This window comes from Hemibagrus wyckioides, linkage group LG08 (assembly GCF_019097595.1).
Source record: "Hemibagrus wyckioides isolate EC202008001 linkage group LG08, SWU_Hwy_1.0, whole genome shotgun sequence".
Lineage (NCBI taxonomy): Eukaryota > Metazoa > Chordata > Actinopteri > Siluriformes > Bagridae > Hemibagrus > Hemibagrus wyckioides.
Window position 1 is genome coordinate 27,024,922 of NC_080717.1, and position 122,511 is coordinate 27,147,432.

The 122,511-nt window shown below is 39.0% G+C and overlaps 4 protein-coding genes and 1 non-coding gene across 7 annotated transcripts; 1 reads left to right on the plus strand and 4 right to left on the minus strand.

The window, feature by feature from the left end:
* Positions 1-6,669: 6,669 nt before the first annotated feature.
* Positions 6,670-12,702, plus strand: LOC131358365 (NADH-cytochrome b5 reductase 2). Its single transcript, XM_058398097.1, has 9 exons — positions 6,670-6,763; positions 7,479-7,637; positions 8,964-9,036; positions 9,365-9,471; positions 10,582-10,711; positions 10,924-11,007; positions 11,108-11,193; positions 12,206-12,305; positions 12,530-12,702. Exons 1-9 carry the CDS (start codon positions 6,749-6,751, stop codon positions 12,700-12,702), a joined length of 927 nt encoding a protein of 308 aa, XP_058254080.1. The 5' UTR covers positions 6,670-6,748.
* Positions 12,703-13,012: 310 nt separating this feature from the next.
* Positions 13,013-17,648, minus strand: rep15 (RAB15 effector protein). Its single transcript, XM_058398098.1, has 3 exons — positions 17,585-17,648; positions 15,112-15,180; positions 13,013-14,923 (listed from the first exon to the last, which is right to left on the minus strand). The coding sequence occupies exon 3, from the start codon at positions 14,891-14,893 to the stop codon at positions 14,174-14,176; it is 720 nt and encodes a 239-aa protein (XP_058254081.1). The 5' UTR covers positions 14,894-14,923; positions 15,112-15,180; positions 17,585-17,648; the 3' UTR covers positions 13,013-14,173.
* ppfibp2b (PPFIA binding protein 2b) lies at positions 16,498-85,049 on the minus strand. 3 transcript variants are annotated; one of them, XM_058398096.1, is made up of 28 exons: positions 84,905-85,049; positions 78,019-78,115; positions 72,118-72,320; positions 65,023-65,031; positions 59,651-59,737; positions 56,840-56,953; positions 45,146-45,283; positions 39,003-39,185; positions 37,650-37,742; positions 34,998-35,109; positions 32,457-32,518; positions 32,143-32,218; positions 30,731-30,837; positions 30,389-30,459; positions 29,347-29,407; positions 27,821-27,856; positions 27,464-27,605; positions 25,134-25,269; positions 24,445-24,564; positions 24,196-24,349; positions 22,078-22,189; positions 21,717-21,805; positions 21,500-21,622; positions 21,285-21,410; positions 20,799-20,987; positions 19,970-20,137; positions 17,585-17,650; positions 16,498-16,698 (listed from the first exon to the last, which is right to left on the minus strand). In XM_058398096.1, the coding sequence occupies exons 2-28, from the start codon at positions 78,080-78,082 to the stop codon at positions 16,636-16,638; spliced, it is 2,904 nt and encodes a 967-aa protein (XP_058254079.1). In that variant the 5' UTR covers positions 78,083-78,115; positions 84,905-85,049; the 3' UTR covers positions 16,498-16,635. The 3 variants fall into 3 exon arrangements, with proteins under 3 accessions (XP_058254079.1, XP_058254078.1, XP_058254077.1); XM_058398094.1 differs by lacking the exons at positions 16,498-16,698; positions 17,585-17,650; positions 65,023-65,031; ... (1 more) ...; positions 78,019-78,115; positions 84,905-85,049 and adding exons at positions 25,487-25,519; positions 30,159-30,212; positions 33,545-33,577; positions 70,925-71,212 and having other exon boundaries at positions 19,378-20,137; XM_058398095.1 differs by lacking the exons at positions 65,023-65,031; positions 72,118-72,320; positions 78,019-78,115; positions 84,905-85,049 and adding an exon at positions 70,925-71,212.
* trnat-cgu (transfer RNA threonine (anticodon CGU)) lies at positions 81,021-81,094 on the minus strand. Its single transcript has one exon. It is a non-coding gene; the product is annotated as a tRNA-Thr (tRNA).
* A 14,332-nt stretch (positions 85,050-99,381) lies between the features above and the next one.
* Positions 99,382-105,288, minus strand: olfml1 (olfactomedin-like 1). The gene is made up of 3 exons (XM_058397620.1): positions 105,001-105,288; positions 103,106-103,391; positions 99,382-102,678 (listed from the first exon to the last, which is right to left on the minus strand). Exons 1-3 carry the CDS (start codon positions 105,115-105,117, stop codon positions 101,885-101,887), a joined length of 1,197 nt encoding a protein of 398 aa, XP_058253603.1. The 5' UTR covers positions 105,118-105,288; the 3' UTR covers positions 99,382-101,884.
* Between the last annotated feature and the right edge of the window lie 17,223 nt (positions 105,289-122,511).

Below are 122,511 nucleotides of genomic sequence, written 5' to 3' on the forward strand. Positions count from 1 at the left end.
CTCTTTTACATTTACAACATGACATACCTCTGTTAGCTGATTTATTTGAAACACACACTCAAAATATGAGCTTATAACTTACCAGAACCTCAACATACTGCATTTCGTTGCCTTGTACCAACGTGTAATGACAATAAAGTTAAATCTAATCTAAAAAACAACAACAACAACAACAACATACAAGAGCCTTACAAATAATAAATACACCTGTAGTGTGTCGTGTTAAGAAGGTTGGGAGCTACGTGGTGATGAACAATCTGAGATTTATGGCATAAATACCGACACTCACATTTATAACCCACAAAAATCTAACACTCTGATGCAACATTATCCCACGGAGGGAAATTCAACAAAAAGTAGGAGATATGATTTCAGTGTTCCTCATACAACCTCTAGAAAATTCCTATCCACTTTCCTGGAAAGAAAGAAAGCAACCGACCATCTACAAGTGACCAATATTAATATACAAAACATATACAAAACCTTGGATTGTTCTTAGAAATGTTAGTATTTCCTGAAGCCTTACTCCTTATAAAGAGCCGGAGATGGAACATGTCTCGGAAGATTCAGGGAATTCTCAAGGAAGGTTTACCAGCCACTTTAGCTATAATTTAGCTCTTTTTTATTTCTTCCGGAGGCCGGAGTTTGCTCCTGTTGTTGTTGTGTCCATGTTGATGATTAAATGTCTTTGTCATGTTCCACTCCACAGTGGTGGTTAATATGAAGCTCATATGAAAGTAGACACTCAGGACTTTCAGAAGGATTTCTGTTTCTATCTAGCCTACTAGAGGTTAATATATGTATAAAAAAGTTCCAAATAAACAAAACGGTTCATTTTTTCCCACACAAATGTTTGTATCTTCAAAGTAAATGTTGAAATCAAACCCATTTCTGCTCTCTGAGATGTTCTCCTAGTGCTTGTTCATCTAAAAAGCAGCTCAGATTTCATCTTCAACCAGTAAAATTCTGTGTAAGGTTCTCCAACAGAGGGAAAAACACACGTCTAAAACACACTGAAAGCCGACAGACTCATTTTAGATCAGACTCACAGCCTGAACATCATTCATTTATTTATACTGCTTGGAAATGTCCCTTAAGTCCATTTCCATTCTGCCGTCTGAAAGGAGCGCTGGCGTAAAAAGGGTTAAATTCCTCAGTACAGATTGATTTCATGAACATTACTTAAATGTCTACAAGACATTTTTAGACTTTTTATTAGAACTTCCTATAGTTAAAATAACAGTATTAAACTCATAGGGATTACTACAGGGTCTAACTATAGGGATTAAGTTGTAATGTTTTATTTATAATGCCATATACATCAGCGTGTTTGGAGTAATGTGAACAAGCAGATGTTCAAAGCAGATAAGTTATACCTACCTTATTATTAAAACAGGTAGTAAAGTAAAGTTTCACTTTTATGCGTATTCTCAACGTAGCTTAATGCAAAGTAGTTTTATTAATACATTAATTTCACTATACACAAGTAGGCCTAATATTCATCACTCGTTAATGTAAATAATGACATTATTCTCAAAATATTACGAATTTAATCCCGTATTGCTACGAATCTCGTGATTTTTACTTTAGTCTCATAGTGTTAACTTTATTCGCACAATTTTGTCACAATTTTATTTAGTTTGACTTTTTTTCTGGAATAACTACCAGTTCAATTTTGCATTATAATGACTTTAATCTCAAGATGTTTTCCATTTTAATTTTTATCTTTGCACAGGCATCTTTAAAGTTGAACAAAAACAGTCATGCGCAGATGGCAGGAAAACACCAGCGCAATGAAGTATTTACAAAACACATAAAAATACTTCACAGCTTTACACTCACACAGTCACGGGTAAATTTATACATATTCATTTAAAATGTAAATATTATTATATATGTATTAAAGTATATATATAGATAGATAGATAGATAGATAGATAGATAGATAGATAGATAGATAGATAGATAGATAGATAGATAGATAGATAGATAGATAAGAACTGTGTCTATTTCTTTCAGAATTTATTGTGGATGTTTTCTCACAATCACTATATTACATGTGCAGTTAGCAAATTTATTGGACATTTTTTAATGTAACGTGATAAATTACAAGCGTATTTAACAATAGTATGAAGACTACACAGCAAACTTTGAGTGATTATACTGTATAATGTGCTCTGGCCAGAGTTGTACCATGTGCCACCTAGTGGAAATCCTGTGAAGTACAACACATGCATTTAAATACTAAAGCGCCGACTTGCAGAATCTCGCGGCACACTGCGGGCGGAATCGCGGCGTGTCGCGGAGAAAAGCGCGCATTTTTTTAATGCCACATCTGTATTTCATGTATTTCCTGTAGTTCCTGGACATTCCACCATGTTTAGAGGATTTATAGACTGACGTGTTGGTGAGGTTTGGACTAAACTTTAATTTCAAGTGGCCAGTAAAACAGGTCAATTACTACAATATAAGATAATAAATCTAATATTACTGTTCATAAAAAACGGTTTGTGACTTTCAGCGATAAAAAATGTTTTGAAGGCGACTGTTCTAGATGCATAGTTATAATATTTATTTACTGCAGTGCATTGCATAAGTGTAATGGATATTCATCTCTATGCTTTGGGTCATGACTAAATAGAGAAAATATCTAAAATTCTTCATTTAAATTCTAATATCTAAAAAAAATTCTTTCATTAAATTTCCTGAATTCTGATTTCTAGGCTTCACAGCATTTCCCACTTTCTGTAGACAACAGCTGTTGATTCGCTAGAGTGAGAATCTATGCACTTACACTGCCCCCTAGTGGTCATATTAATTATTCTTTCTGAGCATTATTATTATTATTATTTTTAATAGCTGCATGCTGTAATGGAATATTACTATGCAGTATGAATATATAATTTTTTTGCAGCCTGTACTACACAATCAAAAAAAAAAATCACTTCTGGATGACCTTTAACTTTCGGTAATTAAAGACCAAAATGATGCGATAGAAAAAAGATGATAATCTGTCACTACTAGTTATAGAGGAATGATCTCGAAATCAAGCAACAGGCCTAGATATTCTGAGAATGTTCTTTTTCAAAATGGCCGGAGATTCTCCAGGGATTTGAGCCGAGACGCTGCGTGTGACATCATCATGAGATGCATTCAGTTAGACAGACAGACAGACAGACAGACAGACAGATAGACAGACAGGTATATAGATAGACAGACAGACAGACAGACAGATAGATAGATAGATAGATAGATAGATAGATAGATAGATAGATAGATAGACAGACAGACAGACAGACAGGTATATAGATAGACAGACAGACAGACAGACAGATAGATAGATAGATAGATAGATAGATAGATAGATAGATAGATAGATAGATAGACAGACAGACAGACAGGTATATAGATAGACAGACAGATAGACAGACAGGTATATAGATAGATAGACAGACAGACAAACAGATAGATAGATAGATAGATAGATAGATAGATAGATAGATAGATAGATAGACAGACAGACACACAGACAGATGAACAGACAGACAGACAGACAGATAGATAGATAGATAGATAGATAGATAGATAGATAGACACACAGACCAATGAACAGACAGACAGATAGATAGACAGACAGACAGACAGATAGATAGATAGATAGATAGATAGATAGATAGATAGATAGATAGATAGATAGATAGATAGATAGATAGATAGACACACAGACCAATGAACAGACAGACAGATAGATAGACAGACAGACAGACAGATAGATAGATAGATAGATAGATAGATAGATAGATAGATAGATAGACACACAGACCAATGAACAGACAGACAGATAGATAGACAGACAGACAGACAGATAGATAGATAGATAGATAGATAGATAGATAGATAGATAGATAGATAGATAGATAGATAGACACACAGACCAATGAACAGACAGACAGATAGATAGACAGACAGACAGATAGATAGATAGATAGATAGATAGATAGATAGATAGATAGATAGATAGATAGATAGATAGATAGACAGATAGATAGACACACAGACCAATGAACAGACAGACAGATAGATAGACAGACAGACAGACAGATAGATAGATAGATAGATAGATAGATAGATAGATAGATAGATAGATAGATAGATAGATAGATAGATAGATAGATAGATAGATAGATTAGGTCATTAGATATGTGTCTTCACTGGTAGGAGTTTAAAAGAAGAATATCCTGTGCTTGCAATTTTGCCTATTCAACTAGTTTTAGGCATAAACAAACAAACAAACAAACAAACAAACAAACAAACAAACAAACACAAAAAATCTTAAAATCAAGCATTTTGACAGAATAAAAAATAAAGCAAAATTGAAAATGATTAACAAGACCACAAAATTCACATAATAAAAACAAACAAACAAACAAACAAAAAAAAACAGACTAAAAAACACAGTAAGAAAATTTGTCTTTGTCTTTTTGGGAAACAAAAAAAAAAACATTTCTGCCAACTGAAGCTTTAAAAACAAACATAATGCTGGAACCTTTAACAGAGGGTTCCCAGAGGAAACTGCTCTAAATCTGTAGACAGGTTCATCTTAGTCTTCATTTTTTAATTATTTTTCTTTTCTCTGCTTTACCCCTGATTTATTTATGTGGAGACTGTACAATAAACTCCATGCATATGCTGTGGTGTATATAATCTATTTAAAGTCTCTATAATGGACTTCATTATTTATAAAGTGGACCTTTATAAATAATATTTATATTATTTATAAAGGTCCATTTAAGTGGACCTATATATATATATATATATATATATATATATTCCTTCCTCAGGTCTAATCCACACAGCTGGGTCATGTCTCAGAAATCTGGTACCAGCTTTTCATGTTTAATTCAGTTTACCTTTTTCCAGACTTGCGTGATGTGATGTATTACACACAATCTTGCAGGTGGCACTGAGAGAAAGCAGACACGAGACTCCTCTTCAGCTCCTGGAACGAGTTTAATGATGAATTTTATGATTTAATATGACATGTATTCGATACATGTTTAACTCTATTTCCATATTTTCTTCTCTGGTGTAGTGGGAAACGTTTCTCACAGCTCTATGGTCTGTAGTTCCATGAAGTCTTGTTACTTCCTGTGTGTGTTATTAAAGCTCTCCCAGGTTCTCCAGTTTCCTCCAATCTCCTAAAACATCTCAGTAAGTGGATTTAGTGGAGATGTAAATGAGTGTGTGAACGTCTGCAATATAGCGTCATCAGGCAGATGGTAACGTGGCATCAGATCCCACACCAGCAGGCTGAGGCTTCTTCTTGCAGGCCATCAGACCAATAACACCACCACCAGCACAGCCCTCTCTATCTTTCCTGCACTGCACTTATCATCTCTCGCTCACATTTGCACTGGACTCTGACTGTCGGATAATCAGACTCTGATCTGTCCTTTGCACTGTGTGTGCAATTTTTCCCACTACAGCACCTTTGGAGATATTATATTTACAATGTTTAAAGTAAATCGCTATTTTTTTTTTAAATGGCTTTATCTGGAGTTAACAATTAATCCTGGCTATACATAATCTGACCTTTCTGACACTCCTAAACCCAGGCATATTTGCGTCATTAGCAACCATGACTGGATAAATACAGCTTGTTTTGTGCTTTAACGTATTTCCCATTCACCATGACACACACTTCCGTGATGTCCAGTGTTTTGCCGTCTGACGGTACCGAGCCGTTTTTATTAAGTCCTACTTCGTCCTGGTTTTCTCGTAATACGAGGCACAGAGCCGTTGCTCAGTTTTTGATTGGGTGTCTGTTGCTAAGCAATTAGACGTACCATCTCACACTGTTTCACACTGTACACATTTAGCACCTCAACGTGGAGTTAAGCCTCGCTGATCCTGCTTCAGAGCCGAGTTTCATAACTCCTGGAGAAAAAGCTGTGTTTCATAACCTTGCTTCTAAATTAAAGAGCGTGAAATGTTCCCTTTACCCGGGGTTCAAAGCCATGTTTAGAATGACGATAACCCGGGTGTGAAAAGCCCTTTTGCGCACAAACTTGAAACTACTGATGCTGAATACTGAGTTCAAATCCCAGGTCCACCAAGCTGCCACTGCCGGGCCCTTGAGCAAGGTCCTTAACCCTTAATTACTCAGTTGTATTAAATGAGATAACGAGCTACTGTTGCTCAAATTGCTGAAGAAGTTAATGCTGGTTCTTATAGAAAGGTGTCAGAATACACAGTGCAGGACACAGTGCAACATAATGTTAGGCAGGTGGCCACAATGTTATGCCTGATCTGTGTATAAACGAATAATCCCTAATCATCAATCACGCATAAGATCAACTAACATCAATCACGCATGCTGCATATTTAAACATTAAAAAGAAAATCATGGCTACTGTATTCCACACATTCCACAAAAAATGCAAAACCTACTTCCCTTAGGTCTATACACAAGCAGTGACCTTCCCTCACTGCCTTGTCTCTACAGAATGAGGCAGTGGGGTGATCCCACACCATTCCCATTCCCAGCTCGCTCACTCAAATAATCAACCGCCATTGGCCGAGGCATGAAAGCACCACGAGTGCTGTGCTGGGATTGGACAGAGCACGTTGTCTCTGCCCATCTTACCTTTACTCTCCCTTTTCAAATAGCTTTAGTGCAAAGGTCAGAGTGGTGGTGAGGCATGAAGAAGAGCTAAATGCACACAGTGTAGAGATCAGACACGACAACATGGAGCAAACTCTGGTGAGACCACACTTTCCTTATAACAGTCTTCTCAATTTTCTCAGCTTCACTTGAGAGTAATTACCCCTCCTAGGCAGACTGCTGCAGATATGAGCACAGAAGGAAATGCTGTATAAATGTTGTCTGATATTGTATAAAGTATATTTTTTATATTCACGAATATAAAAAATTACAGGAATATAAAAAATTCTGAAAATAGGTTTTTGAAAAAAATACATTTTTTTAAAAAAATCTAAATTTATATTTATTTGATATTCACATACACAGTTATCATCAGAATTACTAATAATAATATGAAAATAATCCCAAACTAATATTTGATGTTTATAATTTAAGCAACAGATGTCATTTATATATAAATTTTAGAATAAATAAATGCCAACAATTTTATTAAAATTGTTAATTAAAAGATCTAAATCTATCTATCATTTTTACGGTCCAGATATTAACATGGTAAAATGTGCTATAACTCTTCATGCTTTTTTTCTGAAGTATCTTGCTTGAAAAATCCTGTTAAAACACAACTGAGCCACATGACATCTTCTGTAATTCATCATGCCTTAAATCCTGAGATATAAGACCCTGATGATGATCTGTTTCACACAACAAATCAACAAATATCCAAACCTTGTATACTAAACCTGTATTTTTTCCACCATTAAAGTATGCACCATAATTGGTATGAGATAAATGATTGTGTACTTATGTGTTGCAGATGTTTCCCGTGCTGATTGGACTCATCGCAGTGTTACTCACCATCCTCTACTTCATCCTGAAGGGAGGAACTTCAGAAAGTGGAAAAAAAGCCAGCAAGCTTCCCAAAACTCTGCAGGATCCCAGTGTAAAATACCAGCTGCCCCTCGTAGAGAAGGAGGTCAGACTAACTCAAATGGCTGAAATGATCATACTTGTTATAACATGGTATAAATGTCTTTCTTAATCATACACCAATCAGCCATAACATTATGATCAGTGAGAGGTGAAGTGAATAAGACTGATGATCTCCTCATCATGGCACCTGTTAGTGGGTGGGATATATTAGGCAGCAAGTCAACATTTTGTCCTCAAAGTTGATGTTAGAAGGAGGAAAAATGGACAAGTGTAAGGATTTGAGCGAGTTTGATGAAGGGCCAAATTGTGATGGCTAGACCACTGGATCAGAGCATCTCCAAAACTGCAGCTCTTGTGGGGTGTTCCCGGTCTGCAGTGGTCAGTATCTATCAAAAGTATCCTTTAAGCCACGGACTTAAAGGAACTGCTGCTAATATCTTGGGACCAACACAATATTAGGCAGGTGGTCATAATGTTATGCCTGATTGGTGTATACTAGAGTAGATAAAGTCATTGCAACTGGAAAAGTATAATTTGACATTTAGCAAGCGGGAGGAATAAAATTCTAGTGAAGCTAAATGATCCTGAATTATATATCAAAATAATCAAAGTGGTCTTATTACAATATCACAATAAAGCAATTATAATATTATTAATCTGATATCTAGACTGTTTTTATTTCAGCTTTGAAATTTTCCTTGTTTGATAGACACCATCCTTCTAGAAACGAATGTTTAAAACGATCTGCAAATAGAGCAAACGATTCACGTTTCTTGAAATCTTCAAATTCTTCACTCAGTTTAAACTAGAAAAGCAGAAAGTTACTTAAAATATGAAAGAAAGGCATCACAAAAAGATAAAGATGCCTTAATGTACATGTTGTTGTTGCTAGCAATGTTAACCTCTGTCTGTGCCTCTATCACCTAGTGACAAGTTAACATATACAAATGTTAGCTAAAGCTAACAACAGCTTTATTCGTAATCTCTCAAACATTAGCTAGCATGCTAATAACTATAGAACTCTACAGACTAGCTGAATGCTACTTGTGATAGAAATAAGGTCTCATTTTCAGTGTCATAGCTGAGATTTTTATGAATTTGCAGTCAGTAAGCTTTCCTATGCTAAAAAAAAGTTGCAAATAGAGGAATGTATTGATGCATTTTCTAAATAATCAGATGAAAGAAAGGAAAAAAAAAAAAACCTGAAGTAAAAGTACAGATAGTTCAATTCAGTAACAAAGAAATTATATTTCCACTTATTTTTGAATGAAGCTTGATCATAATTGAACCAAATCCAAATAAAATGTTTGTCACTTGTTTGATTCAGTTTTTAGTTTTGATCCACTTTGTGGTTTGTTAATCGTCACAGGACATAACACACGACACGAAGAGGTTCCGCTTCGGTCTCCCGTCGTCTCTTCATGTCCTCGGGCTTCCAGTCGGTATGAAACTCCACGTTATCTCACTCTTATCTCAACAGCATCTAACTTTATTTCAGTCTGTTTTCCTTTCACCTGATTCTTTTGACTTCCTACATTTCTCTATAATCACATCTGTAGCCATACAGAAGCTTTTAAACATCAAACAGCTTCACTGCCATCACCGTTAGCATGCAGGTAGCTTGTATCATTATTAGCATAGCTGGCTAACGTTTGAGAGATTTATTTAGCGTTAGCGTCATGTTCCTTGGTATTAAGCTATTGTTATTTAGCTTTAGCTCATGTCCCCGGTGCTATATTGATATCAATGCTTATGTTTTCACCCTTAAAGGTCAGCATGTTTACCTGTCTGCCAAAATCAATGGGAATCTGGTGATCCGAGCGTACACTCCTGTCTCCAGTGATGAGGACCAGGGACACGTCGATCTGGTCGTAAAGGTAGGAAGTAAACCACAAATACAGAATTTTACCCCATATATTATAGACACCCATCAGCCATAACTTTGTGAGCAGTGAGAGGTGAAGTAAATAACACTGATGATCTCCTCATCATGGCACCTGTTAGTGGGTGGGATATATTAGGCAGCAAGTCAACATTTTGTCCTCAAAGTTGGTGTGTTAGAAGCAGGAAAAATGGACAAGCGTAAGGATTTGAGCGAATTTGATGAAGGGCCAAATTGTGATGGCTAGACCACTGGATGAGGGACGTGATAGCTTAGCGGTAAAGGTGTTGGACTACTGATTAGAAAGTTGTGATTTTGAATCCCAGGTCCACCAAGCTGTCACTGCTGGGTCCCTGAGCAAGGCCCTTAACCCTCTATTGCTCAGATGTATAAAAAGAATGAGATGAATTGTAAGTCGCTCTGGATAAGGGGGTCTGTCAAATGTCAGAAATGTGAATGTAATGTAAATGGATAAGAGCATCTCCAAAACTGCAGCACTTGTGGGGTGTTCCCGGTCTGCAGTGGTCAGTATCTATCAAAAGTATACTTTAAGTCCTGTAAGTTGCAATGTGGGACCCATGGAGGCTTACTTTCAGGACTTAAAGGATCTGCTGCTCTTGGTGCCAGACACCACAGCACACCTTCAGGGATCTAGTGGAGTCCATGCCTCGACGGGTAAGGGCTGTTTAAGTATGAAGGGCTGGTATAACTGGGCTATATGGAAATAAAAACAAACATTCATTTTCAGAACCCATGTTGTCTAAGAAAAAGCACCAACTTAAGAAAAATATGGCATTAATAAGCAAGACTTGGGCTGATTTCTGTCTAGCCCAGACTATAGATTTATGCATCTTATCATGTGATTACACAGAGTGACACCCTCACAGATCTGGTGTCTGTTATTTTCTGTTTATTTTACTTTATTTTAATACAATTAATTTTATTTTATTTTATTTTATTTTTATTTGTTTATTTAATTGTATTTGTTAATTTAATTTAATTTTATTTAATTTAATCTACTTGGTTGACCCTTACTTAATCATTTTGATTAGACTTTGAAGTGCAGCTTACTAACTTACGTTGTGTTCTGTTCTTTTTTAACTAGGTATATTTCAAACACACACACCCAAACTACCCTGAAGGAGGCAAAATGTCTCAATACCTGAACGATATGAAGATTGGAGACACCATGGACTTCCGAGGGCCAAACGGTCTTCTGGTGTACAACGGCAACGGTAAGGAAGGTCAAAGAGTAATACAGTGCTAGAAGAATGAAAGAAAAAATGATAAAGGTCAATGAACTGAAATGAGAATATGTGTAACTGCTCACTGTAATTTATAACCAACAGAGGGCAGCATTGATTAAAGCGTCTACAATAAATATCTGCAACCAGAGTATATTGTGAGAGTGAACTGAATTCTCAGTGTTATGTTATTTCTGTTTAAGGTCGCTTTGCTATAAGGCCTGATAAAAAGTCTGATGCCAAGCTGAGGAAGTTTAAACATGTGGGAATGATCGCTGGTGGCACGGGTCAATACATATACACACATCTCTTCAAACTGTGAATACATAAAGACTCGGGTTATACTGTATCTGATTGTTGGTCTTGCTGCTGGTCGTGTCTATACAGGGGTCACTCCAATGCTGCAGCTTATCCGCACAATCACAGCGGATCCTACAGACGATACCAAGTGCACACTTATTTTTGCCAACCAGGTAAGTCACACTCGAGTGAGGTCCAATTAGTAATAAGAATTCCATTTGCAAAATATACCTACCTTTTCTGGTCTGTCGGATTTGTTTTTGCATTTTGTGTTTTGAGTTTGTTATTTTGTTTTCTGATTTGTTATTTTGTTTTTTGGGTTTGTTATTTTGTTTTCTGATTTGTTATTTTGTTTTTTGGGTTTGTTATTTTGTTTTGGGGTTTGTTATTTTGTTACGCACTTCTCGGCCACTGTAATTAACCCATATGAAAACACAATAGTTTATTACGGTGTTACTAAGCAACACTATAGCTTGAAAAGTTCAAGCTCTGATTTTAATACCATGATTTTAGCATGGCACGTCATTGTAACTGTGGTTTATATACATATATGATAAACCCAGTACAAATGTGGTAATAGGGAATAAAAAACAATGCCAATTTTTGCCATCCACATTGTCTTATTTGCTGTAAAGAAATGGCTTGAAGTAGATTTTATTTCCTGTACCAGGATCATCAGCACCGTGTCAGGTAAGGGAAGATGAGAGGATCAATTGCAGATAAAGCAGTTATTAAGGCAGATAGATCCAAAAGTGAGGCAAAATCAAGGTCAGGGACAGGCACAGGTTAGGACATAAGCAAACAAATATACTAAATAAAAACAAATAGAAACACAGGAGCAAGGACAGAAATAGGCAAACAAACACAATAAGAAGGTTTGGTATAGACTGTTAATGAGCAACACATTTAATTTCATTTAATTTCATTTCATTATTTATTATTATTATTATTATTATTATTATTATTATTATTATTATTATTATTACTATTTATTTATTTATTTATTTATTTATTTATTTATTTATTTATTTATTTATTTATTTATTTTTACAAATTTTCTGTAATTATCAGCTTATACTCTATATCCTAGGATGCTACAGCCAACACCAACACTTACATGAAGCTTCTCTATATATGAAAGCTGTGCTCACTCTTTTTTATTCCGTGACAATGTTTTGTTCACAGACAGACAAGGACATTTTGTTAAGGAAGGAACTGGAAGAATTTGAGAAGAATCACCCAGATAAACTCCACCTGTGGTACACGCTAGATCGACCTCCTCAAGGTAAAAACACAAGCATCACAAATGTGTTCTATAGCTGGCCAGTTTATAAGGTTCACTCTGTAGGTGGAAGATGATTGGCTGCGGCCCATCTGTTGACATGGACAAAGAATCGGCTGAAAGAGTTCATCAGATATACCAGATATAACCAGACATACACTATATAACCTCTCTTTGTCAAAAGGACCTTTAGTATCTCAGTGTTCTTGTTTCTGTTGATGACCCAGGTTGGAAGTACAGCACAGGATTTGTAGACGTTTCAATGATGAAAGCTCACCTTCCTCCTCCAGCCAATGACGTGCTGATCGTGATGTGTGGCCCGCCCCCGATGATCCAGAACGCGTGCCTGCCGAACCTCACCAAACTCGGCTACGACCCACAAAACACCTTCACATACTAACACACACACTTACGTCATCAGATGCGTTTGTAAAATTCATTTTATTACACCAATGAGGCCACCGTGTTGGATATAATATTCAAGAATGTCTGTATTGTACATACAAAAATAAATACATGAATCAAATGGGGGCATTTCTGTGTTAATCTTAACCTATATTAACTTTATATAACAACAACTCTGTCGATAGTGCAAACATATGTATATATTAATAAATTCCTTCTAATACATTATCATTTCTACAGTATATTAATGACTAATTCAGAGGGAATAATACCCTATGTCTAAGTTTTAGTTATGAAGAATAAACATTTCACTGATATGGCAAACTGACATTTACAGAAGGAGTCTCCAGTTTCAGCACTTTGTAAAGTGAGAATTTTGAGGACTTTTAGTTTTTTTTTGTCTTGAGGAAACAGCTGTATACTTTTAGTTTAGCTATAATGCACGTGATAACGTGAACTGTTCATAAATCTTTACCATTTTAATGAGTAATTGTTGGCAGCGATACAGTATATAAGTGGAATAAAAGGTATCCGGACCTGCTGGTGTAGGTAAATAATCCAGTTCTGGATGGCAATATTATTTTCCTTTAGCAGCATTCTCTGTACAGAATGGAGTATTTTATTAACATCATGTATATAAATATCCATCTCTTTATGTTTTGTACCTCTTATTCTACGCATGGTTGTGAGGAAGTCTATCCCAGGGGACTCAAGCAGAAAGCAGGGGATGTACTGGGGTCTCAATCCATCACAGGGCACAAACACACACACACACACACACAGTTTAGAGATGCCAATCATCCTACAATTCATGTCTTTGAAATGGGGAGGAAACCGGAGAACCCAGAAGAAACGCTGAAGCAAGCAGAGAACAAGTGAACTCCACACAAAGGGCAGAGGCAGAAATCAACCTGGGAGGTGCAACCACAAGCCACTGTGACCCCCCCATGAATGGCCACAAATTTTTTTATTGAGTTACTTTAAATGCGCATTTAGACAGAAAACACAATACGCAAGTTTATCCCATCTTTAAAGCCAAAATTTATACATTACATGTTTGGTCTATAATGTTTGTTTCTGTAGTCGAGTTACGAAGCTAATAACAAGCCATTGAAGCTTAGTTCTGAGTTTCACAGTGTGTTTAAATTGTATTTAACGTTGGGAATTTATGGCTGAAATCTTCCTTTAGATATCTACTCATTAGCTGAGACTCACAGTCTTGAATTTTGAAGTCTTGAAGTCTGACAAAGAACTGGTGCTGTGTGTGTGTGTGGGTGTGTGTGTAAAGCATTGTGAAATAATTCTGTGAAACTATCTAGACAGATGTTAAAAGACTGTGGACAGAAATGTCAGAGCCAGGTGCTGTAAGGAAACCACAGCAAGGCTGTCTGCTCTAATTGTCCATTGGCTTTGCCAGGTGTAATTAGCAAAAGCAGCTGCTGATGATGATCATGAGTCTGATAACGTTATGCGAACTTGACAAGCATGGTCAGAGGGTCATTATCCTTCTTACCAACCACCGCTTGCAGCATCCCAAAGGCAGTAACAAAACCCTTGGCCCCTTTGAAAAACCCCTCGATAAACCTCTGATCAATTCTAACGCACTTCCCAAGCGCCTGGTGCAGGTTGTTACTCAACAGTCCATAGATGTTCCCAGGATCGTTCTTATTTCCGAAGAAGAGGAACAGAGCAAAGCAGCTCCTCCCAATTCCTGCACAGAATTCCACCAGTCTCTCAGCTCTGGTCCCTTGAAATGGCTCCGTCTCCAGGCTGGAATGTTCCTCAAAATCCTCCTGAGTGTTCTCTTCAATATGCAGGACCTGCACGGCAATCTGGATTCTGGGGTTTTTACTGGGTGGATCCAGCACAGCCCAGACCCAGTCAGTTCCCAGTAGGAACCTCTGTCCATGAGTCATCACTGTGCAGCTGAAGGTAATGTTAAGGTTCAGCTGGAAGCTGCGCCGGATGTAAGTCATTAGGAAGATCTCACGCAGGACCGCTCCGCTTGGCCAGAACTTATTATCTGGGTCTGTGAAGTGAAGATACTCGCGCGTCCTGGATGTAGCCACATGAATACAGTCGCTAAAGAGGGAGCAGCATGATGCAGTTGAGGGTTTTTCAGAGATGGACCATAGGGACTTGAATGTCCTGGGTTTCTTCTTGGTTTGGTTTTCTGTTCGGTTCATCTTGGGTCAAAGAGTTGTTTCCTTAATGCACTATGAAAATTAGATTTCAAATTTTGTGTCAAATCATATATAATATTTCATTTCCCCCCATAAGGGTTAATTTAGTTAAACAAGTAATGGCAATGCCAATCAGGTCTTGGTTTATTGATAGCATGCTAAACAAAAAAAATCAGTTCTTTTTAAATATCTCAGGTAAAGATGAACCGTAAAATACTCACCAGGATCAGTCTTTCTTTGGTATTTTGGGAAATAACTCCGTCCAGCTCTCTCTTCTTTTCTCTGGATTCCTATCAAAAAACTAGTTTAAGGCAGAATAACAAACTCGGATCCTCCCAGAAGCAGTGTCATCCATCTGCTCAGTGGGAGTCTTCTCTAGAAGACTTGGAGAGTTTACTTTTGGCTTATCCTCTTTTTTCTTTTTTTGTCTTTAAGCTGCCTGTCCAAATTTGCACCCATTATTAGAGGGATTTGTAACAAAAAGGACAAACATGGGCTTGTTTCAAGGAACAAAGCACTTTAATGGTTAGAGACTTTACTGTGCCCATTGTGTATAGGAACACCTGAACACCAAAAATGCCTGCAATGTTGTGTCAGTAAATAATAAATTGTCCTTAAATCATTAATTTTGGCTGAAGTCATATATTATAGAAATAATAATATAGTTTTTTCCTCTTCATCATATGGAATTTTCCAGCAAAGAGGAGTTTGGTGTCATGATAACATATTAAATGATAAGGTATTAAAAATAATTATAAACCTATGATTTGCCTAGTAGGCAATAATACTGCATAGTCCGAGCTGCTGTTAGAAAATTAATCAACACCTTCTGAACGATCTGATTTGAGAATTAAACAGTAAAAATGAGTCTTTATTTATTTTAGCTGTTCTTGATTCTGTATTTAGGAGACACTGAGAAGCCAGTTTTGGGTAAATGATGTATAGAAAGTTGGAAAATCCTTTGCTATGTATCATGAACACGATACTAGATAGTTTGGATGATGCTAAACTGATGGCCATAAGCTTCTCTTATTTATTAGCTACAGTGGCTTATAAGGAATCAGGATCGACTCGGAGCAGTTTCACGCAGGATTTGAGGAACACGGAGCCCATATTTAAGTGCTTGAAGCTGATTCTTTTGATATAACAGTACATTTATTTAAGTACAGATTACTTTCAGCTACATGTATAAGCTGTGTAAGGTGCCGGTCCATAAAAATATATATTTAAAAAAAAAAGAAAAGACACAAAAAAATCACGATTTACTTTCGGAGTGTACGGAAATATTCACAGCTCAATGAGGTATTTATCAAGATTATTTTCTCATGGTGTGCTGTGTTTGTTAAAATTGTTAATCCTAATCCAAAAATACATCATGCTTAAGAAAATATACGTTTAAATATACCTTAAACCTCTAGAACTTTGTGCTTACCTTTGTGTATTTTATCATACATCCTAAATCAGCCTAACACACAGAAGTACTACTGATACAATTTACTAAAGATGACAATAACGATGGCAGTGTGACTGAAGCTCCAACCGGGCAAGCTCCAGTGTTCGAGTGCCATCAGAGTCTGTTTCTGGAAGCTTCCGCAGGGAAGGTGGTATGTTAGGTTGAGGTGTAAAGTGTGAGGTGTGAGGTGAAGCCTGGATCAGAGAATCAAGGAGGTTGTGGGTTATCAGTGAGGAAACTGTGGGTCTGATGCAGGTCAGGGAGGTAGCAGTGTTAGCCGAGCAGCGTTCGGTCACACCATGGCGGTGTGGCTGCGTCTCATTCCCCTCAGAAGGACGTCTCGGCTGAGTAAGTGCTGCAAGTGAGAGGTGAAGCAATGGCTGGAGTTAGAGTGCAAAGCAAATATCTCTCCTCAAACAAGCCACTCTTAGATCCGGAGTGTCATTATTCTGATCTAAGATCAGCTTGTCTGTAAATTTTATAACCACATTCTGCAACATGATTTGTAGTCTATTGTGTTGGTCCCCCTTTTGCTGCCAAAACAGCCCTGACCCGTCCTGCACTGTGTATTCTGACACCTTTCTATCAGAACCAGCATTAACTTCTTCAGCAATTTGAGCAACAGTAGCTCATCTGTTGGATCGGATCACACAGGCCAGCCTTCGCTCCCCACGTACATCAATGAGCCTTGACCGCCCATGACCCTGTCGCCAGTTCACCACTGTTCCTTCCTTGGACCACTTTTGATAGATACTGATACTGATCTATCTATCTATCTATCTATCTATCTATCTATCTATCTATCTATCTATCTATCTATCTATCTATCTATCTATCTATCTATCTATCAATCTATCTATCTATCTACATCTAATTAAAAGTGAAAATGAAGAAAAAAGCTTTACATTTACAACCAAATCTAATCATGGAAAAACAACATTAGAACAAAAGTTTACAATATAAAAGTACACTTTTTTCATCAGCATCCACATCAGTCTCAGTTTCATCACTGGAGGTGAAATTCACTTGTGATGTTTAAACATGATCGATAATTAGTTCAGTTCGGTCTTCAAAAAGACAACAATAGTCACATCGTTGGCTTTATATATATCTTCGAGCCTCCTCCTTCTTCTCCGAGATTAATTGAGAAAACATACAAAATTCAAAATAGCAAATATGACTCTATTAGGGTGTTAATGAAGCAGAGGCATAATTACAGAAGAAGGATGAGAAACACTCACTGTGAGGTGGTTAATGCCTTCTGACAATGCTTCGATCTGCATCACTGCTCCTTTCGTTATCTGCATCTGAAATGTGGAGTCATTCATCAAACAACAAGCAAGAAAACATTTAAAACCCATTTGAATTATGCACTAAATTAAGCCCAAAACAAAACAAAAAGATCTCCTGGTCTACACAGTTGAGTGCAAAAGTTTGCAACCCCGCCCACTGTGGTATGTGGATAGTAAAAACTAGTAATATACCTTTCCATCCATTTAGAGTTTATCTACTAAGGAATTATTGGAATTTAATGGCATTTACATTACAGTTGAATTATATGATAGAGTTTTAGTCACTCTGTGCCCCCAGTGATGCCTGAATCTTCTGGCAAAAAACACAGGTGAATGTTTATGTGGTCTGTTTAAAGGTATGAAAGGTTTGGATAGACTCCAGCTGTTAGCTTTGAACAGAACAAAAATTAGAACAAAAATGACATATATATATATATATATATATATATATATATATATATATATATATATATATATATATATATATATATATATATATATATATATATGTCATTTTTTATTTTTACAACAATTATATATATATAAAACAATACAGTATAAATTCATACATTTCACTTTTTTAAAATAATAAGTACATGATAAAAAATTTACCTTATGAGAAGGGTATTTATGTAAAGTACATTTTTCTAATTTTCCACACTTTAATTTCTATGAGGGAAGTTATGAAGTATGACACGATAAAACATAACATAACATAACATAACATAACATAACATAACATAACATAACATAACATAACATAACATAACATTTAATAAACTTTCTCTTTATGCTAATAATGTTAATACAATTAACACATTTTAATAATAATAATAATAATAATAATAATAATAATAATAATAATAATAATAATAATAATAATAATAATAATAATAATTTAAGATGTTGAAGTTGTCTTTGGGAATGACACAGATGGACAGGATTAGGAACGAGTACATCAGAGGGACGGCTCATGTTGGACGTTTGAGGGACAAAGTTAGGGAGGACAGATTAAGATGGTTTGGACATGTCCAGAGGAGGGAGAGTGAGTATATTGGTAGGAGAATGTTGGACATGGAGCTGCCAGGCAGGAGGAAAAGAGGAAGGCCAAAGAGGAGGTATATGGATGGAATAAATGAGGATATGAAGCTAGTGGGTGTAAGTGTTGAGGATGCAGAAGATAGGGATAGGTGGAGAGAGATGATTCGCTGTGGAGACCCCTGAAGGGAAAATCCCAAAGATGAAGAAGATTAATAATTTAGGGGAATAAACAGACAACAGGAGAAACAATGCTAAAATCCATTAAACAGAATTGATCAAATATTCATAAAAAAAGAAAGAGAGAAATGAGAAATATAGCCTTTCTAAAAAAATTTTACACAAATGAAATTTTATCTAAATCTGTGTTTATCTGTGAACATGTAACTAAATGTAAAAATGTAAAACTTTTAAAAGCCATGTAAAGCTATACTTTACAGTCAGGGTAAGAAGAATGACCTATTCCATTTCAAAGAAACAAAATTTTGCATACTTCTTGAGTGCATTTTCCCCCACGTTAAAAGTGGGTTGCCAGATCCATTCATAAAAGGAGGTTAATGAGTGTTAAACATGCAGGTCAGTGTGACTTCATAAAGGACTGTATGAATGAACCAGATTCAATTTCTCCTAAACTGTAGTGTTGTAGATTCATTAATTATAATAAATTAGGACTTATCTGAGAAAATGAAATCAACCATAAAATATAGTGAGTGATGAATGAGGTTTATTGATTATTGTATTTCATAGATTTCATGTCTTTTACCCATTTATAAATATATACAAAGTGCTTCGCAATATGAAACTGCATATCCATTGCTTATAAAAAATATCACCTTGAATATGGCAGATGATATAAAGATTATCCATAAAATTGATTTCTGTTAAAAATTCCTCGCTATAAATATTAAATACATGTACAAATATTGCACAAGGTCATCAATCCTGTTTTCCCCAAACAGCACAAAATTATATAATGGAAGATGAAGACACTGCTTTGAGACAATGCTCTTTGTTAAAAGCACTATACAAAAATAAACTGAATTGAATTGAAGACATGACGTGATCGTTGAGGAAATTTAATCATACAATTATTAAAGTTCACAGTCGGTCTGTCGTCATCACTCAGTAACGTGCCGTGATGGTGAGTGAGGGATGATGGGGATTAGACGATGGCACAGAGAAAAGGGAGGGGTTTGGCCCAGGTGATCAGGGAATGAGCGGATGGAGGGGTAGGTTGGTGGTGAGCTGAGAGCGAGGTGGGGGGTTAGTTTAGCTCTGGCCTAGCTGAGACCCCACCTGTTCCCTCCTCTCAGGTTCCCGCTCCTGTACACCCAAGCTGGGTCGCTGGGAATCGCCGAGCAGCGCCAGAACTTTCGGCGCTTCCAGAGGGCAGATGAGGTCGCTAGGGTCATCAGGGCGCTTCTTTCGGAGCTGGCTGAAATTGGAGAACCCGATTTTCTTTGGCTGTAGGAAAAAGAGAACGAGAGGCAATAAGAGTGATTAAATACCAAGCTGATCATACACACAAATGTTCAGCCATCAAAAATATCGGTTCATTAATGTGTAATGATGCTAACCCTAACCCTAATTATTTTGACTGAACATGTCTAGCTGGGATTTATTCACAGTGCTAATATCAGCAGGTTGAGATCTTTTTAACTGTAGTCCCTTTTCCATTGCACCTTAGGACCAGTATTCCTTAAACTGAGTTGAATTAAGCTGGGAGCAGTGGTTCAAATGGTTAAGGCTCTGGGGTATTGATTGGAGGATGAAGCCCTAGAACCAACAATCTCCACTGCTGGGTGATTGAGCAAGGCCCTTAACCCTCCTTGTTCCAGGGGTGCTGCATCATATCTGACCCCAACTTCTGCAGCTGGAATACGCAAAGAAAAGAATTCTGCTGTAATGTATTGTATGTGTGGTGATAATACAGGCTTCATGCCCTCAGTTCTTCTTCCTCTTACATAATGAAGACGCAGTTTTATAGGAGGATTCAATGTCTAACCCCGTGGTCACCAACCTCCTTAAGATCTACCAAATTTAATCTGGATTGCTAATCTGGATACGATGTGTTCAATCAGGTCTGGTAGTGAACTACATAGTGAGCCCTAGACAGATGCAGTACCCGGACTTTAGCTGTAGTGGAGAGCGGTGTGTAGCTCTGAGACTCCATGTATTCCTGTTTCTCCAGTTGAGCCTGAGCTCCCACTAGAGAGTTGAAGTTGGTGTTGAGGTGTCTTCTCAGCAGGGTCTTCTGGGGCGGGATATTCAGCAGCATCGCCAACGTGTCCGAGTTAAAGCGCGGCTCGAGGATCTAGAAGTTCAAAAAAATGAAATTAAACTGGATTACACATGCACACACAGTTCAGTGTAAGATGCTAAGTCAGATTAGCAATCAGGAATGAGGAAGCACAAGACATAAGGGTTATAGCAAGGGGGTGTGGTAGATTAGTGGTTAAGGTTTTGGACTACTGATCAGAAGGTTGTGAGTTTGAATTCCAGGTCCACCAAGCTGCCACCGATGGGCCCCTGAGCAAGACCCTTAACCCTCAATTGGCTTGGTCTATAACCAGTATTAAAGTCACAGTAAGTGTGTGTGTGTGCTACTCACAATGAGACCCCCATGCACGCCGCTACCCCTCAGATTGGGAGCGTATTCGGCTAGATCCACAGAGCGAAGCCACTCCATCACACGGTGATTGGACCACTGTACCACCTCTGAGGGTGATGTCAGCATCTGTGAGAAAGTAAAAACTTCAATTCAGTGATTGTGGTTATATTACACTTATTACAAAACAAAACAAAAAACACCATGCTTTGCATCACCTCGTCCCCTGGTCTCCTCTTCAGGCAGTTAGGGTTGAACTTGTTCACATACAGCACGTGGATGGCACATTTAATGCTGAGGTGATGCAGCTGGCTAGTCACTTTAAGAATCAGCAGGTCGTTCTGAGGAAGATGAAACCGCATCAGTACGACGCTTCAGGTGAAATAAAAACATAAGCAGCCCGATACAGGCACTAGTCCATATTGAGGTGTTTACCACAGTGAGGTACTGCAGCATCCTGCCGTCCACACGGCCTTCATGGAACTGGTCTTTATACTGCGGTAAGCCGATATCGTCCAGCCATCCTGCGGGATGCACAAACCAAATCACTCAGTCAGACATATCAGACATCGTACACTATACTGTGGGGTTTTAATTCCATATAACCACAAAATTGTTCTTAGATATACAGATGAATTAAAATGATGATATCTGAGGAATTTGGTTTTGAATTTGATCCTGCAATTAAACAGTTCTTTATTCATCATGATAATTGTAAATCTGGATTATGTTGCTCAAAAGTAATCAACTCATATGATTTTAGACATAACTGCAGTCATCAGCACTGAATACTCACGTGTGACCCAGATGTGGTCGAGCTCTGCGGATTTCTCGCTCTGCCGCGTGGTCAACGAGTGGACGGCGAGCTGCAGCTTCTTTCTGTGCAGCGGGTGTTTGATCCCCAGCTCCTAATAAACCAATACATAAACCAATATTAATAATTTGTGTGTAAACACTTCACATAAGTTACAAAATTCTTAACATTCAGTATTATCTCTCAGAAAATGTATGGTGTCAAGGGTTTTGTTTTCAGAAAGCCATGCCCTTATAATAATAATAATAATAATAATAATATATTCACAATATCATATTATGACTCAATATTATTTATGATCCGATAGGAGAATATAAACACAATTACAGGTATGATGACAATTTGATGAAGTGTATCTGTGTTTGACAGAGTCGTCAGTGTAAATTAGCCCTCAGTCAACATTGCTGGCAGGTGAAACTGAAGCTTGAGCTGAAATGACATGTGGAGCTGCAGGAAAGCCTGATGATGGTCAGGTCAGTGAGGAAGAGTGGATCTGATTGAGGATTTGAGTTGCAGTGACACACAGACTGAAAGGAGCATGAGATTAACATACAGTACTACAGCTATGTGTATGTAGGGGACTGTTTTTAATCTTGCCTGCTCTGGAATTTTGATGGAATCTCTCTCACTGACACAGACAAGCAATCCTGCCCACCCACTCCACTTGACCAATCCTGCCCACCCACTCCACTTGACCAATCCTGCCCACCCACTCCACTTGACCAATCCTGCCCACCCATTCTACTAGATCAATCCTGCCCACCCACTCCATATGACTAATCCTGCCCACCCACTCCATTTGACCAATCCTGCACACCCACTCTAATTGATCAATCCTGCCCACCGACTCCATTTGACCAATCCTGCCCACCGACTCCACTTGACCAATCCTGCCCGCCCACTCCACTTGATGAATTCTGCCCACCCACTCCACTTGATCATTCCTGCCCAACCCTGAAAACACTCTTAAACATCAACATCCAATCCTGCAGACAATCTTGGTCAATGCCATCTAGTATTGCAGATACTCTTGACCATTTTCACCAATTCCTGCATAAACCCTTGACCAATCCCACTCACTCCTGCAGATATTCAACCAATCCTGACTGTTTCTCTAAACACTCTTGACCAATCCTTCCTACTCCTGCAGACATTCTTTACCAATCCTGTTTGTTCCTCCAAACACTCTTGACCAATCCTACCCACTCTTCCAGACACTCTTGACCAATCCTACCCACTCTTCCAGACACTCTTGACCAATCCTACCCACTCTTCCAGACACTCTTGACCAATCCACCCCAGTCCTGCAAACACTTCTGGCCAATCACTGCATCTCCTGCCAAAACACTTCACCAATCCTGTCCATTCCTCCACACATTCTTGACTAATTCTGCACATTCTTGACCAATCCTAAATGCTCTTGAATAAAAACTTACTCCAGATCAATCCTAGCCTCTCTTTTAGACACTCTTAACCAATCCTGTCCATTCCTCCAGACATTCTTGAGTAATCTCACCCACTCTTGACCAATCACAAATGCTCCTAAATACACACTTGCTTTGATTAATCCCACCCCCTCTTGCAGACACTCTTGAACAATCCTGTCCATTCCTCCTGACATTCCTGACTATCCTACCCACTCTTGACCAATCCCATTTGCCCCTGAACACACACTTGCTCTTGATCCATCCCACCCTCTCTTGCAGACACTCTTGACCAATCCTGTCCATGTCTTCAGACATTCTAGACCATCCTAGCACCTCTTAACCAATTGCTCCAGAATACACACTTGCTTTTGATCAATCCCACAGTCTCTTGCAGACTCCTGATTAATTTCTTCAGACAAACATGACCAATTATGGCTACACTTACAGACACTTTTAGCCAATCCTGTCACCTCCTACATTCAGTCTTGGCCAATCCCACCAACCCCACCATACTTTTGACCAATTCTGCCACTCTTCCAGACAATCTTGACCAATCCCACTCAGTTCAGCCGATATGTCATTATGATAAAACATCCTTTTTGCCTCTGTGTGGGTCTGGAATGGTCTCTCTGTCTGTGAGTGCACCCATGTAGTTATCCATGTAGGAGTGTACCTTTTCAAAGTCATGCAGGGAAGCCGAGAGGAGAGTCTGTCCACTGCTCACCCACTGACTGGCCATGGGAACGTACTGTCCCAGCCCATAATCCTCCAGCCAGGCACACACCTGATCACATGACCACTTTGAGAAAGGAGTGTTGTTCATCTCTCTGAAAGAAAAACAACAAGCAATTTTTTGTTCGTATACAGGCAATTCGTATCCACCGAATATCCTGACTGACTGCTTTTAACATGTCAGTCATACCGTGCTGAATCTCTGTTGCCCACGCCTGCTAGCCGAGGACCTGCTGTGGAACGGACGCCGCCTCTCTTGAAATCGTCCACACCATCTGCAGGCAGACCGCCTGACTGTGTCCTTCTGATCCTGATTCAACAGATGTTCCCAAATATTATTGCAATCATTTACCTACACAATGTAAATGTAAATTACTTGAATTTTGGATCTAATCGGTTAAGAGTGCAGGTCAAATCACGCCTTTATATTAACATACTCATTTAAATATGTCATCATTACTATAATAACAACTTACACAGGAACATGTATAAAGATTTACAAATTTGTTGATATTTCTTAGTAACATGACAAGCTGCATTTGTCTTATTAACTTCAAGAGAGACTTAAAGAGAGTCTGGTAAGGGAAGGACTCTTTAATATATCTTTCCTAGACTTTCCACAACATTAACTATAAATGGATAATCAGCGCAATTTGGCATTTTTAAATGAATAAAAAATCATTAGCATTGGTAATTGCTTTGATAAAAATGCAAACACTCGAGGACATGCTATTACTGGAAAATGACCAGCTGTAAAAATAACATCACACCACCCTGTAGATGGTTATTTTCCCATAACAGCACAACATTATTACATTTCTGTACAAAAACCAGTAGAATCATGGAGACGTTCAAGTCTGAACTCATTGGGTAGCTTACTTTCCCCACAGCTTCCTGATGCCTTTCTGATTCTTCCTATTGTCAGGAGAAACAGGCGACTGCTGGCCTGAGTCCATGCCCGATGACAAGGGGGACACGTCCGACAGCGTGGACTCGTCCATCTTCTCTGACTTTGCTGAGAAAACAGGAGGCACCCATTTCAAATCCTGTTTCAGTCTGGAAATTCACAAAGCCTGCAGTTTGACGTTTTTTCCTGCTCTCAGACATCTCATGTAAGGCACTCAGAATAACCCATGAGCTAAATGATTTGCATTAGATCAGGAAAGACACCAAACTGTGACCAGCTCTGGGGTTTTTATATTGCTTATCTCAACGATCTGAAATTTACCCACCGGCTGTGAAAAGCTCGAGCTTCCAGCGTGGTGCTGAGGCATGCGTGAGAGGATGGAGAGAAACATAATGTGTTACAGTGCTGGAGCTATTTAATAGTGCTTGCTTTATGCTGCTTGGAGAATGCTGCTATGGTGCTGGAGTGTTGGTTATGTCATGTAAATCTTTATTTACTTCATTTTGAAGATCTCTAGTCTTAGTTTTGAATCAAAGCTGCCCCAGAAAGTCAAAACTAATTGTTTCCATGTTACTACTGATTTTGTTTTTTAAGCAATAAAACCTTTTATAAAACGTTTATAAATGATTTTGCTTTTGTTTTGTCTTTTCAAAAGCTTTATATGAACTGATTATATGAAAGAGGATAAAGGCATTATTATTTTTATGGTAAAAATTTAACAGATTTAGAAAGGGAGATGAAAACTACAAAACTAGAACAATTGTTTTATTCTAAATTAATATGTTAAAAATCCAAACACTAGCTGACCAATTTTGTTATTTTTGCTATGTGCCACTGAACTCCTGTCTTTTTCCCTTTGTCCTGAGGGTGTACAAACTTCTTGCACTTCACCCTATCCAACATGGCTGATAGAGAAGGGAGGGAGGACCTGAATATCTCCCAGGAATCTGTTAGGATTCAGCACATGACAGATTTGTGTTATTGCATCACAATGCCAAAGAGCCTATCATGGTTCAGTATGCAAATTTAAAACATGAAAGGGGGTGGGGCAGTTGAGGGTTTTTGAATTTCATGTTAACATTAGAGTGTCTAATGGCAAAAAATACCGTCTTTGAAATAACCAATTCCTGGTAAAAAGCATGAAAGCATAAATGTTAGTAATAGTTTTATGAATTAATAATTGGAAAGATTTTACTCCCTTGTATAATTTAAGCCAAAACCGATAACCCTCGCCTCTCGTCTCTCACAAGCCAGTGAATCACTCCATGCCTAATTTTTCCCCTAACGTTTATAGTGTTTTTCCTGCTTTAATGTGTCGTGCTGAAACTGAAACGGAAGCGAAGCCAAGAGTACGGTACCTAACGCCGGGGCGCTGGCACTCCTGCAGCGATCTTCACACCAGAGCGCAAAACACAGCAGCGAGGAGACGAGAGCGGAGACAGCCACAGCGACGGAGCGAGGGATTAAAGAGGAAGAGCAGCCCATGCAGAAACACCACGGAGTTACAAACAGTGAGAAGAAAAGAAGCTGGGTTGTGATTAGAGCTGGTGGATTACAGCAAGAAGTGTACGAGGCTGAAAGAGGCTCATTTTATATGGCAAAAGAAGAGATTTAGCAAACAAATGAGACGTCCTCTCTCCTAACCTCAAAAGTAGCCGTCCAGCCAGAAAATAACTGGCATCTGAAGTTTGTGAAGTTTATTTTAATTCATAGAGCTACTAGTTTACACATCAAGCAAATTTTATGCACCAAAACTGCATCAAGATGAATAATCTAAAATTTTTTTTGACTTCTGATGTTAGCTAGATGATTTTTTTTTTCCAAATATTTTTTAAGCAACATGAAGAAACCAGTGAGTCAAAAGCCAGGAAACTTCCCCACAGTCCCACCCACTTGTTTCCTATTGGCTTGAGAATTCACGGATAAAGATATCAATGTTTTCTTATGAGCATCTCTTCACTAAAGATCAGTTTTCTCCTTGTTGCTATAGTAATGGTAGATGCTGCATATGTAAATATAGGGATTTCTGTACATACATATTTGATTAGAAATCTTGGCTGATCGATTATATTGGAGGTAAAGAAATAAAAAGTGTAAATTCCTTTATAAGATCGTAATAATGTTCAACATGAAGAATAAAGGAGCTAATGCAGGTTGCAAAAGCTCTTCTGGGAATGTTAGTGAAAGCAAAGTGCACTAGCTAGGCGGTGTTCAGTCCAGTTCCTGAGTCTCCTTCACAAACACTGCAGTTTGATCAGGATTAAAAGAAGCCGAAAGAGCTGGTGTTTAGACGTCCACTCACTCAGGTTGATCTCGCTCTCCTCGCTCTCGTCAGGTGACAGCTGGAGCGGAGATGAGAGCCGATCCCTCTCTCCGTTCTGCTCCGGTCTGGACAACTTCCCCGGAAGAGTCTGGTACTTACTGCTGTCTGAGATGAGTCGGTTCTGTACGAAGAGTAACGTAGAAGTAGAAGGAGTTACATTAACAAGTCTCTCTTTCTGTAAACTGTTACTTTTCATCTGCTTTACAAGTGAAATCAAGTTCTGTAAAATGACTCAAACGGTTTATTTGGTTAGCTCTGCATGTGTGTGTGAGTGTGTGTGTATGTGAGTGTGTGTGTGTTAGAGGTTAAAGGTTAATGTTTGTTTGATAGTAGTACCTCTAGATTAGGCGCTACAGCTTGCCCCATTACATGCTTGCATAAGCAAAAATGGAAAATAAAGGGGAAAAAAAAAACACACACGCACAATTAGTTTGGGTATGTTAATAGGCAAATTATAATTAATTAAATATATATAAAAATTATATAAATTATAATTATATAAATTATAAATATATATAATTATACCATGGACATGGAAAATACTTGTTTCTGATTGGCTGGAAAGGGTCTGATTTGCTTTAATACTACAGCGCTGTTCTTAATTCTGATTGGTCAGAAGGTGTCAGATGCTATGAAAGTAGTGCAGCTACTGTTCAAAAATGTGTGTATTTGATGAAATGTTCAAAGAGGAGATACACAATATTGCCAAAAGTTTTGGGACACCCCTCAAAGTAATTGAATTCAGGGGTTGGTCTCGGCCCCTTAGTTCCAGTGAAAGGAACTCTTAATGCTTCAGCTTCATACCAAGACATTTTGGACAATTCCATGCCCCCAACTATGTGGGAGCAGTTTGGGGATGACCCCTTCCTGTTCTAACATGACTGCACACCAGTGACCAAAGCAAGGTCCATAAAGACATGGATGAGAGAGTTTGGTGTGGAGGAACTTGACTGGCCTCCACAGAGTCCTGACCTCAACCTGATAGCACACCTTTGAGATGAATTAGAGCTGTGACCCAGGCCTTCTCTTCAAACCAGAGGAATGGTCAAAAATTCCCATAAACACACTCCTAAACCTTGTGGAAAGCCTTCCCAGAAGAGTTGAAGCTGTGAAGCTGGCCAACTCCATATTACATTCATGTCCATGTAAAGGCAGACGTCCCAAAACTTTTGCCAACATAGTGTATTTATTGAGTATTTCTGGAAGGAGTCTCCAGTGTCAGCTCTTAGTAGCTATCAGAGTTAAAGCTGTAAATTTACTTTTTTTGACATCTTTTAGAAAGAGGACTTTCTTGATAACAGGACAAGTGAGAGTCTGGTGAGGAAACCACTTTTTATACCGTAACTGCTATAATGTAAGTGACAGCAGGAAAATAACAATATAAAAATTTATATTTTTTATTTAGTAAAGCAAAATAAACACCTTCATGGCCATGGTATAATCAAGACGATAAAATAAAAGCCCCATGTCAGTGATGTTATCCAGTATGTCAGTAAAATGTTGTTCAGCTGTTCATCAACTTATTAATTATCTTAACACGATAAACACAAATATTTAATTTTGCGACATTTATTGCAAATAGACTTTATAGTGAACATATCTACATTTTTTTGAGCATCCAGATCTCTCGATTCAATTCAATAGTGTCGCTCCATTTTTTAAACCGTCCCACATTGACTTACATGCACATGTACTTTTTTTTTATCCCTTGTTTATCTAAGAATGAGCAAATAATATTAAAGTCTTCACCACGTCTGACTAACGTTAATATTTTTCTTCAAAAGTGTATCAGGGTGCATCGTGCTAAAGATTCTACTGAAGCAAGACACATTTTTGGTAATAAGCATTAAAACCATACAAACCCTGTGTTTGGATCCACTCTGTAACTCCTCCAGACTGGAAGACAGCATCCTCAGAGTCGACCTGCAGCAGACAGAGGAGGAGATCCTTCTCAAACTCAGCATTCAGGAAAGAGCGAGCAACGTAGATGTATTTATTTATTTATTTATTTATTTTACAGAGCCCATTGGAATTTTTGTACACATTATTACATATCAAATTCCATTGGCTTGTTAAAGTCCTTAACAAACTTTTATAGTACATACAGTAGACATAAAGCCCCTCAGTACTGAATAACCAGTTTTCAGTTAAATTCCATTCATGTAGTGATTTTAACGCTAGTCACAAAGCAGATGTGCAGAAATCCAGATGCTGATTTCGATCCCTAATGAAAAAGCCAGAAGCGACAGTGGAGAGGAAAAACTCACTGAGAAGACTGGAGAACAGAACTTAAATAAAGCTGACACACACACACACACACACACACAGAGCTGGTACACAGACATACAAACGCAGAGAGAGCCGGTACACACACACACACACACACACAGAGCCGGCATATTGAGACACACACAGTGAGAGTCGGTACACACACACACACACAGAGCCAGTACACACACACACACACACACACAGCCGGCATATTGAGACACACACAGAGAGAGAGTCAGTACACACACACACACACACATACACACACACACACAGCCGGCATATTGAGATACACACACAGAGAGAGCTGGTACACAAACACACACACACACAGAGCCGGTACACACACACACACACACACACACTGCACACACACACTGCACCCACATGCACCCATACTTGCCATTGTCCGCTGTGCAAGCTGTGGCAGTCCATAGGGGACTGCAGACTGCGACAGCTGCGATACACACACAGAAACAGAAAGAAAGATGAAAAGAGGATGAAGAGAAGGAGAAGAAAAATAGACAAAACAGAGTATGACTGTAAGTCAGAGTGTAACTCAGATTTCAGCCCTTAAGGTAAACACTGACCCCTGTGTGTGTGTGTGTGTGTGTGTGTGTGTGTGTTCCTCACCTGGAATCAAGATCATTTTGTAGACACATTGAGGGCAGTAAGAGTTGAGGCGTTCCTCGAGATGATGACATCTACACAAAAAACAGAATTTTTTTATTTTAACCTAATAGTCTGAAGACTCCTTCCTCCCTCCCTCCCTCTCTCTCTCTCTTTCTTTCTTTCTTTCAACCCCACATTTTCTCTTTCCAATGCCCTAAATGAACGTACACAGTACAATATCTCATTCTCATGAAATATATATTATATAATTATATATATATATATATATATATATTTTTTTTTTTTTTTGCAGGTTATTCTATAGAAGTTATTCCTGTGTGGAGAATGAGTTTAGAGGCGAACCTGCAGTTCAGATCTGACGATGTCCGAGTGAGCTTTATGGGGCAGAGCTCGCATCCTCCCACTGAGATCCTCATCACTACTGCCACAGAGCAAACGATCACCACACACTGTATGAGAGAGAGAGAGAGAGAGAGAGAGAGAGAGAGAGAAAAGGAGAGAGAGAGAGTGAGAGAGAGAAAGAAAGAAAATAAAGAGAGACAGAGGGAGAGAATAAGAGTGTAATGCTGTATAAACTGCACCACAGAACCACATTTATACTAAAATAATTTTTAAATTTTTTTTATTCTTTCCAAAATTACATCTCTATTCATTAGGTAGGTTCAATTTGTAATGTTCAATAAGCTCCGCCCCCCAGACGGCCCAGAGAAGGAGGTGCATCCAAATACAGACAAGCATTCTGGACCCGAAGCCACCTTAACAGATATTTTATCACGTTCTACATGACTTCCAGATTATATGTATGAGTAAGGAATACAAAAAAAGACTTCTTTAAGAGAAATTTATTTATTCACATGGCCAATAATTTTAACTTTCATTGATTATGTTGACCGTTTTAGATAATTATTATTTGAACCCCTTCTCCCTTTTTTTTAATTAATTTAATTTAATTTTTATTTTATTGTCATTATTATTAGATTTTTTTTTTTCTCTAACAACATCTGTAATTCTTATCGGATTTAATGGACAGCATGAACGCTACTCTAGGGTTTTGTTGGTAAGGGCTGGGGGTTTGTTAAATGTTTTGTATATGTATATTGAAAATTCAATAAAAATATTAAAACCAAGATTCTAGACCCATGATATTATAAAGTGCTATCTAATATTTCAGTAACAAGACACGGAAATGTTTATATACACATATTTTCAAGGATATACAGTATCCCGATGTAAGAAGCCAGTTTAACAAAAGCTTGCTAGCTAAATGCGGGCCAGCCTTCGCTCCCCACGTGCATCAGTGAGCCTTGACCACCCATGACCCTGATGCCGGTTCACCACTGTTCATTCCTTGGACCACTTTTGATAGATACTGACCACTGCAGACCGGGAACACCCCACAAGAGCTGCAGTTTTGGAGATGCTCTGATCCAGTGGTCTAGCCATCACAATTTGGCCCTTGGTCAAACTCGCTCAAATCCTTACACTTGTCCATTTTTCCTGCTTCTAACATCAACTTTGAGGACAAAATGTTGACTTGCTGCCTAATATATCCCACCCACTAACAGGTGCCATGATGAGGAGATCATCAGTCTTATTCACTTCACTGCCCACAGTGTTATGTCTGAACGGTGTACATCTAAAAGTTTTTACTGTCCATGTTATAAACATACACATACATTGGATCCATTTCATTTTCCGTTTACAGCCCAAGTGTAGTGTGAAGTGAATGGAGTGTGTACATGTGAGTGTGTTACCTTGAGAAAGCACCATCATGTCCTTACATTTCCTGTACTGGCCGAGCAGCGCTGTGAGCTCCTCTATGTGACGATCCTGTGCAAGACACAACCCAGATGTTAGATCAGGAACAGAATCAGGTTTGTTGACCAGGATGTTTTTACAAACACAAGAAATTAGTAGCGGCTGTTGCTGACCCCCAAAAGTACACATATAAAAGAACTACATTATACTTACATATTTAATTTAATGTGTGTGATGCAAACGACACACACACACACACACACACACACCGAGCGATACACACTCTATAATCTTCATAACAAGGTTTAACCTTTTCATCGTTTGCAGCTAAAAGTGACTCCATCCCAATTTTCAGTCTCTGCATCTCCAGATCTGGAAAACACACACACACACACACACACACACACATGAAACCAGCATGTTAAAACATACTGTACCATGAGTTCCACCCTTTAACTTTATTACAGCTTTAATAAACTAATATAAACCCAGTGTGTGTGTTTGTTTTGGTCGGTTATATAGAACCTTCGGAATATCAGAAACATTCCCATCCTATTATTTTCCAAACTGAACTAGAAATCAATACTCAGAAAGATAGAAATAAATTATTTTTTTTCTTTTTTTTTTAACAGCCTACTTTGGTAGTGGAGGCAGTGCATTGAATTGTTTTTTAGTTAAAGTGCAAATTTGTAATATTGAAAATAAAATAATAAAATAAAAATATTATTAAAATTAGTATTAAAATAAAATATTTCAGTGTTGTTATTTTCATTTCCTTATATAATATTCATCTCCTTATATCTGCTCACGAACAAAGCTGAATTTTACCCTTCACGTTTGTTTTTCTCAATCGCTTCCTGATTGGTTGAGACATAAATTGAAATAAATATTATAAATAATATTTTAAACTTATGACAAAGCTTAAAACTTATGAAAATATGACATATGACAAACTGTACAACATCAAAACCTCTCAACAAAGGGTACATTTCATAACAATGACTTATATTTAAACGATTTATTATTCTTTTTTTGCCCTTTACCTTTTTTTATACACAATTTCTTTCAACTTTCAACAAAAATAACGAGTTCTAAAAACTTTTTAATGATAGTGAACAACACTAAATACACAAAGACGGAATTGAGAAAACAAGGGTGTGTGTGTGTCTGTGTGTGTGTCTGTTTTACAGGGTGTGCCACAGATGATTCAGACTTTTGAAACACATGCACGCACACACACACACACACACGCACACACACGCACACACACGCACACACACGCACACACACGCACACACACACACACACACACGCACACAGCATGCTTGTGTATATCAGGCAATTCAGCATTCAGCATTGAGGTGCAAAGTGCAGACATTCGGTCACACGTTTGCTTACGTTTCTCTTTTAATTTCCTCCTGTACACCTCCTCTACAGCACAGAGCAGAGGAACAAGAAGAGAGAGACGTCACAAGAAGAGAGACACGGATTAATCACCTGCTCTAAGATTTGAGACACATTTGAACTGGTGCAATGTTTCTGATTATTTAAGCAGCTACATATATATATATATATATATATATATATATATATATATATATATATATATATAAATTTTATATTTTTGTGTGTATACATCTTGTAATCTTGTCTGTCCATCTATCCATCCATTCATCTGTCTGTCTGTCTGTCTGTCTATCCATCTATCTGTCTGTCTTTTGGTCCGTCCGTCTGTCCGTTGGTCAATCTGTCTGTCTGTCTGTCCATCCGTCCGTCTATCTATCTATCTATCTATCTATCTATCTATCTATCTATCTATCTATCTATCTATCTATCTATCTATCTATCTATCTATAATTACACAGACAGTACTTAGAGCCTTTGGAATTATTTTTAGACAGATACACACAAACAATTTTTGTTAATTTTGTTGCATGTTTTTTTCTTTGAGTTTAAATGTATCTGCTCATTTAATCTGTCCATCAGGCCCTAAAATATTTAATGTTTGATTTAATAATTAAACAATTTAACTTGAATGCTGTGGATTAAAAAATCCACCAGACTGCATTTAATATATAATTTTTCTTTTTTTTCATATTTGTTTACTTTTTTGCATTTATGTTTTTAATTTATTATTATTATAATCATTATTACTATTATTATTATTATTGTTATTTAAATCTATATTTTTTTATGCATTTATTACTCATTTCCTACAAAAGTCACAGTGACTCTTTTTAGCTTTTACATGAATACTTCATACCAGTGTGAAACGTGTAAAGAGAAATTATTTTAAGTTTGATTTTATAAGCTTAAAAAAATGTAAAAATATTTTTTTAAACCTTTCAATAAATAATTAATCCTTTTATATTATACTGATATTTTTATCTCTAGACATTTAGACGTATTAAATAAATCTAATCACTGTATTTCTTTAGAGAAAAAAAAGAACCCTAACCCTAATGTTAGTACATATTAATAAGATGAATAAGATGAAGTTTCCCTTCTGTTGATCTCATATGGTACTTTTACTTGGTTTATTTCGATATTTATTTCATTTATATATGTACAAATAATTTATTAACTGAATGATTATATAATAAGAATTGCAATAAAAAACACTGCATGGTGTCTACTAAAATATTAAAATATAATTTCTAAACAAAAATGGAAGAATTGTTTTTTTTTCTTAGTTTTAAAATAAAAAAAAATAATGCTGCTGTGATTTATTAATGAATGCTTTTAAAAAGGTGCACTTAGCACTCAGGATCCTTCAGGACAATAATCCTAGACTCAGGAGATCATGAGCTCAGTATTACATCATGGCGTTTTTCAGACTCGAATCGCTTACCTCTGTCCACTCCATCACTGCTGCCATTTCCTCTGGACAGGAGTTGATTCTGTAGACTCTCGATCTCTGCATCTTTGGACGACAAAATCTGCTGAAGCTCGGTGATCTCCGTCTGCAAAAAGTGAAGCAGATTATTGCTGTTTCTAAATCTCCTGTGTGATCTGTAGGATACGGCGTGGAACATCTCAACAATCCCACAGGAGGACCAAACACTGGGGTCTGTGCTGGGGTTTAAACACATGCTTAAATGAGGTCTGATCTTTTAGGAGGAAGACGAGACAGGATGAAGAGAAACAGCTACACAGAGGAGAGACGTCGGATGATTCAGAAGAGAAGCAGATGTTCACATCCATGCATTCGTGAGGACCTGGAACTTGCTGCCACAGCTCAACACTTTGTTAATGAAGGAGGATCTCAGGGGCTTAGGGAGCCATTTTAGATCGAGCTATGAAATGGATAAGCAAAAAGAAAGATCTGGCTTCTGCTTTCTACTCGTCTGTGCCGCAGCGAGGCCTTAAATAAGACAGAGCTGGTGGAGAGATCGCACCAAGCGCCTATCATTAGATCCTGCTCAGGAAAAAACACAAGCTAATTGTGTACTGTCTCCTCCTTGTCAAGATCAAGAGCACTGCTGCTCTACCGTACCTCCCTCTCCAACACACACACACACACACACACATTCCTGAGAAATCAGGAATCTATTTCAAGAAACTGACCACCATGATAGCTCAACTCAACCTCACTTTTTCTCACCTCTGAAGCCCAAAACGTCCAGCGAAACAACAACTCATACATGATGATGAGGACAAAAAACAATGAGAGAGAGAGAGACCTGGAAAGCACCTTATACATCAAGTCTTGGGTGCAGACAGTACATGGAGATACGAGACAAAGAAAAACCAAGAGGAGCACGAAGCTGAGGAACAGAGGAGCATCAGAACTGTAGGAGAGGACCTACGATGGGATCGTCGCTAACGGCAACAGGAACGAAATTAGAAAGGCGTAAACTTGTAAGGTCTAGTCAAAAGTCTGAGTAATAATATAATCATCAATTAAATTCTAAAATATTCCAGAAAGATTTGTTTGGCATAGTCTTTTTTGTTACACAAAGAATTTATTTTCAAAACTTGTTAGCCTCAGTGGAAAGCCAAGCGAAGAGAGTTTACGAATTTGTTTTCAGTCAGTGAAAGCTGTGTGAAAGAGTCAACCCGCGATACCAATGCCTTTAGCATGCGTTCAAAAGCTAGGTGATTTTTGGGGTGTTTTTTTGTTGACAGATTGCGGGTGTGGGCGGTCTGTTCTATTTTTAGCTCAAGCTTGGTGGCACGACTTCCTGTGAGGACCCTTGACATGGAATGCTTGGCTTGGGTCAGTTCTTTGTAAGCAGCCATACAGTTTACATACGCTTCGTATTGGGAATATTTCTGGGCGGCTGGAATGGATTATCTGCATTTACATTATTTCTTATGAGAAAATTCGTTTCACAATACAAATTTTCACCAAAAATTTTTTCAAAAATTTTCAAAAAAAGAACTCGCCTCCGGAACCGATTAAATTCCTATGCCGAGGTTCTGCTGTAATTTAATCTCTGTGAAGAAATGAATTCTTTCTTATTCAACAAAACGATCTGCAGCAAAAAAAAAATTACTTTCACAACCCATCGAGAAACAAAAAGATCTGTTTCTTGATTAATTTGCGCAGTTTTCCACTGGCTTGGTGTGGCATTCGAGCTCTCGCTCTACTCTCATGTACATCTCAGTGGTCCTGTCCTTCACGTTCTGCTCCTTTGGTGATGAAGGTAAATGGGTGAGGAAGACGAGTAAGCACCTGAGCGGCTCGACAACGCTCCTCCCAGCGCTGCTTCTCAACCTGAGTGTGCTCGACTGTGAGCTTCAGGCTCGAGAGCTTGGTCATGAGCGACTGGTAACACACATGAAGAGAGTAAGAGATAGAGAGCTAGACAGGGAGAGAAAAAGACGAAGAGAGAACGAGTAAGAGACAGCTGGAGCTGGGGGGGGTAATGTGGAGATGGGAGAAAAAATGAATGCAAGAACATAGAGAGAGAGAAAGAAAGAGAGAGAGATGAGGGGAAGAGGGAGAGAAAGAGAGATCGAGGATGGAGAGAGGGAGGGGAGGAAACAGAGGGGAATAGAGATGAGAGAGAGAGAGAGAGAGAGAGAGAAGGAAAAGAGGGAGAGAAAGAGGGAGAGAGAGATCAGCGGGGAGAGAGATAGCGAGAGAGGGAAGAGAGGGGGATAGAAATGAGAGAGAGAGAGATATATATAAAGGGTGGCAGAGGGAGAGAAAGAGGGAGAGAGAGAGAGTAAGAGAGGGAGGAGAGGAAAGAAAGGGGGATAGAGATGAGAGAGGGAGAGGGGGGGATCGGGGGGGAGAGAAAGTGAGAGATGAATGAGAGGGAAGAGAGGGGGATAGAAAGAGAGAGAGAGAGAGAGAGAGAAAGCATACAGAGATAAAAGAGAAAGTGTCAAGGAAATGATAGAGGGAGAGAGCGCTCCAAATCCAGCGCTCAGTGAAAGGAGAAAGAAGAAGTACAATAGAAACAGTTTAAGAAGTTAAAGTGTTCACACAAAAGGATTTAATAATAAAAATTTCTTTTTAATTTTAATTTCATTTCAAAAACATTCACATTACCTTCGTGGCTTTCAGTTTTCTCTCATATTGAGATTTCTCGTTCTCCAAATCGTCCACTTTGGCCTTCAATGCACGCAGCTCGTGCTCCAGAGCCTGCTTACACACACACACACACACACACACACACACACAAACAAAAATCTGCAATCAAAAATCAACTCTCCACGGGATAATCGACATCTTTAAGGATGTTAAACCGGGTTAAATGTCTCGGGGTCATGATTTGGATCAGTCGATCGTCACGGTTGTGCCACCACCTTAAACGTCTAAAAGAACTTTAATAAAACATTAATACAAACGTATTAATAATTATTGTACACAAATACAATAAACCCAATCCAAAAGGATGGAGATTTTCAGACAGAACCCAAACCCGAACCCGAACCCAAGCCACACATCGTGCTGTTAATAAAAATCCTGAAACAAGATGATCTGTAGTTACGGCTCAGGCTCCTCCACCATGAATACACACTACATACATTACTATGTTTTATTATATCATGAGTTGCCAGTTTATTAGGTGCACCAGCCTGTGTTTTAGCTCCACTCACTCACCCCTACACCGTATATCATCTATTTTCAATCAAAGCTACGATTTAGGGTAGCATGAGTGACATCGAGTGTTGGTGATTAGATGTGGGCGTGTCCAAATTATGCAAATATGGAGCGACTCGGTAGTGAAGACTTTAGAGCACACGCTGCTTCTCCTTCATCTCGTATGACATACGAGATAAATCTCCTTCCAGAAAAAATGTTTCGGGGTTCCTTAGTTTCCTCGCCCTGATATGATGCACCTGATAACACAGCAACTCAAAGTGTTTATGAGCACTCTCAGTAAAAAGGGACTAATCCGTAGGTGGGAACTTTATTGTTAAAATAAATTTGATTTAATGGTTTAAACAAACAAACAAACAAACAAACAAAAAGCCATGGTATCTGCTGCCCTGCACAGCATGATGTAAAGAGCTTGACAGTTCTCAAACTCTGTGGGGCAATGGAGCTAAAGTTGAGAGTTAAGATGATATTAGTTACCTTTTAATCAGTTGCCCTTTTATTGAGAGTGATATATAGCGTTAACCATCAATAAAACCCACTACAGAGGGGAAAAAAAACTCTCAACACCCCCTGGGTTAGTGAGAGGTCTAATCATGCAGGAACACCAGATTCCTTAAACCAAATCGCTCATCTCGGACAGCACGCAGCGCACACCAGTAACCGTAAGGCTTCCCCATCTGTGGCCTTGACACTGCGAGGAAAAGAGCTTGTTAATGTTAGAGTGGAAATGGAAATGAGTCTGTGACGGTAAGGAGGGACGTGCAGTGAGCTTCACGGCACAACAAAAAGCCCGCCTACGTTGTCTCCTCCAGAAGCCTGGCTGCGTCCGTAATCCTCGGTATCTGACGAGCAAAGGTCCGCGTCAGGAGCCGGGCTCTCCGGGTGTCCCTCGAGAGCCCGCTGTTCCTGGATGCGTGTGGTGATCTCCTGCTGGAATTTACGCATCTGTGCCTGGAGCTCGCTGATCACATTAACCACACACTGATACAGACAAAAACAAGCCAAATGGAAGAAAAGGGGTATGGAAAGAAATGAGAGAAAAAAAAGATAAGGACTAAGAATAGAACAAGACAGAAAATAAAAGAAAAAGAATATATATATTTTAAAATATAAAATACTAATGGTTAAAAAAATATCACACATTAAATACACAAATACTCCAGAGGTCTAGTGTGCGAGAACAAAAATAATAAAATAAACTTTAGTTTAGTTCTCATCCGAAATGTTTGGTACTGTTGATATTTCAATGCTGGTCAATATAACAACAACAAAAAAAATCACTTCACGATATTTCAGTACATTTCTATACAATATACCGGTGTATTGCTCCATTGTGTTAAAGAAAATCAGAAATACTGGAAAAACTGTAAATTTGCATTTTATAAATTTAATGATGAAAGCAGTAGAAATCCACTAGACTTCCAGAGTTCGATATAACTGCGACATAATCTAGCACAATATCGATATTATATCATCATATAATCCAGCACTAATGTGAGCATATAAAGGAGGATATTAAGGCCACAGTAGCTCGTCTGTTGGATCGGATCTCACGGGCCAGCCTTTGCTTCCCACACGCATCAATGAGCCTTGACCACCCATGACCCTGTCGCCGGTTCACCATTGTTCCTTCCTTTGACCACTTTTGATAGATACTGACCACTGCAGACCGGGAACACCCCACAAGAGCTGCAGTTTTGGAGATGCTCTGATTCAGTGGTCTAGCCATCACAATTTGGCCCTTCGTCAAACTCGCTCAAATTCTTACGCTTGTCCATTTTTCCTGCTTCTAACATCAACTTTGAGGACAAAATGTTGACTTGCTGCCTAATATATCCCACCCACTAACAGGTGCCATGATGAGGAGATACTCAGTCTTATTCACTTCACCTCTCACTGGTCACGATGTTATGGCTGATCGGTGTAAATACCTGCGGTCTTGTGCTTGTGTTTTTCTGAGTCCTTGTCTTTTGTCTCCTGGTTTCTGCTGTTTGTTTTGTGTTTGTTAGCCGGCACACTTTGCAGTTTTGTTATTTTATTAATAGATCCCAAGTTTCTAATTTTATCCCTGCATTTGGGTCTGGATTTTGTACCCACCCACCCCTGATATTACATGTATTGTAGATATAAATGGTCATAAAGCACGACATATCGCTTATTATTAAATAAAAATCTTTATTTATTGGCAAATTACTGTGTTACTATCTTACTGTGCGTGACATGGAAACATCGCACCATCTTGGTGTACAGTCTGTCTCCAGGAGGAGATCCAGGAGGATTTTGTGTTTTTGTGATCACAGAAATGAACACAAAATCAAGCAAACTGTTGATCTGTGTATCTAACTTTTCAAAATAACCAAAGATTTTCTGCAGATTTGGTCCGAGACGTGACGTTGAGACGTCATTACAACACGCAAGTCCTCATAGAAAGAGCAATTCATGTAGTTTTGTGCCATAAACTGTGCCAAGCATTTTTGGTTGCACCAACTTGCTGTAATCCTAAAGGGACTGATTGCTAATTGATTTTTTTCCCCCTAAAACAGCATGTCCTGTCCTTATCTTCAACACAAAGTGTGTCACAGCTGTCAATCTGAGCTAAACTCCTCCTTTACAGCCTCTTAGACCTTAAAGAAAATACCACAGGTGTAAATTTGTGTCAATTTAACGAAGTTACCGAGCTAGAGTTTGACTTCCAGCAGCTACATTTACACTCTGATCGTGAAGCTAAACGGACGCTGGAACATCTGATCTTAGCGCAAACGACGTTAACGTTCGGCTCGGTTTTCCCACTTAGCGTCTGACATGCCGTGTGGTCGGAATGATTCATGGACAGGAGGCACATAAGGAATCCCAGACGTTTCATACGATATGAACAGTCGACGTTGAAGCTGATGATAAGACCCACGTTCCACGCCTATAATTAGCCGGCGCACTCAGCAGCGTTTGGGGAAAGTGTGTGTCTGCGGCATGTTCCAGGAGGATTTTTGTCGTTCTGCGGTGCTGAAGAGAGTGTCTGCAGCTGTCACTAGCAGAGAAAGTGTTTGTTGATGCAACAGATGCAAGGAGGGTTTGCATTCCCCGGCACCGCCGCTACGGCGTTCAGATTAGAAAGTGCAGTAATAGTTTAGCGGAAATCTTACTCCAAGAGAAGTCGATAGACACGTTTCAGTTTTAGGTCGATTACAAAACGATATGATCTTAGCTAATCCAATAAGGAGAAATGTAAAATTGCCAAATAGTAAAAAAAGGGGAAATTGTGGTCATTTGATTTCTGCTGGAATCTTGACACGATTTGGCTTTAGACGTGTTTACAGAGTGAAGTTGTAGTGAAGTCTGTGAGCTTAATGGCATCAGGAAATCTAAAAGCAATTATTCTGGTTTATTTTATTTTTTTCCCTGGAATAAAATAATCATGGAAACTTCTGGCAAATCCCTAAATGTTGTTTCATGTACGAGTTATAATATATTAAGTATATGTTACAAAATATCGCTCAATTAAAGTCGAAGTGGTTCATTAAGACCATACCTGACTGAAGTTATTTAAAAGTAAGCAATTTGAACTAGAATTTAATTTTCTTTCTTTATGGTTTTGTGATATATATAAACATACATTTCTTTTTTAAATCAATTTAAATTAAAAGCTACAACAGTTGTGTTTAAAATCAGGAGCCATGTTTGCATTCTCACCTGTCCTTAAAATCTATTTGTATTATTTAAAACCGAATTCAGTTCGACCACAGAGTCGAGCTCTTTATTTTTTCCACCACTAGCGTATAAAGAGGAAGTGACTAACATGCTAATGAGCAGGAAATGATTGTGACTGGACGTTTGAAGCATATGGAGACTTATTCCTGCCAGAAAAAATGCCTGTGTGGAAATGCACCAGGGGAAAATAGGGATTTTTCTCATCTAATCAAGAGTATTTTTAAAATGTGCTCGGGGGAAAAAGCACAAATTCCCCATGGGTTATTTAAGTACAGTAACTAAGAATAGTTATTTAATTCATCTCTGGATCTTAAAGCATGGTGTGTTTTTAGCTTTCTTGGATTACACGGATTCTGCCCTTGTCCTTGTCCTTATATTCAACAAAAACAGGTACATTAAAGAAAATGCCACAGGTGTAAATGCCACGACAGATCTGTGTCAATTTAATGTTAAGTTACCGAGCTAGCACTCGACTTCCAGCAGCTACATTTACACTCTGATCGTGAAGCTAAGCAGATGCTGGGAGATCTGATCTTAGCGCAAATCGGTCAAATATCCATTTAAATACATTTATTTCGAGCAAAACGTCTGTGCTTTCACCATGTTCAGGACATTGCACCGAGCATGTGTCCGTGAGACGTTTTGGAATCCGATCGAGAAAACGATTCCAGCGTTTACACGGATTCGTTCAGATCTTCACCACCCCTTTCAATCCGATCAGTCGGATCGACGTGAAGCCATTTCAATCCGTTCGAGATTAAATCCAATTAATAATCGATTAACTGGTTGAATATAAACGTACCGAGTGAAAAAAACAAACAAACAAACACATACTAAATTAAGTAGTTAACAAGTAAAAGAAGTGCATCTCTATATAATTCAGGCTACATTAACATCAAAAGTATTTCTAATCTACAAACTTTAGGCCCCGCCCTCTACCTGAGTCTAATGGTGGGTGTGGAATGATACCAAACACCTGCTGGAGAATGTTCTATACATCCTATGGCATCATTTGATCTATTTTTAGACATAATAGCTAATGGTATAGCACTGGTGGCTAAAATCCTTGTTGGCTCAAGTGGTTAAGGCTCTTGGTGGTTGATTGGAGAAACCGTGTCCTACTTCCTGTTACATCAGCAGGTTTAACATTACCAGAGCTGTACCAGGACCGAGGAGATGTCTCTGAAGTCCAGGTTTATTCAGCTGTAAGCTTTAACATGTGCAAGTGTATTTTTCCAGGTTTAGTAGGTGGTCTGCAGACTGGAGCTCAGCGCCGGAGCACAAGGCGACGCTGGATTACGGGGCAGCTGAGAGTGGGGTAACAGGTGCCTGTGAGGAGGTTTATGGAGCACTTTTGGTCTGTCTGTCAGCTCTACTCAGCAGGGGAAGGACAGGAATGTGGAGGCCTCGAATGCCAACACTTCAATCCTACGCTGTCACTCCTTCAGACAGGTCACGTTTCAATTAGTGACTGATCCCTCGCTCACATTCTTCAGCACGAGCAAGACGTGTGTGCTGCTTCGCTTATTCACGCCGATACAACCGCTCACGTGATTGACGTCTGAGAGCCTTTATATTTTCCGTCTGAGCTACAACCCAAAAGTCTCTGACCAGTCCTTAAACCCACGAACTGAGCTGTGTAGAATTATGGGTGAAAATAACATTTAAAAAAGAAAATGCAAGTAAATAAACACAGCTGGTGATGAACCGTACCAGATACCAGACAAGCCTTAAATGGAGAGAGAGAGAGAGAGAGAGAGAGAGAGAGAGATTCAAACCATACGGAAAACCACCATCGCACAGAAAAGCCACAGTCATCCAAATGAGGAGGATAAACTGATAGAGAAGAAAATGAATGGTAGATGGATAAACTGAAAAAAGTGATAGAATAGAAGCAGGATAAAGTAAGAGAGATGGAGAAATCGATGGATAAACTGAAAGTGAGAGAGTAGCAGAGATATAAACTGATAGTGACGAGGCGGTGGATGGTAACATGGACAGAGGGAAGGAGGGATAAAGTGATAGAACAGGAAGTGAGCGGTAGATGGATAAACTGATAATGTGACAGCGTAGCGTAGGTATAAAGTGGATGGAAAGATGGACAGAGTGACAGAAGAGAAAAATGATGAAGTAATAAGAGTGAGAGAGAGATAAAGTGATAAAGTGATAGAGTGATAAAGTGACAGAGGGGTGGATAGATAGACAGATGGAGTGACAGAAGAATAAAATGATAAAATAATAATAGTGAGAGAGATAGAGTGATAAAGTGATGGATGGAAAGACGTATACGGCGACAGAAGAATAAAATGAAAAAATAATAATAGTGAGAGAGATAGAGTGATAAAGTGATGGATGGAAAGACGTATACGGCGACAGAAGAATAAAATGAAAAAATAATAATAGTGAGAGAGAGATAAACGGAAAGACCGGATAGAGTGACAGAAGAATAAAATGATAAAATAAGAGTAAGAAAGAGATAAAGTGATAATAATAGAGTGATAAAGTGATAGAGTGATAAAATGATAGAGGGGTGGATGGAAAGACGGATAAGGTGACGAAAGAATAAAATGATAAAATAATAAGAGTGAGAGAGAGATAAACTGATCAAGTGATAGAGTGATAAAGTGATAGAGGAGTGGATGGAAAGACGGATAGAGTGACGGAAGAATAAAATGATAAAATAAGTAAGAAAGAGATAAACTCATTGAGTGGAAAACTCATAGATTGATCAAAAGAACAGTATTAGATGGATAAACCGATACAATGATAGAGAGATAGATGGATAAAATGATAAACTCATGAAGTGGTAGATGGATAAACTGCTAAAGTAATAGAGCAGGTGAGGAATGAACTGACAGAGTGAAAGTGTAGTAAAAAGGATAAACCAATAGTGATAGTGACAAAGTGATAGTGACAAAGCGATAGTGTAAGACAAGGATGAACTGATAACATGATAGAGTGATATAAAGAGTTTAAAAGGAGATGGATAAACTAGAGTGGAATAGACTGATAGAAAGATGAAGGGGATAAAATGTGAGCAATAGAGAAATGGTAGACTGATAAAGCCAAAATAAGAGGATAGATGGATAAAAGGAAAGAGGGATTGAGACAATAAAGTGTTATCGGTAGAAAGATAAAATGATTCACAGATACAGACAGTTCAAGGAACAAACAGAAGGATAGAGCTGACGGAAAGAGAGCGAGAGAGAGAGAGAGATAGACAGATCAGACGGTACCTCGGCTTTGTGCTGCTTGTCGTCTTTATCCGTGTGGTTGTGATCCTCCTCCATACTGACCAGCTTCAGCTTCAGATACGAAACCTCATCCATCAAATCCAGCTTCTGAGTCTCCAACGAGGTGCGGTTCAGTAGCTCCTACACACACACGCACACACACACACATACGTAAACACACATGGACACACATCTACACACACACACATGATCTAGACAACACAACGTGACTTTCTGTTGCTCTACAAGCAAGTTTCCCAAGATCAAATCCTGGGCCCCTGCCAAGCGCCGCTAAATATACACACTGAACCCAGGCTATTTTTGCTTCCTCTGTACCCCCCTAATGTGTGTTTCTCTGCATTCCTCTGTCTAACAGCTAATTTCAGCAGATCCCCAGGACTCCAGAGCGAAGTCTCAGCTGAGAACAGACTTAATGTCCCATGATTCTCCTCAGAGGAGAACGAGAACGTTGATGGTTTGGTTTTTTACCTTCAGAACTAAAACAGAGTCTGATCAGTGAGTTTGACCCAAGACACTGGGTGGATTAGGATCTGGGTGACTTTCTCTTTCTCTCTCACTCTCTCTATCTCAGACACACACACACACACACACACACACACACACACACACACACAGTAATTCACTGATAAAGTTCACACTGTATAAAGATCATTGCTATGAAGTTAGTCACAGGAGAAAAAGCTCAGACTCCGCCTTTCATTTCACAACTGCTGCTTCCCATTCCAAGGAAAAGACACTTCTGCTTTCTGCTCGTTCAGTTACGCGAATAAAAATCCATCTGAACGATTTGAACTGCGTTTAAACTTAAAACTGCAGTCTGTAATGTTTAAAGGGGCAGTGTGTAATGATTAGAGGTCAGGTCAGTACTGTTTAAAGGGGCAGTGTGTAATGATTAGAGGTCAGGTAAGTACTGTTTAAAGGGGCAGTGGGTAACGAATAAAAATTGCAGTCAATGATTAAAGGTTATGTCTGCGATGCAGCGTGTAATGATTACAGGTGCGGTCTGTGATGATTAAAGTAGCAGTCAGTACTGTTTAAAGGGGCAGTGTGTAATGATTAAAGTAGCGGTCTGTATTTATTAAAGTAGCAATCAGTACTCTTTAAAGGGGAAGTGTGTAATTATTAAAGTAGCAATCAGTACTGTTTAAAGAGGCAGTGTGTAATTATTAAAGTAGCAATCAGTACTGTTTAAAGTGGCAGTGTGTAATGATTAAAGTAGCGGTCTGTATTTATTAAAGTAGCAATCAGTACTGTTTAAAGCGGCAGTGTGTAATTATTAAAGTAGCAATCAGTACTGTTTAAAGTGGCAGTGTGTAATTATTAAAGTAGCAATCAGTACTGTTTAAAGTGGCAGTGTGTAATTATTAAAGTAGCAATCAGTACTGTTTAAAGAGGCAGTGTGTAATTATTAAAGTAGCAATCAGTACTGTTTAAAGAGGCAGTGTGTAATTATTAAAGTAGCAATCAGTACTGTTTAAAGAGGCAGTGTGTAATTATTAAAGTAGCAATCAGTACTGTTTAAAGTGGCAGTGTGTAATGATTAAAGTAGCGGTCTGTATTTATTAAAGTAGCAATCAGTACTGTTTAAAGCGGCAGTGTGTAATTATTAAAGTAGCAATCAGTACTGTTTAAAGTGGCAGTGTGTAATTATTAAAGTAGCAATCAGTACTGTTTAAAGCGGCAGTGTGTAATTATTAAAGTAGCAATCAGTACTGTTTAAAGTGGCAGTGTGTAATTATTAAAGTAGCAATCAGTACTGTTTAAAGAGGCAGTGTGTAATTATTAAAGTAGCAATCAGTACTGTTTAAAGTGGCAGTGTGTAATGATTAAAGTAGCGGTCTGTATTTATTAAAGTAGCAATCAGTACTGTTTAAAGCGGCAGTGTGTAATTATTAAAGTAGCAATCAGTACTGTTTAAAGTGGCAGTGTGTAATTATTAAAGTAGCAATCAGTACTGTTTAAAGCGGCAGTGTGTAATTATTAAAGTAGCAATCAGTACTGTTTAAAGTGGCAGTGTGTAATTATTAAAGTAGCAATCAGTACTGTTTAAAGAGGCAGTGTGTAATTATTAAAGTAGCAATCAGTACTGTTTAAAGTGGCAGTGTGTAATGATTAAAGTAGCGGTCTGTATTTATTAAAGTAGCAATCAGTACTGTTTAAAGCGGCAGTGTGTAATTATTAAAGTAGCAATCAGTACTGTTTAAAGAGGCAGTGTGTAATTATTAAAGTAGCAATCAGTACTGTTTAAAGAGGCAGTGTGTAATTATTAAAGTAGCAATCAGTACTGTTTAAAGAGGCAGTGTGTAATTATTAAAGTAGCAATCAGTACTGTTTAAAGAGGCAGTGTGTAATTATTAAAGTAGCAATCAGTACTGTTTAAAGAGGCAGTGTGTAATTATTAAAGTAGCAATCAGTACTGTTTAAAGAGGCAGTGTGTAATTATTAAAGTAGCAATCAGTACTGTTTAAAGTGGCAGTGTGTAATGATTAAAGTAGCGGTCTGTATTTATTAAAGTAGCAATCAGTACTGTTTAAAGCGGCAGTGTGTAATTATTAAAGTAGCAATCAGTACTGTTTAAAGAGGCAGTGTGTAATTATTAAAGTAGCAATCAGTACTGTTTAAAGAGGCAGTGTGTAATTATTAAAGTAGCAATCAGTACTGTTTAAAGCGGCAGTGTGTAATTATTAAAGTAGCAATCAGTACTGTTTAAAGTGGCAGTGTGTAATTATTAAAGTAGCGGTCTGTAATTATTAAAGTAGCAATCAGTACTGTTTAAAGTGGCAGTGTGTAAATATTAAAGTAGCAATCAGTACTGTTTAAAGGGGAAGTGTGTAATTATTAAAGTAGCAATCAGTACTGTTTAAAGAGGCAGTGTGTAATTATTAAAGTAGCAATCAGTACTGTTTAAAGCGGCAGTGTGTAATTATTAAAGTAGCAATCAGTACTGTTTAAAGTGGCAGTGTGTAATTATTAAAGTAGCAATCAGTACTGTTTAAAGGGGAAGTGTGTAATTATTAAAGTAGCGGTCTGTAATTATTAAAGTAGCAATCAGTACTGTTTAAAGCGGCAGTGTGTAATTATTAAAGTAGCAATCAGTACTGTTTAAAGTGGCAGTGTGTAATTATTAAAGTAGCAATCAGTACTGTTTAAAGCGGCAGTGTGTAATTATTAAAGTAGCAATCAGTACTGTTTAAAGCGGCAGTGTGTAATTATTAAAGTAGCAATCAGTACTGTTTAAAGTGGCAGTGTGTAATTATTAAAGTAGCAATCAGTACTGTTTAAAGTGGCAGTGTGTAATTATTAAAGCAGCAATCAGTACTGTTTAAAGTGGCAGTGTGTAATTATTAAAGTAGCAATCAGTACTGTTTAAAGCGGCAGTGTGTACTTATTAAAGTAGCAATCAGTACTGTTTAAAGTGGCAGTGTGTAATTATTAAAGTAGCAATCAGTACTGTTTAAAGTGGCAGTGTGTAATTATTAAAGTAGCAATCAGTACTGTTTAAAGCGGCAGTGTGTAATTATTAAAGTAGCAATCAGTACTGTTTAAAGAGGCAGTGTGTAATTATTAAAGTAGCAATCAGTACTGTTTAAAGCGGCAGTGTGTAATTATTAAAGTAGCAATCAGTACTGTTTAAAGTGGCAGTGTGTAATTATTAAAGTAGCAATCAGTACTGTTTAAAGCGGCAGTGTGTAATTATTAAAGTAGCAATCAGTACTGTTTAAAGTGGCAGAGTGTAATTATTAAAGTAGCAATCAGTACTGTTTAAAGTGGCAGTGTGTAATGATTAAAGTAGCGGTCTGTATTTATTAAAGTAGCAATCAGTACTGTTTAAAGTGGCAGTGTGTAATTATTAAAGTAGCAATCAGTACTGTTTAAAGTGGCAGTGTGTAATTATTAAAGTAGCAATCAGTACTGTTTAAAGTGGCAGTGTGTAATTATTAAAGTAGCAATCAGTACTGTTTAAAGGGGAAGTGTGTAATTATTAAAGTAGCGGTCTGTAATTATTAAAGTAGCAATCAGTACTGTTTAAAGGGGAAGTGTGTAATTATTAAAGTAGCAATCAGTACTGTTTAAAGGGGAAGTGTGTAATTATTAAAGTAGCAATCAGTACTGTTTAAAGCGGCAGTGTGTAATTATTAAAGTAGCAATCAGTACTGTTTAAAGTGGCAGTGTGTAATTATTAAAGTAGCAATCAGTACTGTTTAAAGAGGCAGTGTGTAATTATTAAAGTAGCAATCAGTACTGTTTAAAGAGGCAGTGTGTAATTATTAAAGTAGCAATCAGTACTGTTTAAAGAGGCAGTGTGTAATTATTAAAGTAGCAATCAGTACTGTTTAAAGAGGCAGTGTGTAATTATTAAAGTAGCAATCAGTACTGTTTAAAGTGGCAGTGTGTAATGATTAAAGCAGCGGTCTGTATTTATTAAAGTAGCAATCAGTACTGTTTAAAGCGGCAGTGTGTAATTATTAAAGTAGCAATCAGTACTGTTTAAAGAGGCAGTGTGTAATTATTAAAGTAGCAATCAGTACTGTTTAAAGTGGCAGTGTGTAATTATTAAAGTAGCAATCAGTACTGTTTAATGTGGCAGTGTGTAATTATTAAAGTAGCAATCAGTACTGTTTAAAGCGGCAGTGTGTAATTATTAAAGTAGCAATCAGTACTGTTTAAAGTGGCAGTGTGTAATTATTAAAGTAGCAATCAGTACTGTTTAAAGCGGCAGTGTGTAATTATTAAAGTAGCAATCAGTACTGTTTAAAGCGGCAGTGTGTAATTATTAAAGTAGCAATCAGTACTGTTTAAAATGGCAGTGTGTAATTATTAAAGTAGCAATCAGTACTGTTTAAAATGGCAGTGTGTAATTATTAAAGTAGCAATCAGTACTGTTTAAAGTGGCAGTGTGTAATTATTAAAGTAGCAATCAGTACTGTTTAAAGTGGCAGTGTGTAATTATTAAAGTAGCAATCAGTACTGTTTAAAGTGGCAGTGTGTAATTATTAAAGTAGCAATCAGTACTGTTTAAAGTGGCAGTGTGTAATTATTAAAGTAGCAATCAGTACTGTTTAAAGTGGCAGTGTGTAATGATTAAAGCAGCGGTCTGTATTTATTAAAGTAGCAATCAGTACTGTTTAAAGCGGCAGTGTGTAATTATTAAAGTAGCAATCAGTACTGTTTAAAGAGGCAGTGTGTAATTATTAAAGTAGCAATCAGTACTGTTTAAAGTGGCAGTGTGTAATTATTAAAGTAGCAATCAGTACTGTTTAAAGTGGCAGTGTGTAATTATTAAAGTAGCAATCAGTACTGTTTAAAGTGGCAGTGTGTAATTATTAAAGTAGCAATCAGTACTGTTTAAAGTGGCAGTGTGTAATGATTAAAGTAGCGGTCTGTATTTATTAAAGTAGCAATCAGTACTGTTTAAAGCGGCAGTGTGTAATTATTAAAGTAGCAATCAGTACTGTTTAAAGAGGCAGTGTGTAATTATTAAAGTAGCAATCAGTACTGTTTAAAGTGGCAGTGTGTAATTATTAAAGTAGCAATCAGTACTGTTTAAAGTGGCAGTGTGTAATTATTAAAGTAGCAATCAGTACTGTTTAAAGCGGCAGTGTGTAATTATTAAAGTAGCAATCAGTACTGTTTAAAGTGGCAGTGTGTAATTATTAAAGTAGCAATCAGTACTGTTTAAAGTGGCAGTGTGTAATGATTAAAGTAGCGGTCTGTATTTATTAAAGTAGCAATCAGTACTGTTTAAAGCGGCAGTGTGTAATTATTAAAGTAGCAATCAGTACTGTTTAAAGAGGCAGTGTGTAATTATTAAAGTAGCAATCAGTACTGTTTAAAGTGGCAGTGTGTAATTATTAAAGTAGCAATCAGTACTGTTTAAAGTGGCAGTGTGTAATTATTAAAGTAGCAATCAGTACTGTTTAAAGTGGCAGTGTGTAATGATTAAAGTAGCGGTCTGTATTTATTAAAGTAGCAATCAGTACTGTTTAAAGTGGCAGTGTGTAATGATTAAAGTAGCGGTCTGTATTTATTAAAGTAGCAATCAGTACTGTTTAAAGAGGCAGTGTGTAATTATTAAAGTAGCAATCAGTACTGTTTAAAGAGGCAGTGTGTAATTATTAAAGTAGCAATCAGTACTGTTTAAAGTGGCAGTGTGTAATTATTAAAGTAGCAATCAGTACTGTTTAAAGGGGAAGTGTGTAATTATTAAAGTAGCAATCAGTACTGTTTAAAGTGGCAGTGTGTAATTATTAAAGTAGCAATCAGTACTGTTTAATGGGGAAGTGTGTAATTATTAAAGTAGCAATCAGTACTGTTTAAAGAGGCAGTGTGTAATTATTAAAGTAGCAATCAGTACTGTTTAAAGAGGCAGTGTGTAATTATTAAAGTAGCAATCAGTACTGTTTAAAGAGGCAGTGTGTAATTATTAAAGTAGCAATCAGTACTGTTTAAAGAGGCAGTGTGTAATTATTAAAGTAGCAATCAGTACTGTTTAAAGAGGCAGTGTGTAATTATTAAAGTAGCAGTCAGTACTGTTTAAGGTGGCAGTGTGTAATGATTAAAGTAGCGGTCTGTATTTATTAAAGTAGCAATCAGTACTGTTTAAAGCGGCAGTGTGTAATTATTAAAGTAGCAATCAGTACTGTTTAAAGAGGCAGTGTGTAATTATTAAAGTAGCAATCAGTACTGTTTAAAGTGGCAGTGTGTAATTATTAAAGTAGCAATCAGTACTGTTTAAAGGGGAAGTGTGTAATTATTAAAGTAGCAATCAGTACTGTTTAAAGAGGCAGTGTGTAATTATTAAAGTAGCAGTCAGTACTGTTTAAAGTGGCAGTGTGTAATGATTAAAGTAGCGGTCTGTATTTATTAAAGTAGCAATCAGTACTGTTTAAAGCGGCAGTGTGTAATTATTAAAGTAGCAATCAGTACTGTTTAAAGAGGCAGTGTGTAATTATTAAAGTAGCAATCAGTACTGTTTAAAGTGGCAGTGTGTAATTATTAAAGTAGCAATCAGTACTGTTTAATGGGGAAGTGTGTAATTATTAAAGTAGCAATCAGTACTGTTTAAAGGGGAAGTGTGTAATTATTAAAGTAGCAATCAGTACTGTTTAAAGAGGCAGTGTGTAATTATTAAAGTAGCAATCAGTACTGTTTAAAGAGGCAGTGTGTAATTATTAAAGTAGCAGTCAGTACTGTTTAAAGAGGCAGTGTGTAATTATTTAAGTAGCAATCAGTACTGTTTAAAGGGGCAGTCTGTGATTTTTAAGAGTGCTGTCCGTAATGATTAAAGGTGTTGCCTGTACTGTTTAAAGGGCAGTGAGTAATGTTTCTAAACAGGAAATGTTTCTAAATTTCTAAACATAAACTTCTAAGCGTTGCAGCACCGCACTTTCAAGGTCCCGGGTTCAATCCTGAGCTTGTTCTACTGTCTGTGTGGAGTTTCCCTTATTCTCACCCTGTCCCTGCGGGCTTCCTCTGGGTTCTTTGTTTTCTTTCCTCCTCAGAAAATCATGCCGGAAAGTGGACCGGATCATTTAAATCGCCTGTAAGTGTGAATGTTGTGTGTGGAAAGTGGCCTGCGATGGACCGACTAGTACCTCGGGTTCACAAGATAGGCTTCAGAGACACTAATGAATGAATAAATAAAATATATCAAATATCAAGCCTTCACCATCATATATACCGAATATACACATTGTGAACTCCGCCCTTTACTCTGACAGATAACATTTTCGAAAATCAGATTTTACAAATAAAATTAATTTATGTCACACATATTCAACTATTACAAAAAGAGTCTAAATCCACCATCCAATCTAAACACGGGCATCATTACAGAGGACTAATGCAGAGCACTAGGGATTCATTATGACACACGTCTGAGATCGGAAACCGCTGTTGCTTCAAAGGGCAACAACTGAAACAGCTTTGAGCTTATCAGGAGGCGAATCGTAACCGGGCTTATCGGCTTGTGCAGGACAAGTCCAGCGGCTGTATAAACACACTCTCAGACGCTCCATCCCGCATGATAAGCTTTAAACGCAGGGCTTGGCTGAGCAGATTTATGATTCGCTGCTTAAGAGGCAATTAAACCAATTCCACACAATCAGCACTGGTGAGACTCGTGTTTCGGATGTTTGGTGCAATGTGGGAAAACAAACTCAAAGCTGAAACAAAATCAGATGTTAGATATATCTAATAGAACTCATATATACACCAATCAGCCATAACACTGTGGGCAGTGAGAGGTGAAGTGAATAAGACTGATGATCTCCTCATCATGGCACCTGTTAGTGGGTGGGATATATTAGGTGAACATTTTGTCCTCAAAGTTGATGTTAGAAGCAGGAAAAATGGACAATCGTAAGGATTTGAGCGAGTTTGATGAAGGGACAAAGTGTGATGGCTAGACCACTGGATCAGAGCATCTCCAAAACTGCAGCTCTTGTGGGGTGTTCCCGGTCTGCAGTGGTCAGTATCTATCAAAAGTGGTCCAAGGAAGGAACAGTGGTGAACCGGTGACAGGGTCATGGGTGGTCAAGTCTCACTGATGCACGTGGGGAGCGAAGGCTGGTCCGTGTGATCCGATCCAACAGACGAGCTACTGTTGCTCAAACTGCTGAAGAAGTTAATGCTGGTTCTGATAGAAAGGGGTCAGAATACACAGTGCAGGACGGGTCAGGGCTGTTTTGGCAGCAAAAGGGAGACCAACACAATATTAGGTCATAATGTTATGCCTGATTGGTGTATATATCTAATATATGTAATATAACTCCTCTGGACAATTTTACTCAGATTTTACTTTATTTAATTGAATTTTTTTAAAACTCTATCTGTCCCTACAGCTCTATCTCTGTACAGTAACCGTTTTTGCAATTATTATTTCAGTTTTGTTTACCTTTTGTTCAACTCTCTATCTGATGGGAAGACATTTACTGTCTAAATATTTCTCTCAGAGAATCACTACACAAAACTCATCAGTTTGTATTTTAAGTCCTGCATGTGTCCATTTAGCACACAGTTCTAGGCTTCTAATGATGTATGTGCCTTCTGTTTTTCTTTACTATACACGCTTGGTTTTTCTACATCAGATAAGTCAGGTCACTCAACAGGAGGTCATCCTGTCCTGTCACATCGTCCATCAAGTGAGCGTATACGGGTCAGCCAATTCCAGTACCGTCTGTTGAGGTTAATTTTTTCAGTTAACATTCGCAGTCCTGGACAGTGAGTGACCTAACATAGATCAATTCAGATTTTGACCAGTCATTGATTCAAAACAAAACCTGATAACCAGGGAACTCTTTCTGCCTCCACCTTAGAAAACGTCACAATGTTTACTAACAGAAAAAGGGTCTATAGTCCATCCTTGGTGCCCAAATACAGTGTTTCCAAAAGCTAAGAAACTCACCGACGTGAGTAAAACTACATATAATTAATCTGTTTTTTTATTATTTACAGCATACGGCCTACGTGTTCACCCTCTCTGTACTGTATTATGTTTTTTTTTTGCGGATTTTGCTCAGCATATTTAAATCTGTGCAAATATACTGTATTTATCCAACATATTCCTATTGGTTCCTGATCAGACACAGTGAAAAATCCAACCTATTTGTTTCTCCAGTTAACAATATAGTCATCGTTAACGTCATCGCAGGCCGGTAGCATAATAATGAGTTAATAATAATAAAAAACATTTTTTGTTTTTAAACATAGTAATGCCTTTGTGACATTCTTGAGTCTAAATTTGCTCAGTGAGGTGCCAAATTTCCAGGAGCACTTCTGATCACTTTACTGATATCAAACTAATCCCATTTAAGCTCCTGAGCTAAGCTAGTTTATTTTCCTGTGCTTCATAATAACACTAGTCTTTCTTAGGATTTGTAAAATCTGATCCAAAACAGATATTCAGATTGTTTTCAGAGATCTGTAATGGAAACATGTTTTTCTATCCATAAAATCCTAATAAAACACTACATGCACTGATTTTTTCTTCCAGGCCAATGAAACTTCCAGAGAAGCTTAGTGTGAGGTTATTTACGATATATATATATATATATATATATATATATATATATATATATATATATATATATATATATATATATATATATTACAGTATTTGGAAGGAACTCGGCCACAGGGACCACTCCACCAGATGGAGTGTCCTTAACATTTGTCCTCAATCCAAATCCATTTCATCTGTATAGCGCGTTTAGCAATGGACATCGTCTCAAAGTAGCTTTACAGAAATAAAGTTTCATTTTTCATTTTCAGTTTCAGTTTTCATTTTTAATTCATATTTATCCCTAAGATTTATCCCTAATGAGCAAGACTGAAGTGACGAGGAAAACCTCCTGAGATGATATGAGGAAGAAACCTTGAGAGGAACCAGACTCAGAAGGGAACCTCATTTGGGTGACACTGGATCACAGTAAGTAACACCAGTTAATCCGGTTGATCTAATCGGCATTCGTTTGTATCTGAAGTAAATCAAATTTGCCAGAAATGAGTTTTTATGCTGAGGTGGAAGAGGAGCACTGCAGCCCTCGAACCTGTTCAGGCAAGCAGAGGAAGCCATGAGGACATATCGGTCCATATCGGTCTCTCTCGCACTCCTTTACTGATTCCTGACATTCCAACTATATCTGATTTTCATATAGTGTGTGTGTGTGTATGTGTGAGACTGAAAAACTAGTAAGTTCACTAGGTAAGCATGTGGCATTTCCAAGATATAAATTTGATATTTCTAATATTTCTATCTTAACTCAATAATACATCATTCTGATGACATTTTATTGATTTTTTTTTTTAAAAAAGCAGAAGAAGCATTTTCAGAAAGAAGAGCAACAATAGTTACTAGAGCCTCTGGACAAAACTGTGAATCTGTCTGTGCAGCTCATTTTATAGGTCATTTTTTTTAAAGAGAAAGTAAAAATAAACAGACTAAACACATATTGACCGATCAAAGTACAAATTACACAAACAGACTGATGACAGAAACGAAGGGATCGTTCGGTGTTCGGTATTCGGAAGAAAAACGCCAGAAACCGAATAGAACATTACTCAGAGAACATGATGAGACCCTGATGTGAAATAAAGCATTGTTTATATGATCTGTTATAGTTTACCATGAAGCTAAATGGATAAATTAGATTTCAGCCAGCCGTCTGATGTCACAACCAGACAGGATCCAAGACCAGAGATCTTGATCAAATCCAGTACACAAGAACCTGGGAGACAGAATCCGTTTGATCTGGACTGGAGATGAGACATTTCTTTCTCACATTCTCTTCTCTTCTCTTCTCTTCTCTTCTCTTCTCTTCTCTTCTCTTCTCTTCTCTTCTCTTCTCTTCTCCTTTTTTCCTTCTCACATTCTCTTCTCTCATCTCCTCTTCTGGGAAGGATTTCCACTAGATGTTGGATGATGACTGTGGAGATCTGTGTGGATTTCATTCATCTACAAGAGCGTTAGTGAGATCAGACGAAAAGCATCCTATCTTTCTGAGGTTAGTGTGTGGTGGTGACTTCACCCACCAAACCTGTCCTGGCTGATCGACTACATTTGGAATAAACAGAAAGTTTTGCACATTCCTTTCCTGACCAAACGACGGCTTTATCACGGCAGTTCAGACGAACAGATCTGTACACATTCTAGACAAGCTGTTAGCGTGCTCCTACCTGCTGCAGCATCTCCTCAGTGGAGATAAGTTTGTGGTGATGTTCCTCCAGAGAGGCTTCCAGATCTCTGATCTTTTCTCCCTGAGCCTCCACCTGCTCCGTCAGAACACTCACCTGCACACACACACACACACACACACACTCTGTTGGAATAAAATATTTAATTTCAAAGAAGAAAATAAATCCACAATTAAACAATTAATTCCACATATTCTTATTAAAAACATTTTATACATTTTTCAGCTGAACAACAATTATAATAATAATAATAATGAAGGTAATAAGAATTTAATAATAAACTCAGTGTGATGTGTCAAAAAATGTCATTATACCAAAAAAAAAAAAAATTAATATAATTAAAATAATTTTATGTGAACTGAAGGAGTAAGGAGTCTCCAGTGTAACAGTGAGCAACTTTTATACCAGCGACATCCCATAACAATCTGTACACAACTCCCACACACCATAAAATCCAACTCACACCTAAATCCACACACAATCTGCTCCACCCAAACAATAACCTTTCCTCACACACACACACACACACTTACATGTAGTTGTACACACAGCCAAATCACGACTCGGCTCTTTTCACGGTTCGACAGAAACTCACCTGGTTTCACACACTGTTGAACACTCATTCAGCCCCTCTTTCTTCTCTGTCATTCCCTCCCTCTTCTCTTGCAACACGCAAGTCACATTTGTTTAACCCGACATTCTTTCCCTTGTGGTTTCACGCTATGTTCGCAGACCTTAACAGACTACTTCAGCAAACTCGAAAGCAGAAATGAAAGTGTGTTCGTTAGAGATCTCATGCATCACGCCGACACCGACTTTCCAGAGACTGGGGCAATGCTGAGTTTGTTCACTTTGTTGTTTCGTCTTGCCATAAAGCCGGCCCACCTGCTGCCAGACAGGTAAAAGGAGGAAGTGAAAGCGAGGTGGGAGCCAATAGGGTTTTGAGGTGGCTCTTAGAACAAAACTTTCCACCAATCAACAAAGAGATCCTGAAGAAGCTTGAGGAATGTGGCAGAAGCATGACTGCAGGCACTGTGTGTGTGTGTGTGTGTCTATGTGTGTACAAACACACACACACACACCTACCTGCAATAATTACCACCTTTTTTTTTGTCCACCACAATGGCTGAAAGGTCTTTGAGAGGTCAAAGATTGCGGCTTGTTAAACTTGTCAAAGAATTAAAGCACACTCACGAGTTAAACCTCCACCCGGTAATAAAAAAAAAAATGCCTATTAACTAAAGCCAAGCTGTTTAGTTAGTAGTAAACAGACACTGGAAACTAGTTTCTAAGTATCTAAGATAAACTTCAAACACGCTTTTTTCCAAATCAATGAAGTCATGTGGTCTCGCAACAACAACAACAACAACAAATCCCCAGAACAAGATGCAATCATAAGGATCACTTGCTTTGGTCAGAATGCCAGCTTCTCCGACTCAGGGTAGTAATAAACAGATGAAAAAAATCACATTTTTAATGTGGTGAATAAGATTTCTTTAACATTTACGGAAGGAGTCTCCAGTGTCAGATAAAGCTACATGAGAAAGTTTAAACATTGCACACTCTCTTGTTAACAAGCTGCAATTTTACATCTTATTAATTTTAAGACAAAGTAAAGAAAAGACTCTTTTTGTCTGCTCTAACGTAAGATAGCTAACTTATTTCACGAACGATCCATGATGTGAAACAACTATAAACGGATAAACATCCCATGGTATTGATTATTTTCCTAGAAAAGCACGCCTCTTGCCTTTATTCCTTTTGTAAAGCTCTTGTATTTGTACAGTCTGTGAAGTGAAATGTAGTGTAGTGCCAAAAAAAACATCAGGAATATTAGCATTATCCTCATTTGTTTGTAAACTAGCAAGAACAGACTTAATACAGTTGAACTTAATAGAGTGGAACAAATTTTCGAATAAAAAATTTGCAAGTAATTTTTATCGGCATATGAAGCGTTTTCGGCATAGGAATAAACCGAACCGAACGCCGGCTAAGTTGCACAACGTCCGGGAGCCGTTCAAAACTTGTTAGCGTCAGTGGAAAGCCAAGCAGCTAAAGAGAGTTTACGATTCAGTCAGCAAAAGCTGTTAGGAAAGAGTTAACCCACGATACCAACGTCGCCTTCAGCATGTGCTCAAAAGCTAGGTGATTTTTCAGGTGTTTTTTTTTGTTGACAGATTGGGGGCGTGGGTGATCTGTTCTATTTTTAGCCCAAGCTTGGTGGCACGACTTCCTGTGAGGAGCCTTGACATGGAATGCTTGGCTTGGGTCAGTTCTCTGTCAGCCATACAGTTTCCATACGCTTCGTATTGGTCAAACTGGTCATATTTTTGGGTGGCTGAAACGGATTTTCTGCATTTACATTATTTCTGATGGGAAAATTTGTTTCGCAAAACCACTCCAGAACGAATCAAATTTGTTTGCCGAGGTTTCACTGTAGAATTAACGTGAAATGATGTTTAATTCCTCTTCACAATAACAAGCGCCCATTATTTTAACTCCAGCCCTCATCACAACTGCTGAACTTCAGACTCCCGAAGCTGAGACTCTTATCACTCGTGAGGATCTCTTTGTAAACGCGACGAACCTCATTGGAATGTCACATATGATTCGTCACTGAAAGAATACACACTAGCATTCTGTGTCCGATCCTACTGACAAATTAAATCTAAAATATATGTTTTATGAAGTATATTTGCCTTCTGAAAGGCAGGACAACGCATGACTCTCAGCCTGACAGACTCTATTGTGTGGCGGTGAAGATCCCGTGTCGAGTGGGGAGGAGCAACTCACCTGCAGAACCAGAGACTCTTTGTCCCCCTCTAATCTCTCCAAGCGCTCTTGATACGTCTCATTGTTCGAACAGGGCTGGCGGTTAACCTGTCACACACACACACACACACAGGGGAATAAAAGCTGAGGTGAATGAACCAGCCAGTTCCAGATAAAAGCTGAGAATCACAGGAATGATGCCAAACAGTACATGAAGAGACTCACAAAAAAAAAGTGGCACACAAAGACGTTATAGGAAACATAAAAGGATCTGAATTACAGTGTGGGATTATTCGACATTTCAATTTCAATTCAATTTATTTGTATAGCGCTTTTAACAATGGACATTGTCTCAAAGCAGCTTTACAGAAGTAGGGAAACGTAGAAAAAGTTTAAAGTTAAGTTACTATTTATCCCTAATATTTATCCCTAATGAGAAGCCTGAGGTGAGGGTGGTGAGGACAAACTCCCTGAGATGATATGAGGAAGAAACCTTGAGAGGAACCAGGCTCAGAAGGGAACCTCACCCTCATTTAAGTGACACTGGACAGGAAATAATGTTCTTTCTACAACAGATTATAGTCACCAGGATATGAGCAATTGAGCAAGCTCTTGAGGATCTAATAGATCAGTGTAATTTCTGAGTTCATTATAGACTTAACGCTAATTCATTCCTGGCCAAAGCTGACTGATGCAACAGGAGTTCAAAGATGGTCTCAGAGTGGTTCTATCCATGGCAGTCCATGTAGATCAATATAAATGTAAAACTAGCTCATCACATTTATAAAGAGGCACATTCTGAAAAAACATTTACTTTTATTTACATTTCTAGCATTTGGCAGACGCTCTCATCCCAAGTGACTTACATTTTATCACATTTTTATACAACTGAGTAATTGAGGGTTAAGGGCCCAGCAGTGGTGGACCTGGGATTTGAATTCACAACCTTCTGACCACTAGGCTAAAAACCTTAACCACTGAGCTACCACTCCCCTTCTTATAGTAAAGCGAAAATATCAAATGCTACGTCCCAATTTGCCTACATGCTAGGCACTTTTGAGTGCATTGCAAAAAATGATGCGAGTACTTGGGCATGCTAACACTAACACTTCATGCAATACATGCAACGCAAGAGGACGCTGTTGCCTAGTTACGCGAAATCCTTCTGCATTTCACCTTTTCTCATTAATAATTCCATATATCATTCATACTATATCATGAAATTCATCATTCCCTTCATTTATCTTTCCACATTTCCGCCCTGTTTGCAGGCTGAATACGGTGAAGCAAACCGTCACAAAACTCATCCTCCATCACGCAAAGAGCTGTGAGAAAAATCTACCTCAAATAGTAGACTATTGTATACCTTTGGGATTTTCGTTTTAACAGATGATTTGAGACACGCTCAATCTAATCTCAGGAACCATTTAGTACTGGATAATAAACAAATTGGGACGCAACAAGGGACACAGAGAATAAGCTACTGACTTTTAGCAAGCTAGCTCTACTCGTCAAGTCTTTCATACAGATAATCTAAAGGTGCAGTGATGGTAGGAATCAGTGGAAAATGTCAAGAAGGTTCACATTTCCCTCAGATGTGTTAGTGGATTAAAAGGAAAATGCTCAATGACTAGAATTACGCCTGATTTACATTTAGCACCGAACGCTAACCGGAAATTTCTGTGTGTGCCACCATTTTGAAAAACCAACACTGTTTACTCTAGTAGTAGAATCAAAATGTTTGGACATCTTCAGCCGTAGACATCACATGCATGGGCCAGTTATGTTTTTTCCCTCTCATACATCCAGTTTTTAAAAAGACCTGATTTTAGCTGAATTTAGCTCCAGATCCACTTCTGAAGAAAATAAATCTTGCTTCAGATCTTCAGTTTTGACCAGCATTATTAGCAACTTATTGTGTCATTGCTGACATCCACATTGTGATGCTTATTAGCTAAGCCGGTAAATACTGCTGCTGTCATAGGAGATTAGAGTGCTTCAGTGCCTATCAGCGCTAAGCTAGCAGAGCTAGCACCATGAGAGCAGATATTTAATCTGTATGAAAATGCTGCTGAGTTCAGGCTTGTCAGCTGTCTTGACCAAAAGTAACATTTTCCAAAATCCCCTGTACGAAATGTCAGCTGTATCTGGCCATATTTAAAACACTTTTTAAAAAACCCCAAATATCTAAAGCACTTTTGAGTTTAGCGCTCCTCTAAAAACGAAAAGCCTTCCGTTTCTGCTGTTGCAATAGCATGAAATAAGACTAGAGAAGCACTCAGCCCTTTGCTGAGAGGCTGGTTTTAACAGCGTCTTGTTTGCTAAATGTGTACTTTATGACATATAAATGACCTCTTTTCCCAGCTCCAGTCAGGAGCAGTCATATCAGTGCAAAAGACAGCGCTAAGCTGTAAGAGTTAATGCCTTTAATAATCTGCTGCTGCATTGGGACTTGGCAGAGCTCTCAGGCTACAATGATTTGTACTTTATGAAACATGGGAACGCCAGAGTTTGTTCTCCCTGGTGGTCTAGTGGCTAGGATTCAGCGCTCTAACCACCACCGCCCAGGTTAGATTTGTGGTCAGTGAACATGATACTTGGGTAGTGGGTAAAGCTCTGGGTTACTGTTTTCAGAAGTTTAGGTCCAAATGCTGGACCCCTTTGACCCTGTACAGTTCACCTAAATTCTGCAATGTAGCTTTTCCATTGAAGGCTTCTCAGCTCTCTCTTGTGAACGTGTAAATATAAAATATTTGCATTCAGGTGTTCAATGCTATCTGATGTTATTTAGTTAACCTGATATATTTTTAGATCGTTCTACTGAAAGAATATACTGTACATAACGCAGCCTCTGATGGCTTCCAAATCTTTCTGTCAGAATTACAGTCAGAGCTGCTTTTATAGACAATTCAACAACATCTTCCAAGGATTTAACATCAACCAAAAGACTGGTATCCAAAATTCAGCCCTAGTTAAACCCGTTAAAGACTGCAGAGAATTAAAGAGTAATATGTTGATCATGAAAATATTTTTCTCCATGATTAAAATAAGCGCTAATTATCCAGCTTATTTGCCTTATATAAAGCATCAGGGATAGAATAGAATGACTTAAGATTGCTTTTGGTTTTATTTACTGAACAAAGCAGACTAATTGGCAAAATGGCAAACACAAATTCAAGCTCAAACTCAAACTCAATCTTAACTTCAAACTCAAACTCAATCTCAAACTCAATACTAAGATCAAACTTAAACTCAAGCTCAATCTCAAGATCAAATTTAACCTCAAACTCAGTCTCAATCGCAATACCAAACTTAAAGTCAATCTCAAGATCAAGATCAAACTCAATAAGATGAAACTTAAACTCAAACTCAATCTCAAACTCAAGATCAAACTTAAACTCAAACTCAAGATCAAACTCAAGATCAATCTCAAGACCAAACTTAAACTCAAGATCAATCTCAAGACCAAACTTAAACTCAAGATCAATCTCATAATCATATTTAATCTCAAACCCAGTCTCAATCTCAATATCAATCTTAAACTCAAGATCAATCTCAAGACCAAACTTAAACTCAAACTTAAACTCAATCTCAAGACCAAACTGAGTCTCAATCTCAATCTCAAACTAAATCTTATGATCAAGATCAAACGTAAACTTAATCTCAAACACAAGCTCAGGCTCTATAACCAGGCAGTGTCTCACTAGAACCAAACCTTTTCAGAAAGACACAGAAAGTTTGGGTTATTTATGAGGCGTGTTCTGACTGGGAACAGGCGACTGGAACAAAATTGGCATAAATTAAAATTCAGGGAACTATTCTGAATCATCTGTTCATGTGACAGGTCATGTGACAATATGTTTTACGATGCTTGACTAAGGATTCTGCAAAATGGACTTTATTTTGGATCAGGGCCCAGACACAACATTCTGTAAATAATGTTCATTACAAGAACATGAAGTAAAATGTGGCCAGTGTGGGAATTCAACAAAATGCCTTGAGGGGGCAGAGAAGAGGAAGAAAACCCCAATATCTTTATAATGACCAAACATGGACTGGAGTTAGATATCAAACTCTACGCAGATATACAATAAAATGTCTCTGGATATGTTTTCTTTTTCAGCTGTGCTGCAGATTTATGAAGGATTAAGAGATATGTTGACATTTTGACCTAAGAAACCATTTCCTGTCACTGGCACAAAGTAGGAACTGGAGTTAGAATGTAGTTTATTGTCTACCAAGACAGTGTGTGTGTGTGTGTAAGAGAGAAAGACGTTTCCTTTGAGGCATCATCACCCTGGAATTTCCCTCAACAACTCAGCTGAGGACATTTTTATTATTATTATTATTATTATCATTATGGCACCGTCCAAGAATGCATGACAGAGCCAATGGTGTGTGTTGTAATGAAGCCCTCCCTGTACTGACAGCCATGCAGCTCCTTCACACACCACTCGCAAGCCAGGGTTTACCGCCTGGTGACTGGACGTCATCATCTACTTACTGACTGTTTCCACAAGAACGTAATGCTTAGGTGCTATGTGTTGTGTTCACGTGGGTGTAACAGTGCACCCTGCTGCCAGATCTCATTATATCCCTGTTTCCTCAGAACCACAAAAACTGATGTATTCAACAACCATGACGAAAAAAACAAAAACGCTAGATGTTAATATGCCTAACTTATACTGGAAGACAAAAAATGTTCTCAAACCGGGTCCAGTTCATGAAAGATGCCACACACATGTATTGATCTTGACTGTTGGTATGCTCAAGTCGTAATTCTGTATTAAATATCATAATTACCAGTTGAGTGCACATGGACGTCCCAGGAGGACTTGACTGCACATTGTACACATTAAAAAAACTTTTCTCTGTAGCTGAATGCTGGAATGTTCCATGGTGGCCATCTTGCAGAAATAGAATCACTTTGCATAAAGTTTGAATCGTCCCCAAAAGCTAGATTTTCAGATCGAACATAACATTGTTTATCCCACAGTACTCTTTTGGGATTGGTCAGACTGCATGTTTTTTGTTTTTTTTACCAGAGCTTGGTTCAATTCTCAAATCTGATTGGTCAGCAATATTTTTGTATTTTTCCACAAGACTTAAGCAGTACTTCCGTAGTTCTAGATACGCTATATTTAAATATAAAAAGTTTTGGGACACCCCTCCAAATCATTGGATTCAGGTGTTGTTTTTCAGGGGTTGGGCTCAGCCAGTGAAAGGAACTCTTAATACACTAGCTTCATACCAAGACATTTTGGACAATTTCATGCTCCCAGCTTTGTGGGAACAGTTTGGGGATGACCCCTTCCTGTTCCAACATGACTGCACACCAGTGCACCAAGCAAGGTCCATAAAGACAAGGATGAGTGAGTTTGGTGTGGAGGAACTTGACTGGCCTGCACAGAGTCCTGACCTCAACCCCATAGAACACCTTTGGGATGAATTAGAGTGGAGACTGTAAACTAAACTATAAATGGATAAGACAACATTCATTTTTTTTTCTTGCTTGCTTTCATTCACAGCTTACTGGAATTGTTGTCAAAATGCTGTGTTATGAAGAGAATAGATCCCTTAAGGACATGCTCTTATAGGAAAACAATCCACTAGTAAGAGTATATTTGCTTTAAATTTGGACCCATCATTGAATCATTTCATATAGTATAGGAAAAATTTCCTATAAAGAAAACTACAGGCATTAACCATGTCTTGTCAAACTGATTACATTTGTATAAACATGCTCATAGCAGCGCACTTTCTCTCTAGTGTAATAAACCAGATTTGCACCCTGCTCTTACTCCAGTTTCTGCTCTCTGTAGGCGACTCGACAGGAAATGTTCTCTCAGGTCAACGGTCCAGATGATTTACTCTGTCATTACTGTTTACAGCAGGCCGAGTGCGACCGGGCAACCTGAGTGCGTAAAATAGGAACCATACAGCGTTTGCATGCCACATTCAAATGTCTTTCAGAGAGGTTTTAACCTCCTTCCCTGTGCACATAAACAAAAATAATGGCTGGCTCCGAATAAAGGCAAACAAGCTTGTATAAGCTAATGATGAGGCGGAATTTTTCATTAAACAAAACTCTTCAGAATACAATTAACAATGTTTCCTCTTACCCCAAGTGAGATATAACAGTCTGGTGCTGCTGCTTTCGTTTAGCCTTGAAGCTATGAGGGTAATTTTGGCAGCAAGTAAGAGAAGCTCATAGCCAACATCGTGCTAAATTAATCTCTCAAGCTGTGTGGAGTCGTTCATCTCAGTCAGGCTTGTTTACGTGGATTGACAGTGTTGGTTATGATAATGGATGAAAGGACAGAGCTGAAACAGCATCGTTTTGAAGCTGGATCACATCCTTGGTGTATGTTAAACTTGAATTTTTATTAGTTATAAAAGATTAAGAAGGTTTCTGCTGCAGTGTATAGGCCAAAAGTTTGTGGGCACCTGAGTATTGAATATGCTATTCCATTTACATGTACATTTACAGTTCTGGCATTTGGCAGATATCCTTATCCAGAGTGACTTTATACAAATGACCAATTGAGGTCCTCAACGTCAAACTCAATCTTAAGATCAATCTTAAACTCAAGGTCAATCTCAATCTTAAACTCAAGCTCAATCTCAAGATCAAGATCAGTTTATACAACTGAGCAACTGAAGCCCTCAAGATCAAACTCAGACTCACTCTCAGTCTTAAGAGCAAGATCAAACTCAATCTTAAGATCAAGCTCAAATTCAAGCACAAGCTCAATCTGAAACTAAAGCTCAAACTCAATCTTAAGATCAAGATCTAACTCAAACTAAATCTTAAACTTGAGCTCAAGATCCATTTATACAACTGAGCAGTTGAAGCCCTCAAGATCAATCTCAGACTCAATCTCGATCTCAATCTTGAACTCAAACTCAATCTTAAACTCAAGATCAAGCTAAATCTTAAACACAACCTCAAGATCAATATATGTAACTGAGGGTTACAGGCCTAGCTCAGGGGCTCAGGGTTGCCAGAACAGAGCAGAGAGTTGATCCAGCACAGAAAATGTTTTCTACACAATCATGTACTTCAAACTTTGTAGAGAAGGTTCGGAGAAAAAGCACATATGCATGGTGTGGCTCATGGTGCGGACATGCTTTTGGTTATATAGCGTTATGTATCATCTGAGGTGAGAATGGTGGAAGATTTTAGAAAGAAATTCATCCATTTGTTAGCTATAAAACTTCAGGAAAATCTCCACAATGTTTTACTGATCCCGATGCAAATTTGTGTCGTTCTTTCGTCACGGGACGATGATTCATGGGAGAAAAACTTCTAATGTTGATCACACTGGACTTCATACGAGAATACAAGAATGTGAGAGATCAAGAGCATGAGAGCGCGAGTAGAAGAAGACGTGAGGGAGCTGGACTGAACGGAAGGACTAAAGCGCCGCTGCATCGCTCTATTTAGACAGAGATGAAACTAAAAAACTCAATTTCATTCAATTAATGGCTGATTACTTTCTCTCTCTCTCTCTCTGTGATAATGTTGACATTTTCAGCTGAATTCTTAAAAGGAAATCAGTATAATGTGAGCAGCTCTTGTGTTTTCGGGAATGATCCCGTGCCTGGCAGCCCACAGGTCCTAACAGAGCAGCACCTAACACTGCGCACTAAACTATAATTAAATTTCAGATGTTACCTTTCATCACAGCTGTTTGGAGCCTGAAACCAGTCTGTCTCATGAAGACGCGACGCCGAGTGTTACTCCAGATCTGGAGTGAGGAGTTCCTTCGTCTCGTGAAGCATGCAGGCGTGCAAGAATGACCGGCTGCATGGCTAATCGCTGGATAATGACTCTTACACTGTGACTGATCTGCTATTCTAACGAAAAAACAGACTTACCTTTTTAAGCCATGAGAAATGTTTGTAGAAGTCAATATCCTGCTCCATGCTGAAGGCCCATGTCTGCTCATCTGTGTGTATGTGCATGTGTGTGTGTGTGTGTGTGTGTGTGTGTGGGAGAGGGAGAGAGGAAAAAGCAGCAGTCTGGTCTGGGGTCGGAGGGCTCACTACAGGGCTTTACAGTGCTGACGGCTGCCTGCTTTATAAAGCTCCCCTCCTCCTCCTCCTCCTCTCCTTATCCTCCTCCCTTCTTCCTCCTCCTCTTCTTCATTCCAGCCCCTGAAGCCTCGAGCTCCCGATACGCTACAGCGACCGCTGTCTACCCCCCGGACCCCACGTCTGCTTCTGAGCCAGTCACGCAATACTGCTACAGCACTACAGTGTGTCTCTCTCTGTCCCTGGCTTTAACACACTTTAACAGCTGTAAAAACACAATTTATAGCTTCATGCTTGCAAAGTTTTACACTCTCTCTCTCTCTCTCTCTCTCTCTCTCTCTCTATTGCTCTCTTGCTCGCTCGCTCTGACCGCACTGGGTTTCCCCTCGTTGTCACGAGGTGTTACTAATTAAATTAAAATCACAATGCAAGTCTGAAACAAAACAGGCTTATGGATTTATTCTAGGACAACACACACACACACACACACACACACACACACACATACATACATACTATACACATACACACACACACCCATTTGTTACAATTCTCCATTGCACCACTGTCTCTGCAAACTGGAAGTGATTATAGTGAATCTCTTGTTTCCTGAAGAAGGATCCCCGCCTCACAATCTCGGCATCGACACACAGGAATTACACCCATTCCTTTGTTTCACACCCAAACCACACAAACTCCACATACACACATAATCCAATATTCCTCACCTGTCAACACTTCGAGCATAAAACCACGGCTAGATTGAAGGTAGTAGATTATGTTTTATGTTTTGTTGATGAACCTTTCAGGAGTAAAATCTGAAGCTATGGCAGTTTTGTTCAGCGATCAGTAAAAAGTCATCTCTTTATTCTAAGAGTAAAAATCTCAGAAGAAAATGTCTTTACTTAAAGTATAGATGTATGTCTTTAGGTGAGAGACACAAACTCCACATTATTAGTAAGTATTTTATTCGTAATATCTAGAAACTGTGAGCGATTTAAAATGTGAGGATTTTTGACAATATTAGACAATTAAGCTGCCTTAGTCTTAGTGAAGAGGAGAAGAGAAGAGAAGAGAAGAGAAGAGAAGAGAAGAGAAAAAAAAGAAAAAAGGAGAAGAGAAGAGAAGAGAAGGAAAAAAGAAGAAGAGAAGACAAGAGAAGAGAAGGAAAAGGGAGAAGAGAAGAGAAGAGAAGAGAAGAGAAGAGAAGAGAAGAGAAGAGAAGAGAAGAGAAGAGAAGAGAAGAGAAGAGAAGAGAAGAGAAGAGAAAAGGGAGAAGAGAAGATCAGGTTAGGTGCCAGTCTGAGATCTGTTCTAGTCTTCCTTTTCTCTCTCATCTCCCTGGCTCAGGTCATTTCCTGTTTGGGTGAGGGGACATTTTCAGTGTGAGTAAGTGATTATGTGAGTGTGTGTGTGTGTGTGTGAGAGAGTGAGAGAGAGAGAGAGAGAGAGAGAGTGTCAGTGTGTAAGTATCAGAGTGTTAGCATTAAGGAGACAGCTGTCCCTGCTCTCAGACACGGCCGTATCTCTCCGCTGTGATTCTGCTTCATTTTCTCATCAACAATAACTCTTTAAGTTTAAGATTAGAACAAAGACTCATTTTCAGAGACTCACACTTTTTACAGAAACTTAAACACACACACTTTAGCCAAGAGTTGTTTGCTTTGTCTTTGGTGCCTTTACTTAACAATAAGTAATAAATAATATATCTAATATATAATATAATAATAATAATAATAATAATAATAATAATAATAAATCTAAGTAACAGAATGTCTCAACCCTAAAACTTGTTCTGCTACACATTGTGTTAGAAAAAACCCTAGATAATTTAATAAAAAGCCCTTACATCTATTACAGTCATTAATTTGACTGCAGATTCAAACTTTGGGAGGCGGAGCCTAGGGAGCAAAATGGTGGAAAACTAGAGCTGCGTCCCAAATGACAACTACACACTATACACTCACACTATGCACAGTGTACTCTAGTGTCTTGTGTATGAATGTTAGAAAGGTCTTATCACCTCAAATGGTTTTACTGACCGGAAGTAGAAGCCATTTCCCAATAGACAGCGAATGGCATCAAACTCATGTCACTTGATGCTGCTTCAGTAGCTTTAGCAGGATACAGAGAACGTTTAAAATAAAATAAATGATAAAGTGGGGGCTCATTTAAAAGACATTTGTAAGATGTTGTGTCTACCGGAGTGCTGTCAGCCATTTTGAATTTTTTTTTCTCATCCAGCCTCAGCATCTGGTAGCCCCGCCCCTCTACCGCTAAGTAAGCGAAGCTGCAAGCGTTGAGTTTATGATATGTCCAAAATTCCAGATGTTTGTTTCAAGTGCATCATTTGGGTTCACTTTACACAAATGCACTTCTTCTTCCACACTGGTCACACTATTTATACTACACAGTGGCACAGAATAGCATGCGATTTGGGATGGACCATAAGTGTCCATAAGATGGACAAAAGTGGTTCCTGTGATCCAAGATGCCCACCACATTAGGCTACAGCGTTTGGGTCCTAAACCGCATCACTGGTGGATGGAGTTGGATTGATGGAAGGAGCAATCTTAGGAAAGAAGGAAAACTTAAAAAATAAATTAATATAATATAATATAATATAATATAATATAATATAATATAATATAATATAATATAATATAATATAATATAATATAATATAATATAATATTCAAAAAATTGAATATAATATATAATATAAAAATAATATATTGTTTAATATTAATACATTTTATAATGCAATTTTATTTAATAATAAATAAAAATAATAAAGCATTTTTGAGGCTTTCTAACTGGGTCCACTGACCACTGACAGGTTGGTTAAGTTAGCCCCGTCCACCACAATGCAATGCCTCTACACAAAACACACACATACAGCTCGGTGTAATCAAAGGTAAGATTACAGCAGCAAATATCTGTAATATTGTTTGAATATCCATAAATACTATATTTGTTTCAGAAATATGGCTTTTTGACTGGCCCACTGGTTCCACTCGCTGGATTCTCTTAGCCCCGCCCACTGTACAGCCAGTCTACAAACATAAACACAGCCAATTGGATTTAAAATCTAACAAAAGTAGCACCAAATCCCATACAGAAAAAAAAATCTAGCTACTACAAAAAAAACGAAAAGAAAAATGACACTGTAGAAAAACAGACGGCAAAACCGGCCATCTGCAGAACCTCGGTTCTGGACGACACAAACCTGAATCGGGATGACAGCCATGGACTTACCCATGAGACCCAGTAATCCTCAGGGATGGGGCTGAGTGAGGACGTGAGCACAAGAAGGCGAGAGCGACAGACGGAGAAGTGAAGGAGTGGGGGAAAAAAAGGGAAAGGAGACGAGAAGAGGAGAAAGAAGGAGGCAGGGAACTTAAGCACAGCCCCTATCCGAATCTCGGAGGAGCATCCAAACTCTTTTAAAGACGTCCAGATTAAACACACACACACACACACACAGCTGAAATACAAAACAGCCTGTGATCCAGAGGAAAACAAACCCATGATCCTACTTTCACAGCTTAAGAAGCCTCACATGGTTATGAAGTACAACTATATTTTATTTATATTTGAACAAAAAATAATGATGCATGTGAAAATATCCACAGGAGGAACCCTAAAATAATGCAACCTGAAGACAATATCTAAAGAGAGAGAGAGAGCAGGGGGTAGTATCGGCTAGAATGGTCATTAAATGCATTAAATACTGTGATTTGTACGTAGCCTCGGTATTGCAGTGAAGCGAAGAATTTGTGGCATGTGAGAGCAATTCTATTAAGCGAGCACTGAGCACAAACTTCCTTTTATCGTTTTTTAATCCCCTTGCTAGCTGACAGTTCTTGCCCTGAGAACCCTGCTCTCTGTTACGCTGAAACGTCCACAGAGGTATAACTTCAAACTCAACAAAACCACAAATCTCATTCTCTCAGGCCAAGCCTTTCATTGTTATTGCTATTCTGGGTTCGACTTTGATCCTGTTGTCTACTGATGCTAGAAATACTGTCACTGGGAAGCGCGAGCTCATTGGTTAGGATGTTCAGCTACTGCTTAGAAGGCTGTAGATTAAAATCCCACCACTTTTAGGTCTTTATGTACGGATCAGCTGCTTAGTCATATAATTAAAATGTCTGCAAAATACTGTAAATGTGCTCTGTTTCGTCGTACCCTGATGTGTTCTACTCTTTTTAATTCATAAGGAGTTCCTCACTAGCAGCACACAAAAACATAACCCAACCAGAGGTAAATAAAATGTCCCATGACATACCCCCCTGATCGATTACTACTCGATATGTTACTCATATCTATATCAGTACTGACAAAAAGGAAACAAACATAATGCATTCCTTTAAATATACCTCTAATACAGTTGCTGAATGTGTATCTGTATTTCCTTCCGAGTCCGATGTGTGTAAGCTTGGACTCACCACGCCTTTGTCCAGCCACTCCAGCAGGGTCTGGGCGGTGGAACAGGGCAGCTGTGAGCGCAGAGTGCCTCGACCTTCTCCGCCCTGAAGCTCCAGAGCCAAACGCAGCTCTTCTGCTAGCTGTAAAACCTGCAGCGGACCAACGCTGACTGGAGAACCCAGTTCCGGCAGACCGTTAGTGAACTCCACCATCACTTTAGAGCCTACAGAGAGAGAGAGAGAGAAAGAGAGAGAGAGAGAGAGAGAGAGAGAGTTAACAATATTCCTACAGTACAGTATTTGACCACTCACAGGTACAGTAAAGTACAGTATTTGAAACAGACCATCTTTTATGTTATCCAATCAGTCACATGAACGTTTTAATGAAGGTTCACAAAACCAGAAAGAGGAAAAATGTCATGATCTTTGGTTTGAATATTTCAGAAGCTCCTTTCAGGATTTTCACACTCAACACTTTGTGCTGCTTACAAAACAAAACCCATCCTCTGAGTTGTACTTATGTGGCTCTGTTCTGGGTTACAGATCAGAAGGTCATGGGTTCATGCCCCAGCTCCCACTGAGCAAGGTCCTTATCCATCGTGACTGACACTGTGCTCCAGTCTCCTACAGTAAAAAGCTGGGATGTGTGAAGGAAATATTTTCACTGTGCGATAAATTAAATCTTCATTTTCAGTTCTCAGAGAAACACCTGGTTCGAGTTGAGAGGGAGTAACCACTCTTTACAAACATGGCTTGCAGGAAAGCATCTAAAACAATATATCTAAACATTCATGAGGATGGAACACAACAGAACAAGAGCACATCGGGTTCCACAAGAGGACTCAGGAGAAAAAGCCTTTTTTTGTGTGTTAATATGCCATATGACAGACATTCAATTCAATTCAATTCAATTTGTATAGTGCTTTTAACAATGGACATTGTCTTAAAGCAGCTTTACAGAACATAAGAACATAAGACTTGTTATCATGGGAGGGAGTGTGATGGGGAGGATGAGAGCGAGAGAGGGAGAGAGAGAGAGAGAGAGAGAACAAAGGTGGACTCATGTCCAGTGTTCCTGGATCCACTGTGACTCTGACAAGGATGAAATGTTCTTTATTTGCACAATTATATATCATTTTAAAGTCATTTGTTGATTCAGAGTCAGGTTCATGTAGCAGTGTTAGAGAGACACCAAAAAACCTCCCACAAATTCTACACAGCTGATGGACTGATGGTCCACCTATAAAATAACCAGTATGCTACAGTAGTCTCACGTGATATCCTCTAACGTGAGTCCAATGAGGTTATAACGTGTGAAGCATCATGGCTGCATCACCCTTCACCCCTCCACCCCACACGGCCACGTTTCATCCCCATCACCAAACACGTCCCTCATCTCCAACTGCCTCCATCTGGATCTGATAGAGTGAAGCCAGTGCAGCGCTGAAACATCTGGATGCCATAAAACCACAGCAACGCAGCAGGGAGAGCCACCACGACTCAATCATTCCCTTCACAAGAGCCAGAGACAATCCGGGGTCCAAAAGCATGAGGCTTCTCGGATCATCTCGCATCAGCAGCTACACTGAATAGACTGTAGTTTACGTGACTGTAAACAGGAAAACAGCAAGGGATTGTGGGAAAGAAGCAGCACGCACTTTATCAGTCTGGGTTTTGTGCTAATTCACTTAACTGTGTGTGAAGACTGGAAGTGCAGCGATCACATCAAAATGTCCGCTTCGTCTCATCAGACCATGATCGATGGATTCATCAGACACTTTTATTTAAAATGATTTAAAAAACACCGCTCACATAATGACCGTGTCCTTCACTTTCCAGTTTTCTCATCTGTTTATTATTTATTCTTTATAAAAACATGCATTTTTTTATTGCTGCACCCTTTTATTATTCTGTGATCTGTCCAGTGTCACTGAAGACCCTGAAATGCACTTTCATGAAATAAATAAAAATAATATGTGTATATATATATATATATATATATATATATATATATATATATATATATATATATATATATACACTATATTGCCAAAAGTATTCGCTCACCTGCCTTGACTCGCATATGAACTTAAGTGACATCCCATTCCTAATCCATAGGGTTCAATATGACGTCGGTCCGCCCTTTGCAGCTATAACAGCTTCAACTCTTCTGGGAAGGCTGTCCACAAGGTTTAGGAGTGTGTTTATGGGAATTTTTGACCATTCTTCCAGAAGCGCATTTGTGAGGTCACACACTGATGTTGGACGAGAAGGCCTGGCTCTCAGACTCCGCTCTAATTCATCCCAAAGGTGTTCTATCGGGTTGAGGTCAGGACTCTGTGCAGGCCAGTCAAGTTCATCCACACCAGACTCTGTCATCCATGTCTTTATGGACCTTGCTTTGGTCACTGGTGCACAGTCATGTTGGAAGAGGAAGGGGCCAGCTCCAAACTGTTCCCACAAAGTTGGGAGCATGGAATTGTCCAAAATGTCTTGGTATGCTGAAGCATTCAGAGTTCCTTTCACTGGAACTAAGGGGCCAAGCCCAGCTCCTGAAAAACAACCCCACACCATAATCCCTCCTCCACCAAACTTTACACTTGGCACAATGCAGTCACACAAGTACCGTTCTCCTGGCAACCGCCAAACCCAGACTCGTCCATCAGATTGCCAGATGGAGAAGCGCGATTCGTCACTCCAGAGAACGTGTCTCCACTGCTCTGGAGTCCAGTGGCGGCGTGCTTTACACCACTGCATCCGACGCTTTGCATTGCACTTGGTGATGTATGGCTTGGATGCAGCTGCTCGGCCATGGAAACCCATTCCATGAAGCTCTCTGCGCACTGTTCTTGAGCTAATCTGAAGGCCACATGAAGTTTGGAGGTCTGTAGCGATTGACTCTGCAGAAAGTTGGCGACCTCTTCTCACTATGCGCCTCAGCATCCGCTGACCCCGCTCCGTCAGTTTACGTGGCCTACCACTTCGTGGCTGAGTTGCTGTCGTTCCCAAACACTTCCACGTTCTTATAATACAGCTGACAGTTGACTGTGGAATATTTAGGAGCGAGGAAATTTCACGACTGGATTTGTTGCACAGGTGGCATCCTATCACAGTTCCACGCTGGAATTCACTGAGCTCCTGAGAGCGACCCATTCTTTCACAAATGTTTGTAAAAACAGTCTGCATGCCTAGGTGCTTGATTTTATACACCTGTGGCCATGGAAGTGATTGGAACACCTGATTCTGATTATTTGGATGGGTGAGCGAATACTTTTGGCAATATAGTGTATATATATATATATATATATATATATATATATATATATATATATATATATATATATATATATATATATATATGTATATTATTTATATTTCATTTATTTATATTAACTTCAATTAACAATTAATTAAAAAACTATTATTATTAGTATTATTAATTATAATAATATATAATAATAATAATAATAATAATAATAACTGTTATTGTTATTATTAGTTTTTATAAATAAATGAATAAAAAAGAAATAAATAATTATGTAATATTATACAATTAATTCTATTTAATTAATTTATAATGATAATTAACTTAATCTTCTGCTCTTTTTAGACTTTTATGCAGGTTTGACCTGCTTTATAAACACATTACCATAAAAAAAGTCATATTGTTGTATTTCCGTCGATGTCCAGCAGGTGGTAGTATTTCAAAATATTTGAAAACTGCCCCAAACTAAAAATGACCTAAAAATAACATATCTACTGATAATATTAACACTATTAACGACAATTTCACTGCCATTTATAACAAACGTGAAGTGTCCGATAAGCAGAGAGACATTAAATATATATTATAAATTATAACATAACGTTTTAGTAATATTTCTCTAAATCCCAGAAACTCATATTGTTTCCATGTGAAACGTTTCTCATTTGATGAACACGGACCTTAAAATGTGTTTCAAGGATAAACAATCAAGAACTTCATCCTTACAAGCTTTCCTTGTACAATACGTTTGCAATATTATTGTGTAACCAATAAAATGAATTAAACGTGAGATATTTATTTTCTGCAGATTTGGGCCAGGACGCGTTCAGCCAAAGCCGTCTTCCATCCACGTGTGCAGAAAGTCATTATGCGTGTGTCTTCACTGCTAGGAGATTTCCAGTTCGAATTGTTTCAGAATAAAAGCACCAAAAAAGCAAATTTAAAAAATTTATAAAAATCTGTAGCAAAATCGAACGTTTTTGTCCGAAACGATCAGAGAAAACCTCCCCGAGGGACTGCTTGTGTACATGTCATGTCCATGCTGTGTTCCTGCAGTAGGTCATGTGTCCAGCAGCAGGTCGGCTCTTCCTCAGTCACACTTTCTGACATTTAACAACAAGCAAACAGACGCAGGCTTTTGTCATGACAACAGCCGGGGGGGTGACCTTGAATTCTAACACCAGGGCACGTTACGTTATGTTATGTACGCTTTAATGTCTCTTATACACACACACACACACACACACATGGCAAGCTTGCTGATTCGAGTGTGCTTTTTGTGTGTACAAAGAGTAACACTCACTCTCTCTTCTTCTGTCCCTCTCTCTCTCTCTCTCCCTCTCTCTTTTCCTCTCTCACTCTCTCTTCTTCTCTCTCTCTCTCTTCCTCTCTCACTCTCTCTCTCTCTCAGGTCCTCACTTGTCAACTGCCTTCGTTAAACATTCGTCCTCTATTAGTCCAATCATGCTGACAACTGCTGCTGAGTTTGCTAGAGGACACACACACAACCCCACCCGTACCCGTACCCAAGGCAACAACCCATTAACCCTCCTTTCTTTAGCATGAAACCTTTATTCTGTTTAATTGTAACTTTAATCTGGTGTTATTGTGATATAAGCAACACACTATCTGATCTTACTCTCTGACCTTTCTGGGGGCAGGACGCAAGCCATCAGGATTTCTCAACCCATCAACTTTAGCCTTATCCTCGGTGCCCAGAGCAAATCAATTCAGCCAAATTTATTATTACACAATGTCTTGTGTAGTGTTGTGCAGCTGAAGTTTTTTTTTATTTTCCTTAGGAAAAGACCTAAAGGGAAGTAAACTGTATCTCAGGGCTCGGGGTGTCAGAAACTTCAGAGAGAGCACAGAGCTGTTAGGTGTAAAAAGTGTAACCCCCCCCACCTCTCTCTCTCTCTCTCTGTCTCTCTCTCGCTCTCTCTGTTTGTCTGTCTCTCTCTCTCTCTGTCTGTCTCTCTTTTCTCTCCCACCTCTCTGTTTGATTAGATTAGATTAGATTCAACTTTATTGTTTGTCTGTCTGTCTGTCTCCCCCACCTCTCTGTGTTTGTCTGTCTGTCTCACTCTCTCTGTCTCTCTCTTTCCCCCACCTCTTTCTGTCTGTCTGTCTCTCTCTCTCTCTGTTTGTCTGTCTCTCTCTCTCATCTCTCTCTGTTTGTCTGTCTCTCTCTCTCTCTCTCTCTCTCATCTCTCTCTGTTTGTCTGTCTCTCTCTCTCATCTCTCTCTGTTTGTCTGTCTCTCTCTCTCATCTCTCTCTGTTTGTCTGTCTCTCTCTCTCTCATCTCTCTCTGTTTGTCTGTCTCTCTCTCTCTCATCTCTCTCTGTTTGTCTGTCTCTCTCTCTCATCTCTCTCTGTTTGTCTGTCTCTCTCTCTCTCTCTCATCTCTCTCTGTTTGTCTGTCTCTCGCTCTCTCTCATCTCTCTCTGTTTGTCTGTCTCTCGCTCTCTCTCTCATCTCTCTCTGTTTGTTTGTCTCTCTCTCTCTTTCTCTCTCTCTCATCTCTCTCTGTTTGTCTGTCTCTCTCTCTCATCCCTTCAGCTTCATTTCCTGCTGTTTTATTGACACTCGGCTGAAATTCAGACCTCGTGCAGGTTCTGTAGGTTATTCATGAGGTAACAAGTGTGTCAGCTCTCACCTGCGATGATGTCGTCCATTTGCTCTAAAGCAGCCTCCAACACGTGACTAGCATCAGACGCCATGCTGCTCCACGGCTACCGCATGCGACGTAAAACCTGGAACAGGAAACGGAAACGACTACATCTGAAATTCATTTCTTATTCAAATACAAGACTTGTATTTTACATGTGATCATAATTTCTTCTTAAAATGAGCTCATTGGCTTTATATAATTGGTTAATTGGTTTTATATCAATTTTCCTGTTTCTGTTTTTTTAACTGACTGTGTTTGTATCTTTAGCAGTTGGTGCCTTCAGTACCGTCGTTAAAAATGTCGACGTTTGGTCATATTTCTGACGTTTTTTCTAAAAAAAAATCTCAAACCTTAACCTATAAAATTATACACAGAAATAAAAAAATATTAATTCTCAAAAATAAAACTCTAAACATATATTCAGAAATAATAAAAAAACAAACATTATTTTGCAAAACTGTATTTAAAATATTCAAAGATATTTATTTATTTAGTAGTTTTTGCTACATTTAGTTGAAATCAATTTTATTCTGCTGATCTTTTAATTTTTTTTTAAATTATTTATTTCTTCCTTCCTAAAGTGTATCTCTATATATTTCTCTTTTTCCTTCATTATTGAATTTATTTTATTTATTTATATATTTTTTAAATCAATTTCTTATATTTTCTATTTCTTTTTCTCTCCCAAAAAAACTATTGACTATTACCTTTCATTTTTTCCTCTTTATTTTAAAATTATTTTTCCCCCCTAAAATGTCCTTTTAGGTTTCTTTTAACAAAAACAAAAATAATATTGATTTCATTTAGAATATCTTTGAATAAACTGCTTCATATATCTATAGATTAAAATAATCTTTATACAATTACTGTATATACAAACACCGTCATTTTTTCTTTTATAGTGTGTGTCAAACTAACTTACTGCTCAGCCCTGACTCTCACATCATGCCCATCTGAGCAAACACTCTCCTGAAGGCTGCTGTACCTCCAGATTTAACCCTTTTTTTTCTCTTCGTAAAAACTGCACGATCTCTGTCTCTTTCTTTGCCCTCTATCTCCATGCCTCCGTCTCTCCCTCAGCTTGCATATCTCTCAGCAGTGCAGGAACCTGAGATTAATTAGGCCTGTCAGGCTCAAGTTTCAAGCCTTTGTCATCTTGCCTCATGGCATATGGTCTCTCACACACACACACACACACACAGACCCACAGACAACGCCACAAACGGAAACACTTTCTACAGTGTTTATTCCTAGGATGTGGTGACGGATGTGTAGACGGATTTGTAAAGAAAGAGAACATAATGTTTAACAAATGAATCTACACGCTAAACATCCTGAATGTAATTCGATGCAGTAAACAAGCGTGGAGTTTAACCAAGAAACCCAGAGCTGCAGTACCGACGCATAGATGAAGCAAGTTCTTAATAATCCGGACAGATTTAGCTTCGCTTCCCCGAGCACCAGGGACGTGTCCAGGACGACATGCTTCATTAACCGGCTCTAACACGTCTGATAACACGGCGATGACAGCGGGTTATTCAGAACGAACACACAATCAACACCGAAGTACAGAAGGGTGTGTAGACTTTGTGTCATGCTTTGATCAACAACAGAACCTGACCATGAAAACCACAAACATTGAAGTTATTCGACTCCCAAAGATTCCCAGGAAGACTTATCTTCTACAACAACAAGCTGTTAGGAAGAAAGAAATGCTTTTTTTTGGAGAACTTTCCCAAGTGTCATCAAAACTATGATTAGAATCAGATGTCATGGTCAAATAAAACCAAATGAAACTTGTTTTGGCCATGGACACCGTTGTCATGGTAACTGATAATAAAGCCTGCAAACAAAAAACACATGGTTTGTCATGGATTATTGATGTTCTAGTTGGTTCTCACACCTTGTACTTTTACTGAGCTCCGAGTCCGTGTGTGATTGTTCCCGGTGTCCACTCTCAGCTTTGGTCTGGTTTCAGACCAAATGAAATGAGTGATGTCATCATCGGGTAAAAAACACAAAACGCAGGTTATGTTACATCCTGAACGAGTGCGGACCCGATCACGAGTCTCAGGAATCGCAGCACAGTTCCGGTTCAACCGAACTCACACCACCTCCTACAGCGCTTCCTGATCCGAATAACAGCTTTATTATAAGAACTGTGTGCTGATTCGGACTAAACTGACAGTGTGGAAGCCTCCCTAGTTAAATTAAGCAGCTTTTATTTGTTACATATACACTAATCAGGCATAACATTATGACCAATATTGTGTTGGTCCCCTTTTTGCTGCCAAAACAGCCCTGACCCGTCCTGCACTGTGTATTCTGACACCTTTCTATCAGAACCAGCATTAACTTCTTCAGCAATTTGAGCAACAGTAGCTCGTCTGTTGGATCGGATCACACGGGCCAGCCTTCTCTCAGATGAGTCTTTACCGACCATGACCCTGTCACCGGTTCACCACTGTTCCTTCCTTGGACCACTTTTGATAGATACTGACCACTGCAGACCGGGAACACCCCACAAGAGCTGCAGTTTTGGAGATGCTCTGATCCAGTGGTCTAGCCATCACAATGTGGCCCTTCATCAAACTCGCTCAAATCCTTACACTTGTCCATTTTTCCTGCTTCTAACATCAACTTTGAGGACAAAATGTTGACTTGCTGCCTAATATATCCCACCCACTAACAGGTGCCATGATGAGGAGATACTCAGTCTTATTCACTTCACCTCTCACTGCTCACAATGTTATGGCTGATTGGTGTACATTACTGCACAGTGAAATTGTTTCTTCACACATCCCATCTTTGGAGGGTTGGTGTCAGAGCACAGGGTCAGGCATGACGCAGCTCCCCTGAAGCAGGAGGGGGTCTTGAGGAACTTACTTAAGGGCCCAACACTGGCAGCTTGGCAGTACTGGAGCTTGAACCCTGATCTTATGATCAAAAGAAAGAGAGGAACCAACTTCTACATGACCACAGGCACTAGGCACTGCTGGGATTTGAACCCAGGATCTCCTGTTTACGAGACAGGCGCTTTAACCAACTAAGCCACAGCGCCACAGCTGTCACCAACACCAGAAATTTGTGTACCCCTGCCCCTGATACCCACACCTACAGTATCATATGTGCTGGTTGAACATACAATTCTAGATTTATTCTCAATTTCCTGCTCTAAAAAGCTCCACTCTTCTCTTCTCTTCTTCATTTTCCTCATATTCTCTTCTCTTTTCTCCTCTACTTTTCTTCTCTTCTTTTCTCTTCTCTTCTCCTTTCTTCTCTTCTCTTCTCCATTTTCCTTATATTGTCTTCTCTTAACTCCTCTTCTCTTCTCTTCTCTTCTCCTGGAAGGATTTCCACTAGATGTTGGATGATGGCTGTGGAGCTCTGTGTGGATTTCATTCAGCTACAAGAGCATTAGTGAGATCAGACTCTGATGTTGATGTTGATGAGACTCCAGGTCCAGTTCATCTTAAAGGTGTTCACTGGGGTTGAGTCAGAGTCAGGGCTCTGTGCAGGACACTCCAGTTCTTCTACTTCAACCTTAACCTCTACATCATGTCTTCATGGAGCTCTGAGCTTTGTGCACAGGAGCACGGTCATGCTGGAGCAGTGTTTGAGTCCCAGTGAAGGGAAATTGCCATGTTAGAGCGTACAAAGACTTTCTATACAATTGTGTGCTTTAAACTTTGTGACAGTTAGGGGAAGAGCCACATACAATATGGGAAGTTAGGGCTAGATGTCTACAAACTTCTAGATGTCCACAAATCTTTTCCTATGTACACATTTATTACATAAGCGACTCATTTTTGTATTGTCATGCAGGGTGCCAATAATTATGCTGTTTGCAAAATTCATTGCATAATCTTTAAGCCAGTATTACCACACAGCTTTCCCAAACATGTCTCACGTTTAATGACTGTATTGTTAATAACAGTGTTGTGAAAGTCTTGGTTGTTGAAGTGAAAACAGTTTTGCTCGTAGTCTCAGACATTTTTAACCTTTTTGCCTCGCAAATGAATCATTCAGGACAGGATTTAACTCGTCATTATAACTGTTTTTGTTTGATATTCGTCACACCGTGGGAAATAGAGGCGGCTTGGCAGAACCTCTGTTCTTGAGACGTCAGGTTCAACAGCTTCAATCCCAAAACAAGGCAGGAACAAACAAACAAAACGTGAACAGGAAAAAAAAAAAAAAAATAAAAAAAAAAAAATATATATATATATATAAAATCTGTTCTTTTTTAATTTATTTGTTTCTTTTTTATTGATTTTTTTAAAAATCTTCCTTCTTCTCTTCTCTTCTCTTCTCTTCTCTTCTCTTCTCCCACTCTCGACCTTACATATTATTTCCCTTTCTCATTTTTATTCCTGATTTTAAAAATCTCCAACTTTTTTAGCAATTTCTAAAGAAGCTTATATTTTTATACCCCCCACCTCAACCCCCCCCCCCCAAAAAAATCTATTTTTTTCCCCAAACCTCTTCCCTGTTTTTTTTAATGTATTTTTCGTCACACCGTGGGAAAGAGACACCGTTTATGTGTCAATTCCCACTAACCGAACGAGTTTGGCCGCCTCTATTTTAGCGTTATTTGTGTAATCGCTGCACAGAAAACGAAAGAGACGGCTCATCTCTGAGCTTCAGTGCAACTAAATAAATGACAGTGTAACTAAACAAACCGTGTAAAACGACACGCTGCAGGCTTGGCCCATGCACTAAAGACTTCCTGCTACACTTCTTTCCAAAAGAATAAATAAACTCGTCTTATCTGACCGGGGTATGCACACTGGGAGTGTTTGATCCTACAATAATATTTGCCATGTCAGTTACACAGACATCAGTCATCTTAATTTCATAGCTTTCCGGTCTGGGAAAAACGCTTTACACACCATTTCCTGTACAACTCTTTTGTGGGTTTGGTTTATATTTCGCTGTGGTGGGTGATTCCCCTGGTTCGAATGCAGCCCCTGTGTCCTGTATTCCCTGCTTTAGAAATAAGGACATGGACTTAAAGCATCGAAAATGCAAGCGGTGTGCTGGGTCGTACCCACAGATCCCTGGCTGGTCCAGCATCCAGAGCGTTTTAAAGGTCAGCAGATAAAATGAGTCCAGACAGCAAACTCCATCTTCTCAAAGAAGGCAGTCAGGAGGTGAAGTGGCCCGTGCAAAATTACCCAATATCTTCAAGACACACACACCAGACTGACCAAGCCGAAGTGAGCGCTAAGCCTCTGTTCACCAAGACGTCAGGTTAAACAAACTTCAACCCCAAAACAAGGCATGAAAATTATAATCCAAATAATCTGAACATTATCTTGAACAGATACCAGATTTACAGGCAAACCACATGCTGTGTCAAGTCAACCAGTCTCTATCTGGAAAATTTTATTTATTTATTTATTTATATATTTATTTATTTATCCATTTATTTAGTTCTCCCACTCTTAGTTTTTTTCTTATGCTTTTTATTTTTTCCATTATTCATTTCATTTCATAATTTGTTTCCTTTCTTTTCTTTCTCGTTCTTAGATAAAGATCTTTATTCTTTATATATATATATATATATATAAAACTCCTTTGTGTTCCTTTTCCCCATTTCATTCTTTTCTTCTCTTCTCTTCTTCTCTCTTGCTCTTAAAAGTGCAAATGCACAAAAAACCTTCTCTTTACACTCTTTTCGTATTTTATTTAAATTCTTCTAGTTTTTGTTGCTCACTTTCCTTCTTTTCAATTTATTTTTTTATTCTTTTGCGTAGAATGCATAGCTACATTGTTTTTCCTCTCTTTTTTCCCTTCTCCATATTTTTTTTATTCCCCCCCCCCTTCTTTTGGAACGACTTTTTAAAAAATATCCATACCGTCCCCCAAAAAAGCAGCGGTGATAGTGGTGGGTTAAAAAAATTGAATGACCTGGCACTAATAGCACAATCACCACAAATCCTGTTTATCTTATGCACTCCTGAGGGATTCTCTTTATAATCTGTTTATAATCTTCTCACACAATTTATTTTTAGATTTCTTCCTCAGTCTATAAGTTGAAAATGATTTTTCTTTCACATTTTCTCCTCAGTCTATAAATTAAAAATAATATTTTTTTTCTCCTCAGTCTATAAATTAAAATTAATATTTTTTTTTTTTTAGATTTTTTCCACAGACTATAAGTTGAAAATTCTTTTGCATTTTCTCCTTAGTCTATGAGATGAATTTTTTTTTTTTGATTTTCACCTCAGTTTATAAGTTGAAAGTAATATATATATTTTTTTATATTTTCTCCTCAGTCTATAAATTGAAAATAATTATTTTTACATTTTCTCCTCAGTCTATAAATTAAAAATAATATTTTCTTTACATTTTCCCCTCACTCTATAAGCTGAAAATAATTCTAAAAAAAAGTCGAAAATACTCACATATCTAATCTCAAACTGGGAATCAGATTTAAAAAAAAATACCAGAATGAATGAATTAATATAAATTTTAACACATTTTTTAGCTAATTCTCCCGTCATTGATTGTCTCATTAGACAGAGTTATTAGACAGAGAATCCCTGAAAAGTCAGGGATTTATTTTGGTTATATATTTCTCCTGAAGTGTTTGCTTGGGGAATTAAAATGCGTCTCAGGGTCACCCAGCATGCTGGACTTTATTCTGCTCGGTGGTTAACATGCTGTGCTCATTTACTTCCTGGAGCTGTACAGCAGTGTTATTATTGCACCAAGGTGTTTAATACGATACGATTAATACGAGTACACGCTATTGATAAAAACCCATCAGATCAGTTCGGGGGTTTATTTTACACCACAGGTTTTACACCACAGGTTCCCTGAAGTTCCCTGAAGGTTCCCTGAAGTGAGTATTTAAGTCACTTACTGGCCAGCACACACTGCTCCAGGAATGGCCTCAGTCCTCCATTGCCAGCGTGCCAACAGTTTGTGAGACGGTCTCTTTATTCTGACCCCTTGGCACACTGCAGACCGACTGACGATACAGTTACAGGCTTTTGTGGGGTTTAGTCCTTACACAGAACAGGCGAGGCTAAGCAGCTGGGAAAAAAGGAAAAGAAAATCTGTTTACCAAGGAAACGGGAAACAGTGACCACATTCACAACAATCACAGATAATGATAAAAATAATATACTTATAAGATGAACAAGTATCTTGCATTTGGTTTAAATAAACTTTACTAAGATTATATTATTTATCTAAAAAAAATGAGAAGATCATTTCACTTTTGTTAGAAAGTTTTTAGCATTGAACCATTGTGTCGTTAATCCAGCTGGTAAAGTGACATTTGGAGATAATTCTAGAATTTCTAAACATGTATCAATTGATATCAACTCAACTGGAGGATATCAACTAACAGGATTGCTAGTTTATTCAATTAGCATCAAAACCTCTGTTACTTCAGCTCATTCAGTTAGCATAATAAGCTTTTTTTTTTACCTCAGCTAATTCAGTTAGCACGATAAATTTTTCTTTTAACTTGGCTCATTCAGTTAGTATGATAACATTTTTTGACCCCAGCTCATTCAGTTAGCATCAAAGCCTCTGTTACCTCAACTCATTCAGTTAGCATGATAGCCTTTTTTTTTTTTACCTCAGCTGATTCAATTAGCATTATATATTCTGTTACCTCATCTCATTCATCAATAATCAGATATTCATATATATATATATATATATATTGGAAAGAATCAGGGAAAGCAGCCAGCAGAGAAATTAAGTTAGGTTATTAAAGAAAGTACAGCCTTCCACAAAATGTACGTACATCCCTTTAGTGTTGACTCAGTTCAGAATAATGAGCATGCTTACTTTCAGACTTTATTTACTAATAATATTTATTCGATATCGCACAACACTAAACAGACCCTGAAGCTTTTAATCCCTAAGCTGAAACTCACAGAAACAAAGCCTGTATAATCATTACAGTACAGCGTATGAGTAATCATTAATGACTAAACCCTCCGCGACGTGGGAAACCTGATCTGCTCAACTGATTAATCCTGTGTGAAGGTCCTTCACTGAGGCTATCATCCCAAACGTCAGCTTCACTCAGGTGAAGAGGAATGATGCTGCCAATGCTGGTTACATGGCCTTGATCTACTCACAACCGCCGTCATGCCAAAGGTGAGCACAGGACGCGACTAAACAGAGAAACCAGCGTACTTCCTGCGTCCAGAAGTCTCTTATTACTGTGCCTTTTAAATTTCACTTTTAAAGTGTTTACAAATATTATGTATTTTAATAAAGCTGCCTCGGTTATGTTTAGGCTCTGGTTAAAGGTGTTGTACATTTTATATATTGTTATTTATTTATTTATTTATTTGACTAACAAGCTGATTAACACTTTACAGAATTGCTTTTTACATTATTTCTGTACACATTAAAGCATTCTTAAACTTTTTTTTCTATTCAATTACACTGTTTTTATGACAGTTTATTAGGAACATCTTCATGTACCATACGATATTTTCGATATCGTATATTCACGATGCAATATTTTGTCATAACATCCATAACCACTGCTAAATGCTGAGGATTATACTTAATTATGCTAAAAATGAGCCGATTCGTCTCCCAGAAATCATCGACGATTAATAATATACTCAGCATATCGAGATTATTTAAAGCGCACATTAATAAGCATTTGTAGGAGACCTGATTGCAGGTCTGAAGCTGAGCAGGAACAAAAAGAGCGCAGCATGAGGTGTCAGCCTAATAACGCCCGCATGTCATCGCAGCTTAATACGGGAATCGTCAAATGACAAGTGCCTTCCGAGTAGCTTAAAACGTTCCGCCCCACGCCACATTGTCCTGCGCCATGTGTGCACTCACACTGCCCGTGGAAAATGTGTATGGCATATCGTTCTCCTGCCCTACATTATAATCCTGTTTTAACCCTCCCACATCAACCAGGCCTCATCATTTCCTCATGGAAAAATCTTGATTGCGTTAAGATTGCAATTTGTAATCAAATAAATGGAATATCAATTTGTAATCAAATAAATTTAATACTATATACATTTAGTGTTAGCAAGCTAGCTAAAGTTAAATGAGTTAGCTAGCAGGCTAAACTCTTGGTGAGGTATCAAACATTAATCTTAGCTCTCAGGCTAAAAGTTTGTTAAAACATATAAAATGTGATGGGAAACCAAAACTCAATTGTATGAGATAGCTAACGTTAACATGAGATAAATCTGAAGCACAAATAAACGTTCAAGCTAAAGTAAATAAATCTGAGGTAATATTTTGGCAAAACATGTTTGATAAAAGGTATACTGTGTTTGTGCATTATTATCTCAAGGTTAATCAGTTTTTTATGTGTGTGTTGTGGAACTTACACACATTTTAACACACATGATGCAAATTAATTTCACCTAGCATGTTGACTCTGTGAGGTTTTAGCTGCTTTACTTTGTTAGAAACATGGCAGAGAATATGACAGAAATCTGAGCTTAAAAAATGACTTAAAATGAGGTGATTTTAAACATGTTGTGTTTTGTGCCCAAGGCGATCCACACTTCAGAGTCCTGAGGGGAATTTGACAAGGGAGTGTTAAAGAAAGCACTTAAGTGCAGGGTTAAAGTTAATGCACAGTGTTTTCTTCCTCATGATGGTGGCAAACTCATCACTGAGAAGAGGACAGAAAGGCTGCATATTGCATAACATGGATCAGATGCATCTTTACAAGAGTTCGATCCAGGATCTAGCATACTGTATGTGTGCAGTGGGCTCCTTCAAACTGAACTGCAAAACAGATCTAGTGAGTGAAACCCTTCTCTTACCTCCTTCACCTGAAAACCCAGTCAACCATATAAAACCCAGCTCAAATGACACGAGGGTTGGGTTACAGTTACAGCCTGGCAGCTGAGGCCTCATGACGCTGCTAGTGGGCACTGTGCCGTGCCGTGTACCTCACTGTCAGGTGAGGGAATGGAAACCTACTTTCTCCTTTAGAGAAACAAAACAAAGCACACATCATTAGGTGCCTAAATCTACTTTAGATTAAAGCTAATATAAAATTCACCAGCATGGGTGAAGTTACAGTTAAAATACTTCATATATGATTCCAAGGAATTTACATGATGCTTTAGAAATTTCAGACTTGGCCAAATTAATTTATTTCGAAAATTACTTTTAAACTCAATTGTAGCCAAGAACTTGCTCTGTGGCCTCTGTACCTATCAGTACCACTAAAGAAGGTGTGGCCTCTGTACCTGTCAGTCCCACTGAAGAAGGTGTGGCCTCTGTACCTATCAGTACCACTAAAGAAGGTGTGGCCTCTGTACCTGTCAGTCCCACTGAAGAAGGTGTGGCCTCTGTACCTATCAGGCCCACTAAAGAAGGTGTAGCCTCTGTACCTGTCAGTCCCACTGAAGAAGGTGTGGCCTCTGTACCTATCAGTACCACTAAAGAAGGTGTGGCCTCTGTACCTGTCAGTCCCACTGAAGAAGGTGTGGCCTCTGTACCTATCAGTACCACTAAAGAAGGTGTGGCCTCTGTACCTGTCAGTCCCACTGAAGAAGGTGTGGCCTCTGTACCTATCAGTACCACTAAAGAAGGTGTGGCCTCTGTACCTGTCAGTCCCACTGAAGAAGGTGTGGCCTCTGTACCTATCAGGCCCACTAAAGAAGGTGTAGCCTCTGTACCTGTCAGTCCCACTGAAGAAGGTGTGGCCTCTGTACCTGTCAGTCCCACTGAAGAAGGTGTAGCCTCTGTACCTATCAGGCCCACTGAAGAAGGTGTGGCCTCTGTACCTGTCAGTCCCACTGAAGAAGGTGTGGCCTCTGTACCTATCAGGCCCACTAAAGAAGGTGTAGCCTCTGTACCTGTCAGTCCCACTGAAGAAGGTGTGGCCTCTGCACCTGTCAGTCCCACTAAAGAAGGTGTGGCCTCTGTACCTATCAGGCCCACTAAAGAAGGTGTAGCCTCTGTACCTGTCAGTCCCACTGAAGAAGGTGTGGCCTCTGTACCTATCAGTACCACTAAAGAAGGTGTGGCCTCTGTACCTGTCAGTCCCACTGAAGAAGGTGTGGCCTCTGTACCTGTCAGTCCCACTAAAGAAAGTGTGGCCTCTGATCCATCAGTCCCAGTAAAGAAAGTGTGGCCTCTGTACCTGTCAGTCCCAGTATAGAAAGTGTGGCTTCTGTGCCTGTCAGTCCCACTGAAGAAGGTGTGGCCTCTGTACCTGTCAGTCCCACTGAAGAAGGTGTGGCTTCTGTACCTGTCAGTCCCACTGAAGAAGGTGTGGCTTCTGTACCTGTCAGTCCCACTGAAGAAGGTGTGGCCTCTGTGCCTGTCAGTCCCAGTGAAGCATGCCAGGCCCAATGAAAGCCATTCCATTCAGACCTAATGAAGGAGATGCCCTTTCTTCCAGTAAAAATGGCAGAGGTTTTTATGCCTTTTAGTCCCCTTGAAGGAGATGAGCCTCTGTACCTTCAGTCCTAATGAAGAAGACATTGCTTGTTTACCTTCAGTCCTAATGAAGTAGATGTGGCCTTGTTGATGTGGGTTGTGTACCTTTAGTGGCCTATGGTAAAAGTCTCACATTAGAAGGTGTCTAGAACCTGTCAGTCTCAGTGAAGAAGGTGTGGCCTCTGTATCTATCAGTCATGGCGAAGGAGGTGTGGCCTTTCTGTCTGTCAGTCTAAGTGATAGAGGCGTGGCCATTGTGTCTCTCAGTCATGGTGAAGGAGGTGTGGCCTCTGTGAATGTCAGTAGGAGTGACAGAGGTGTGGCCTCTGTGTGTGACAGTCATAGTAAAGGATGTATAGCCTCTTTGTGGGTCAGTCAAAGTAAAGAGGGTGAGGCCTCTGTGTCTGTCAGTCACAGTAGAGGAGGTGTGGCCTCTGCTTATTGAGATCATGAAAGAAATGATACACACTGCTAGCATTTGCTATAATTTAACTACTATGCAATTTTCCAAACGGAGCAGTAGACGATACACTGTACAGCCTTGGCTATGATGAAATGAAGCTTCAGTTCATGATACAACACAGAACTGCACCACAGTTAGTCTGGTAGAATATATTATTTCCTGAATGTTATCACGTTGATCGTTGATGCTGATACACTGCAGAAGGCTGCAAAATACAATGAGCTCTCTAAACTTTCTAAGCAAATCCCTAAATGTGTCATTGTATGTGTGTGTGATCACCCTGGATGATGTACAACACTCCAGAAGAGGCTTGCTTTGTGTTTGGATGAATCACTGCATTCACATGATCCAACAAATGCAAATCATTTTGGAACAAATAATGCAGGCAAAAGAAGGCATTAAGCATGGGGTTCTTTAAAGCTCCAGCACTGCTTATTGTCACTTTAAGGCAAATTATATCACAGTGTGAATCTATGAACGTTATACAGGTCACACTGAAAGAATTCATATCAGTCTTGTTAAAGATTCATTCCCACACAGGCCTCATGACTGTCCAAATGTCACAACAGTGGCTGTAATATACAGGCCAGACTGCATGTTATTCCATGGTATTTTCATAGACTAGTGTTAAAAGCAGGGTGAGACCCAGAGTGGGTTCGACTGTGGGTCACCGCTGTGCCCATCTCACTCAGGCCAATGTGTTCTGGCAGCTGGGTCAAAGGTAGCACTCCTCAAGATGGGCAGAGGAAATGTCAATCCTGAGCAGGTATACCAGTGTGTGTGTGTGTGTGTGTGTGTGTGAGAGAAATGCCTAAGGAAATGTCAGCAGCCTATTTAGCTTAAGTCAGCTATAAACATTCGTTCCCTCACTTCCTCTAGAAGACAAACACATCTTGCCACTGTTACTGAGAAACCAGAACCAGAAAGATCTGTAGACTTTCCCGTTTTATAAAGTGGGAAAGGAACAGGTTTGACTGACAGTTACAAAAAACACTGACACTAGAAACTCCTTCTAAAAATGTTACATAACATTCTACTTACAAAAAACATCCAGGTAGACGATAAAGTATCAAAAGTGCTTTAACATAAACTTGCGATTTGACTTGCAGCCAAATTGTCCAAGGCATGCAAGTGTAAACGGATCAACAGCATCCATTCACACCAAACTGCTGGCTTTGAATATATCTCCATGTGCACATACACACGGAAAAACCACCCGCCTCGGGCCACCAAAACAGCTTTGACCCTTCAAACCATGGACTCCACGAGACCTCTGAAGGTGTGCTGTGGTATCTGGCACCAAGATGATAGCAGCAGATCCTTTACATCCTGTGAGTTGTGAGGTTGCACGCCCGTGGATCGGACTTATTTCTCCAACACAATCTGTTCGGAGACGTTCCTTCTAGGGAATCAGAGCCTTCACTCCGTACACGCATCAAGGGACCGTCCAGTGAGAACGGTTGTCTTTCCTTGGACCACTTCTGGTAGATACTAACCACTGCATACCTAGAAACACTCAACAAGACATTCTGATTTGGAGATATTCTGAACCAGTAGTCTAGTTGATGCAATTCTGTCTCACTCAGATCCTCAGATCCTTACTCTATGCTTGCCCATTTTTCCTGCTTCCAACACTTCAACTTCATGAACTCTCTGTCCACGTGCTGTCTAAATATACCCCGCCCCTTCGACAGGTCAATGTAACGAGATGATCAGTGTTACTCATTACACCTGTCAGTGGATTTAACGTTATGGCTGACCAGATCTGTGTACATATAGCACTGTAACCTCGACATTCTTTAAAACCTGAAACTGTAGCATGTGCAAGCGAGACTTCACACCAGCTAACCTAAACCTCAGTAGATGAAATGAAAGATTACTGTGCTACATCTGGCTCAGCTAACTAAAATCTCAAAGCGCTCTGAAACTCTGTACTACACTCTTTAAACACACTGTACTGTGGCTTTTTTGCCGCTGGGCAAACAAGAGCGGGTTAAGAGCTTGTCAGTCAGGCCATGAACACACACACACACACACAGACACACACACAAACACACACATGCACCTAAGTGGGACACACAGCCAAAGGGAAATGTTTTCTTGATTATAAGCCACCATGTTATAAAGCCCACGTTGAAGGGGTTTTGCCTGATGGGCAGTGACAGGCTGTGCTCATGTTCCCATGTTACATTAAAGCAATGATCATTCCTTCTACTCTGTTTGTCTGGAGAGTCGCCGAGTTTCTATAACCCGTTGTGCCATCTTTAAATATGAGAAGACTATAAAGGAGTGCCTTTGTTTAAATGGAAAATGAAACGCAGTTTGCACAATGCTAAACTAGTAAATATACTGTAAGCTAGCAATGTCCTGTTGTGGATGTTGATTATTGAGGCAAATTTACATTTCCCCATGCAAAAAGATTTCTTTTTTAGCCTTACTGGTCTATTTTACTGTGATCGCCGTTACACCAGTCAGCTTTCGTCAGGAAGGAATTACTGTTAAGTCTGTAATGAACACAGAAATCACGCTGATCTATTAGTTCCTCAGGAGCTCTCGGCTGCACAATTCCACGTGACTATAAACTGCTGAAGAAAGGAAATTATTTACATTATTTATGAGGATGAGGTTCTGAGTCTGGTTCCTCTCAAGGTTTCTTCCTCATATCATCTCAGGGAGTTTTTCCTCGCTACACCTTAGGCTTCTCATTAGGGATAAATATTAACTTAACTTTAAATAGTAATGTAACTTTAGAATTTCTATTATATGTTTCTAAACTTCTGTAAAGCTGCTTTGATACAATATCAGCCCTGTGATGGACTGGTGACCTGTCCAGGGTGTACCCCGGCCTTTCGCCTAATGTGTGCTGGGATATAGGCTCCAGCAGATCCCTGTGACGTTAATTAGGAATAAGGCAGGTATAGAAAATAGTTGAATGGATGGATGATACAATATCATTGTTAAAAATGGTATATTTTATGGGTTGCTCCTGATGTGTATCCATATGTCACTTAAATATTTCTCCTATGTTTGAAACTCTTATTGTGTTGAGACCAAAACAGAAACTAGCTGCATGCACAGGGTTCTGGGTTTGTATGAATGAATCAGTGATTGTTTCATACAGCACTCGTCCCTCTCACATGTCTTTGTTTGTCTTGTAAGCTTCATATCTGAACATCCGCATGACAGTAAACACCGTATGCTCCCCGTGACTTGTTTATTCATTGTCCTGATGTCTCGTATTTTCCACGTATTGGCTTGACTTAAACCGTGTTCCCTAACCCCTGCTTTGACCCACTGCTGCTTTATATTCCGCAAATACTTAACAATGTTGTTAAATAAAGCACTAAAATGATATTTGAATTTTAAAAGCTAGGGCTGCAATTTTCTTTAAGACGATCCTGGCTTAAAACACGGGATTATAATCCCGGGATGTATTTTTATAGCATACTTCCATCTTTGCACGTGGACCAGACCACAAATTCTCTTCAAGCCTCTGTGTTAATCTGTGGTATTATATAATTAATAAATTTTAGTGAGTTGAATAATCATAAGAAGAAAGTCAGAATCAGATCGGTGTCACAGGTATCAGGTTCACAATCAGGTATCGGCACACACTCCGAGCTCTGATACAGTGTGTGTTCGGATGATACCTGATTATATAACTCTTGTACATGTTGTTTTCTGTTTCTGAGATTCTTTCTTCACCTCCAGTTGTTCAGAGAAGTTGTTAAATGAGCACAGTGTGTTTTTGAATTTGGCTCAGTTTTCTGGGTGACATGTCAGGCCAGAGGCAGCGTCGTCCCCAGCACAAAGCACAGAGCCAGACGAATAAAAACGGCTTTATCTGTTCGGCCGGGCGCATGATCTTCAGAGACGGCCCTGCTGCAACATCACTCGGTTAAAGCTCTGCTACGTGTAGCTCAAAAAAATTCTACAATCGAACTTTATGCATAAAAAAGACACAGTGACAAATCTAGAAGTCATTTAACCATGTATATACATAATATTTCATTTATATTTACACCGATCAGGCATAGCATTATGACCAGTGAGAGGTGAAGTGAATAAGACTGAGTATCTCCTCATCATGGCACCTGTTAGTGGGTGGGATATATTAGGCATTAGGCATTTTGTCCTCAAAGTTGATGTGTCAGAAGCAGGAAAAATGGACAAGCGTAAGGATTTTAGCTTTGACTTGGACGAAGGGCCAGATTGTGATGGCTAGACCACTGGATCAGATCATCTCCAAAACTGCATCTCTTGTGGGGTGTTCCCAGGCTGCAGTGGTCAGTATCTATCAAAAGTGGTCCAAGGAAGGAACAGTGGTGAACCAGTGACAGAGTCATGGCTCATTGATGCACGTGGGGAGTGAAGGCTGGCCCGTGTGATCCGATCCAACAGACGAGCTACTGTTGCTCAAACTGCTGAAGAAGTTAATGCTGGTTCTGATAGAAAGGTGTCAGAATACACAGTGCATCACAGTTTGTTGTGTATGGGGCCGCATAGCCACAGACCAGTCAGGGTGCCCATGCTGACCCTTGTGCCCCGCCGAAAGTGGCAACAATGGGCACGTGAGCATAAGATCTGGACCACAGCGCAATGGAAGAAGGTGGCCTAGTCTGATGAATCACGTTTTCTTTTACATCTTAAACGTGTGACTTAAATGTGAGACTTGCAACAAACTCAAACAAATTAACACACAACTCTGTAGATACCACATGTTTGTGAAACAAAAGCTAACTGTTACACACACTGTAACAAACACAAAGTGTATCTGTAACTGTATCTTGTAACAAAAAAAGCCTCACAAATCGTACTACCTGTAACACACAATAACCCCAAAAACTAATCCACACACAAACTAACAGTAGCGCACAATAACACAAAATATCTACATACTAATCAAGTAATTGTTAGACTTTAACAAACAGAAAGTAAATAACAAACAATCTGTATCTTACTTCCTGTAACAAAAAAACCCACAAAACATACTCTAGCTGGAACACACAGTAACACAAACTAATTGTAAAACACACGCACACGCACACACACACACACACACACTAAATTTATCTTTCATCCTGTAACACAATAACAGAAAATATCTAACAAGCAAACTGCAACACATTGTAACTGAATCTTATTCCCTGTGACACAAAAATAACTAGCACACTACCTGTACCACACAAATATACTGGAATCTAACACACTGTTCATTATGACACATGATAACAAAATATCTAACTGTGTCTTACTCTCTGTAGCACAATAAAGAAAAATAACACACTAACTGTATCTTAATTCCTTTAACACACTAACACAAATTAACAGACACATTTTACTCTCTGTAACACAATACACAAAAGTATGTAACACACCAGATGTGTTAGTTCTACTGTACTTTGTTAAGCAGTTCACATGATGTTCATATATCTTATGTTACTAGACATTATGAAATCCCCAGTTTGGTTAGAACGAGAGTGACTTTTTAAAGCCACTATAAGCAATTCGGCTAATCCTCGGTTCAGTCCTACGCTTCTCCGAAGCCCCTGCGTCTAAATACACATCCGTTCATGAAGCAGCATTATCAGTATAAACCTTAAAGCTTAAAGCTGTTTTGCACCCGAGGCTAATTTAGAACGTTACGCCTACAATTCATCAAGAAAGCGTCCATGTAGGATGTGGTTTTATGAAAGAAGCACTGATCCATTCGACCGTTTTCTGTACCTCTTATCCTACTCAGGGTCATCTATCCCAATCTATCCCAGGGCACTCGGGGCACAAGACCCTGGAGAGACACCCTGGACGGGGTGCAACACCATCAGAGGGTGCAATCACACACCACGGATAATTTAGTTGGCCTACAGCGCATGTCTTTGGACTGGGGAGGAAACCAGAGTACCCTGAGGAAACCCTCGAAGCACAGGGAGAACGTGCAAACTCCAAACTCCACGTTTGAGGCGTGAAAGTATCTACACAACTGCTATATAAAAAATATTGCTTAGCCACTGGGATCAGAATCTAAAGCAAAATCTAAATGGTTTAGGTGAAATGTAATTAAAAAAAAAAAATTGCTTACAGCAGCTTTAATTCCACATCAAATTGCAGACCATATTGGTTGAAAATGCGATCATGTCCTGTGGCATGTTAATCTACAGTCTTTAGTGTCTAAACAGCTTCATTTCCCCCCCTTGGTGCAGATCATCCCTCTTTGATCACGGTGTATTAAAGCTTGGACATCATTTTAATGATTTTAATCCTCTCTTTAAAAAGCCAGGCTTAGTCACGGGGGGTTGAATGAGAAAGGCAAGAAGGTTTCGGCTGCAAGTCCAGAAACGACTTCACACATGGAGAAGAGAAATGCAAATGATTCATACACATGTACAGTATGAGGTGAAAAGATATACCACTCACAATATGATGACAAGGAAGTACTTGCATGTAAAAAAAAAAAAAGACGAAGCACATGTTCAATGAGATCTATATAGAAATAAACTTATTTATGCATTATTATGCATATTCATACATCTGTATGATCTTCTGAACTGGAAGCACGTCTAAACTAATCCCCCATCGGTTTAAGTTTCAAAAATTCAATAAATACATAAATGAAAATCTTACCTGCAGGTACAGAGCTCGCGCTCCACAGAGTTTGTGTTATTATTGCGCTGGATCGCATCTCTGGACCGCCCCGCGTTTAACCAGGGAACGCAGTGCACGCGCTGAGCGACTGTGGAAAGCCATAGGGTTCATAATGCCATCATTTCCCCCCTGCCCTCTTTTCTTGCACTCAGGGTTTTTACATACTTCAAGTTGTGGTTCCTTCAAGAGCAAGCTTCTCGCACCTTCTAGCACTGTTTTCGTTCAGTATATCAAGACGACAAGATATACCTTTAGCAACAGTGCGATCTTCTTTACAGACAGCTGTGTGGGTTAACCTTAGCCTGGCTGCTTGTTTCTTTGATAAAACTTTACAATAATAGTACATGAATAATTCATCTACTCAGACTCAGTTTTAATTCATATTCTTTATTATAGAACATGTTTGATAAGTTTATTCATATCTGTCAATTTCTGCATAACAATCATGCCATTTAACAGTAAATGCTATTTTATGAGGCTTCCACATTATATTTTCCCACTTACAAAGTTAAAAAAAAAACTTTATGTATTCAGCTGAACACTTCCCTTGAGATAGAAACACACCATGAATGGGATGCTAGTTCACCACAGCACAATGTACTCACTCATTTTCAGCTAGGGTTATTTTATCATCACCAACTGCACTTTTTTAGGAAGTAAGAGAAAACCAGAGAAGAAAGAAACCCACATGGACACTAGAGAACATGTAAAACTCCAACCCAGGCTCAAGACCATACAGGGGACTGGGAATCCAGGCAGGAACACCCCCTTCTTCTTTTTCTTCTTCTTCTTATATTATTACAATGTAATTATTAGTAGCTGTAGTGTTTGTGATTATTATTATGGCAATATACACCGACCAGGCATAGCATTATGACCACCTTCCTAATATTGTGTTGTTCCCTTCTTTTGGTGCCAAAACAGCCCTGACCCGTCCTGCACTGTGTATTCTGACACCTTTCTATCAGAACCAGCATTAACTTCTTCAGCAATTTGAGCAACAGTAGCTCGTCTGTTGGATCGGATCACACGGGCCAGCTTTCGCTCCCCACGTGCATCAATGAGCCTTGACCGCCCATGACCCTGTCACCGGTTCACCACTGTTCCTTCCTTGGACCACTTTTGATAGATACTGACCACTGCAGACCAGGAACACCCCACAAGAGCTGCAGTTTTGGAGATGCTCGGATCCAGTGGTCTAGCCATCACAAAAAATCCTTACACTTTTCCTGCTTCTAACACATCAACTTTAAGGACAAAATGTTGACTTGCTGCCTAATATATCTCACCCACTAACAGGTGCCATGATGAGGAGATCATCAGTGTTATCCACTTCACCTCTCACTGCTCACTGTGTCATGCCTGATCGGTGTTTGTATATTCACCCATTCACAAAAGCTGACTTTTAAACTTTTGACGTTTTTTTTGTAAAAGTATACAAGGTGGACACTCCAATGTTTCCATTCATTATTTCAAGATCACACCTATTCGAAATTGAATCTCCTACACACTGGACAGTATGACTCTCCACGAGATCCATTACACCTCACATATGCAGCCGTTAACAACACACCACTAACTGACATGCTTGCTGTCTTTTGAACATCTTCCTCGACCACAAACATTTCCTCCTGCCAACAGTGAATCCAGGTACAGCTGAATGTGACGTGAACCCACCTGTTCTGAGAATAGAGAACTTTTACATTTGTGCGATTTGTAACAGTTATGTACCTTTTGGCTTTCCATAGGCACCTGTTGTGCTTAAAGGGGCGTTTTACAGGCGCTGTGTCTAAGACTGGTTTATTCTGTCTAGCCTGTTTTTGGGCACAGTGCTTATTAACAGTTGGAGTATCACAGTGTTCAGACTTTCAGGCTCAAAGTATAATAGTGGGGAAACTGATAAAACCAAGAAATACATGGTTTATAAAACCAAACAATACATGAAGCTTACTTATTGTTCATGCAGGATTCTGAGTTAGCTGTGAAGGCATTATGAGCTCAAATGAAAGTGAATCAATAGCTCTAGCGCCATCTGGCGGTACGTTACTGTTGGGACGTTATACAGTAAGTTAGAATGTCCAAAAAGGCATACAGGCCTTTTGACTTGTAAAAAATAAATAAATAAAAATGGCATCACATTTTTTCTGTTATAGAAGCTGTCTAGACGACATTTTCTCTTTGAGCACTTAGTGAACACTTCTCAAGGAAGCCTATAGAGCATCAAATCTTGTTTTCTTGAGTGCAAGGGCAGCCATTAGGGCACTTCATCATCTTTCCTCACACATAAAAGAACCTTGTAGGCCACTGCACCACATATTCTCCACTGGCAAAGCACCAATCAGGACATTTTATCATGGTTCTTTGCACACAGGACAACCCTATATGGGACTGCGCCACATATTCTCCCCTGAAATCCAGCCATTAGAGCACTTCATCATCTTTCCACGCACATAAGAGAACCCTATATGGCTCTGCAGCACAGATTCTTCAGAGGAAGGTCAGCCATTGGGGCACTTCATCATGTTTTCTTACACATAGGCGAACCCTGTATGGCACTGCACCACATATTCTCCACTGGCAAAGCACCAATCAGGATATTTTATCATGTTTCTTTGCACACAGAAGATCCCTCTATTGCACCGTGCCACATATTCTCAACAGGCAGACCAGCCATTAGGGCACTTCATCATCTTTCTACACACATAAGGGCACTGTAGAGGGTACTTCATCACATTCCCATGAAAAACAATGATTCCTTTTGCATTCTGGTCCTTGATTATGTTCAAGTGTGGGTTAGGCAAGGAGAAAGTATGAAATCAGTAATCACAGAGGAATTTTTTTTTTTTCAAAATGCTGTTTATTTGTACACATATGTAGTAGAATCTAAAGTCTCAATATCATCACACTATCAGAACCCGTTCTATATATACATTTGGCAGACGCCTTTATCCAGAGCGACTTACACAAGTCTCTGTCAATGATTCTGGTTCACTAGAAGAGGAAATGATTAAAATGGCTTAAGTTGCTTTCATATATATGGCCTTTTGATCGTTTTGTAATGTCCATGACTAGCCAGGAGAGGGCAGTGCAGGCTCTGAATTATGGCGTGTTGAAGGACATCTCCACTCTACCTGCTACTCAGAGAAGCATCTAAGCATTTAAATAGGTTCAAATACATATATAGTCCCCTTGTATCAAAATCCAGTCCTAATGCCTTTGTCTCTGCATTAGCATCTCCATCAGCAATTGACAATTGAGTCCACTAGTCATATACTGCTCATGCAGATCCATTCCTCTGAACCTTTTCCTCCTTCACCCAATTTTCACCTGTCAATCTTCATCACAAATCAATTCCATCACTAAACATTAGATGTAGACAAGTGACGTACTACACTCTGCACTCTAGTGTCTAGTGTATGAATGTTAGGAGGTTGGTATTGTCTCATAAGGAACACTCATTTATTTTTTTAATAGTATAAAAGTGAATGCCTCTGGAATTATTTACCTTCACAGGTCAAAATAAAAAAATTATTTGATCATACTCAGTCCGAAATGTCACTTATTTGATATTATGTTTAGTTTATAAAGCTGTATGCTCACAATCATGTTGTTATAGTGAATATTGGCACCACTGTGACTTCCTGTGACCTCATGCCAACAGCCAAATGACAGCCGTGCTGATATTCGGTATAACCGCAGACTTGTCCATGTGATGAGACGTAAATATGGCGCTGTTTGGCATATATGGGGGCTTGTGGTTGCTCAGTGGTTAAAGTTCTGCGCTAGTGCTGGAAAGATTTATGACTTTAAATCCCAAACCTGTCACAGATTCAATGTCTGGGCATTGAGCACGGCTCTTAAGCCTCATCTGCTCAGCTCAAATGTTTGGACTGTATTCTGTTTCATGCAAGCCAGTTTGGATAAACGTGTCTGCCAAATGAGAGAAAAAAACAAGAAACAAGCTCAAAGAAATACAGAGGAAAAACCTGGTAATGTGAATAAGCCATAACAGTTTCATCATGTGAATGTTGCACAATACTGTTCTACCCCTAACTGCATATCTGCTGGTGTGATCTCAAAATAAGGTCCTCTGAATGTTGTTTAAGTGTTCAATGGACAGGAAAGGGGTCTTAGATTCCAAAAAGTGAGCTCTAATTCAGGGATGTAATCAAGCCTTATACAGTTGCATGGCCAGATTAGTCCCAATGTGGAGCTTAAAAAATAAACCCTAGCCTAAAATTACCTTAAGCTTATAAAGAAATAATTAGCTTCTTTGTTAGCTAGCTAAACTTGCATTTTCCTGTACACCACTCACGAAATGAACGTTTTAATTGATCCAGAGATCTTGAAGTGGGATTTACCAAGTCTTACGTTCATCATCATGTGGAACTGGTGTCTTGAGGTGGCCAGATGATTGGCTCTGCTTCATGGTAAGAAGCTAAACCCATTCTCTACTTAGAACCTTTAAGGGATTCCCCAGAATGACAAACAAATAGCTCTTACATGTAGGTAGATCTCACAGTGATACAACCCAGGAGTTCAGTCCAATCAAGCAGGAGCACACCAGGTTGCACAGATTCAATCAGTCAGTCCTGGTGATCTGATGAGTTGTATTCAGTGTAATCCTGCTTGGTTAGAAATGAAAACCCTTCACCACATAGACCATACGTTGATAGGATTAAACATCCCCGATCTAACCTGTCATAATTTACCTTAATTTACAGCTTATAGATATAGCCTTTCAGATCTGCAGGAATGGTACATCATACAGTTTGGTCGTCTCCAGGACCCATGTTTGAGTTACATGTAGCTATTTATACACAGACTGTTTCCAAATCTAGTCTATGGAGCCAGAAGCTCCACATTTTTCTCTCTCTTCAAGAAGGTGAGTGCCTTTGCCTGGTGGATTGGTGTTAGAACCAAAATGGTGGGAGAAAGGAAAATGTAGACCTTCGGTGAGTCCCTGTAGTCTCAAAAAACAAGGCAGTGAGTTGTACCATTGGTTATCAAAGGGATTTTACCTTCAAGGATATGCCTATTATACCGTTATAAGGTACATTTCTTTGGAAGATGAATGAAAGGGAATGGAATGCATCTTTAGAACTAATTTCATTAACTGTGTCCATTCATGTCATAGCTTGTCTTTAAACAAGTTTCAATGGTACACAACTTTCACTTTCCCAGACGAAAGGTACATACTAAAGGTACATAGTAAGGGAATATAGTAATAGTACAACCCAGATGTAGTACAGTATAATGTTTCTAAGCATGTGATGATTAAATTGAGACCTATTAACTAGGTGGAGATAAGAAGTGTTGTTTTACTCTGAATTATGTGACTTGTAACAGCTTCTTCAAATCCAAATGGTAGACGGTTTGGTAGCCATCATCCCAGGCATAGATCTGCTTGTCTTGTGGGTGATAGTGCATGCTCGAATGGCTGGAGTAGGCCTTTGGGAAGTACATCACAGGCAATTCCTCCATCCAGATGGTGTCATGGATATCAAACAGGCACTGGATGGTGGAACGTCCTCCTGAGTGCGCGTTGTAGACGACATACAGGATGCCGCAGATTACAAAGGCACCTTCAGCATTGTGGCTCTTGCAGGTCGTATCCCATGTGTGCTCCACTGATAGACTTCTGGAGTCCAGCTTGGTGAGCACAAGATTCCCTCCAATGTCCGGATCTGCGTGGATGACCCACAATCCTATCTCATCCACGGCGAAGTCCAGGAAAGTGTGAGGGGAGAGTCCATAGGTGGGTATGCGCCCAGCAGTAGGAACAAGCATTCGGTCAGCCACGGTGCGGTTGACAAGGCTAACCTTCAGCACTTCGTTTCGAGTGTCAGAGTTGTGATAGTAGACGAAACCATCGTAGACGGCATGGCCTGTTCCCTGCCATGGCCGAGGGAGTTGGATGACCTTGGGCTTGCTGGTTGTATTGGATTCGGTGAAACTCTTCAGTGAACCAAACTGAAGCAGTGTGTTGTTTCTGGAGCCGCTAAAGAAATAGATCTTAGAGGAGCCTGAGGTTGCGGTTGGGTCTTTTAGCCATGAGCCTACTACATTTCCTGCCTTCTTGAGGATTTTCTGTGATTTGATGCCAATGAATCTGGTGCTACACTCTGAGCGAAGGCGAAAACAGAAGAACAATAATTAAATCATCAAATCCTCCAATTTATTTTGTTTTGTTACATAACTTTTAATTAAAAAGCTGTAAGTAAGGAATAAAACACTTGGGGAGACTGGAAACACTTTCCATTATTGGATATTTATTCTTCTGACCAATCGGAATTGAGAATTCAACAGTGCTGTGTTCTAAACAAATCTAACACCTTGTTATCACTTTTTACTCATCTGTATTCTCACAGAAGTAACATTAACTAGAACATCACAACTGTTAAACCTCCTAAAGCATTTCTCAGACTTACATTACTGTTGATTTACGGTGTTTTGAATGATCAGGGTATTCGATTAGTAAAGTCCCTCATTAGATTCAGGAAGAGCTGAGGGCATCAACTCAGAGCAGGATATTAGTCTAACGTCGTTTACCTTTTCCTTGTAAGATCACAGCTTTCCTCTTGCTTTGGGTTTCTTTCAGTTGTTGATCCAGCAGAGAGTCCGAGATCTCGATGCTAGATGCGTCAGGAAGTTTATTGTGCAGGTACTCAACATCTCTTTCCACTCGGTCCACCCGTGTAGCCAGGCTTTCCATGTAGTCTTCAATCTCTGACTTTATCACGTTCACAGCACCAACCTGACCGCGCATCTCTGCGGACATGTCGTGCATCCGCTGGTTGACTTTCTGGATGTCTTGATCGCATCTTATTAATCGTTCCTGTGTGAAGATAAAATGTAAACATAAAATATGAAGGTAAAAATATAATTACTGTAAATAATTTACCCCAAATGTAGTTGATCACCTCAGACATTTCTTTTTTAATTTAAAGTTTAATTGTTTTTTCCAATTGTTTTTCGAATAGTTTTTTATTTGTAAATATCTTCCTCAAACAACATCCCGTACTAAAGTAACGGCAGTCTGAGTTGTTCAAATGGTTTAGTACCCAGTGGGACTAATTAATGTATAAACATAAGCAATACTTCACTATGAATCTTAAACAGGCGACCATCTTGGACAACCGGAATAATTCTCGCTCTCTGTGCCGCTTGCTACGTCCTACCTCACATTGCGGGAAATACTAGCATAGAGTTAGAACTGATGCATTTTACTTAGGTCACATTTAGTTTGTAAATACAGACTATCCATATTTTTTATTTTGAAAAAAATATAGACATCGATTGTCCAGCCTCCTGGTGGTCCAGCAGCAGGATCTTGCACTCTCATTGCAATGACCTGGGTTAGATTCCTGGGCCAGGCACTAACCCGGCCACTGAAGGGTTAACTCTCAGTGCTGGTCCCAAGCCCAAATAAAACGGGAGGGTTGCATCAGGAAGGGCATCTGGCATAAAACATGTGAACCAAATGATCCGCTATGGCGACCCTGAGCAGGGAGCAGCCGAAAGAACGACAATTGTCCGTCTTTTATTTTGTATATTTTCCTAGCTGAAAATTTTTCACCAGAAAAAAAATCAGCCAACATTCTTCAAACTAATTAAGATACTGCTACTAATATTATTAATAATAATAATAATAATAATAATAATAATAATAATAATAATAATATATTTCGCTGTAAAAGCTGAAGCTGGAATTCATTTTACTATGAAGAAAATATACAAAATTCACAGAACCAAACCAGTGTCCTCCTCCTCAACCTCCTTCTTGCTAAAATCTGCTACATTTTGAGACGATCTGTTCCTCACGATTGGATGTTTGCGATTGCGATGATCCTGTATCATTATTATTGCTATTTTTATTATTATTATTCCAAGTTTCTCAGAGTCGTTTGCCTGTTTTGTAACTGTATGACTCCAGAACACTATTCATGAGTTCGGTTATGACTCATGCCACAGCTAAATATATATTCTGTTAAATTTAGTGCACAAGCTGCTTCATAAAATCTAATGTAAATGAATCATGTATGATGAGTAATATCTGATATTAAGGTTCCATTATTAAACTAACATTATTTACTGCATTAGTTCACATTAACAGACTTCAGCGTTACCGCGTCATGAATTATAAAGAACATTAGCATATGAGGTGTTCGTTCAGTGCTATGTAGCACATTTACAGAACTCGAATTGGCTAATTGTTATTTTATCATAAATTGTCAAGAATTATACGAAAGCATGTTTGTAAAATTTCAGCCTCAGCATGAAATCTGACACAAACTTTTCATGTTCATTTTCAGCTAAACAATAGCTTACTGTATTAGTTTATTTTCACAAAAAGCATCAGTTAATGCAACTTTTCATTGCTTGTAGCGTTCGGCAGCTAATCTTTTCTAGAAAACCGTGTGTTCTGTCAGTGAATAAACTCTTACCTCCATCTCCAGGATTCTCCTCTGAAAATATTCCAACATAAATATGTCCTGAGTGGATCTTTGAGCTCTTACAGCACCCAAGGACAAGAACAGCATTGCTAAGAGTTTCAGAAACATCCTGCACGTCCGCTAGCTGTACTTACACTCGCTGTTTTTCTAAGAGTGAGGGATAAAAGTTCTCTTCTGGTTGAAAAATGGCATCTGGATGAAACATGTATTGTTGGTTGTTATCCCATGCGATTCTGGGACACAGTCTTCAGGAAAGGCAGGTCCTTGCAGGCTGTTAGTGGAGTCATTTGGAGGCGTAATCATCTCCAGATGTCCTGACACGTCCCCACTCAGTAGTGGATCAAAAACGCTTATCGTAAATACCATCAGGAGCACACGTCTGCTGTCTTATAAAACTCTAACAGTGTATCACGGAAAGAGAAAATCATTCAGCGTTACCTCACATTCATCCTCATTTCATTCTTATTCTGAATCTAATTAATATTAATAAGTGATTAGTGTCCAAATGTTTTGCTATTTTTTTTTTGCTGCAGCTTAGTAGTGGAAGTAATGGAAGTATACAGTATACTGGTCAGGGGTCACGGTGGATGTGGAATCTAAAGTGGGAAAACTGGGAGCGCAACCTGGATGAAACAGCTGGATTGAAATATCAAAACAAAGCACCACGCACACACACACACACACAAACACATATTATTGGAGGCAATATTTACTCCATATTTGGAAGTAGGAGGAAACTGGAAAACCTGGAGATATCCAAACACACAATAGCACGAGCTCAGAAGCCGGGACTCTAGAGCTGCACTACATATAGGTTTGTAGTGTAAAGAATCATTTTTTCCCCCTCAGTCACCAGCAAAAGGAATCTGGAGGATTAACAGACCTTTGGGTTGTTGTCTCAATTTTTTATTTTTTGGATTGTTCCTTTATGGAGTATTGAAGCCAAACATGCCAGAACTTAGTGGAAAATCGTAGAAAGTGGATTTAACTGAACGACTCCTTTAAGACATGAAGGAGGTTAAAGGAGGAGGAGAAGGAATTTTGTCTGGCAGCGAACACACACAGATGCTGCCTGAGAATCAGTCCAATTTGACTTTTGGACTGTGGCCCTTGATTTGGCAGACACACACACACACACACATACACACACACACACACACACACACACAAGGCTGAAGTTACTAAGTTTGTACATCGGATACTTGCTTGAGGGGATATTTAGTTTAAAGCACCATCTAAATCTTTAAATCTTCCTACAAGAAGTTTATTCTCTGTACAGACGGTGATGTGAAGGTTTATTTTTGAGAGCTCCACCCCTAGAGGGCAGCATATTGCAAAAACAAAACAATGTAATAAAGAAATCAATGTATGTTATGAACTTGAGCCAAAAGAAGCAGTCTGTTGTTGACACTGACGAGTATCAGTCCACTGTAGTGGTCTGGAAAACACACACACACACACACACACACAATGACGCAGCTGTATGTTTACAGCACAAGTAGTGCTGATTTGCATTATTTTGAAGTCACAGGATTTCTTGTTTGAGTTCTTAAAAGATTTTTTTTTATCCCTTTACTTTGGCTCACAGTAGGTGTGAAAACTGGGAATGAGGCAGGAGTACACTCTGGATGAAACAGCTGGATAAAAGTTCAAGATGAAGGACCTCACACACACACACCCACACACACAGAAGCTCAGAACCGGGGACTCAGTAACACTATATATAAGTTCCCCCAAAACTCCATATAATTACTTTAAAATGTTTAATTTCTCCATTAAGGATTAATGAAAGGTGAATTTTTTCCTCTTTTCTTAAACACTGATTGTTTAGACAATGCTGAAATGCTGCACCGAGACACTTCACACCCGAGGCTGAGTCAGTGGATGAGGAGTTTATCCAGCTCGCTCCACACACAGTACACTACTGACAGGAAGTGACAGCTCAGCTCTTAATGGCGCAGGAAATCCAGGGCTTAATTCCACCCTGCTGTCACACAATTACCACAAACGTCAATTTAGAGTCACGGCATAACAGTGGTTTCCTGCCATATGAGGAAATATCAATTCATTCTCATTCATACAGCACATACAGAATAATGAGTACATTAAGGGGCAGATGTCAGTTAAATGACTTAGACAAGTCATTCTCCAGCAAGAAAGTAATCATTAAAAACAAAAGCAGTCTATATCTCATTTTTCACACATAAAAGCATTGACTGGAGCTCTTTCTGTGCTCCTATGAATAAAAAAATAAAAGAAAATAAATCAGCTGATACACTGATCAGCCAGAACATTATGACCACCTGCCTAATATTGTGCTGATCACCCTTTTGCTGCCAAAACAGCCCTGACCCGTCAAGGTATGGACTCCACTAGATCCCTGAAGGTGTACTGTGGGATCTGGCACCAAGATGGTAGCAGCAGATCCTTTAAGTCCTGTAAGTTGCAAGGTGGGGCCTCCATGGATCAGACTTATTTGTCCAGCACATCCTACAGATGCTGGATTGGACTGAGATCTGGGGAATTTGGAGGTCAAGTCAACACCTTGAACTCGTTGTTGTGGTCATCAAACCATTCCTGAACCATTTCTGCTTTGTGGCACGGTACATTATCCTGCTGGAAGAGACCACAGCCATCAGGGAATACCGTTTCCAGGAAAGGGAAAGGGTGTACATGGTCTGTAACAATGCTTAGGTAGGTGGTACCTGTCAAAGTAACATCCACATGGATGTAGGACCCAAGGTTTCCCAGCAGAATATTGCCCAAAGCATGACACTGCCTCTAACGGTTCCTTCCTTGGACCATTTTTGATAGATACTGACCACTGCAGACCGGGAACACCCCACAAGAGCTGCAGTTTTGGCGATGCTCTGATCCAGTGGTCTAGCCATCACAATTTGGCCCTTCATCAAACTCGCTCAAATCATCAAAACTTCCATAACGGTCACACACCTCATTGTAGCCACTTAGGAAAGGACTGAAACATGACAGGACATGGTGTCAGAGGAAAATAATCCAAAATGCTGTTGTTTTCCTATAACAACACACGCCAAAGTATTTTATTCCACTTATACTACAGCAAATTCCCAACATTTAAATATATATATGGAGTACATGTGCTTTTTAACCATTTATAGTTGTAAATTGTTAAAAAGGCTGTTATTATACAGCCAATATAAACAGCTATTCTTAATATGGGCACTGGTGGCTCAGTGGTAGGTTTTTTTGTCTACTATGTGGAAGGCCTGGGTTCGATTCCCAGCCACCAGATGCAGTGCCGGTCCCAAGCCTGGATGAAAATGGGAGGGTTGTGTCAGGAAGGGCATCCAGTTTAAAAACTGTGCCACGTTGTTGTGCTGGCCAGTTGGTGGACACTTAGGGAGCAGCTGAAAGATCAACATAAACAGTTATTCTTAATAACTTAAGATTTACAAAAGCAGTTTGTCGTGTTACTGAGATTCCACACACTGTATATAGGCTTCCTGAAGAATTTCCTGTAGTGTAAACCCACAATTTATAATCAGTCATAAACATAGTTATTAAAAAAAACATCACAAGGCTCAAAAATCTGACTTTAGGGTGAAAAACATCACGATTACTTAGAGTCTTATGTTAAATATGGTTGTGGTATTTTCAGGAAACATTGAAACACCTCCAAACATTAATACAGATGATATTGTGATTACAGAAAAGGGCAGACATGCCAGTTTGTTGTGCTCCAATTTATCCTGTGGATCTTAATCAATATGTTATTTTGTACGATCGTTTGATTCGATTATTATTTTGTACAACTTGTTGAATGCTTGCTTTTCCTGATCACCCTCACAAAACTAAATCTTTTCACGTCATGTTCTAGCTGTTTGTGTTCTGATGTACCTGCATGAAGTGATAGAAATACATTAAAGTAAGTCAATCAATAAAGTTAAAAACACATTTCATATGTAACTGTACAAAAATATATTTTTTCTCGAAGAGAGCTAAAAGATTAGATCCCTTCCTCTGAGCTCACAGTGGATTTAACAGACATACTTAATCACACTTCCTGTATTGTACCTCGGGGCCGGTGGGAAGCCGAGTGCTCCATTTTCTCCATTTTGAATATTCATGATGTGTACCGATCCTAACACACACCCAGGGTGTGATTTATTATACACCGATCAGGCATAACATTATGACCACCTGCCTAATATTGTGTTGGTGCTGCCAAAACAGCCCTGACCCATCCTGCACTGTGTATTCTGACACCTTTCTATCAGAACCAGCATTAATTTCTTCAGCAGTTTGAGCAACAGTAGCTCGTCTGTTGGATCAGATCACACGGACCAGCCTTTGCACCCCACATGCATCAATGAGCCTTGACCGTCCATGACCGTGTCTCCGGTTCACCACTGTTCCTTCCTTGGACCACTTTTGATAGATACTGACCACTGCAGACCAGGAACACCCCACAAGAGCTGCAGTTTTGGAGATGCTCTGATCTAGTGGCCTAGCCATCACAAAAATCCTTACTCTTGTCCATTTTTCCTGCTTCTAACACATCAGCTTTGAGGACAAAATGTTCACTTGCTGCCTAATATATCCCACCCACTAACAGGTGCCATGATGAGGAGATACTCAGTCTTATTCACTTCACCTCTCAGTGCTCAGGATGTTATGGCTGATCGGTGTATTTTAGTATAAATGTCTCAATGATTGTGCGATCTGAATATGACCTGATAAAGATAAACTTTCATTCTGGTGAACATGACAAACTTCAAGCAGCCAGAGATCTTTACTATAAAAACAACAGCTTGAGTTTCTATTTTTAATAAACCTCTGGGCCATTTTTCGTTGAGCTGAAATGGACTCCTCTGTAATCTTCTCATTGAATAAAAACAAGCTTTATTTCATCAGATCTTTATTTCACTTCTCGCCAATTATCGTTTCATTTCCACAACCCTGTTGTCATTCTAGCATTATGACTGTGTCTTATGGGTAATGAAAGTTTTAACATCGATGACAGATGTCCTTACACATCAGTAGCACACATCAGAGACTGTAGTATTAAGAGTGATGAGCGTCAGTCTGACCCTTATTGCTTTATGAATGCAGAAATTTCCTCCCTTAGGTGCCAGTAAACATTATTAACAGCTTGTGAGAATTCGTGCCGCACCTCACGACTGCATGCTGGATGCGCTCTGTTTCCTGTAGCCTGAATCGACTAGCTTTTATTTCACCATTTGTCAAAAACTAATACAAAACTTTGCTTTGTTTTGTTAATCCATTATCTTATGAAGCTACTTGAAAGACCTTTATATAAAAACTGTTTCTTTTAGCTTAGTTGGTGCCCACTCCCGCTAGTCAAGTAATATTGTTTTAATGTAATATTGACTTCCTCTGTGCTTTTTTGCATTATTATCCTGACTGCTTTTAGTGGCAGTGATGTGAACGCACTTTGGACTGTTATCTATGAGGAGGAAAGGAGCAATGCATAAGATATTTGAGGTTAAAAAATGAAAAGAAAACAACTTTTGAATCTACAGAAAAGTCTTAACCTCCATCAGTATGAATATCGGGGCAAAGTATAACACACACCCACACACACATCTGTAATTCTCTCCTTGGGTCATGCTGCATGTCCTCCAAATAACAAACTGTTTTTTTCAGAGGCCAAAAACTGGAATTTTCTCCTGTTTTCTTGTCTCCATGTTGATGATTGAGTCTCCACTCCACAGTGGTGGTTAATATGAAGCTCATATGAAGGTAGACACTCAGGACTTTAAGGATTTGTAGTGTTTCACAAGGATTTCTGTTTTGTCCTAGCCTACTAGGGGTGATATATTCATAGAAAAAGTTCCTATGGCTATTTTTTCCACACAAAGTAAATGTTGATATCAAACCAATTTCTGCTCTCTAAGATGCTCTGAGTGCTTGTTCATCTAAAAAGCAGCTTGAATGTGATCTTCAACCAGTAAAATTCTGTGTAAGGTTCTCCAACAGAGGGAAAAACACATGTCTAAAACACACCGACAGCCGACAGACTCGTTTTAGATCAGACTCACAGCCTGAACATCATGCGTCTGTTCACACCGATTGAAAATGTCCCGTAATTCTAATAGAATATAACAGCAGTTTACTGGTAAAAAGGCTAAATCTGTCGTATTTCGCTCAATACAGCAGGTGCAACAGGTTGGACAACTACACACATCCATGTGGACCGTCTGCAGAAAGTGACGATAATGCATGTGACCTGAATGCGTCTCTGTACATTCCTTTGCTTCACTTAAGCACAAGTGAAAAGATTTCGACGGGACATAAAGCAACCGCATTTAACGACCATCTAACGAAGTGGATATATAGCACACGTGGACCGAAGTGCTTTGTTAAAGCGGAAGCCTAACACTGTGTGATGCGCGTGCATTGTGAAATGGCTCTAAGTGTAGCCGTTAGTCATGATGGTCATGATGCCTGAGTGCTTTAATGACAGGTTTACTGTTAGGTGACTACTTACTCCATGTATTCACTTTTATAAAGTACTCTGGTGCTCCTGACGGCTCATTTATCTCTCACGTGTCGGGCCGCGTGTTAGCATAATGCAGATTTGATACCACTTTAAGTCACAATCATTGGAATTAATCACTGGAATCATTTAGATACATACGTAAATAGCTGACAGTATTACAGCCTTCTGCAATTCATTAAAATAGCAGTGTGCTAGCATTCAGGGCATCATGACACCAAACTCACTACACCAAAATCCTTGCCATCATGTCCTCATTTATTGAATCTGGGCAACACATAAACGGGCAAATTTTAGGAGTTGTGCAGCAAATAAAGCAGTGCGTGGCAGCAATGCATGGCGCGGAGGAAGATAAGATTACATTCGTTAAGCAAAACTGTTAATGATCTGCTAACTGCTAACTCCCCAAATCAGCATGGTTGCCAGATACACACAGGAAATCCAAATATGGTCATGGCAAGTGGAATCCCAAAATACTCTTCTAAAAGTACACCTGCTACATATGTATGCTAACAAATGCCGGTCAGCAGTAAAATCCCCAGCACATTCACATGGTGCAGCTGAGTGGCATTTCGTGGCACCCCAAAAGAGGTAAAGTTCACAGAATGATGCAAGAAGGTGAAAGACTTTACATTTTTGTCACTTGTAGTTCGTTTCTTGTGTGTGTGGACCCTCTGTCCAGAAGGAAATGGACAGAATAATGAAACCTTGGCCAATCCAATTCATCCTCTCCAAATAAATAAATTTAAAAAAAGAGAAATGAATAAGAAATACTATGAAAGAAATAGAATATTTTTCTAAATGAGCAAAAGGTGAGCTTTTTTTTTCAAACTAGCTAGATTTTCATGAATTTCTTGTGTAAATACTCCTCTGAACGATTTACAAGGAAACCCTTTCATATCCAGCTTGACAAATGAGCTATTCGGACTCTACGGACCTATGAACATGGACCTGATAGATCTGAACATGAGAGGCTTCAGCTGGATCTGGACCCAGACAGCTGCTGACTCGACTACAGACAGTGATGATTAAATAAATCCAGCTCTTGATGATGGCCTTTGGGACCTTCCGTTGTAAACAAATCATACGGGCGTGTGAAGGTTTTCTTCGTCACTGTGAAAAGTCCAATCATCATGCCATCATGTGTGTGTCGTCCCCAAATCATTCTCCGTGAGTTCAATTGCAGACTTCTGAGGAGATCGAAACAGAACAGAACAAACATATAATGATATTCATGAGATATTTCGGGAAATATTAATGCTGCATCTTTCTCCCCAGAGAAATGTGAGTGTGTGTGTGTGTGTGTTAAAGATTGTCCTGTGCTGGTGATCTCTTTCCACAGATGGCCTACAAAGTCCCCTCTTATGATACATGTACCTGTAAAATTCACCCATAATTGTAGGTGCAGTGCTTTGCAAAAGTATTTACCACCTTTGAACTTTCCCATATTTTGTAGTGTTCCAACTACCCAGGCTTAATTAGGACCGGCCCTGCATCCAGTGGCTGGGGTTTGGGCATTGAAACCTACCACTGAGCCACCAATGCCCCTAGATTTAAAGATGTATATATTAAAATTTCATACATAATTTATTTAAAAAAAGGTATCAATTGTACAACTAGCTAGGATGCTCTTTAATAGCGGTTTTTGACATAATACTCATCATTTTACTTACTTATTATTCTCCCAAATCATTTACTGAACATTTGACAGGATTAGCATTAGCAAGCTAGTCGACTGATTTGTTCTTTTCAAGTGGATTTTTTCCTGCTTAACTAATTGTTTTTTAATAATATTTCCAGACCAATAAAATGGTGTTTGGGTAAAACCCTGAGTGCTAAGCTAAGCAGGTTTTCCTGAAGTAAAAATGAACTAAATGTATCTTTAGCCATTAGGTAAAGTTTAGGCTAATGGTTATGCTAGTTTGGTTGAGGGTCAGGCTAATATTTGAATAATGAAGTGTGTGTGTGTGTGTGTGTGTGTGTGTTGCCATGGGATGGAATCCTAATTGTCTGTGTATTAGCGCTGCAGTTAGCCTCTAATGGCGGTTATTGGCTAACTGCGCACTCCCTTGATGGTTAAGATGGATTATTGCGCAGCTTTCTGACTAAGTGATGCCTGCTAACAGCAGAGCCCCAATTTCCCATAAGCCCTTCTGAGTTATAAATCATAAACTCATCCACATAAGCATTATAAAACCGCCGGTCTATTCATGCTGCACTTTAGGACGAGAGCTCGCAGGGCCACGTTTCCCTTCTTGAGCTGTAATGAGCAGAGACTCAGGCGTGGAGATGACAGTCCATTAAAAACACGATGAGAGCCAGGGATAAAGCCGCAGAGGTTCCAGATGTGCTAAGTGAAGGGTCTCAGTGAGAAATAGGATTTATTTAAACACACCACTTTCACAGCGCTAAGAGGCTAAGAGGCAAGTGCGTGTGTATGAATTGAATATTCATAAGACTGGAGGGAGAGAGAGAGAGAGAGAGAGAGAGAGAAGGAGAGAGAGATTTTCCCCTCTCATAATTCCCATGAATCACCCTTTTATTGTTCACTAAACATGACAGTAATCCAGTTATTACCCAATCATAACAAGCGTATTAAATTTTAGAATAATTATACAGAGGCATAAAGTTGGGACCGAATGTGGCTGAGGTTATTTGGATTCAGGATAATTTTTCCATGAAGAAGTTTTATTTTGTGATAACGATGTATATGTTTCTGTCGAATCTGCAGCAGTATTCAGATTTCAACCCAAAGTGGGCATGGACTGTAATGGAGGGTTCTGGGGGAGGGGATTGATGGGGGGTGTGTGTGTGTGTTTTGACAGTTTCTCCTGCTTAGATATAGCACTCATGAGATTGTTAGGTGTGTGTGTGTGTATTTTCTGAAATAGAAACACCTTGCAGCCTCATTTAAACCACCACGACCCTGACCAGGCATGAATAAACACTAACCTTACAGCATCTTTGTCAGGTGTTTGTAGAAGAAGTGGATGCTTTGCTTTACAGACTCTGTTTATTGTAGGTGAATTACATAAAATGCAAAGTGTAGGAAACAACACTAGGATAGCGAAGCAAGGCGCTAACATGAACGAGAGCTGAATAAGGGGCTACGATTCCAACAAAGCGAAGACAGAAGCTAGACATTGTGCGCTGTACAAGACGTGACTTGTGCTAATTAACGTGTGCGTGAACCAGATGCCAACACTCATGTACGGTGAATGTTATGATCATGACACTCTTAATTCACGTTAATGAACACGATCTTTCTTTCTCATGCAAGTTCCCTATCTGACTGTGTGCCTTGATGGAAAAAAACACTTTCATCCCCATGCAGTTCCAATCAGGGACAAGCTTCTGGAAAAAAATGAATAATAACAATCATCATATCTGTTTAGAGCACTGTCCTCAGAAACACATATTGCTCTTAGCACCGAGTTTGTGTGTTCAGTACGGCGGAAATATTCTCTTTCTCTCATCCGAACGACCTAATTAGATCTTTTCTAATCATGCCTTATGTTTCCTTCCTCAGAAATGGAATAATCATTCGCTAATTACATTTCAAAAGAGACCATAAGCTCAGAGTAGAATGTCTTCTGGTTTAATTAGATAATTTCTTCACTTAGACCGGCTTTAATTTGGATTTGTAAGAGCAGAAATATAGAAGTCATCACGTCGAACACCCAGGGACGACGGTGTCCAAAACCTGGCGGGAACAGAACACAAGTGTAGCTCAAAAATGATAAATCGTTATAATAGCGAACCTTTGTGAGCATCTGTTTTATTAACAGATGGCGCACTTGCGCTAGGACAAGATTATCGATTACGTTATGAAAGATCAGCACTTTATGAGCGATTATTAAAGGTTTAAAAAGCTTATGGAGAGAGTTAGAAAGATTTATGAATATGGATTTCTTTTGAAGCTTCAGTACCGCACATGCCGTTCGACTCCTCCGTGTCAGAGCGCCATAACCTAATGCTCCGGTCGACTGCCACAAAAGCCGTCCCTGTTAATAGCGTTCTGTGTGACTCTGTCTTCTTTAGCTGCAGGGCGTCGCTTTTCCACTTTGAGGTACTGTATCACCAAGGACAGACAGCTCTGCTATCCGGCATGGGAAAAGAATAATGTGGAAATTGAGCTAGCTAAATCGCTCGCAGCTCCGCCACCTGAGTCGCACTCGGTAATTGAAGAAGTAGTAGGTCTATTGAAGTGTAAGCCTCTGTCCTGCTGATTGCCACTGAATCACCAGGCCGCTCGTGGAGATCTAGCCTCCTGCTGGGATTAGCGCAAACCTCAATATAACACATTCGGATGTCGCAGAAGATTCTAGCTGGATCAGATCGGAACCAGAGTGTCTCGGGTGGTTTGTTAAATATAAGTGAATTTTTAATTCGCTGTAAACTGGGGAGATTTATGGAATGCTGCACCAACCGCATGCTGAAAAGTTTCCAAGTGTAATTTATACCACAGCGGTGATTAATTCTGCAGACTGATTGATCAGAAGGTCTGGATTAATTTGGGGTAACAGCAGATCTTCACAGGTGGTGCATTTAGATTAATCTAAGGCTAATGATAAAAGTTTGATCTCAAAGCTGTTAATATATTGCTGATACAGTGTAAGCAGTAACAGGAACTAATAGTCGTACAGATTGTCCTCAATGTTAAATGTAACCATAAAATGGTTAAAAAAAAAAACCACGATGTGACGTTCATTAATAAATTAAAAATTGTGTTCTGAGAAAGTAATTATCTTAAAGGTGGTAAAAATTATTGGGTCATATGATGCCACATTGCCATATTTTTCAATTAAAATACACTCCAGTAGTGTTACTCCATACATCATTCACCCATTCATCCATCCACCCATCCATCCATTTTTGTTCTACTTATCCTACGCAGGCCCACAGTAAGCCTGGAGTATATCACAGGGATTCAGGGCACAAGGCAGGGGACATGGAACACGAGGTACCGATCCATCTCAGGGCACAATTTCTCTCTCTGGAGGAAACCAGAGAACCCGGAGGAAACCCCTGAAACACAGTGGGAACATGCAAACTCGGCACACACAAACAGAGGGCGGAGACGGAAATCAAACCCCCAACCCCGGAGGTGCGAGGCAGACGTGCTAAGCTACAGCAACGCCTTAGTCTTATTCCTTAATAGATTAAACAAATAAGTTGCAAATGTATTAGTTCACCTATCTCTTAGCAAGAGCTTGGTGTCTACTGCAATATATGTCAGTATCATGGTAAATTCTGTTACAGTACTATTTCTATGACCAGTACCGTCTTTAACGAATCAGTTACTGATTTTGGTAGAAGGCCTCCTCTAGGCAAAGTTGTGTCATATTCTTTCCATTATTTAAATAACAGATTTAATGATTCCCCATGAGATTTAATTTGTTTTAATGGCCGATCTCTGAGTGATATATTTTTTTTTGTTCCAGAACCTTCTACCATTCTTGTTTTTTTGTGTCTAATAAACAGGATGTGGTTTGTTTAGGTAAGTTCTCTAGCACTCTGTATTTATACTGAGATCGCATCACTGAGACACTTTAATCGCAATCACAGATTGACTTCATTCCACCAATTCAGCTGAAGATACCAGAAATAACTGAGGGGTTTCAATACATCTGCAATCACAGCTTCTGAATTTATTTAAATTTTGCACCATTATGGTCCAATATAAAAGTATAAAATCGATCGAGTATAAAATGAAGTTTTAATATGAACAAATTCTTTTTCATTTTAGAAACTTTAATGTATAAAGACAATGACAGTGAATGATCTAATCTAATATTACTGTTGTATGCAAATTAGCACAAATTGGATGTTTTTTTCTAATAAAAAGTTAAAAAAGAAAGTAAAATGATCAGAAACACAAGTGATTGACGTGTCAAGAAATTTTTCAGCCATTTCATCCATTCAAATTGAAGCCCAAATCCTCTCAAATAATAATAATAAAATATATTAAAGGTTCATTTCATGTACAATAATTTGAGGGGATTTACAGTAAAGGGAGCGAATACTTCTGCAATCACAGCTTCTAGATTTATTTATGTTTGTTGCTTGTAACAGTATTTCAGCATTATGGGCTATTTTGTGTAGATTCATGACATTTATTCTCAAATACGTTCGTTTCAGTTCCTGGTTGTAACACTACAAAATATGGGAAAGTTCAAGGGGGTGAATACTTTTGCAAAGCACTGTACCTACACTTATGGGTGAATTTTTTCAGATACATGTATCATAAGAGGGGACTTTGTAGGCCATCTGTGGAAAGAGATCAGCAGCACAGGACAATCTTTAACACACACACACACACACACTCACACACACACACACACACACTATCATGTCACTACAGCTGTGTTGAAAATGGGTCTCGATATTCTGTGGTCTAGTATCTGGTCCCTCTCTACTGATATTGGATATTGGGAGAGCTGGCAAACCATCACAGCAACACATGAAGCAACAGGCAAGTCAGTGCACACCTACAAAGTGCATTATTCATACTTGATCCTGTTATTAAAAAAAAGAACAAAAAACACTTGATGAATGAATGCATTATATAATATTGCTGTGATTATTATCAGGAAAGCAAATATAGCTGGACCATGATTTCAAACAGCAGTGTAGGAGGAGATCAGAAAATATGAATGTTTTCTCTCCCACACAGCATCATTCATCATTGTTATTTGGTTCAGACAAAGTGAGATGACTTTCCTCAGAGTTGAGGGGACTCGCCGTCGACGGGCCGCACCGAGTCGAACCATACCGACGTTATTCACCCAAAATGAGCAGCGCTTTAGTGAAATGCTCAGCTTAGCAATATCGACAAATGCTCTGGGTGTTAAGCTGCTTGATTCTTCATTCAGGATCATTTGTTTGCATCATTTAGCCGGATTCAAAGATTTCATGCTCATGAAGCCTCAGATATCTGACCCTTCCAGTGCTAGAGCTCTTGAGAGCAATGTTCACACTCTGCTGGATTGATTCCACCGATCAGAGATAACGATGATGATGATGATAATGATGAGGCCTCTGCTCTCATGGGCTCTGTACTAAATACATGGCCAATGGCGACAAACCGTGTTAGCAGGACACATATTTGTCTCTGCTTTGCACTTCACAGAAACGCCTCTGCTAAATAATTCATAACTGGAGCAGTTAGCATGGAGTATTGGAGCTCACAGAGTAAGTGCTTAATGGAAACAGGGTTACTCTCTCAACCAACTACGCTCCTCATCATGATCCAACAGCTTAGGGTGTGTCGCAAACCAGCTTCCTGTTCCATAAGTAGTACACCGCTGTAACAATCTGAATGCCATGCTTACAGAGTCTTGCTGACGTTTTCTATAATTGTCTATTCCCAAATTTCTGAGAAATGGTCTTGTCCATTCTAATCTCTAATGTTTTGGTGTTATGTTAGCCGAAACACCCCCTAAACATAGCGATTTTACATGACTTATGGACATCATTAATAATTTAGAATTATACAGGAGCATCATCAATATTACGTTCGCTAAAAATACAAGCTTTCCGACGCTTGATTAAAGTCTAAAGTCCAAAGTAACAGGCTAATACCATCATATCCTGCTCTCTCTAAACATAAACATGAACTATCACTCACAAGGACACTGTCATGGTAAATTATATGACTACACCAAATACGACTGAATGCACAAATTGATCTTTAATTACAACTCTGATCTGAAACATGCACGTTTGAGTCGAACCGGCAATATGGTTAATAGCAAGAAAGAAGGTTAATAGAAAGAAAATCTAGATAAGAGCAAAAAGGAGTTACCTTTATGGCTTAATGGACAGTCCAGGCCTGGTTCCAGTAAATCTACTCCACTTATAACCTAATCAGGTCACTCACCTTCTTCCTGTAGATAGTAATTCACCGGGAGTGAAGCTGGCCGTTAATTTGAAATACGCTATTAGCTTACACGGAAAAGCAGTGCAGGCAGAGTTTGCGTGAAATGTCGCAGAAAAGGGTTAAATAAATGTAATGCAAGCATCTTACATTGAAGTGCATTTACTGTAAACTTGAATGTCTTGGAACTGAAAAAAAATAAAAATACAAAGGCCAAAGGTATGTACATCGCTGACCATCACACACACACAATAGTAGCAATAGTTTGTGAAAGATGGTTCTTTATACAGTGGAACCTCAGCATATAAATTTAATCGGTTCTGGAGGCGAGTTGTTAAGGTGAAAGTTTGTATTGCGAAACGAATTTTCCCATCAGAAATAATGTAAATGCAGATAATCCGTTCCAGCCGCCCAAAAATATGACCAATATTCCCAATACGAAGCGTATGTAAACTGTATGGCTGCTTACAAAGAACTGACCCAAGCCAAGCATTCCATGTCAAGGGTCCTCACAGGAAGTCGTGCCACCAAGCTTGGCCTAAAAATAGAACAGACCACCCACGCCCCCAATCTGTCAACAAAAAACGCCTGAAAAAAATCACCTATCTTTTGAGCGCATGCTGAAGGCAACGTTGGTATCATGGGTTGACTCTTTCACACAGCTTTCACTGACTGAAAAAAAAATCACAAAATTGGTAAACTAGCTTCGGTTGGCTTTCCACTGAAGTTTTGAACGGCTCTCGGACGTACATGCAATTTAGCTGGCATTCAGTTCGGTTCATTCGTATCATATTCCAGTGCTAATTTCTTGCAAAATTTCAATTCTTAAGGCAAAAATTCATAAGGGAGGGCAGCAAAGGATGGACCTTTGGTGGAACAGCGTATAAATATTTCTTATTTCTTAGCGTGTATTTGTTGATCGAATATTTACAGAAGCACTTCATCTATATTACACTCACTACTTGGTATCAGTTATAAGCCCCCACTTGATGCTAAGATTTATATTTGAACATTGCTTTAATTTCCAATTTATTGCCAGCTTTTTATTTGCTGATGAATGCTGGTTGATTATATGGTGTTACAACCATCCTTACAGTTTTTCCAGGTTTATATATGGTACCACCTAGCTACCAAGATGTCGAATTATTCTTGTTAGTAATTTGTATGCCAGAAAATATACCCCAGTAATATATATTTCAAACAGGAAGGATGCTATTGAAGACCTTTGACCTTGCTGTTTGGATCAATTCCAAAATCTAATCGTTCAGCTGAAGAAGAAGCCTTTAGAGCGCAGTGAAATTCTTTTTTCTAATATTGTTAGAAAGCTGGACAGTTCAGCGTCAGCCATAATACACCACTGGAGCAGAGAGGGTTCATTCAGAATCCAAAAAATGGTGTTTGCTCCTTTTGTTGTTGTGCCTATGTTGATGATTGAGTGTCTTTGTCATGTTCCACTCCACAGTGGAGGTTAATATGAAGCTCATATGAAAGTAGACACTCAGGACTTTAAGAATTTGTAGTCTTTCACAAGTATTTCTGTTTTTCCCTAGCCTACTAGGGGTGATATATTCATAGAAAAGTTCTAAAAAAACAAAAATGGTTTGTCTTTTTAATTCTATCTTCAAAGTAAATTATTATATCAAACCCATTTCTGCTCTCTGGGATGCTCCAAGTGCTTGTTCGTCTAAAAAGCAGCTCAAATGTGATCTTCAACCAGTAAAATTCTGTGTAAGGTTCTCCAACAGAGGGAAAAACACACGTCTAAAACACACTGAAAGCCGACAGACTCCTGACTCATCTTATATCAGACTCACAGCCTGAGCAATCATTCATTTATTTACACTGATTGAAAATGGACCATAAGTCGACTTGCATTCCACCGGCAGAAAGTGGAACACCAGTGTACTGGTAAAAAGGGTTAAGGGCCTCACTCAAGCGCCCAAGCTGTGGCCAAGGTGCTTCGGCTGATCCGTAACCCAGAGCCTAAACTGTGAATCCACTATGGCAACAATGAAAATTTCTTATAAATCCTACAAAGACATTGCAGTAACAGGAATCTCAGATGGACACACAACTGGACAGATAACCCAGAAAAAATGCCGCTTTAAATGTGTCTGATTTAAATTGCTAGGAAATTATATCCTATGAAATCCCAACTGAAAGTAATATAGCTAAATACCAATACCCCAGAACAAACACAGTTGGAATATATCAGTGGTAATTGGGTTGGAGCTTCTCAAATACCATCAAAACATCCTCACACAAAAAAGCACAGAACTGATGTTACTGAGCTTACACTTTAATGTTTAGTGCACTAGCTAAAAGTTCAATGAGAGAGGTAACATTCAGTTCAATACAGCTTAGATTCCCTTAACACTTCTGTAATAGTGAGGAGACCTCGATAACTTAAGTACATATAATTAAATCATCTGGCTTTAGGCCTTGCCGGTACACCAGAGGTGCCTGTACTATTTGGGAATCATATTAAGTGAAGAATGTGTGTTGAGACGTAGCCCTGAGACGTAATTCCTGTTGAATGTGTATTACTCGGCTCTCAGCCTTCGGATTAATCCACGCTGGTGAGACCGATGTCGGCAATACTGCCGGTGTAGCTAACATCGTTTGTGCACTTTGGAAACACTGCGAAAGTTTCAGGTAGGAGACTGCATCAGTTTTCAAACTGATGTGTGTAATCAGCGAACACGCACTGCCTGCTGTCAGTAATTGTGAACACCACCTGTTTAATGGCAGGAATACATCCGCGATCTCCTGCTGACCCTGCTACGGCACAGCGTGTGATTGATGTTATTTTAAATAGCTTCTATTCTTCCTGTGGATCTGAACCCATGTTGCAAAACACATCAGGGAACGCTTTGTGCCACAGAAAGGTCGTGGATGTCAATTTGATTGGCAACTAATCACAGTTTAGAAACCAGACACGTCAGTTGCTAGTTTAATGCTAGGTATGTCTGTTAGCCTGACCTCCTAGTGAGGTTAAAATGGGTTAATTGAGAAGAAACATGGCCAATTAGGCAACATTGGAGGTGTTATGTTTAGGGTTTGATCACAAAATGTCTCTGGACAGCAACCAGTAAAGGACTTGGAGGTGCGTGAAGAAATGAAA

Coding starts and splice junctions, on each gene's coding strand:
- olfml1 (XM_058397620.1), bottom strand. CDS start 105,117: ATGTTTCTGAAACTCTTAGCAATGCTGTTCTTGTCCTTGGGTGCTGTA. Junction 103,392..105,000: donor GGAGAATCCTGGAGATGGAG/GTAAGAGTTTAT, acceptor ATCTTCACACAG/GAACGATTAATAAGATGCGA. Junction 102,679..103,105: donor TGTGATCTTACAAGGAAAAG/GTAAACGACGTT, acceptor GCCTTCGCTCAG/AGTGTAGCACCAGATTCATT.
- LOC131358365 (XM_058398097.1), top strand. Junction 10,712..10,923: donor TCTGGTGTACAACGGCAACG/GTAAGGAAGGTC, acceptor TTTCTGTTTAAG/GTCGCTTTGCTATAAGGCCT. Junction 12,306..12,529: donor GCTAGATCGACCTCCTCAAG/GTAAAAACACAA, acceptor TTGATGACCCAG/GTTGGAAGTACAGCACAGGA.
- rep15 (XM_058398098.1), bottom strand. CDS start 14,893: ATGAACCGAACAGAAAACCAAACCAAGAAGAAACCCAGGACATTCAAG.
- ppfibp2b (XM_058398094.1), bottom strand. CDS start 71,197: ATGGGTTTGTTTTCCTCTGGATCACAGGCTGTTTTGTATTTCAGCTGT. Junction 27,857..29,346: donor AGAGTGGATCCAAACACAGG/GTTTGTATGGTT, acceptor TGCTTATGCAAG/CATGTAATGGGGCAAGCTGT. Junction 25,520..27,463: donor GGAGAGCGAGATCAACCTGA/GTGAGTGGACGT, acceptor CGCATGCCTCAG/CACCACGCTGGAAGCTCGAG.